The 144,179-nt window shown below is 40.9% G+C and overlaps 5 protein-coding genes and 2 long non-coding RNA genes across 12 annotated transcripts; 2 read left to right on the forward strand and 5 right to left on the reverse strand.

Moving 5' to 3' along the window:
* Window positions 1-24,371: 24,371 nt before the first annotated feature.
* LOC129761143 (phosphatidylinositide phosphatase SAC2) lies at window positions 24,372-77,121 on the reverse strand. Of its 6 annotated transcripts, XM_055758857.1 has the most exons (12): window positions 76,873-77,121; window positions 76,678-76,802; window positions 75,671-76,603; window positions 75,417-75,609; window positions 75,030-75,357; window positions 74,906-74,976; window positions 50,968-51,195; window positions 50,650-50,889; window positions 50,547-50,561; window positions 25,760-26,797; window positions 25,563-25,704; window positions 24,372-25,505 (listed from the first exon to the last, which is right to left on the reverse strand). In XM_055758857.1, exons 2-12 carry the CDS (start codon window positions 76,772-76,774, stop codon window positions 25,398-25,400), a joined length of 3,393 nt encoding a protein of 1,130 aa, XP_055614832.1. In that variant the 5' UTR covers window positions 76,775-76,802; window positions 76,873-77,121; the 3' UTR covers window positions 24,372-25,397. The 6 variants fall into 6 exon arrangements, with proteins under 6 accessions (XP_055614832.1, XP_055614835.1, XP_055614828.1 ...); XM_055758860.1 differs by having other exon boundaries at window positions 50,547-50,558; window positions 76,678-77,121; XM_055758853.1 differs by having other exon boundaries at window positions 76,678-77,121.
* Window positions 77,122-81,548: 4,427 nt separating this feature from the next.
* LOC129761325 (uncharacterized) lies at window positions 81,549-83,339 on the forward strand. The gene is made up of 2 exons (XM_055759044.1): window positions 81,549-82,798; window positions 82,901-83,339. The coding sequence occupies exons 1-2, from the start codon at window positions 81,549-81,551 to the stop codon at window positions 83,337-83,339; spliced, it is 1,689 nt and encodes a 562-aa protein (XP_055615019.1).
* A 170-nt stretch (window positions 83,340-83,509) lies between these two features.
* LOC129763555 (uncharacterized) lies at window positions 83,510-84,195 on the reverse strand. Its single transcript, XR_008740963.1, has 3 exons — window positions 84,055-84,195; window positions 83,764-83,982; window positions 83,510-83,709 (listed from the first exon to the last, which is right to left on the reverse strand). It is a non-coding gene; the product is annotated as an uncharacterized LOC129763555 (long non-coding RNA).
* Window positions 84,196-95,143: 10,948 nt separating this feature from the next.
* Window positions 95,144-102,186, forward strand: LOC129761916 (bromodomain adjacent to zinc finger domain protein 1A). Its single transcript, XM_055759767.1, has 5 exons — window positions 95,144-95,711; window positions 96,019-96,336; window positions 96,450-97,860; window positions 98,920-101,585; window positions 101,664-102,186. The coding sequence occupies exons 1-5, from the start codon at window positions 95,599-95,601 to the stop codon at window positions 101,857-101,859; spliced, it is 4,704 nt and encodes a 1,567-aa protein (XP_055615742.1). The 5' UTR covers window positions 95,144-95,598; the 3' UTR covers window positions 101,860-102,186.
* Window positions 102,187-109,598: 7,412 nt separating this feature from the next.
* On the reverse strand, window positions 109,599-110,202 carry LOC129761922 (uncharacterized). The gene is made up of 3 exons (XM_055759778.1): window positions 110,103-110,202; window positions 109,841-110,044; window positions 109,599-109,770 (listed from the first exon to the last, which is right to left on the reverse strand). The coding sequence occupies exons 2-3, from the start codon at window positions 110,001-110,003 to the stop codon at window positions 109,703-109,705; spliced, it is 231 nt and encodes a 76-aa protein (XP_055615753.1). The 5' UTR covers window positions 110,004-110,044; window positions 110,103-110,202; the 3' UTR covers window positions 109,599-109,702.
* Window positions 110,203-111,004: 802 nt separating this feature from the next.
* On the reverse strand, window positions 111,005-111,608 carry LOC129761923 (uncharacterized). Its single transcript, XM_055759779.1, has 3 exons — window positions 111,509-111,608; window positions 111,247-111,450; window positions 111,005-111,176 (listed from the first exon to the last, which is right to left on the reverse strand). The coding sequence occupies exons 2-3, from the start codon at window positions 111,407-111,409 to the stop codon at window positions 111,109-111,111; spliced, it is 231 nt and encodes a 76-aa protein (XP_055615754.1). The 5' UTR covers window positions 111,410-111,450; window positions 111,509-111,608; the 3' UTR covers window positions 111,005-111,108.
* A 3,026-nt stretch (window positions 111,609-114,634) lies between these two features.
* On the reverse strand, window positions 114,635-116,094 carry LOC129761924 (uncharacterized). Its single transcript, XR_008740503.1, has 3 exons — window positions 115,826-116,094; window positions 114,878-115,761; window positions 114,635-114,796 (listed from the first exon to the last, which is right to left on the reverse strand). It is a non-coding gene; the product is annotated as an uncharacterized LOC129761924 (long non-coding RNA).
* Between the last annotated feature and the right edge of the window lie 28,085 nt (window positions 116,095-144,179).

A 144,179-nucleotide genomic window follows, 5' to 3' on the forward strand; every position in this document is an offset into this window, starting at 1 on the left:
GTCCAGATCATGCGATTTGAACCCGCTAGACTTTTTTTTGTGGGGTTATGCGAAAGACCGTGTCTATGCCAACTCTTGCCAACCGCAAACTCTTGAACATTTGAAAGACAACATTCGTGAAGTTATGACCGAGATACCGCCCCATATGTGCCGAAAAGTCATCGAAAATTACCTGTTCCGGATCAAGGTGTACGAGGAAGCCCTAGGTGGACATTTGAATGATGTTGTGGAATTCACACATAATGGCATAAACCAAACTTTAATTTGAAATAAAAGTTTCATCGAAATTCGAATTCTAAGTGTGTTTTATTTCAATTTACTTTCGGAATTTAAAGTTGGAAAACCCTGTATATAATCACAGTAGGCATTGACTGTCAGAATAAGCTCATTTGTTTACATCATGGCTTCATCGAAGCAAGCACGTCGCCATTCGATCATGCATGCTCGAAACCAAAAGCCCGGTCAATTCGCTCGAGGGTTGGTTAAACGTTGGAAATTTTCAAAATTCACGGATACGTTCTGAAAGGTTTCTGGGAAAGTCTGACGCTCGCCGTCCGGAAACCCCTGAAGTGGCAGATCAGCACAGCTAGTAGATCCTGAAACACATGTGAAAGCGGATCCCAAGGTGGTCATCGAGAGAATCAACGGAAAAGTCAGATGTTTCGCAATCCTTCATCCTAAAAGCGAAGAAGAGAGCTGGATTACGAAGTTTTAACACAATGAGCCTCAGATGCGCTTTCCATTTATTCAGTGATGCAAGTATTCGTACAACATCAGTGTCGGTCCCAACAGATATTAATTATATTTGAAAAAAGAAAACAGTCAGAATTCCGACTAGAAAGTAGTCACATATCCTTAAACATCGAAAAGCAAACCATGTTTTTCATTATTTTCTTTATTTAATAACTGTAAAACTGTAAAGCCAAATTTGGAGGTAATGAAGCGCTCGAGAAAACTTTACGAAAAATTGTATATAAAATATAATTGCGTGGTTATGGACAACGAAACGTATCGCCTGGCAGCTTTTGAGCAAATTACTGGGCAGGAATTCCTTTTCTGGCAGCCAATCTGGGGTGACATTGCGCATTTCGAAAAGAGTGAATTTTGCAGCTGTATGACACCCGCCATGTTTTTGGTGCCAACATCTCAAACGTCAAAAGTATTTGTTTTCTTCAAAACAGCAATCCGCGTTGGCGGCATTGTGCTTCGTTTACTAGTTTAGGGGAGCGTCAACGAATAGCTGATTTTCAGTCGGAATGAACGTGTTTACAAATTAAAATTATGAATGAAAATTAGCTTTTCCATATCAAATTAGTATTCTATATGTTAAAAACATTTTTGTTTGCAGGTGGTGAAAAAGTCTCATACGAAAATTGTTCATGAAGACAATTTTATATTATAATGAAAAAATTCAGCAACAATTTTGGAATTGTATAGCCATATGGTTGAATGAAAGTCAGAAATACGTGTTTCAAGTAATTAAATAACATGATGTGAAAATTTTCATTCAAATTTTAAAATTTAAAAACCGGCTTCGTGTCTTCTAATCTGATAGATATTACATTAACAAGTTTGGGACACAAATTATGGCCCTAATTTGAAGTCACCACCAGACGTCGACACCATCGCGAATTACCAATTTACCACCATCTGACATATCGTGATGTCGATGATGGACTTTTACAGCAGAGGAATAGTGAGATATGCGATGACGGTAGGTAGAGTGAGATAGTGATAATCGTGCCATACACCTGGAATTTTGTTCATTTCGACCACTTTGACTTAGCTTTGTTTACGAACTCAAAAATTTTACATTTCTCTACGAAACAAATTTTGCTCTAAATCTAGTACACTGTAAATATTAACTTTAAAAAGATACATAATACTAAAACCAATTCGATTTGAGTTCGAATTTTCTCGAAACGAGTTACTCGTTTCGAAATGCGCAATGACACCCCTGGACTTTTATTACCTATTTATTACCTATTCAGAAGGGACTCGGCCACTACTCAAATTACATCAAACAGAGATACAATGAAAGTGAGGTTGCAGTGGTTCTAAAGGAGGTGAATCCGCCCAAAACTAAGGAATTGAGGTCAATTGAGAAGCACATATGGAAGAAAAAGGGCGGCACTGCAATTGAACTAAAATATTGGGTTGGGGGAAAAGAAATGTCGTATATTGCCAATATATGGCAATACTTAAACATATCTTGTGTTGTACTTATCGCATCGGGTCATACTATACGGCTATTTAAAGACGACAATCTGTGCTACAAGTGTCGTTTTGACAGTGTTGTGATTGTCCTTTTCAGTATCAAGTTATAGCGCGTCAAAGATGGAGTCCACCAAGCAAGAAATTCGCCATATTTTACGTTTTTACTACCTGCGAGGTAAAACTGCAACGAAGGCGGCCGAAAAAATTCGTGTAGTTTATGGACCCGATACTGTAACGATTCGCAAAGCACAGCGTTGGTTTGATCGATTTTGTTCTGGTGTAGTAGCTGTCAAAGATACACACTGTATTGGTAGGCCAATCGATGTGGAAACCGATAAAATCGTTGAAATCATACAAGTAGACCGGCATGTGAGCACTCGCACGATTGGCCAGGAACTGGGAATAGACCATTCCAGACCGTTTGGAACTATTTGCAGAAGATTGGATTCCAAAAAAAAGCTCGATGTATGGGTGCCACACGAGTTGACGCAAAAAAGTCTTCTAGACCGAATCAAAGCCTGCGATGCACTGCTGAAACGGAACGAACTCTACCCATTTTTGAAGAAGATGGTGACTGGTGATGAAAAGTGGATCACGTACGACAACCTAAAGCGAAAAAAGTCGTGGTCGAAGCGCGGTGAGCCGGCCCAAACCATCGCCAAGCCCAGATTGACGGCCAGGAAGGTTTTGCTGTGTGTTTGGTGGGATTGGAAGAGAATCGTCCACTTTGAGCTGCTCAACTATGGCCAGACCCTCAACTCGGTTCTCTACTGTGAGAAGCTTGACCGTTTGAAGCAGGCGATTGAACAGAAGCGGCAAGAAATGATCAATAGGAATGGTGTTGTTTTCTACCAGGACAACGCTCAGCCTCACACATCTTTGATGACCCGCCAGAAGCTACGGAAGCTCGGATGGGATGTCCTATTGCACCCACCGTATAGTCCGGACCTGGCTCCAAGTGATTATCATCTCTTCCGATCCATGCAAAACGCTCTTGGTGATACTAAGTTGGCCTCAAAAGAGGCTTGCGAAAACTGGCTGTCTGAGTTTTTTGCAAAAAAGGAGGAGGTGGTTTTATAGGGGGGATAATGAAGTTGCCTTCTAAATGGCAACAAGTTTGGGAACAAAACGGCGCATATTTGACTTAAATTGGATAATTTTAAGTATGTTAAATAAAGCGTCAAATTTCGATCAGAAATACGACGTTTCTTTTTCCCCAACCCTATATTTGAATCGGAAATGGAATTTGGCTGCCAAACTAGTGAGAACAGGGCTTGTGTAAAAAATGATGAACTGCGTACGAAGTTCAAGCAATGTCATATGGTAAGAATGAAAACTGAAAAAATGGTTTTGAAATAATAATTATACCTAGCAATGTATACTCGCTACATTGAACTATGGAAAATAAAACGCATATTTAACCCCAACAAGATTTTCGTGTTCGGATTTCCACTTGATTCTCGTTCGATTAGTTCACAAATGTCCAATTGGATACAATGTCACAGCTCAAGTTATTCCAAAATCACCTGTACCCGACATATGCACTGTCGAACGATGCAACGATCAACAACGCATATTATACTTTTTCCGCAACACCCAAACGCTCTAAGACCATAATCTATTAAGATTTCGTAAGGACCAGGAAGAAATCAGATAATATTAACGAAAATAACATGCAACACGTTTTTATTCTTTTGATTGTAAGTTTGGCATGGTTCACAATAGAAAATGTCAAATGCGCCGTCTTCTAGTAAAGCAAACAAGCAGTGGTTGCGATCGCAACACTACAAATTGTCCAAAAACCGATGCGGACTATACCGAATAAAGTTTGCAATTTCACCATGTCATGTTTTTTTTTTGGTGCAATAGAATATGTCAACATTTTTATTTCTTGCGCCCAAATTTTAAATTCATCAAACTTTATGTGATCGATTCATCCAGTATCATTAATGGCATAGTGCGACTTGCACTCAGAACGTTCTGTCGCATAACAAACAATGGAGAAACATCAATAAATTTTAAAATGAAAACAATGGAGAACGGATTTTTATCATCTTTTTTTTAAACAGTGTAATAAAAATTGAGCTATCCGTTCCGTTACATGCGGTACGAGCAGTTATGCACATTGAGCGTGCCAAATTACACCGGATGCGCTCATTACTAACCTCTGATCAAATATTTTCACGCCACATTAGTGAACACGCAAGCGAAATCACAAGGGAAGGGGTGCCGAAGCTGATGTCTCTATTATTTACACGCTGGCGAACGCGTTTCCTATTTTCATTTTTGTTGGCGCAGATAGGCTGAATTTATAACACAATTAAAGCGGTAAATAGCTGCTGAATTGATACGAATCATGTGCAGATGTGTCCCGAGCTTACCGTATCGAGTGACCAACTAGTGCAGAGGGTGCGGTCCAATGAGCCGTATAGTGAGCTTAATTTAATTATGACACGGTCCCAATCCATTCACGTGAGTTCCGTGCCAATCCATTGCTACGCTAAATGCTAAACGATTTTTGGGAATTTTCGAAATTAAATCGCAACCTATGTTATTCACGCTAGCCATGTAAATTAGTGACACTGCTATTTAACATGTGTGATCATTTAAAATTCCAATAATTGCTATAAAATTACGGTGACCTAGCCGACCCTACAAGCCATTAGGCCATATGAATAATAAATGCGCCCATACGAATTTCCGCCAATTCTGGAAACAGTAATTATCCACATGTGAAACTGATGCGAACAATGCACATAAATGATCGCGAGCGTTAATATTGGAGAATAAACGTCAAATAAATACATGACAATTAATTGCACAATATTGACGATTCAGATTAATGACACGTCATTTGAGAACATTGATATTTAGAGATGGAAGATGGAATTTTCATTGTGACATTCCATCTAAACTCTTCGTAATAACAATTACTGTCTCGTAAACCATACTTCATTCAAACATATGAAGAGCAACAAAAACACCAAATGTGTTTGTGCAAAACCCACCGTATCGGATAGGAATGGCCTTCACTCTTAACCTGTATTCCAACTTTACAACAAATATCAAGCCCATTTGTTAGTGTAAAAGCATAAATTTAATGTCACTCTTACAAAAACCTTCATCCCAAATTTAACATTTACCAGCCCCAATATGAGAACAGAACTGTGTAAAAAAGAAACTGAGCCTTTAAACCGATTAGAGTTTATTGACGCCTATAACGATTGCGTCCCTTGAAGAACCATTTTACGACAAGACAATTTCTTCCCATTTCCCAGACAAATTGTTCCCTCACAAAAAAAACAACCCCCTCAAAAAAGGAAAATAAACGAAAGACCGAATTAGTCAACTGTTCATCTCCATTGGATAGAAAATGTGAAAGAAAGCATGCTCATAATAATCGGAAAAAAGGATCGAGATTAGCTGGAGATAAATTCGCAAAGCAGTTTATTTCACGCTTGTTTAAATAACGATTTGCTATTTTGAGTGCTATTTACGAGGACTTTTTAACTATTCGTCTTCTTTGACAGATTGACTGGAACCGGAATGATAACTCTGTGAATGATAGTATTTTTATGCTTTTGCAAACGTATGGTAACCTTTTTCAGCGCATTGTACAGAGACGTTCATTTTCGTGAGGTGATTTTTTTTTATCCCCAACCAAAATATATATTTTATTAAGGCACATGTGGCGTTAGCCTGACGGGGCCGGGAGTCCAATATTTTGACAATTTTTGTCTTACAACTATGTTAGTAATATGTAACCGATTACTCGCGGTTGGCTCGAGGTTAGTATTACAAGTGTTCTCATAATTGGTATGTTGCAGTCTTCGATGCTCTGTACGTGTGCCCGACACGGGATACTTCCTATTGGGATGCAGCCGACCATTAATCAGCAACGCCCCCCTAGTCTGTACCCCATATCTAGCGTGGTGCGTCTTTCTCGCCTCGAGGAATCCAGGATAGAATGGTCACTAGGCGGCGCAATCATCAGCTCGTGTAGAGTTGTCATGAACGGTACAACCTTTGGCTCTTGTTAATTGATCAGTGGACTGCACAACCTTCGTCCCGTGCATCTGTAAAGAGTGTGTGTATGTATTGCCGCGACTAAGTAAAAGTTTATCGATCGGATAGGAGGGATATGAAACGGGGGCACAACGAAGGAAACATCATTAAACGTTGACATCGGCGTTTCTGAGGAACAGGTATAGATGAAGCAGAAGATCAGGATCCCGGCTACCTAAGATATCCCGGACGGGGATATCCGATTGTCTGCCTTGTGCTCTCAGTGCTCTAGAGAGCTGAGAGCGAGCAGCATGGAACCGGATACACGACCAGACAACATGCTCGATGTCGTGGTAGCCATCGCCACAATCACAAAGATTGTTTGCTGCGAGCCCAATGCGATAGAGATGCGCGTTTAGGTTGTAGTGATTGGACATAAGCCGAGATATCACGCGAATGAAATCACGACCTACATTCAATCCCTTGAACCATGCACTCGTCGAGACCTTAGGGATAATCGTGTGTAACCAACGACCGAACTCATCACCACTCCACATGCGCTGCCAACTTACGAGCGTATACTGACGAGGAATGTGGAAAAATTCATTATAAGCAATTTGCCTTTCAAAAAGTGTGCCTTCTAAGCGCCCACCTTAGCTAGCGAGTCCGCTTTCTCATTCCCGGGAATCGAGCAATGAGAGGGAACCCATGCTAAGGTAATCTTGAATAATTTTTCGACCAAAACACTCAATAGTTGTCTTATTCTTGTTAGGAAATAAGATGAGCGTTTATCAACTTTCATTGAGCGGATTGCCTCTATTGAGCTGAGACTGTCTGAAAAAATAAAATAGTGGTCGATGGGCAATGTTTCAATGATCCCTAATGCGTAATATATCGCACCCAGTTCAGCGACATACACGGAACAAGGATCTTTGAGTTTGAAAGAGGCACTGGAATTTTCATTGAACATGCCAAAGCCAGTGGACCCGTTTATGAATGAACCGTCAGTAAAGAACATTTTATCAGATCCAACTTTCCCATATTCTGCCGAAAATATCGGCGGAATAGAATCGGAGCGTAGGTGATCTGGGATTCCATGGATTTTTTGTCGCATGGACAGATAATAAATGACAGAGGAATTGCAGAAGTATGGGAAGCAAACTTGGTTGGAGATGCCTGGTGAAGGGTGCACGTCGTGGGTAAGGTACTCATGGTATAAAGACATAAAACTTGACTGAGGAGTCAGTTGGAGTAGATTTTCGAAGTTATCAATCACCAATGGATTCATGATCTTGCAACGGATGAGAAATCTGTAGGATAATTCTGTGAACCGAAGAGTAAGCGGGGGTACTCCTGCCAAAACTTCGAGACTCATCGTATGTGTCGAATGCAAACACCCCATTGCTATACGCAAGCAACGATATTGTATTCTCTCCAGCTTGAGAATATGAATCCTGGCAGCTGATCGGAAGCAAAAACTGCCATATTCTAACACTGATAATATCGTTGTTTTGTACAACTGAATAAGGTCTCCTGGATGGGCACCCCACCATGTTCCGGTAATTGTTTGGAGAAAATTGATTCTTTGCTGGCATTTCTGTTTCAAATACGCAATGTGTCTCCACCAGGTACACTTAGAATCAAAATATACACCCAGGTATTTGAAAAACATAGAGTGTTGGATCGTTTTGCCGGATAGGTGAAGCTGGAATTGGGCGGGTTCGTGCTTCCTAGAAAAAACGACCATTTCAGTTTTCTCCGTAGAGAATTCGATACCCAGCTTGAGGGCCCACGTGAACAGATTGTTCAGGGTATCTTGGGTATCGAAAATATATATTTTTATTAAGGCTCATATGACGTCAGCCTAACGGGGCCGGGAGTCCAATATTTCGACAATGTTTGCTTACAACTATGTTACTAATATGTAACCGATTTCTCGCGGTTGGCTCGAGGTTAGTATTACAAGTGTTCTCATAATTGGGATGTTGCAGTCTTCAATGTTCTGTACGTGTGCCCGACACGGGATACTTCCAAATACTTCCAAAAAACTGCGATGTTCTACAGAAATATAAAAATGGCCCCATGAAAGCTTAAAAATTGAGAGACGTAAGCGCCATTTGATGTTACTAAAGCGCTCTGATGTGGCGTAAGCGCCATTCCCCTATGATGTGACCTAATTTGATTATGATGCGATGTGATTTTTGATCTGATCTGATGGCATAGGCTGAACGAGGAGAGACAGCAAATTTCAAATAACAACATCTTTCGTAATGAACGTTTAGCATAAAGAGAGTCAAATGTCTTCTTTCTTGGATCTTTTCCAAAAAGCTCGTCATATCAAATATTTTAATCAAAACAGTCCATCCCCATGCAGTGCTTCATTTATAATGTTTAAAAATATCGTCAAATATTTAAATTGCACATAAAGATAGTAACTAATTTAACTATTTTATCAATTCAATTGTGTGGTCTCCATGGCCTAGTGATAAGCGTTGCGCTTGTCAGGATGGGAGCTTCGGGTTCAATTCCTTTTCGGGCCAAAAATTCTATCGTCATAGATCGTTTTTGTGGCTTGCACTGGTTCAGGGGAACTGTCAAGGGTGTTGTGGGATGAACATTATCGGGTATAGCCAGAGAAGCCACAAAAACCCAGAAACAGCTCCTCTAAGCGAACTGATGCCGCTGTAACCGTCTTCGCCCAGTCCTGGTGGTACTCGAAACGTAAAACAACAGTATCACGATGGTCGTTTTGCTAGATAGTAGGGTTAGTCACAGGCCTTGCAAGCCGCACCGCTGAAATACCAAGCAATGAACAATACATAAGAAGATATGAACCGGACTAATCGACACAGACACAGGCGACGGAACCGAACTAGCGATTGGAACTCAGAACGGCAGAATTTTCGATCTCTCAATTTCATCGGCAGTACTCGTGTGCTTTTCGAACTATTGAATATCCACAACTTTGACATTGTAGCGTTGCAGGAAGTGTGTCGGAGAGGATCGACAGTACGAAAGTTTTACGATGGTCATACCATCACCAGAGCTGCGACAATACAAACGTGCTAGGTACAGCTTTGGTTGTGATGGGCAATACTCAGAAACGGGTAATTGGGTGGTGGATAATCAATCCAAGAATGTTCAAATTGAGGATTAAGGGTCGATATTTCAACATCAACATCATCAATGCACACATCCCTCAAGTCCCGATGATGACAAAGACGAATCCTACGTGCAGTTGGAACGTGAATACGAACGCTGCCCAAAACAAAACATGAAGATCATCATCGGGGATCAGATCGGTAGAAAAAGTTCAAACCGGTGTTGCCATACGTACAGATTCATCTGTAAAGGTACAGATTTTTTCGTTATTTTTGGTACAGATTCTGTACTGTACAGGGTACAGATTTTCGACAAAAAGTACAAATTGATACAGATTTTTTCCGCGTCTGAAATTTATTACCTTTGAACAAAGCAACATTAAGGTACATGACGACTTTTACACCACAGTATCGCTTGGCACTGCTGATCATAGATGCATTTACAATGCAATAGTTTGCAGTTTCATAAGGACGGAATTCCTTACAAAGATCATTTGAAAGGATTCGCGTCGAATGGTGCGACTGTGATGATGGGGGTTCCGAATTCCATAATGCGCCTGATAAAAATCGATTGCGAATTGGTCATGGTCATTGGTCATTGGACTGGTCACCTGCTTATTTGGAAGTATAACTATTGGCTGTAGGAGCCGTATTGATGATCACCTTATGTTTGAAGATTTTCATGACTTTTGGTAGGTAAACGACTGGACTAAGCGTACCATTGGTACTTCGCGTACTTGTAGGCATAAAATAGACTCCATTCGTGGTCCTTAGCTTACTGTCCAGTAACTCCTATCCCTACCTCTCCGAGGTGCCGGCTGGGGTACGAGTAACCATAGTGAAGATCGGGTAACTACCCCGGTGGGATCTTGATCGTATGCTGACAGAGAAGGGGGCTTATCCGAGCGCCTGTTCACCATGGAGATGCGCTCAAATCAGCGTCTGTTCCCCATGTCAGGGGCTGCTGATCACTGTCTTCGTGCGGGGACTCTAAAAAAGAGCGAGACAGGGGGTTGGTGCAGGCCCTGCTAAAAATGAAACGCACAGGAAAATTCGCAAGGAGATTCGAGACAGGACAATCGGACTAGACCCACGTAAATAACACGGACTAGAGATTGGAAACTCGGAACATGGAACTGCAATTCACTCAATTTTCTTGCGAGTACCTGAGTTCTTTCGGGAATATTGAGAGCCCACGGTTTGAACATCGTAGCGCTGCAGGAGGTGTGCTGGAAAGGTTCGATGGTGCGATCGTTTCAAGGTGGATATACCATCTACCAGAGCTGCGGCAACACACACGAACTGGATACAGGTTTCATCGTGATGGAGGAGATGCAGAAACGGGTGGTTGGCTGATGGCCAGTCAATGAAAGAGTGTACAGATTGAGGATGCGAGGCCACTTCTTCAACATCAGCATTATCAACGTCCACAGCCCCCATCTAGCTTGCACCAACGACGATAAAGAAGAATTCTACTCGCTAGAGCGTGAATACGATCACTGCCCAAAACACGCCATAAAAATGAACATCGGTCGCCAAGAGGAGTTCAGACAGGTAATTGCTAGGTTCAGCGACCATCAGCGAACCAACGAAAACGGCCTGAGACATATCAGCTTCAACAGCCTCCAATACCGTTACACCTGGAGATCATCTCAGCGAACAGAAACACAAATTGACCAGGTTTTGATCGACGGTAGGCACTTCTCGGATATAATCGATGTCTGAACCTATCGTGGCGCTAACATCAATTCAGACCACTACCTAGTGATGGTCAAACTGCGTTCTAAACTGTCATTCGTCAATAACATAAGACACCAGCGCTCACCACGGTATCACCTACGACGACTGCAAAAACCGAACGTTGCGGCAACATACTCACAGCATCTTGAAGACGCGTTACCGTGAACAGACGAACTGGATGCTGCTCCCCTTGATGAATGCTGGAACACCTTGAAAGAAGGGGTGGCATTTCGCATTTCGAAACGAGTAATTCGGTTCGAGAAAATTCAAACTCGAATCGAATTGAATTTGGTATTATGATTTTTTTCGAGTTTATACTTTCAGTGTACTAGATTTCGAGCAAAAATTGCCTCGAAGGGAAACGTCAATTTTTTTGGGTTCGTAAACAAAACAAAGTTCACGGCTATTGCAAAAACAATGCCGGGTGCCGAAAAACAAATTCAATTCGATATTATATTAGAATTGTTATTAGAAAGAAGAGATTGCGAAATGTTTTTGACGACAACGATAGCGAAGAAGAGAGCACGCCTATTCCACAGAATCGAGAGCCCTCCATTGCTAAGCAAAATGAGTGAGTTTGTCTTGTTTACGTTTTCGATATAAATGCTAAAAATTATTCTTCTGTAAGGCTAGGCTTAGTCGAGAAGCATTTAAAAATATTTCGGAAACAGCCATCTTCCAAACATCTTTCAGAAGCACTGCTACTTCTGCGGCTTTGAAATTAACGGACGCTTTAAACCTTTTCACCAGTTGGTCGTAATGATTGTAGAAAGAAACTTTCCACTTGGTATGGCTCAACCAACAGTTTCATCAGTGTTCAATGAAATGATGGCACTTTTGGAAAGAAGTTTATGCGAAGAATGGATCAAATTGCATACAACATCGTTCAATGAAACGAAGCAATATTTCTTAGACAAATTCAAGATACCCGGTGTATTAATGGTACTCATATACTCGTTCTAAGGCCTACGGAAAACGAACACATGTACTTTTTTCCACTCCAAAATTTTCCGCACCGAGGTCCCTCGCTCATTAGCCCATTTAAACTGTCCTATGAATTGTGAAAAGTCCTCTTCGCATCAAGGGTATTCAGCAAATTTTGGGCGAGATCCGAATGTTCGTCCATGAACCACGTCAAATATTTCACTTGGGAAGTGTTGATGTTTATTGTATTTCCTTGTAATTCCATAGTGCTGAAATAACAAGTGATTAATTATGCAACATACTAAAAGTATTGTATTTATGCATACTGGTACTCGTTTCGAGGTCGCTTCGAGATCCACAATGACAAAAGTGGTCGCAACGAACAAAAATCACTCGTTTCGAAATGCGAAATGCTACCCCAGCAATTAGCAGCACAGCAGAAACCGTCATCGGATATGAACAACGAGGACAACGGAACAAATGGTTTGACGACGAGTACCGAGGGCTCATGAACGAGAAAGATGCAGCACGCGCAGCCATGCTGCAACGAGTGACTCGACAAAACGTGGATATATACAGACTGAAGCAAAAGCAGCAAACCAGTGTTGTAAACGGTCGACATTTCTCTTAACCATCACATACCGCCCTTGCTCAAGAGTTACGGCTCAATATGTATTGCGAATGTAACCAAGAATGCATTGCTCGGTTCTAACAGTCACATCAGAAATAAACACACAGCCGCAAACACGACTATCAATTGAACGTTTATATGTTTTCTCTTTCTGTCGACCGTACCCAGAAGAGCGATGAAAATATGCTATTTCCATTCTACCATTCGTGCTCATAACCATCCCTCAATTCCGGCTAATATGACTGTAGTTTTAATGTCATTTGACATTAAAACTGCAGTGGTGTGCATTCTTTTTCTCCCTTTATTCTGCATTCAAGCGTAGCTGCACATATACATCCACCTGCTCACTCACACATCCATACACGATGGATGGTATTCAGACGGATTGCTATATCAAAGCAACCGTCGAACTCTCCCCTATCAAGTGCGAATGTGTTGAATGAACGTTTTCAGCGGTGAGCGTTCCCGTGAACACTGTTGTTTAATTACGGGGCGATGGATATCTAATGTATAGGACGAAAAAAAGCCGAAATGTCATATGACATTTTTAGTTCGACGGTTGTTTGACTGTTCATTTTATGATGTTCATTAATGACACAGCACATACGTCTCCATGAACAGTCATACGATGGTGACCATTAGCAACACTGCAGCAAACACCTCTCTTTCGGAAAAAAGCGCCGCCTGAATGAGAAAGAGTGCGAGAAGATTGAGCTGCTTTCTCGTTTTCGCGAATCACAGAAGTTCTTCAAGAAACTAAACGCCTCCCACGAAGGCTTTGTGCCGCGGGCCGAAATGTGCAGGAACAAGGACGGAGGCATCTTGACGAACGAACGCAAGATTATCGAAAGATGAAAGCACCACTACCATGAACACCTGAACAGTGCGCAGACAGGAGACCAAGACGGCGTTGAGGAGGATTACACCGGTACAGTAAATATCGAAGACGTAACACCCCCGACGATGGGTGAAGTTAAGGAAGCCATTAATCAGCCAAAGAACCACAAAGCAGCTGGTAAGGATGACCTCGTAGCGGAGCTCTTCAAGGTAGGTCCGGGAAAACTTGTAGATTGTATGCACCGGTTGATTGTCAGGATCTGGGACACAGAACAGCTACTGGAGAAGAGGGAGGACGGGGTAACCTGCCCCATCTATAAAAAAGGTGACAAACTGGATTGTGGGAGCTATCGTGCCATCACAATTCTGAATGGTATCTATAAAATTCTGTCTACGATCCTCATTGGTCGTCTATCGTCATTAGTAAGTAGATTTGCGGTTATCAGGACGGATTCATGACCGGTTGCTCGACGACGGACCAGATTCTTACACCGCGGCAGTTCCTTCAAAAGTGTCGCCAGTATCAGGTCCCTACGCACCACATCTTCGTTGATTTCAAGGCCACATATTATACAATTGACCAACCACAGCTATGGAGAATCATGGACGAACACGGCTTTCCCAGAAAGCTGACAAGACTGATTAAGGCAACGATGAACGGAGTGCGGATCTCAGGTGAGCTGTCGGAATCGTTTGAGACTCACAGGGGACTCCAACAAGGCGATGAGCTCTCCTGTCTGCTCTTGAACGTGGCGCAGGAAGGTGTTATGCGCAGAGCGGGCTTCAACATGAGGGGCACGATTTTCAACAAGTCTAGTCAGTTTATCTGTTTCACCGACGACGTGGACATACCCGGAAGTACACATGCGGCGGTAGCCGACTTGTATACCCGACTGAAACACGAAGCAGAGCTGATTCGGCTTGGGATCAATGCGTCTAAGACTAAATACATGCTAGAAGGAGGAGTTGATAGCAACAGAATTATTTTTGATAGTAGTGTTGTGATCGACGGCGACGAGCTCGAGGTGGTAGAGGAATTTTTCTACCTTGGCTCGTTGATAACAACTGACAACAACAACAGCCGTGAAATTTGAAGACGCATAGTCAATGGAAGTCGTGCCCAGTGTTGCCACATTTTTTATCTGTACCAAAGGGGTTGGAATTCTTCCTCATCTGTACTTTTTCTTCAAAAAAATCTGTACCATGACATTCATTGTATAGAAAAATCATGAAGCATGGAAAAATACTCATTTAACTGCTACAAAATATTATATTTACTTACTATCTTTATGTCTACATTTACTTACTACAAATACTTACGTATAAACGCTACCGGGGCGCAATTTTTATTATGAATTTATTTTTCCGTGATGAAATTTATACTCAAGTGAATGTAATGAGTGATTTCAAGTAATAAAACAGGAAGTGTGTTATATCTATGGTATAACCGCAAGGGTGACGTAGGACTATCGTTGATTTAGAGATCATTTGTATGAAGTTGAATCTGAATTCATTCTGAATGAATGAATATTTGGAAAACTTCGAAAACGAGAGCGTTACGTTGGAGGCACAAGGTTTTATGCATCCAATATTGGATACGGAAATATCCTACTGATGGGGAAGAATAATCTTCAGAAGCTATCCTGTTGATTGCGATTGATTGAAAAACCACAAAACCAAATGTATTTGGTCACAGTGTTACATGGATAGAAAACATTCAATTAAACTCTTTCACATGAATATATTTTGAAAATTCCCAAAGGAACTGGTAGATTATTTTCAGTAACGATTAGTTATTTCCACATTTTCCTCGATACTGGAAGCCCACCAGTGGTTAATGCCAACTCGATAACCACCTGTTAATAGCACTTGATTGAAACATATTTGGTCACAGTGTTACATGGATAGAAAACATTCAATTAAACTCTTTCACATGAATATATTTTGAAAATTCCCAAAGGAACTGGCAGATTATTTTCAGTAACGATTAGTTATTTCCACATTTTCCTCGATACTGGAAGCCCACCAGTGGTTAATACCAACTCGATAACCACCTGTTAATAGCACTTGATTGAAACATTTTTGGTCACAGTGTTACATGGATAGAAAACATTCAATTAAACTCTTTCACATGAATATATTTTGAAAATTCCCAAAGGAACTGGCAGATTATTTTCCAGCAATGATTAGATCTTTCCGGAACTTTCTCGATGCTGAATGGCATCCTAACGGAAAGAGTTCGGCGCGTGTATGTGTCGATCCTTTGCCGTCCACCTCCTCCAGCACGTTAGGCAACGATGTTGTCTTGTCGATGTCCTCACGAAAAATGAATGTGTCTCACCACCAGAATATCGCTTAAGTATGCTTTTTGTGTGTGATTGAATCGAGAGAAGGTGTGGTTTACGATGGCAATTTGGAAGGCAAACTAGAGGGGAATGAACTCTCTGAGCTCGGAACTTTCGGCGACTGAGCAATAATCGATTGCGGGCGCATACAATATTGGATACGGAAATATCCTACTGATGGGGAAGAATAATCTTCTGAAGCTATCCTGTTAATTGCGATTGATTGAAAAACCACAAAACCAAATGTATTTGGTCACAGTGTTACATGGATAGAAAACATTCAATTAAACTCTTTCACATGAATATATTTTGAAAATTCCCAGAGGAACTGGCAGATTATTTTCCAGCATTGATTAGATCTTTCCGGAACTTTCTCGATGCTGAATGGCATCCTAACGGAAAGAGTTCTGCGCGTGTATGTGTCGATCCTTCGCCGTCCACCTCCTCCAGCACGTTAGGCAACGATGTTGTCTTGTCGATGTCCTCACGAAAAATGAATGTGTCTCACCACCAGAATATCGCTTAAGTATGCTTTTTGTGTGTGATTGAATCGAGAGAAGGTGTGGTTTACGATGGCAATTTGGAAGGCAAACTAGAGGGGAATGAACTCTCTGAGCTCGGAACTTTCGGCGACTGAGCAATAATCGATTGCGGGCGCATACAATATTGGATACGGAAATATCCTACTGATGGGGAAGAATAATCTTCTGAAGCTATCCTGTTAATTGCGATTGATTGAAAAACCACAAAACCAAATGTATTTGGTCACAGTGTTACATGGATAGAAAACATTCAATTAAACTCTTTCACATGAATATATTTTGAAAATTCCCAGAGGAACTGGCAGATTATTTTCAGTAACGATTAGTTATTTCCACATTTTCCTCGATACTGGAAGCCCACCAGTGGTTAATACCAACTCGATAACCACCTGTTAATAGAACTTGATTGAAACATATTTGGTCACAGTGTTACATGGAATTAAACTCTTTCGCATGAATATATTTTGAAAATTCCCAAAGCAACTGGCAGATTATTTTCCAGCATTGATTAGATCTTTCCGGAACTTTCTCGATGCTGAATGGCATCCTAACGGAAAGAGTTCTGCGCGTGTATGTGTCGATCCTTCGCCGTCCACCTCCTCCAGCACGTTAGGCAACGATGTTGTCTTGTCGATGTCCTCACGAAAAACAGGAAGTGGGTTATATCTATGGTATAACCGCAAGGGCGACGTAGGACTATCGTTGATTTAGAGATCATTTGTTTGAAGTTGAATCTAAATCCATCCTGAATGAATGAATAAATAAATATTTGGGTGACTTCAAAAACGAGAGTGTTACGTTGGAGACTCAAGGTTTTATGCATCCAATATTGGATACAAAAAACCTTGTTCTGAAGAATAATCTTCAGATGCTTTCCTGCACTTGATTGACAAATCACAAAACCAAATGTATGTGGTAGCAGTATTATATGGATAGAAAACATTAAAATAAACTCGCTTGAATGTAATTCTCAATTCCAAGGGGAACTGGCAGATTATTTTTCAGCAACGATCATTTCTTTCTAGGTTTCCTCTCGATAACCAGCAAACGAAAAAAGTTGCGCGCGTGTATGTGTGTGTGTGGCGGCTGCTTCTATGTCTTCCCGAGGAACCGTATTTCGATGCTGATACTCTCTTGGTCACGAGAGTATCAGCATCGGCTTTTCTGCGCTCCCTCACAGTTAAAACAAACTGATTGCATTTCAGGTCAGGTCAGGCCAGGTAATGAATCCCTCGATCCCTCGCCGTTCAGCTCGTTCAGTAACGATGTTGTCTTGTCGATGTCCTCAGGCGTCGTGCACAAATTACGTAACGCTAAAAATCCGAATTTTGAACCGCCTCTCCCCCCCCCTTTCGTAACGCAATTTCCTATCTCTAATAAGCAGAAAGTAACGCAACATCTACCCCCTCCCCCCTTATCGCGTTACGTAATTTGTGCACGATGCCTCACGAAAAATGAATCGGTTTCACCACCAGAATATCATTTCAGTATGCTTTTCGTGCGTGATTGAATCGAGAGAAGGTGTGGTTTACGATGGCAATTTGGAAGGCAAACTAGAGGAGAATGAACTCTCTGAGTATGAAAATTTCGGCGACTGAGCAATAATCGATTGAAAATTATATAATTTTCGCGATACGAAACATTTTCCGTTTTTCATGTTATGCATCCAATATTGGATACGAAAATATCCTACTGATGGGAAAGAATAATCTTCAGAAGCTTTCCAGCTAATTACACTTGATTGAAAAATTACGAAATCAAATGTATTTGGTCGCTGTGTTCGCCATATAATTAGAAAACATTAAAATAAACTCTTTCGCATGGATGTATTCTTCAATTCCCAGGGAACTGGCAGATTATTTTTCAGCAACGATTAGATCTTTCCGGAATTTTCTCGATGCTGTATGGCATCCAAACGAAAATTCTCGTTTCAGTTTGGCCTGCAAAAAACTTTTCTAAACTCTAATCCATCAAATTTGGAGCCCTGAAAAGGGCCGATGATTATATGCTAAGCTAATATAGCACCCTCTCCTTGGATTCGATGGGCCAGCTGAATGTCCTTGGGCATGATGTGACGCGTTTTGCGTGGATAGCACACAAATTTGTATCTTCGAATAAGCCTCCTGCAGCGTCATAACCGCGGAACTTTGGAAGCGCAAGTCGGTTTTGAAGTCCTGAGCAATTCCACGATCCAAAAGCTGCAAAGGTAGCTTGCGGATCAGCAATTCGGTCGACTTCCGATAGCGATGAATTTCACGCAAAGTTCCCGGTCGATAGCGATGTGGCTTCTTCACCTATCCTGCGGCTGGTGCGCTTATCCGAGCTGCTTTCGTGTGCCTTACCACTGAAAGACTAACTATCTATCTACTTGGTCCCAAACAAACGAGTCGTCACGGTGCGAGAGTAGAGTAAGAAATGAACGAAAGCAAAGGAAGCGTCATTTTATAAACCATAAATGTATAGAATCTAAACCCCACCCTTATTATATTCGTTGCTTACCCTGAGAGAGAAACGAATAACATCGAAGTAAGTATACAGTAATGTATTTGAATCCGGACACTTTACGTTACATTTAATACCATACCGCAGCCACAACATTTTCTGCATGTTGAATTAATGCGATTGATAAGTAACTATCAAGAAACTATCAGTAACTATATTAGCAACTAATAATCGCATAAATTCAACATGAAAAAAATGTTATGGCTGTGGTATGATATTGAATGTAATGCAAAGTGTCCGGATTCAAAAGCATTACTGTAAAAAAGAGTTAACTCGACTGAAATTTTTTCGGTTCGACCTGCAAAAACGAAATTAAGAGCCCCCGCCGACTGCAGACTGACTTGTCGACCGATAGTTCGGTCGGCTTCTTAATCAGTACGGAGAAAAAAAGTCTGTAGTGTACAGCATAATGCATAGACGTAAGTATGAGCTTCCCCATCTCACATTCCAATAAGATTAATGGGTTTCCAAGTGGGCGCGCTACATACGGATACGAATGATTTCAATAACCTGTTTTCGAAGCTATCATTAAGCTATTGAAACAATTTTTCGACTCAATAAATAGCAATCATATAACTCTTGGACATTTTATCTTTTGTATGAAATGATTATCATACTGTTCCGTTGATCCGAAGCAGAATGAATCACGCTTAAAGAAGGAATGGATTTTTTCTTGGAATTTAGTCAGCAGAAATAATGCCCTTTCCCAACAATTAAAAACGACAAACGATAAACAGTTTCATCAAAGTGATTTCTTCGATATGGGGATATATTCACTACATCATGTCATATATTTCATATTTTTCATTATGAAATCCATATCCATGGCACCTATCGGTATCGAATTATCATCGACACCACGATTTTCGCTAAATGCTCCTTTCAGTTCGGCCTGTAAAAAACTTTTCTGAACTCTAATCCATCAAATTTGGAGCCCTGAAAAGGGCCGTTGATTATATGCTAAGCTAATATAGCACGCTCTCCTCGGATACGATGGGCCAGCTGGATGTCCTTGGGCATGATGTGACGCGTTTTGCATGGATAGCACACACATTGGTATCTTCTAATAAGCCTCCTGCAGCGTCATAACCGCGGAACTTTGGAAGCGCAAGTCGGTTTTGAAGTCCTGAGCAATTCCACGAACCAAATGCTGCAAAGGTAGCTTGCGGATCAGCAATTCGGTCGACTTCTGATAGCGACGAATTTCATGCGAAGTTCCCGGTCGATAGCGATGTGGCTTCTTCACGCTTCCTGCGGCTGATGCGCTTATCCGAGCTGCTTTCGTGGTGCCTTACCACCGAAAGATTAACGAGCTGTCTGCTTAGTCCCGATGAAACGAGTCCTCACGGTGCGAGAGTAGAGTAAGAATTGAACGAAAGCAAGGGAAGTGTCATTTTATAAAACATAAAAGAATCGAATGTAAACCCCACCCTCTTTATTGTATAAGCTTACTGTATACTCACGAATATAATAAGGGTGGGATTTAGATTCTATACTTTTATGGTTTATAAAATGACACTTCCTTTGCTTTCGTTCATTTCTTACTCTACTCTCGCACCGTGAGGACTCGAGCTCGTTAGTCTTTCGCAGACAGCTCGTTAGTCATTCGGTGGTAAGACACACGAAGTCAGCTCGGATAAGCGCACCAGTAGCAGGATAGGTGGAGAAGCCACATCGCTATCGACCGGGAACTTTGCGTGAAATTCATCGCTATCGGAAGTCGACCGAATTGCTGATCCGTAAGCTACCTTTGCAGCATTTGGTTCGTGGAATTGCTCAGGACTTCAAAACCGACTTGCGCTTCCAAAGTTCCGCGGTTATGACGCTGCAGGAGGCTTATTCGAAGATACCAATTTGTGTGCTATCCATGCAAAACGCGTCACATCATGCCCAAGGACATCCAGCTGGCCCATCGTATCCGAGGAGAGCGTGCTATATTAGCTTAGCATATAATCAACGGCCCTTTTCAGGGCTCCAAATTTGATGGATTAGAGTACAGAAAAGTTTTTTACAGGCCGAACTGAAAGGAGCATTTAGCGAAAATCGTGGTTTCGATAATAATTCGTTACCGATAGGTGCCATGGATATGGATTTCCTTATGAAGAATATGAAATACATGACATGATGTAGTGAATATATCCGAAGAAATCACTTTGGTGAAACTGCATTATAAAATTATTTGTGTACGAATGCCGCAATCGATAGTCGACTCTAATTTGCGCTGGGTAATTTCCTCGGAGGACTCGATTCATCCTTTGAGCATTAATAATCTCTTTCTGGCAAAACGATGTGGTATGAATCACATTATTTGAATGATAGAATGAAGAAGTTTCTGCCAATTTCCTTCAACCTCCAAACGTATCTTTCTCCCGTTTGTCGTTTTCGCGTTCGCTAATCCTCTCTCACAACACCCATTTCTAGTTTGAGAAATTGTTGAGTAAACATTGTTTGCTAGTGCGCGTAGAGCGGGAATTCCTAAAGATTCATTGCACCTCTAATAAATTGCCGAAAGACGTGGTCTTACGTTGATCGCACTTGATTGAAAAAATCCAAAACGAAATGTATTTGGTCGAAGCATTATATGAGTAGAAAGCAAATAATCGCTCGAAAATGACTTGATTTTCGCGATGTGAAACATTTTCCGTTTTTCATGTTATGCATCCAATATTGGATACGAAAATTTCCACTGATGGGGAAAAAAATATTCAGAAGCTTTCCTGTTAATTGCGATTGATTGAAAAATAACAAAACCAAATGTATTTGGTTGCAGTGTTATATGGATAGAAAACATTAAAATAAACTATTTCGCATGAATGTATTTTTCAATTCCCAGGGGAACTGGCAGATTATTTTTCAGCAACGATGATAGCAACGAGAATTCCACGCGTGTATGTGTGTGTGTGTATGTGTGGCGGCTGCTCCGATGTTTCAAGCGGAACCGTGGCATCACTCTCCTCCTGATGGATTCCCTTTTGGCCTTAGGTGCACAAACAGGCTCTTGGTGACACCGTTCATCAGCGCATTCATGATAAACGAAATTAGCTTCACAACAACAGCGACAACATGCTCCAATCGCTGTTCAATCATAACTGAGTGGGTTAACGAGCGCCGCTCGCTTATATACCGATTTTTGATTTCAATAGCCTGTTTTGAAAGCAATTTTAAGACTATTGAAACAAGTTTTTGGATGAAAAAGTAACAAGTATATGACGCGTAGACATTTTATCTTTCAAATGAAGTGTTTATCATACCATTTCGTTCAGTTGTTTAAGAGCTATTAACGCTCAAAATCTCGGTCTCCAGCGTAACGCTTTCGTTCTCGAAACTTTGGTTTTACACCCCGGTATAGAAATGAAAGACGTAGTCCTACGTCAATACTGATATGTGCGAGAGACCATTTTGCCCCCCACAGGTGACCACTTTATCACTTCACTAAAAAAAATGTTCGATTTTTCAACCTTTTTTGTACTATTTTCAATTTTCATAATAAAAACCGCTTACTATCTTGAACTACAATAAGTTGAGCTACAATATTCTTCCAAGAATGAGAATTTTAGTGGTATGTGTACACAGGAAATGGGCATGTTCCTTAGGGTGACCACATTCCCCCCAGTTCCCCTATTTGCAAAGCGGATTCCCCAGGCATCTTGGTTTAAAAGTCCGTTTCGGTAGGAACAAAAGTTCCTTCAACTTGCATGTATTTGCAATGCTAATTTCCTCAGGCACCTTGCTTTCGAAGTCTGTGTTAGGGAACACATTTCGGTGGGAACAAAAGGTTCCCGGAATAAAACGCTGCAGTAAATGACTTCAACAGAAACGACCACTCTGAAAAGGTGTAGTAGGCTAGAAATATTGTGGCGCGGTATTGTATTTCAAAACAAAAACTAACCGGGCAAACGTATCGTAACTAAAACACTAAACACTACACTACCCTAAAACACTAAAACGAGAGAATAAATTAATAATAAAAATGTGGGGCATTTACAAACATGATGTTTTTCCCGCGCCATAATATTTCTTGCCTACTACACTTTTTCTAAGTGGTTGTGTCTGTTGCAGTTGTTTACTGCGGTGATTTATTCCGGTCACGGGAACAAAAGTAGCCTTACTTGCATGTATTTGCAATACCGATTTCCCCAGGCTCCTTTGTTTTGAAGTCCGTGTTGAGAAAACCGTAAATCGGGCCAATCAAAAACGTGGCAGTAAGGGCGTTTAGATAACGCTTTAGATTTTACAGTTATTCAATTGTTTATCTCACGAAATATAACATTTTATTAATAAAAAATTAGTTCCTATCAATTAATGCAAACATCTTTTGGTATCTCCTATCCGATCTATAAACTTTTACTTAGTCGCGGCAATACATACACACACTCTTTACAGATACACGGGCCAAAAGTTGTGCAGTCCACTGATCATTCAACAAGAGCCAAAGGTTGTACCGCTCATGACAACTCTACACGAGCTGATGTTTGCGCCGGCTAGTGACCATTCTATCCTGGATTCCTCGAGTCGAGAAGACGCACCACGCTAGATATGGGGTACAGACTAGGGAGGGCGTTGCTGATTAATGGTCAGCTGCATCCCAATAGGAAGTATCCCGTGTCGGGCACAGGTACAGAGCATTGGAGACAGCAACATCACAATTACGAAAACACTTGTAATGCTAACCTCGAGCCAACCGCGAGTAATCGGTTACATATTACTAACATAGTTATAAGGCAAACATTGTCGAAATATTGAACTCCCGGCCCCGTCAGGTTGACGCCATATAAGCCTTAATAAAAATATATATTTTGGATAAAAAAAAATCTTTCCGATCTAATAAGAAATGTTCGAGTCATAAGCATTCGAAATCTTCAATTTTTTCCTGCATGTTCTGTGTTTAGGTTATCATTTTACCCCCCATATATTCCGGTTAGACGTAGTCCCACCTCAAAATCCTGCGAAATGTTCCCTATACAAAACGCTCATAAGACCGGTTGTTCTCTAGGGGCACGAAACGTGGACAATACTCGAAGAGGACCTGCGAGCACCCGGAGTCTTCGAACGACGGGTGTTAAGAACAACTTTCGGCGGTGTACAGGAGGACGGCGTATGAAGGTGTAGGATGAACCACGAGCTCACGCAACTCACCAGTGCACCCAGTGTCCAGAATGTTATCAGAGCTGACAACTATCCTGTAAAAATAGTGTTCATCGGGAATCCGGCAGGTACGAAAGGACGAGGAGCGCAACGAGCAAGATGATGAAACCAAGTGGAACAAGCCATGGTGAGCGCGGAATCGGAGAGATATAGCCACTATCCGAGTTAATTGGAGAAAAATGCGAATCAGTTCATGTTGTAAAGATTTTAAGTCAAAATAAGTAAATAAGTCAATAGTTAAAGGATCACTCAATCTGATTTAACAATACCAGGTTATATACCATCAGAGGATTAGTAGACGCATCACTTTTTTATCATACAACGAACAAGAAAATTCGGAATTCGGAATATTTTAGACATAAAACTGTGAATGTGTTTGTTGCTATAATGCGGGTATTGCTTTTGCATGAATATTCTATTATTTGATTACATACAGTGAATCCGCTAAACTGACAATACTGATTTGCGTAATGTTATCAATAATCTGGTCTTTTTTTTTTTTTTGGTGTTGTTAACCATTCTACAAATAAGCCTGCATGAGCCTTTGAATGTATTACAATTGCGCTAGAAGCATCTTGTTTTTTTATTAATTCAAAGCACCAGCATCAGTTGGGTTCTGAGAATCTAACTGGCTTGCAACGGCAACGGCATGAAAACGTGCATTTCATATTTTTCATATTTTTCTATTGATGTTAATAATACGTTAATATAATTGACTTTGGTAATAATGTGTCCCCAGCGAAGCGATGACGCTTCGCGTTTGTATCACTTCGATTTATGCCATTTTCCTATCAGTGTTAGCTGTTGTCATTTGTATTTTTAACCTGACCAAAAAGAAATATGTGTATTATAGTGTTTTGAAAGAAACCAAATTTTGTCAAATGTTAAATCCTATTTTTCGTGACATGAAATGCTGATCTTTGTGAAAAGAAAAATTGTAATACAAACAGAGAGAATGAAGTTTCACTTTAATCGGATGTGAGGTAATTACTATTTATAATTGTTCCTGTACTGCAAATATTTTTAATGCTCGTTATGCTAAAATGTTTCGCCAAAATATGCTACAAAATACTTCAACAGGAATGGTTTAATCTTCTACACATAAAATACGAAAAATACAGATCTTTGGTGTAACCTGATTAACAGCTGATCGGAACGTTTTAAAATTTCTCGTACACAACACAAAATCAAATGCTTCTATAAAATACGTTTTGGTTGAATCGAAAGACACATATCATATTTAAGCTCGTAAAACATAATGCACTAGCTACCTTTGCCCAACAAAACATAGTTTCCAATCTACACGGGAAAATTCGTCGATCCCCTCAAACAATTGTGCTGAATGGAAGCAGAAGCAATTCGCATTTCCAATCAACTCGCAGGATGAGCAACCCAGATGATATCCCTTTTACAAAGCGATTAATTTACTGCGACATTTAGACTTATCCCATTTCTCCTCCAATCTTTTTATATCTGCTGTCGGCGTCTCGATACTACGTGTTGGTCGAACAGGTGTCTAAAACAACAAACAAAATATTTTTTTATGTTTTACCAAACAACGAAATAAGTTTACCTTGACAGCAATTTTTCTGGGATCGAGATTGGCGCCCAACGTCTGCAAGCCCTTGCCAATGTTGGAAAGCGGGCTGGTTATTTTCTTCAATTGTCTCAATGCATTATCGCCTTGATTGCTCGTAAGGTTGAGTGTTAGATCTCTAAAAACGAAACGTCTAGTTGAGGAACTTGATGTATTGGTCACAATAACGTTACCTTTCGATCTTTTCTTCGGTTTTCGCGTTACGCTCAGAACCATCCACGCGAATCTCCGGTGTTGGACTACGACCTTTAATAGGCGATGCACATTCCAACATCCCCGCCGGCATGTTTATATGATCGGTCACAGAGGATATAGACATCGTGGAAACATCAGATGGCATCTTCGCGATGCTATCTTTTTCCTCCAACATGGATGTTGAATTATCATCAGCAGCACTAGCACCTGTTCCACCCATCACAATGCCTACCGAAGGCAGGAAAACATTTTCATTGAAAAGTTGATTTTCCTGCACCAATTCACCCTCACTGGCGTCCGCTTCTTCCGATTCAGAGCTCGAACCTTCCGATTTTTTCAAACTAGAACTTCTTGAACCTACTATAAATCGGCTTCGTTCCGCCTCATCAGTTATTTGTCCAGTATGTACGTATGGCATAGGAGTCGTCATTTTGTCTTTTTTCTCTGCGGAAGAACGTCCAATTTTCGCTGGCTTCAAGCTTTGACCTATTTTGGAAAATTGCCCTGCCACATTGCTTAGAGCCTTCGAGCCCATTTGAACCAGCTGTGATTCGGAGAGATTCCTCGGAATGCCTTGTGGGACCGAAAGAAGTGTTCGGCTTTTTCTCCGCTGTAAGCTTCCACCACACTGAAGAGGTACGTGGAGACCGCGATTTTCAAGTGCAATCCGGAAGAGATCAACAATGGCGGTTAGAGACTCGGTAATTTCCTCGGTCTTCTTGATTACTAGAGCCACATTATTAAAGAATCGAATGTACGGCGAACGAAACATATGGAAGTACCCATCAATGTTATCCACGGCATAGTTCAGACGAATGCAGAGATGGGCCGGTGCCGTTCCCTGGAACATCTTGTTATGTTGGAACAGGCCCAGTTCAATCAACGTAATGTTATCCAACGAAACGTTTTCAAAACGCACAATCTTATCAAGATGAGAATCATACTCCGCCACAATGTAACAGTCGTCCGTCAGTATTAGAATAGTATCCACTTCGGTTTCGTTTGGATCACATGTGCTAAAGTAAGAATTTTATGTTCAGCTTAAGTTTGATACATTTTTTAAAATTAATTGAATGCCAATGAACCGGCATGTTAAAATTTTGGAATGAAATAGAAACACGTTGAACTATTTAATTATATAATAAAAGACGTATTTCATGCCAACCCGACTGGCCATTTGCAGAAATACATTAGATTACAGTAAAACGTTGTGGGTGTGAAACCATTGGTCATTCAGCAACTTTGCATATTCAAAATATTCAAAAAATAATTAGACTACACTGATGTTATTATTGATTTTAATGTTGATTGATGTGACTTTTCACGAAATAAGTTCGTATTGTATCACTGATTAGTAGCTGAGAAACAAAGGTAGAAACAGATATCATGATTGTAGCATGCAAAAAATTCATGTCATCAATTGTTGAAATGTGGGTTGCATTCTAAACTAATAATTTATGTTTGTTAGATTTTTACACGGATTGTCAACTTTACGCAGTTTTTTTACGCGGTTTTTTACGCGCCATGTATTCCCCGCGTAAAAAGCGACTCCAATGGGATTTTTGAACAGGGCCAAATTTATATATTTTAATTTTTTATAATAATTTATAGCTCAAACACATAATACCTACAAAATTTTGATCATAGAATAATATATATGAAATTGTTAAAGTTTAAAAAAAAACCAAAAAAATGATTTAAAAAATTACATTGGAGCAAAAATGAGAGGGTTACATCTTTGATATAACCGCAAGGTTGACGTGGGACCATCGTTGACTTAGTAATCATTTGTTTGTTTTGATTAAATTATTGACTGAATGAAACAATTTTCGAATTCAATTGAATTCAACATATTTGCTTTGTATGTAAAGAATTTGAACAAATGCCATGTAACACCAATTCATGCATTTTTACAAATTAATTTGGTGATAGCCTTTTGCCTAATCATCAAACGGTTTGTGTATAAATTCAGTAAGCGGAAGATATGAACACATATCTTCCAATGCAGTTTTGAATAACCAAGGCAAAGCATTGTGTTCGTACCCGCTTTTGTAGTCCGCCTTAGATACACATTCCGGAGTTCAACAAAAACGTGCGGATACAGAAGTACCCCTGGCTTGCATGATTCAACAACTTCTACTGTTTATATTGTATATAGGCTTTAAACTTGGAAGTTCATTCGCATTTTTGAGGCGAATGAACTGAAAAGTTTGACACCTCTCTAATTCATCATCGGTCAGTCAGTTCATTCGTCTCTAGTATCTGAAATGGCGATTTTCCCAGGCTTCTCAGTTTGGAGAAGTTGCTAGTGGAACACATTCCAGAGGTAGCCGGTACACCGGTAGATTTCTTCGGTTTTGCAACAGATGGCGAAACTTGATTATCATTCCAGTGAATCAAATTTCCAGACATTCGTTGGAAAGCTACTGTCATTGCGCGTCTTTTTCAGTATATGTCAAAAAGTTGAAGCGCAAACAACATAGTTTTTTGCCACTACGAATATGTCGAATTTCGTACCAACAAGAGTTTTTGCGGAGTGTGTTACTTCATTACTTCAATATAAAGAAAAAAGCTGCGGAAAGTAATCGCACTTTGGTGGAAGTTTATGGTGACCATGCTCAAACTGAGCGAACGTGTCAGGCGTGGTTTGGACGGTTTAAAAATGGTAATTTTGATCTAGAAGACGAAGAACGCTCCGGGCCGCCAAAAAAGTTCGAAGATGAAGAATTGAAGGCTTTACTCGATAAAGATCCGTCATGAACGCAACAAGAACTTGCAGATACACTTGGAGTAGCTCAACAAACCCTATATTAAAAGCAATGGGAATGATCCGAAAGATAGGACATTGGGTGCCGTATGGATTGAAGCCACGTGACGTCGAACACCGTTTTTTCACGTGCGAATAACTGCTCCAACGGCATAAAAGAAAGGGTTTTTTGTATCGAATCGTTACTGGTGATCAAAACTGGGTCCATCACGACAATCCTAAACGCCGGGGAACGTATGGATACCCCGGCCATGTACCAACATCGACGGCCCCGCGGAATATTCACGGCCAGAAGGTTATGCTGTCCATTTGGTGGACCAGCTGGGTGTGGTGTACTATGAGCTGCTAAATCCAAATCCATTGCGGGGGACTCCTACCGACGACAATTGATGCGTTTGAGCCGTGCACTGAGGGAAAAACGGCCACAATACGAGCAAAGGCCATGTTGCACAATAAAGTTATTTTGCAGCACGACAAAGCTCGGCCGCATGTCACGAAACCGATCAAAACATACTTGGAAACGGTGAAATTGGAGGTCCTATCCCACCCGCCGTATACTCCAAACATTGCTCCGTCCGATTAGTACCTTTTTCGATCGATGCAACATGGCCTGGTTGACCAGCACCGAAGAAAAGTGCCGAAGAAAAGAAGACGAAGAAATTCAACCAGCAAATATCCTATTTGGTTTAACGTTCAAATAAGAAATCTAAAGAATAAAAAACAACATAAGCACATAAAAAATACAAAATAGACAAGTCATCAAAATTTGCTGGAATATCAAAATATTTCCCAAGAATTAAATTTTGCAATTAAAAGTGCACACAAAGAGTACAATAGAAAGGTCGAAACTGAAGTCAAATCATGCCCGAAGAATTCTTTAATTACGTAAAGTCTAAGCTCAAAAGCAATAACTTCCCATCGCAGATGCATCTCGATGAGGATGTGAGAAATTCTTCGAACGAAATTTGTAATCTCTTTGCAAATTTCTTTCAGGAAGTATATAACACATTTTCCGAAGAAAATCGTTCATTTTCAAAATTCTCTTTCAAATCCAGTAAAAGTCACTTCGGGAGTCCCACAAGGCTCTCATCTTGGTCCTCTTCTTTTCATTCTGTACGTTAATGACATCTCCTTCGTTCTCAAGCGTATCAATGTACTTGTGTATGCCGACGACATGAAGCTTTTCGCGGAAATTGGAAATGAAAACGACATCGAAGCATTTCGAAACGAAATACACGTATTCCATACTTGGTGTGATAAAAATCTACTAAAAATGAATGTGAAAAAATGCAACTCTATAACTTTTAGCAGAAAAAAACATGTACCAAATATTGTAATATTAGGCTGTCAAAAAAGTCCTGCGGTTTTTTTTTTGAATTTTCATTTGTTCATAAAATTAGTTACAATCATCTGTTTTAAGTCAAATATGCGCCGTTTTGTTCGATGACTTATTCCCAACGAGATGCCAACTTCATAATACCCCTGTTATAGAAGCTCGCTTCCTTATTGGCAAAAATCTCGGATAGCCAATTTTCACAGGCCTCTTTTGTGGCTAACTTCTGACTACCTAGCTCGTTCGCCATGGACAAAAACAGGTGGTAGTCACTTGGTGCAAGGTATGGACTATACGGCGGATGCAAAAGCACCTCCCATCCGAGCTCCCGGAGCTTCTGGCGCGTCCCCAAAGAAGTGTGTGGCCTGGCGTTGTCCTGATGGAAGACAATGCGGCCTCTGTTTATCAAAGATGGCCTCTTCTTCATGAGTGCTACCTTCAAGCGGTCCAGTTTTTAGCAGTACAGGTCCGAATTGAGCGTTTGGCCATAGGGAAGCAGCTCATAATAGATTATTCCTTGACAATTAATGAGAGCTTGGCCACCGTCTGAGCCGCTTCAGCGGGCTTCGACCACGACCGTTTGCGCTTCACGTTGTCGTAAGTGACCCACTTTTCATCGCCAGTCACCATCCGCTTCAGAAACGGGTCGATTTTGTTGCGATTCAGCAGCGATTCACATGCGTCGATACGGTCAAAGATGTTTTTTGCGTCAACGTGTGTGGCACCCATACATCGAGCTTCTTTGTGAATCCAAGCTTCTTCAAATGGTTGATAACGGTTTGATGACTTATCCCCAGCTCTTGGCCTACGGCTGCTACTATGCCGGTCTTTCTCGGCTAATTCAGCGATTTTGTCGCAATTTTCAACGACAGGCCTTCCGGAGCGTGGCGCATCTTCGACGACCTCTACACCAGAACGAAAACGTTGAAACCATCGTTGTGCGGTGGAAATGGAAACTGTATCGGGTCCACAAACTGCACAAATTTTATTGGCGCTTGAGATGCATTTTTGCCTTTGTCATAGTAGTACTGTAAAATATGTCGGATTTTCTCTTTATTTTGCTCCATATTTGCGACACTATAACTCACGAACGACTTAACCAAACAAAACACTGTCAAGGACTATATTATAGCGCGCAAAAATACCTTTACAACAAGCTGTAGTATGATACGATACATTGAATACAACTAGAACTACGCGCTTACAACGACACCTCGCGGAAATACCGCAGGACTTTCTTGACAGCCTAATATGTCTTGGAAACCAAAATGTAGAAAAATGTGAAATAGTTAGAGATCTATGCGTCATCCTGGACTGTAAACTCACATTCATAGAACACTACAACTCTGTAATAAATAAGGCGAATAGTGTGTTAAGTTTTGTCAAACGCTTCTCACATAACTTCCAGGACCCATACACAATAAAGCTTTTATATATTACATATGTAAGGCCTATTCTGGAATACTGTAACGCATTGAGTCAGTCCAGAAACAGTTTATTCTGTTTGCACTTCGTAAACTCAACTGGACCTCATTTCCACTTCCTTCATATGAAGCACGCTGCATGCTCATAAACATCCAAATACTAAAAGAACGCCGTGAATTTGCAATGCTTTCTTTTGTTAATGACCTGATTTCGCAACGAGTACAGTCAACTGAATAACTAGAAAAACTAAATTTCTATGTACCTGGGCGTCAACTAAGAACACGAAATTTGTTTCTAAACAAAACATCCAGAACAAATTATGCAAATAACGCCCCTATCAATCGCATGATGCGTATATACAATCAGCACTGCGAAATAATTGACACAACAATGAATAAAAAAACAGCTAAAAAGAAACATGTACCACAAAAATAATATTTAACCTAAGAAAACATTGTAACATTAGTAGTCTACATTTGTTTGACGAAATGAATAAATAAATAAAAGTAAAACAAACAGTTAGAATTTCAACAAGATATTTTCATATATTGTTGAAAGCTTAGAATAAAGTATATTTAACGTCAATTTCGTTCAAAGTAGTCGTTTTTTATTGGACCTAAATATGATAACGCGCTTTTGTAAGAACCATAAGTGTTGTGACCTGTCGCGTTCCGCGTGTTGTATGTGTAGTTCGACACTCCTCCCTCTTAGGGGGAGAGGGCGCATAACTCGTGAACTAATAAAGCAAATGAAACCAAATTCGGCATGCGGAGGTTTTGAGAGGCTGTGGTGATTCGACACTCCTCCCTCCTCTCTAAAGGGGAGGGTTACATAACTCGCGAACTAATCAAGTCAATGGAGCGAAATTTGGTATGTGAGGGTGTACCTCTGGTACCTCTGGAAGGGGGAGAGGGGAAACCTATAAAAATATTATACATATTTCAACCAACAATATTCCAACGAAACATGACAATCGAAAATTTTCGGAAAACTATGAAGGAAATTCGGAAAATTCGGAAAAATTAATTCCCATATGTTGTACAATTACATCGTGACAAACATATCTTATAACTATAAATAAAAACGGATCGCCAAATGTGTTGCGTAATGTGTAAAAAAAACTCGGGGAATAAATCGTCCGATTTGCCTTTGAACGCCTCAATTTTATTATATTTTCAGTATCAAACATGTAATCTATGTAACGGATGAACATGTTAATTGCAAGTGATTGAAAAATTTTGAACGAGAATTGTGACTGAAAATAATTTGATATTATTATGACGAGTTTTGATAGAAGTTATATTAAAAGGAAATTGTGAAAGTTCGATTAGAAAATCAATCATTGAATAGTTATGCGATTGGACCCATGAACGTTCACTTAGTAAAAAAACGTGAATGTTTGAAGGTATTGATTGGTATTGATCCATTTTGGACGGAATGAAGTTTGCCGTGTCTGCTAGTTTAGACATAAAAATGATACGAGTTGAACATTAGTAGAAATTTTTCAAAGAAAACATGAAAAAGTTGTTGTTAGAAAAACTATATCCCTATAAAAATGCCCATCTTCTGATGTATGGATGATTTGTTGGAAATTGTATAAGCTCTTCATATATTTTTTGAGAATTTAAAACAATTGAAATAAATGAATTTCTATTTTTAATTTTTTTTTTTTGACGTAGGACTACGTCTTTCATTTCTATACCGGGGTGTAAAATCAAAGTTTCGAAAACGAAAGCGTTACGCCGGAGACCGAGATTTTGAGCGTTAATAGCTCCTAAACAACTGAACGAAATGGTATGATAAACACTTCATTCGAAAGATAAAATGTCTACGCGTTATATACTTGTTACTTTTTGATCCAAAAACTTGTTTCAATAGTCTTAAAATTGCTTTCAAAACAGGCTATTGAAATCACCAATCGGTATATAAGCGAGCGGCGCTCGGAAATCCACTCAGTTCTAATTGAACAGCGATTGGAGCATGTTGTCGCTGTTGCGGTGAAGCTCTTTATTTATCATGAAAGCGCGGATGAACGGTGTCACCAAGAGCCTGTTTGTGCACCCTAGGCCAGAAGGGAATCTATCAGGAGGAGAGTGATGCCACAAACGGTTCCCTGGGAAGACATCGCTACACACACATACACGCGCGGCTATTAACAGGTGGTTATCGAGTTGGCATTAACCACTGGTGGGCTTCCAGTATCGAGGAAAATGTGGAAATAGCACCCTAGGCCAGAAGGGAATCTATCAGGAGGAGAGTGATGCCACAAACGGTTCCCTGGGAAGACATCGCTACACACACATACACGCGCGGCTATTAACAGGTGGTTATCGAGTTGGCATTAACCACTGGTGGGCTTCCAGTATCGAGGAAAATGTGGAAATATCTCGTTACTGAAAATAATCTGCCAGTTCCTCTGGGAATTTTCAAAATATATTCATGTGAAAGAGTTTAATTGAATGTTTTCTATCCATGTAACACTGTGACCAAATATATTTCAATCAAGTGCTATTAACAGGTGGTTATCGAGTTAGCATTAACCACTGGTGGGCTTCCAGTATCGAGGAAAATGAGGAAATATCTAATCGTTACTGAAAATAATCTGCCAGTTCCTTTGGGAATTTTCAAAATATATTCATGTGAAAGAGTTTAATTGAATGTTTTCTATCCATGTAACACTGTGACCAAATACATTTGGTTTTGTGGTTTTTCAATCAATCGCAATTAACAGGATAGCTTCAGAAGATTATTCTTCCCCATCAGTAGGATATTTCCGTATCCAATATTGTATGCGCCCGCAATCGATTATTGCTCAGTCGCCGAAAGTTCCGAGCTCAGAGAGTTCATTCCCCTCTAGTTTGCCTTCCAAATTGCCATCGTAAACCACACCTTCTCTCGATTCAATCACACACAAAAAGCATACTTAAGCGATATTCTGGTGGTGAGACACATTCATTTTTCGTGAGGACATCGACAAGACAACATCGTTGCCTAACGTGCTGGAGGAGGTGGACGGCGAAGGATCGACACATACACGCGCAGAACTCTTTCCGTTAGGATGCCATTCAGCATCGAGAAAGTTCCGGAAAGATCTAATCATTGCTGGAAAATAATCTGCCAGTTCCTTTGGGAATTTTCAAAATATATTCATGTGAAAGAGTTTAATTGAATGTTTTCTATCCATGTTACACTGTGACCAAATATGTTTCAATCAAGTGCTATTAACAGGTGGTTATCGAGTTGGCATTAACCACTGGTGGGCTTCCAGTATCGAGGAAAATGTGGAAATATCTAATCGTTACTGAAAATAATCTACCAGTTCCTCTGGGAATTTTCAAAATATATTCATGTGAAAGAGTTGAATTGAATGTTTTCTATCCATGTAATACTGTGACCAAATATATTTCAATCAAGTGCTATTAACAGGTGGTTATCGAGCTAGCAGATTATTCTTCCCCATCAGTAGGATATTTCCGTATCCAATATTGTATGCGCCCGCAATCGATTATTGCTCAGTCGCCGAAAGTTCCGAGCTCAGAGAGTTCATTCCCCTCTAGTTTGCCTTCCAAATTGCCATCGTAAACCACACCTTCTCTCGATTCAATCACACACAAAAAGCATACTTAAGCGATATTCTGGTGGTGAGACACATTCATTTTTCGTGAGGACATCGACAAGACAACATCGTTGCCTAACGTGCTGGAGGAGGTGGACGGCGAAGGATCGACACATACACGCGCAGAACTTTTTCCGTTAGGATGCCATTCAGCATCGAGAAAGTTCCGGAAAGATCTAATCATTGCTGGAAAATAATCTGCCAGTTCCTTTGGGAATTTTCAAAATATATTCATGTGAAAGAGTTTAATTGAATGTTTTCTATCCATGTAACACTGTGACCAAATATGTTTCAATCAAGTACTATTAACAGGTGGTTATCGAGTTAGTATTAACCACTGGTGGGCTTCCAGTATCGAGGAAAATGTGGAAATATCTAATCGTTACTGAAAATAATCTGCCAGTTCCTCTGGGAATTTGAAAATACATTCATGTGAAAGAGTTTATTTGAATGTTTTCTATCCATGTAACACTGTGACCAAATACATTTGGTTTTGTGATTTTTCAATCAATCGCAATTAACAGGATAGCTTCAGAAGATTATTCTTCCCCATCAGTAGGATATTTCCGTATCCAATATTGTATGCGCCCGCAATCGATTATTGCTCAGTCGCCGAAAGTTCCGAGCTCAGAGAGTTCATTCCCCTCTAGTTTGCCTTCCAAATTGCCATCGTAAACCACACCTTCTCTCGATTCAATCACACACAAAAAGCATACTTAAGCGATATTCTGGTGGTGAGACACATTCATTTTTCGTGAGGACATCGACAAGACAACACATACTGATTTCAACCTCCGACCGAGTAGGTCACGTTTTTTTCAGCTCGGCAGTTTGGCGTTTTGGACAGCGGACTAGGACGTCTCCCCCTGGCGATTCCGAAGGAGTTAACTTTAATTATTTTTAAGTGGCAGCAGAAGGAGAAGCAGATAGCAACGGCTAGTTTCGACCGTTGGGAGCGGGCGCTTGCCGGCAAACCGGAAAAGCGCGCGCTTTTGCGGCGTCACCGACGCCACGCCCCCTTTTTCCTTTGGGCAGTGGTGCCAGTTTCTCTTCTAGTATCGTAGTGATTTTTAACATAAACAAAAAACCAAAAAGAAACCACGCATTACGGACGGTGAAGTGACTGAAGGAAAACAAATTCAAAAGTTTATTCCCCTAAATTGTTCGCGATTATTGGTGGTTTTTGTAAGAGCTCTATAAAAAAAGTGACAGTGTTTTTCTAGATAATATCCCAAAGTGAAAAGCCCTCATAAGTGTTCTCTCCTTTAAATAATAAATCGATCTGTCGGCTATACCTAGGGGGTAGCCGACAACAGCATGGCTTCCAGTAGCTCCGGGCCTCCGGGAGGCCGGGCTACAAATTTGTACGAGGGTAAACCTACCCAACGTACTGCTCCAAGGTGGGCCGACCCACTGAACGGCAACCTTCAGATCCTGTTACTTCGTGCCACAGGAGAGAACGCGATCCCGACTAACCCGTTCGTCGTGAGTAAGACGATCGCCAACGCTGTAGGAACGAAATACTACACAGCGCGACCGCAACGGGACGACAAAAAGAGGACGCAGTATATCCTTACGGCCAAGGACGAGGATATAATCGGTAAGCTCCTTTTAATCAACAAATTGATCGATGAAACCCCTATCGAAGTAATTTACCACCCTACTCTAAATCAACGTAAATGCGTTGTTACTTGCCGTGATGTAATTGACATCAAGGAATCCGAACTGGTGACAGAGCTTTCCGATCAAGGTGTGATCGATGTCAAGCGAATCACCAGGAAGGAGAATAACATTGTTATCCCAACCGCTACTCTCATTTTGACAATTCGTGGAACTGTTGTTCCCGATTTTATTAACTTCGGATTTATTCGGGCTGGGACTAGAAATTTCTATCCCAACCCAATGCAATGTTTCAAATGCTATAAATTTGGACATACGAGCAAGCGATGCAAACGCGAGAACCCGCTTTGCCGAAATTGTGGACAGGAACATCCAGAACAAAAGGATGGAATTAAAACCTGCAATGCTTCAGCATTTTGCTTGAATTGCCAAGGGGACCATTCCTCTTCGAATAGGAAATGCCCCGTATGGCAAACTGAGAACAACATCACAAAAATAAGAATCGACTATGGTATCTCCTACAAAGAGGCGAAAGAAAGATACAACGGTCAAAATAATGGACCAACTTTTGCAAGTGTTCTGCAAGACAGACTCTCCAACTTGCAAAAGCCAACACCCAGCTGCAATTGCAAATGTAACTGCGCCTCGGCCGCTTCGGCCTCTTCTAGCCGCGAAAGCACACCCCCAATTGACACTACAATCGATACCTCAATGACAGAGTCGACAACTGATAGCTCAACAACTGAATCCGAAAACGAATCAGTCATTTCAATGGACACTTCTGATGTTCCAAACAAAAATAAAAATAAACGGAAAATGGCGAAAGGATCATCTTCTGATTCAGATCAAAAATCTGAAGATGAAATCCAAAATAACAAGGACAAGAAAAGAACAAAAAACGAACAAAGAACTACACCACCAACAAATAACAACACAACACCAACAAAAAACAACAACAACACACATCAAACAAAAAACAACAATAACAACAACAGCAACGCACACTCAACAAAAAACAACACAAACACAACAAACACTCCAAAGACTTCTACACCAAACAAAAACAACACCAATACCTCAAAGAAAGCTTCTCTTTCCAAGGGTAAAGGACCATCGAACTAATTCTCTTTGAATAGTTCAAACATACACACAATTAAGACTTAGGAATTAGAGTTAAAAACACCAACACATTCACTCCAACACAGAAATTCGGGATACAATGGAACATCAGAAGTATCCGACGAAATATTCTAGAACTGAAAATGCTTATTTCAAACTCTAATCCCACAGTCATAGCCCTTCAAGAAACTATGACTCCAAACAACTTCGATAAACACTTCATCTCAAAATATATCACATATTTCAAAGAGGGTCCCAACCCCTCAAAAAACGGAGTTGCAATCGCAATCAAAGATGGCACTCCACATGATCTTCTTCCCATTACCACTGATCTTCAGGCAGTGGTAGTGCGCATTAAACACCCCTTTCCAATCACCGTCGTTAGCATCTACATCACTAATGATTCCGATCCGAACACTCTACGCGGCCAACTGGACCATCTGTTCGCCCAACTTCCCGCCCCAATCATGCTTATGGGTGATTTCAACGCCCACTCATACGCCTGGGGAGGTGCATACCTCGATCGAAAAGGATCCATCATTGAGGATTTCATATCCGACCATTCTCTTCTCCTTCTTAACAACGGCCAACACACCAGAATCCATTATTCTGGTACTACTTCAGCCATCGATCTCACTATAGTATCAGACAAACTATCTTCAAAACTTTCTTGGAACATCCACGATGATACTTGCGGAAGCGATCATTTTCCAATCTTCACTTCCTTCGGCCAAACTTCTCCAGAGTTTTCAACAAGGCCAAGATGGAAATTTGAATACGCTGACTGGGCTGGCTATCAGTTTGACATTGAAAACCGCCTCTCCGCTAAACGAGATTGGACAGCCAAGGAATTCTCCAAAGTTGTCCTAGAAGTTGCAATGGTGCACATCCCCAGAACCAGTGGCATCCCTGGCAGGAAATGTGTCCCATGGTGGTCGCCTGAGCTGAAGGCAGCGATCAAAGGTCGACGTAAGGCCCTACGCAAATTAAGAAAGGCCCATCCGGACAGCCCACTGAGACCCACTCTGCTTGCAGAGTTCCAAAGGGCTCGCAAAGAAGCTAAGACTGCTATCAACACAGCCAAGCACAACAGTTGGGTTAAATTCGTCAGCGAAATTAATCCCAACGCGTCAACAAAGGATTTATGGAGTAAGATTGGCAGGCTTCATGGAAAGAAAAGAAGCAAAGAATATAATCTTCTAATTAACGGTCAATACACCAATGACCGGAAAATCATCGCCGAGGCGTTTGGAGATTTCTTTGCTTCCGCCTCCTCCAATCAAAACTACGACCAAACCTTTCTAACCCACAAAACGGAATGCGAAAGAATTCCCATCGATTTTCATACCGATGTGGAATTTGACTTCAACAAAAACCTCTCCCTCAAAGAGCTCGATTGGGTACTGAACAAAGTCAAACAAGGATCCACAGGACCTGATGACATTAGCTACCCTATGCTTAAGAATCTACCCCATCTCGGGAAAAAAGCACTTCTGAAGCTCCTCAACAAAGTCTGGGACAGTGGAACCCTCCCCAGTTGCTGGAAAGAGGGTTTAATGATCTGTATCCCGAAACCAGACATGAACAACCATCTTCTTGACAATTTCCGCCCCATCACTCTCCTAAGTTGTGTTGGGAAAGTCTTGGAAAAAATGGTCAATCGACGCTTAACGACTTTTCTAGAGTCAAATAAGCTGATTGATCCCAGACAATTCGCCTTCCGTGCGGGAAAAGGTACAGAAGATTGCCTTGTAGCAATCGAAAAAATCCTAGACGACGCAACTGAAAAATTACACCACATTGATATTGTTTCCCTGGATTTATCCAAGGCCTTCGATCGGGCATGGAGGTACCCAGTGCTGAAAAGCCTTTTCGACTGGGGGATTCGTGGGAGATTAGGTCTCTTCGTTAAAAGTTTTCTAGAAAACCGGTCTTTCAAAACCGTTATTAACAACCACCAATCTTCTCTAAAAATCCCAGAAAACGGCTTCCCACAAGGCTCAGCACTTTCACCAACCCTCTTCAACATTGCCATGCAATCTCTATTCGAGATAATCCCGGACCATATAAAGGTCATAGTCTATGCAGATGACATCACTCTTATCTCTACGAGCTGCTTCGGCTTAATTCAGAGAAAGAGGCTTCAAAAAACCTTAGACTCCATCCAAAACTGGGCTCTAAAAACAGGTTTTAAAATTTCCCCGGAGAAATCCAAACACATACATATCGGAAAAGCTCTCAGAAGGAGAACCTATCTTCAGCTCAACAAAATCCCGATCCCTACAATGAGGACATTGAAAATACTAGGGGTTACTTTCGACAAGAAACTCAACTTCCTATCACATTCCCAAAAGACCAAAATAGCCACCAGAAAGAAATTGAACATCATCAAGTCTATCGCAGACAACCTAGCCTCTGGTCATAGAAAGACGTTGCTAAATGTTGTAAATGTTTGGTTGGTCCCACAAATCCTTTACGGAATAGGCACCTTCAGCCGTGGAGGGGACAGGGTGTTAAACACCATTCAACCAATTTACAATAAAGCAATTAGGCTCGCAATTGGCGCTTTTCCCACCAGTCCCACTCTTGCTGTAATGGCAGAAAGTGGGCAACTTCCCTTCACCCACCTGGTAACAAAAGCCATCACCAATAAAGCCATCCGTCACTTGTCACTCCCCGAAAGCGACCACAATGTCCCATTAATACATAGAGCTAAAACATGGTTCAAAAATCTCACGAACAAAGATCTTCCCGATATATGTGAACGTTCATCTGCGACGGGAAGAAATTGGAACGTCAAACCGCCGAACATTAACCTTGAACTTCTCAAGACAGTTCGAGCGGGAGACCCTTCTCCAAAAGTCAAAGCCTGCTTCAATAACCTCGTTGCATCCAATTTTCAAATCAACCACCAGGTATACACAGATGGTTCAGTCAGTGCCGATGGAGTTGGATGTGGAGTCTTTGAGAGTAGATACACTGGTAGCTTTTCTCTTCCACCGCAATGCTCCATCTTCAGTGCGGAAGCTTTCGCCCTTTTAATAGCTACCCAAGAATGCACCCATGAGTTTCTTCCTACCACAATATTCTCAGACTCAGCTAGCTGTCTCCACGATCTTCTGAGTGGAAACAGCAAACACCCATGGATTAAGCAAACAGAAGAGGCTGCTTCAAATAAAAACATCTCCTTCTGCTGGGTTCCTGGTCACTCAGGAATCCGTGGAAACACAGCCGCCGACATACTGGCCGGCAAGGGCAGCAAAATAGATCCCCCAGACATGCCCTGTCCTCCATCTGACATTGTCCGCTGGGTAAAACAGCAAGTCCGTGAAAGCTGGGACATAGGCTGGATAAACAGCCGTCCCACTCATCTTCATAAAATTAAAAATTCCACTCTCCCTTGGGATGACCGCCTCAATAGTAGGGAAAGGCAAGTCCTTACCCGTCTTCGAATTGGGCACACTAACTTCACCCACTCACACTTGTTCTGCAGAGCCGAAAAACCCCAATGTGCTTGCAACGAAGCTCCGGTTTCCGTTAGCCATCTTTTACTTGAATGTCAACATACCAAAGATGCTCGAGTCCGACACAACATAGGTCAGAGTCTCCGAGATATCCTCAGTAGAGACGAGACCCAAGAAACCAATTTAATTGCGTTTCTGAAAGAAACCGACTTCTTTGGTAAAATCTAAACCGAAATACTAAATACCTTGGAAAGTGCTTATTAAAGTTCGCCACTTCACAGTCATGTATGCGTGTTTATGTGTGTATACACATGTATGTACGGGTCGGAAGGAAGGTATTCATACATGTATATACACGCATTCAATAATATTAAATAACAAATAATATAATATATACTTTCATACCCACATCTATCTTCTATCCATTACATTATACTTTAATCAACTTCCTATTCCTACAGCCACACTCACCAAGGAGAATAAATTCATTAAATAAACCTCTCCATTTTTCAGCTATACTATATACCATTAAATTCAAAACCACTATATTTTATTATCTATTCAAACTGTATTTCATTTCATTTCACCCCACCCCACACCTACTCCTCCCCTCTTTCCTTCCCATACCACTCCCACCCCCTCCCAATCCACTAATCCCACCCAAATCCTTTCCACTCCTTTCCTTCCTATCCTCCTGAGAGGGGCCGTTTTGTTTTTTTGGCTTTGGAACACGCCTTTCGCTAGGTCACTTGTGCTTCGTTACTGCTTTGGTCCTCGGATCAGTAAATTTTTACTTTTCTTTACAGCATATATTAAATATCTTATGAAGCATAGGATCCCTTCCTGCCTTCTTCTTTAACCGAGAGTCGAGCGGACGGGTCTGATGAGTGATTTTGTTGGTTTCCCTTTCGCCAGTCCCCTCTGGACTGGTTTTATTGTGGCTCTTCACTGGGCTGGAGGCGAATGAACTGCAAAGTTTAAAGCCTCTTAAAAACAAAGAAACGTGAAACAAGACAACATCGTTGCCTAACGTGCTGGAGGAGGTGGACGGCGAAGGATCGACACATACACGCGCAGAATTCTTTCCGTTTGGATGCCATTCACCATCGAGAAAGTTCCGGAAAGATCTAATCATTGCTGGAAAATAATCTGCCAGTTCCTTTGGGAATTTTCAAAATATATTCATGTGAAAGAGTTTAATTGAATGTTTTCTATCCATGTAACACTGTGACCAAATATATTTCAATCAAGTGCTATTAACAGGTGGTTATCGCGTTAGCATTAACCACTGGTGGGCTTCCAGTATCGAGGAAAATGTGGAAATATCTAATCGTTACTGAAAATAATCTGCCAGTTCCTTTGGGAATTTTCAAAATATATTCATGTGAAAGAGTTTAATTGAATGTTTTCTATCCATGTAACACTGTGACCAAATACATTTGGTTTTGTGGTTTTTCAATCAATCGCAATTAACAGGATAGCTTCAGAAGATTATTCTTCCCCATCAGTAGGATATTTCCGTATCCAATATTGTATGCGCCCGCAATCGATTATTGCTCAGTCGCCGAAAGTTCCGAGCTCAGAGAGTTCATTCCCCTCTAGTTTGCCTTCCAAATTGCCATCGTAAACCACACCTTCTCTCGATTCAATCACACACAAAAAGCATACTTAAGCGATATTCTGGTGGTGAGACACATTCATTTTTCGTGAGGACATCGACAAGACAACATCGTTGCCTAACGTGCTGGAGGAGGTGGACGGCGAAGGATCGACACATACACGCGCAGAATTCTTTCCGTTTGGATGCCATTCACCATCGAGAAAGTTCCGGAAAGATCTAATCATTGCTGGAAAATAATCTGCCAGTTCCTTTGGGAATTTTCAAAATATATTCATGTAAAAGATTTTAATTGAATGTTTTCTATCCATGTAACACTGTGACCAAATATATTTCAATCAAGTGCTATTAACAGGTGGTTATCGAGTTAGCATTAACCACTGGTGGGCTTCCAGTATCGAGGAAAATGTGGAAATATCTAATCGTTACTGAAACTAATCTGCCAGTTCCTTTGGGAATTTTCAAAATATATTCATGTGAAAGAGTTTAATTGAATGTTTTCTATCCATGTAACACTGTGACCAAATACATTTGGTTTTGTGGTTTTTCAATCAATCGCAATTAACAGGATAGCTTCAGAAGATTATTCTTCCCCATCAGTAGGATATTTCCGTATCCAATATTGTATGCGCCCGCAATCGATTATTGCTCAGTCGCCGAAAGTTCCGAGCTCAGAGAGTTCATTCCCCTCTAGTTTGCCTTCCAAATTGCCATCGTAAACCACACATTCTCTCGATTCAATCACACACAAAAAGCATACTTAAGCGATATTCTGGTGGTGAGACACATTCATTTTTCGTGAGGACATCGACAAGACAACATCGTTGCCTAACGTGCTGGAGGAGGTGGACGGCGAAGGATCGACACATACACGCGCAGAACTTTCCGTTAGGATGCCATTCAGCATCGAGAAAGTTCCGGAAAGATCTAATCATTGCTGGAAAATAATCTGCCAGTTCCTTTGGGAATTTTCAAAATATATTCATGTGAAAGAGTTTAATTGAATGTTTTCTATCCATGTAACACTGTGACCAAATATGTTTCAATCAAGTACTATTAACAGGTGGTTATCGAGTTAGTATTAACCACTGGTGGGCTTCCAGTATCGAGGAAAATGTGGAAATATCTAATCGTTACTGAAAATAATCTGCCAGTTCCTCTGGGAATTTAAAAATACATTCATGTGAAAGAGTTTATTTGAATGTTTTCTATCCATGTAACACTGTGACCAAATACATTTGGTTTTGTGATTTTTCAATCAATCGCAATTAACAGGATAGCTTCAGAAGATTATTCTTCCCCATCAGTAGGATATTTCCGTATCCAATATTGTATGCGCCCGCAATCGATTATTGCTCAGTCGCCGAAAGTTCCGAGCTCAGAGAGTTCATTCCCCTCTAGTTTGCCTTCCAAATTGCCATCGTAAACCACACCTTCTCTCGATTCAATCACACACAAAAAGCATACTTAAGCGATATTCTGGTGGTGAGACACATTCATTTTTCGTGAGGACATCGACAAGACAACATCGTTGCCTAACGTGCTGGAGGAGGTGGACGGCGAAGGATCGACACATACACGCGCAGAATTCTTTCCGTTTGGATGCCATTCACCATCGAGAAAGTTCCGGAAAGATCTAATCATTGCTGGAAAATAATCTGCCAGTTCCTCTAGGAATTCAAAAATACATTCATGTAAAAGAGTTTATTTGAATGTTTTCTATCCGTGTAACACTGTGACCAAATATTTTTCAATCAAGTACTATTAACAGGTGGTTATCGAGTTAGTATTAACCACTGGTGGGCTTCCAGTATCGAGGAAAATGTGGAAATATCTAATCGTTGGTGGAAAATAATCTGCCAGTTCCCCTTGGAATTGAAAATTACATTCAAGCGAAAGAGTTTATTTTAATGTTTTCTATCCATAAAATATCCATATAATACATTTGGGTTTGTGATTTGTCAATCAAGTACAGTTAGCAGGTTAGCTTCTGAAGATTATTCTTCAGAACAAGGTTTTTCGTATCCTATATTGGATGCATAAATCCTTGTGCCTCCAACGTAACGCTCTCGTTTTCGAAGTCCCCCAAATATTCATTTATTCATTCATTCAGAATGGATTTAGATTCAACTTCGAACAAATGATCTCTAAATCAACGATAGTCCTACGTCACCCTTGCGGTTATACCATAGATATAACCCACTTCCTGTTTTTCAATGTAATATTTAAAAAAATTTAAACAATTTTCATTCTTTGACCAAAATAAATTGTTATAAAAATTGAGAAGAAAAAAACAGTCTAATCCTTTTTTTTTAATATTTCAAGTATGCAAAATTACTTACATGCCCAATGTCTTTACACCCACAACGTATCACTACTATCTGAGATGGCGATGCCAACTCCTAAGGCCAGTTTGCATGAAATTCGTCAAAAGTAAATAAAATAGCAAAGCATAGCAATAAAAGAAAGAAGTTTATCATAATTTTATTTCTAAATTGAACTCACTTGATTCAACTGATTCATGCATGAAAAGATCAGCCAGTACTTTCAGATTGGCTTTACAGATTTGAAAAAAATGTTCAAATGTTTGTCCAGATTTCGTTTAGATTTGAATGGATTAATTTTTGGATTGTTTTAACAGCAGTTAACTTTGAAAGATTTTTTTTGATAAATAGTGATAAATGTCACCGAGGCAAACATTCTAACGAGCGAATCACAATTGTTGTGGCAACAAATAACTTCGGGTCATTGGTAAGAGTGCCAAACCTAGATGACTCAAATATATTAAGAACCTTCCAGTGATTTATAAAGGCAACAAAAATTCGTGGATGTTGAGAACGGGTTATATTTTTGAAGAATGGAAGATGAAACTGTATGAAAGAATGGTGTCTGTAGGGAGACGTATCATTTTGTTTATTAACCCTCCTGTACTCGCGTGCAAAATCATAACACGTATACTCGCGCACAATGTCACAGACCGAAAATTGAACTTCTCTGTAATGTTTCTATTGTGTATTTTTCAGGTTTTATTGGCATTTATTTGGAGAAGAAGGTATGATTGAATGAAAAAACTCCAAAAAACATGTTTTCTTAACTTTATTATGTTTAAATAGTCATCTAATTCAACCTCCTCAAAACAGAGTAATTTTTACTCCAACACAAATAACGAAATTCGATTTTTTCACTGTTATTATTTAAAAGTGAGCAACTGAATATAATTCATGAAAGTATATAGAGCTATAAAATAACATAAAAACGTATTAATCGATTGTGGTTTCATTGGAGTAAGAATCAAAACATAGCATAACTGCATGCTCGAAACAAACATATTTTTTACATTTCATGCAGTTGTTGCGTGTTTTTCGTGTTTCGAAGAGTAGAATGTATAACCACCTTCTAGATAATTACCAGATGATAAAGGCTCTGGAATATGATGTTTGCATATTTCTAATATTCTTTCTCTCTGTATTCTTGGTAAACTGAGAATTAATGTCTTTTTTTAGATAGGGCATAAAAAGATGATATAAAAGGATTTCTAGGAACTTTTTTTTTCTTTTTCTTGTTTTCTTGTCGATAAAAAAAACCGAGACTGTAATTGTTAAAAATTACCATAAGCCACCGATTAGTTTATAGTTTACTGTTTACAATTCTTCCACAAGTGAAATTCTTTCACAAGTGTGTATATGTATGACCATTATATTTAGGGAATAACTATACGAAAGCCGAACATTTATATTTTGCTTTTGAACGTATGAATCTAACGACGAATATATCGACGAATAGTTAATATATGAATCCGTTCAATCCATTTACAAAAGGGACTGAAATCAAATAAGAATAGTCCGGTAATGACCGTATGCATTATATTCAATAAATATTCCACGCCACTAACATTAATTTATACATTTCGTTCAACAATATTCTAGAATATGAAAAAAGGCACTTGTCCAAAAAAGTTACTCCTATACTCGCGTCGGTGTGTCAGACCGAAAGTGTTGAAAAAGTGGCACACGTCCCCTTTGTACCAACACATGCGATACGCTAAACGATGACGAACGACGAATAACGAAGCTGGAGAGAATCGCAAAGTCGTAGTGTTGCTATTTTCTGAGAAATGAACGAATTATTGATTTCTCGGTCTGACAGACCAATGCGCGAGTATAGGAGTATTAATAACTGTCTTAGCCATCCAAATATTCAACCAGAAAAGAGAAATTTCAGACTGCAATATTTTCCACCAAATATGACCTCTGTGCTTCAACCACTTGCTATTGGAATAATTGAAGCATTGAAACCGCACTACCTCAGCAAACATTAAATCGTACAACTTTTGCACATGAAAAAAAAGAAGATTTTAAAAGGAGATTTTAAAAAATGATTTACTGTATTAGGTTCAAAGTTATCTTGAAGGAGTGTAAAATATAAGTACAAAATGAGACATTTTAAATTTGATTCGGATCAATTTCATGAAACTGTTATGATTTTAACGAAATGCTTGCAATCTTTGGGCCCCCTTCTGTGCGTTTTCCAAAATTTTCCCCGTTTTACCTCCGGATATTCCACTTCTGTTACCCGTACCCGTTTTAATCACTTTGATTCATATGACAATAAAGAGAGCTAACACAGTGAAGTATAGCATCTTAAACTTGTCGCATAGCATAACCGTTTCCTCCCACATATTTTCGAGAAACATTCGCGAATGGAAAAGCCCTCTCAACGTTGGCGTTTCTAACGAGAGACAGAAGACCATTTTGAGTAAAAACTTAAACCGTAAACCTGTCCTTTCCAAATATGGTCCAGTGGTGGTTATTCGGACCATAGTGAGCTTGTTTATGTTGCTAGCAATATTGTTTCAGTGATAAGTCTACTGGAGCTCATCCGATACTGCTAAAACCCGTCAAATATTAAAAAAAAACAAAGGACGTTGACGTAGAACTACGCTGTGGTTTAATTCAAGTCGCTTGTTTATAACTGCGAATATTATTTTATAATACTACGAATATTTAAAAAAAAACAATTCTACCGGTTTGGTCGTCCTGAAATGTTGTTTTTTATTGTAGAATCATTTGACGATAATTGTTTGATGATTCATTATTGAGCTCGCAGAACAATACATGCTCGAGATAAGCACAGCTGTCATCCATATTGGAGAAAGTTTTGCTACTGGCAAGCGAAACCAAATCACATACAAAATTCCAGAACGGCATATACTTTCTTGGTGATTAAATAAACGAAATAAACTCTATCTGCTAATCTCAACAACCTCGAATGGCATTCGATCCCTCGCCGTCCAGCTCGTCCAGCAACGATGTTGTTCAGTCGCTTTCCTCACGAAGAATGAAAGTTTGCCTCAGCGAGATCCACGGTTTATAATTCAGGCAAATATTCCCCTTCATTCTTCTTCTTTTCCTTTGTTAACGGAGACTTTACTCTTACGATTTCCCCTTCGCTGCTCGTCGATAAGTCGCTCGTTAATGACAGCTCTGTTCGGGAAAGCACCCAAACGGACAGAACAAATGTATGAGGAAATGGGAATGCTTCCAATTTTCATCAATTTAAATCATATGCAGACCATGGGATTGTAATGTATAGCATGTCAAACAAATCTTAGGGAATTTCCGATTCATTTGGTATGTAAATCGTCAAAATCCGTTCGCAGCAAAAATAGCTATTAACGTTAACTTTATTTCATAAAAACGTGACCTGTTTTCTGATTTGGCACCCTTAATGAAAGACGTAGTTCCACGTCAAAAAGTCAAAAGTCGAAAGCTTCTCGAATCGTTTTCCCTCCAATTTTTTTAACGGAATCAATGATGGAAAGATCGAGGATACATCAACGCAGTGCTTCGCATCTCTGATGAAATTTCAAGATTTGTCTGTCGTAAAACTTTGGAGTTTTTTTTATCCTTTGATGAACCGCGTAAAATATGCAATCCGAAGCTACCCAAATTCAAGAGTTTTTTTTTCTCCATTTTGAAAAACCAGTTGCAGCTCGCGTAATATGAACAATTCACGTTTATAACGTTCATCAACAAAGAAAGAAGTTTGTTCAAATAAACAATTCCCACGCCTTCTTTAAAAACTGCAAGTTGATCCCTGATGCTCGGGAATGTCCCAAGAACATTGACGTCATGTAACGATTTACCAAATGGTCGTCCGGTGACGATAATGACGAAGCAGAGGAAGACATCGTTGAAGAAGCTGTTTGACAACAAGGACGCAACCAGCCTGCGTGACGCCGGTCGGAAATATGGCTGCTCCCACGTATTGATCCATCGGACCCTCAAGATGGAAGGAATCGTCTGCAGGAAGAAGACGAGGTCGCCGGAGTACACGGAGGAGCAGATTGAGACGGTTAAATCACAGTGTCCGTGGATGACCAAAAAATACCGTGGGACGTCTTTCGTTCTTGACGACGAAAGCTATTTTCCGCTGTCCAAAACGCATATTCCAGGAAATGATAATTACTACTCCGACAAGTCATCCACACTGCCTGAAGTGAAATACAAGTTCAAGCACAAGTTTGAAAAAAAGGTTATGTTGTACATCGCCATTTCCGACCGGGGCATTCCAAAGCCTTGGTTTAAGCCGAGCGGTCTGGCAATCAACCAACAAATCTATCGAGAAGAGTGCCTCGATAAAATCCCGTTGCAGTTCCTGAACGAGCATCACGACAAAAACATTGGAAAATAATACAGGAAAATAAATTTTTCAAATCATATGTCATACCTTTTGTCGCACTCAATGCAAAACTTCTATTGGAATCCTTTTGTTTATCCAATTACAGGAACAATGCGAATCAAACAATTAATTGAAGTTTCCCTCGATTTTATTTGACGTTTAACATGGCGGACCAGTTAAAACGCGAATGTCGATAAGTGGTCTTCCCTTTTCGCCCAGTTAGTGAATGTTTACTGTATTCAAAATTCTAATTGACGGAATTTCATTTTTCCAGATTGGTGACGAAATTCCCTGATATTCACTGGCTTCCCCTGACATTGTTTGAATTCCCTGATTCCCTTTCCAGGATTTTCAAGGTAACCGACACCCTGGTTTCTCTCTTTATAACGACATTTGAATAGTCTCTAGCGACAGTTCTTTATAGTGACAATTCTCTATAACGACCGTCCACTGCGATATCGCTATAGAGAGCATTCACTGTACTCTGAAAAACAGAAGATCGAGTATGCGAAATGATTATTTAACTTGTTGTGAAATCAGGAGGAATTTGATAAGTATGTCCATTCGTCTGTCCATCTATCAATGCGCACATCACACGAGTAATTCATTATCGACGTTAGTTGAAAGCTCATTCGAAGACTAAGACTACAAACTGTTGAATCAGTAATGCATTAATTGTAATAAACTGAATAATTAAGATAAAAACCAGTATAACAAAAAGAAATATCTAAAAGGGGTGGAAAATCGACTTATAGAAAATTTTGTTGTAAAAGATTGATTTTGTATGTGCCAAAAATATAGTCATTGGAATTGTTTCTATTTTTATTTGTTGTTCACAACTAAGCCGAATATACTTATAATTGCCGTAATTTTGTTTTCAATTTTCAAAATATCTGCTGTTTACATATATACACTTACACACATTTCAAAGCACATGCACACATTGTAGAAAGCGCTACAAAATCAGTTAGGTCAGTAAAAAACTGCTACAAATAATAGACACACAAAAATCAATCTCTTTGAACTACTTAAACTACAACAAAGCTAACACAAACGTATACTTTCTGAGGCGGTACTAGAAGCAAGTACGAAATAAATTTATACTAGTAGAGTATGTGTTACTTTTCTTCTACGCTACTGAAACAGGTCAAAATCATGAAAACAGAAAAGAAAACGTTTTACATTAATTGTTAAAAAGATCACCTGACTCGATTTCACTGCTTACCTCGGATCGGCATCGATTAATCCCCAAGCTCCCACTGGTAGCTGTGTGGTTCCCAACAATAAACGTCGACAATCCTCTACTAGAAGTCTGGCATGCTCGGCTCCTTCCAATGCATCGGTTTCATCTACGGCACCGGCTTGTCCACCGAGAGCGTTCACAGACTCCGCCGAGACAGCATTTCCCAACATCATATCGATTGTGGCCTGACGATAGGTATCTTTGAAGCGAGCCAGATAATAGCTAGAATTGGAACACGCATTAGAAAATAAAACACATTACACGTCACGTCTGATGCGCGTTATCAGCAAAAGGTTTAACCTGATACTACAAAGCAGCTCTTCTAGTAGAACGTGTTCGGCATGCATTACGCCATAGTTATAGTATCCCAATGGAGCATTACGCGATGGAACTAGAGCATCCGACGCAATGCCTACCAACACATCCAACGGATCATCTTCCACGATAGGCTCAAAGTCGACCAAATTGCCAAGCATCATATCGATACAGCTTTGGCGAAACGAGTCGGCAAAGTGTTGTATAAAGTATCTTTCAATGTGTCGGGGAAATGGCAAGTAGGGAAAAAGAAAATAAGCAGGTGTAACTGTTTGGTGTCGTATAAGATTTCGAACAGTTATTGTCAAAGTATTATTTTGAATGCTATGATGGTTTTATTTATTAGCTGTTCGAGAAAAAAAAGTGAAATTGCGTGTTACTGCAATTTGAAATCTTTTCGTAATTTACTTTTTACAGAAAGAAAGTTCGAATGGTAATAAGAATTGGATAGAAATGAAATGGAATTAGATACGCCCATCACTCGCGCTAAATGACCTATAAGAAAATAACCGGAATGTGTTCATAAGAGGAACGTACTTGTTCAATATTCAAAAACGAAATTTTCCCGTAGTCCCGTTGTTGAGGGGGCAAATCACGCCACTGTTCACTTCATATCACCCTGCGCATTTCAGTACCATCAGCATCGCTCCATGACAGTTCGTCTGATAACCGTCGAAATACAGCTGTCATAACAATCCCATACGTCTTCCTCATACACATCTTTGCTAACCACAAAAAGGTTAAGTTCCATCCGAGTGTTATTAGAAATTAATATTGAAATCAATTTAAGTCATCCTGTAGTAAGCTTCGCTGTATACAAAACAAGGAGACCAAATGTAAGTCGAGATGAATTATTGTAAATCATATCTGAATTCATTATGTGAATATATTATATTATAGCTTTGAGCTCGCTCACCAACAATTCCCGCGTGCTGCAAAGAGTCGTCCGAAAAAACCCCAACAAACTCAAAGATTTGTTGCAACGTGTTGCAAGTAGCAAACCAGGATGCCGGAGAGGGATCGTTTCGATTGCCAAATGTGCGATCTCGCCAACAATGCCGATGACATGGTACAATGCGAAGGATGCGGCAAATGGTCGCACTTCGGATGTGCTGGTTTCGATGAAGGGCGAAAGGACGAACATTGGATGTGCCATAAATGCGTCGTCGAATCTGCTAACAGCGTCGTAGGTGTTGATTCGAATGTTTCGGTTGGCCTCGAACCTGCACACGGGCAAACTAACGCGAACGGATCCGACGAAGGAGCAAAGCCGATTGGGGAACTCGCCCAGCTTAACCTCAAACTGTTGGAAGAGCGGAAGGCATTCCTGCTAAGGGAAATTGAGCTGCAACAGACGATCCAGTTGGAACAACGTAAGCTGCAGTTGGAGAAAGAGATGTGGAAAGCGCGGTACGACATCATCAATGCGAGGTGTGGAGCAACCAACAGGGATGTGATGGCTGGTAGTCTTGGAGATTGGTTACATCGCTTGGATCAGGTCGCCGTCAGCCAGAATGAGCTAACTTCTGCGCCGGCGAGAACGGTGACGGTCTCAGCAACGTCTTCCAGAACCAGACCGCAGCATTCCGCTGCTGGAAATACAAAAAATATTCCACAAACCACACCATCGTCACCTGCGGTCACGTCATTGTTCGGAGGTACATCTGTTCTCCCTTCTTGGATAATCTCTCCTACGATGTCGATGCAATCAAACTCGCAACTAAGCCAACCGACAACGAGTGGGTATGCAAGTGGGCAAGGTAGCCTCTCCCACGATTTTCAACCTGGCAGAGGAGCAAACGGACCGGGGGCGTCGACGCCAGTCAGCACGATCAATTGGGTCAATCCAGTGACAGGCTTTACCAGTTCCACCCAGTGCCTGCCACCATACATCAGCTCAGTGGGACAGATTGGAAGTCATCCAATGCAACCGTGGCACGTGAGTCAGCCATATCAGGTACCGAATAGTTTACACAATTTCGCACCAGTAGGTCAGGTAGCCTCTTCGCAGTATGCTTACGGTAGCGTAGGAACACTGAATCCTGTAGCCAGTTCAATAAATGCATATCCCTCTTACATCCCCTATTCCTTTCCATCGATGCTTCCGCAACCTAATCCATACCTCCCGCAAATCCCTCTGGGTGGGCAAATGGGACCTCTTGGTGGACAAATGGGACCAGCTGCGATTATCGACGAGCTAGCCCCTACACCTCGTCAAATCGCAGCGCGACATGTTATGCCGAAGGATTTACCGTTGTTCAGTGGCAATTCCTAAGAGTGGCCCATGTTCTTCAGTGCTTTTAACACCTCCACGGAAGCATGCGGCTACAGTAACGTTGAAAACCTTGGTCGTCTCCAACAGTGCCTGAAGGGTGCCGCATTGGAGGCAGTTCGTAGTCGTTTATTATTACCTACATCAGTGCCACAAGTGATACATACGCTGCAGATGCTGTACGGGCGGCCAGAACAAATAATATACGCGCTGCTCCAGAAGATCCGCGATGTTCCAGCACCAAAAGCGGATAATTTGTGCACGATCGCGGCTTTCGGCATGGCGGTACAGAACTTCAGCGAACATTTGGAGGCGGCGGGACAAGTGCAACATCTATCTAACCCGGTGCTGCTCCAAGAACTTGTGGATAAGCTGCCAGCAAATTTGAAGCTTGACTGGGTGGCGTTCAAACGACAATTCGCGGCGGTCGACCTCCGTGTATTCGGTCGGTACATGGCAAATCTGGTCTCGGCAGCAGCTGAAGTCACTCTTACGTTGGATCCAAGGGGAAGTAAGCAGAAGAGAGAGGAGAAGCTGAAAGGTTTTGTGAATGCTCATGCTGCTACATCAGACGCAACAGCTGACGAGGCCCCGAAGGTGGAATCACCAAAAGCAGCTTCGCAAATTAGCTGTTTGGTCTGCGGGAATCCAGACCATCGAGTGAAGGATTGTGACGTCTTCAAAAAGATGGACCGGGATGACCGCTGGCAAGTGGTGCATAATTATTATTTGTGTCGTATCTGCCTCGGGAAGCACGGAAGAAAACCCTGCCGGTCCTCATCGCGATGTGAAGTTCTAGGTTGTCAAATGCGACACCATCCGCTTCTGCACGGCGATTCGGGCAGTTCGTCGACCAATCCATCTCATCCAATACCTCAAAGAGGCGGAGCAGGCCAGCGAAGTGATGCAACGGAAGGTGTGAATGCTCACAACGTCCAGAGCTCGACACTGTTTCGCATGTTGCCGGTGCGACTCTTCAACAAAGAACGGTGTATTGAGACGCTAGCTTTCATCGACGAAGGATCGTCCGTCACACTCCTCGAAAAGGGAATAGCCGACGTACTACAGGTTGAAGGCACGGAAAAGCGTCTTTGCCTAACCTGGACAAGCAACGTTAGCCGTGAGGAAGAAGGCTCCCGTCAGGTAGAGGTGGAGATTTCGGGTATCAGTGGAGGCAAGCGATATCCACTAAAAGACGTCAGGACGGTCGAGTCCCTTGCACTACCTGCGCAGACGCTGTGCTATAAAGAGCTTGCCGAGCGTTTCCCTCATCTGCGGAAGCTACCGGTCGTAGACTTCGAATCCAAAGCTCCAGGAATTCTCATTGGAGCCAAGAATACTCACCTCACCGCCACCCAACAAATACGCGAAGGTTGCGTGGGAGAGCCGGTGGCAGCAAAAACTCGTCTCGGATGGGCGATCTACGGCTCAATGCCAAACGGGACGAACGTTGCGAGTTGCAACTTGCACATCTGTGGTTGTGATGTAGACAGGAGCCTGCACGAGCTAGTGTAGCAATACTTCACGGTCGAGAACGTGGGCGTCTCGGTGAATCAGAGTCCCGAATCGAACGACGACAAGCGAGCGAGGGCAATACTCGAGCAGACGACTAGAAGAGTCGAAAACGGCTTCGAGACTGGATTACTGTGGCGCTACGATTATGTAGAATTTCCCAATAATTACGCTATGGCTGTCCGACGGCTACGGTGCTTGGAACGCCGTTTCAACGCGGATTCATCCTTGTTTGATAAAGTCCAGCGGCAGATAGCGCAATACCAGCAAAAGGGCTACATTCACGAAGCTACGGAGGAGGAACTAGCCGAAGCGGATCAAAGGAGACTGTGGTATCTGCCGGTTGGAATAGTTCGAAACCCCAAGAAGCCCAACAAGATTCGCATCGTGTGGGATGCCGCAGCAACAGTGAACGGCATATCCCTGAATAGCATGCTACTAAAAGGACCGGATCTAGTCCAACCTCTCCCAGATATTCTCTGTGGATTCCGTGAGCGGAAGATTGCAGTCGTGGGAGATATCATGGAAATGTTCCATCAGTTGAAGATACGGCAAGCAGATCGTTACAGTCAGTTGTTCGTCTGGCCCGGTGAAACCGGGCGTCCTCCGAAAACCTTCGTGATCGACGTAGCAACCTTCGGCTCAACTAGCTCACCATGCTCGGCGCAGTTCGTAAAAAATTTGAATGCAGCCGAGCAAGCAGAACAATATCCGAGGGCCGCGGAGGCGATTGTGCGCCGGCATTATGTCGACGATTACCTGCATAGTTTCGACAGTGAGGAAGAAGCATGTCAAGTTGTAGAGGAGGTCAAGTTGGTGCATAAACGAGGCGGATTCACAATTCGCAACTGGCTTTCGAATTCAGGCGCAGTACTCCGCCAGATTGGGGATACCGAAGCGAGAGCAACGAAGATCGTCGGTGAAGGCGGTCCCGAAGCAGAACGCGTGCTAGGCATGCAATGGAGAGCAACCGAGGATGTCTTCGTGTTCTCCAGCGATACCGACTTGGGAGCCGTCACCCCTACAAAGCGAGGCATCTTACGGTGCGTTATGAGTCAGTTTGATCCGTTGGGGCTTCTTTCCCATTTCCTCATCCATGGCCGCGTTATCATTCAGGATATATGGCGCACAAAAGCTGGTTGGGACGACGTGGTAGGCAAGCCAATCCTTGAACGATGGCATTTGTGGGTAGCCAAATTCAACGACCTGAAAGCTGTTCGTATACCTCGTGCCTATTTTCCGGGCGTAACGGCATCAGAAATCGAGGACTTGCACTTGCATATATTTGTCGACGGCAGCGAGACTACCTATGCTTGTGTCGCCTACTTGAGGGCCACCATCCATGGAAAGTTCCAGTGTGCACTTGTCGGAGGAAAAGCGAAAGTAGCACCTTTGAAAACGTTATCCATCCCGAGGCTGGAGCTGCAGGCGGCGTTAATAGGCTGTAGGTTGATGAAAACGTTATGCAGCAGTCACAGTCTCCCAATATCGCGACGAGTGATCTGGACCGATTCAAAAACCGTCCTTTCGTGGATCCATTCTGATCATCGTCGCTATCGACAGTTTGTCGCCTGCCGGATAGGAGAAATCCTCTCCAAGACAAACATTGAGGAGTGGCGGTACGTTCCATCGAAAATCAACGTCGCGGATGATGGAACCAAGTGGGCTAGTGGACCAAACCTGAAACCCGACAGCCGTTGGTTCAAAGGCCCGGAGTTTCTATGGGCACCAGAGGAGGCTTGGCCACAACAAGTAAAACCAGAGGAAACCGAAACCGAAGCTCGACCATGTCACATCCATATAGCAGTGCAACATGACGAAATCATTAACTGGGAACGCTTTTCGAAGTTCGAGAGGCTCCAAAGAACAGTTGCATACATCCACCGCTTCACAGACAACTGTAGACGCAAGGCGGCAAAACAACCACTGCAATCCTCGCACATTACCCTGGAAGAAATCTATAGAGCTGAAAATACCCTATGGCGATCGGCGCAGCTAGCTGAGTTTCCGGAAGAGATGGTTCGACTCCAGATGACAAAAGATGGAGGAAAATCGAAACTCAACCAAGGTAGCCGTCTTTACAAGCTATCACCGTTCATCGACGAATGGGGAGTAGCGCGAATGGACACTCGAATCGCTGGGGCAATCTTCGTTCCGCACGATACTAGATTCCCAATCATCCTCCCGAAGGGTCATCGCCTCACCAACCTGGTCGTAGAGTGGTATCACCGACATTATCTGCATGCGAACAATGAAACCGTTATCAACGAGGTCCGCCAGCGATTTCACGTACCCTGTCTCCGAGCACTAGTCAGGAAACTCTCCAGAACCTGTATGCAGTGCAGAGTGTCAAAGGCAAAACCGCTGTGCCCACGTGAAGCACCACTTCCTGATGCGAGACTCAGTCCATATACTCGACCGTTCAGCTATGTTGGACTGGACTACTTCGGTCCCATTCAAGTCAAGGTCGGACGTTCTCTGGCCAAACGATGTTTACGTGCGCTGTTTACGTGCCTCACCATTCGGGCCGTCCATCTGGAGGTGGTACACTCCCTTTCCACTGATGCCTGTAAGATGGCGATACGACGATTCGTAGTGCGGCGTGGATCACCCTTGGAGATTAGAAGTGATAACGGCACCAACTCCCTCGGAGCCAACCGTGAGCTACAGCATCAGATCCTGGATATGAACCAACAGCTATCCGCCGTGTTCACCAACGCTGCCACCAAGTGGGTATTCAATCCTCTGTCCGCTCCCCACATGGGTGGTTCGTGGGAGAGGCTCGTCCGGTCGATCAAGATCGCCTTTTCGTCCCTGAATAGCAGCAGAAACCCAGACGACGAAACTCTTCTCACATTGATGACCGAAGCGGAAAGGATAGTCAACTCTAGACCTCTGACATTTGTATCACTGGAAGCGGAATCGCAAGAAGCTCTCACGCCAAATCATTTTCTGCTGCTGAGCTCGCAGGGAGTTACTCAACCTCCGAAGCCTATATCTGGATGTTCTGAATCTGTTCGGACCAACTGGAGACTGACCACTAACCTCGTGGACCAATTTTGGAGCCGCTGGGTGCGAGAGTATCTCCCGACCATTGCTGGTCGTACCAAATGGTACGGAGAGGCCTCGGAAAACACTGAAGCAGGAAGTAACGCAGTACCACCGGACTCGATGGACGTGCATTACGGGTAGGGGAATGTTGAGGGGGCAAATCACGCCACTGATCACTTCATATCACCCTGCGCATTTCAGTACCATCAGCATCGCTCCATGACAGTTCGTCTGATAACCGTCGAAATACAGCTGTCATAACAATCCCATACGTCTTCCTCATACACATCTTTGCTAACCACAAAAAGGTAGAGTTCCATCCGAGTGTTATTAGAAATTAATATTGAAATCAATTTAAGTCATCCTGTAGTAAGCTTCGCTGTATACAAAACAAGGAGACCAAATGTAAGTCGAGATGAATTATTGTAAATCATATCTGAATTCATTATGTGAATATATTATATTATAGCTTTGAGCTCGCTCACCAACAATTCCCGCGTGCTGCAAAGAGTCGTCCGAAAAAACCCCAACACCCGTAGTGAACTGAATGTCTTTCGACAGCAATTGACATCTGCAAAGTACGATTTTCGATTTATTGCGTCGACCCAAAACGGGTTCATTGTTATGAACCATGTTATAAGAATATCCATCAACCATCTAATATTTTTTTCGCGAATATTTTAATGTAGCTATCCCAAAATGCTTGTCGGTTCAACTCAAATAGGCCATGACTTTCATATGAAGGAAATCAGGAAATGGCCACAGTGATCATGATTTCCCGCTTCAACTCAAATATGCCATGACTTTTATATGAAGTGTTTGTATAATCATTTTTTCCGATCCCAGCTATTACGAAGCACCTTGTTAAAGTGTTCGTATGAAAATGTACGACGAATTTCAGCAACCACTGACTGCGATAGGAGAAAGAAAATTTTCATTCCATGTGTAACGTACGAGGTGTGTTCAAAAAGTATCGCGACTTTCGAATTTACGCGGGTTACGTATATTCGATTCTAGATTTTTTGTGGCATTATTTTGGTACTCATGTCTCTCACTTATGCCGACATGTACGGCTATTTTGAATGTTCAGTTAATTTTTGAAAACTGCTTTTCTTACACGTGTTTTGGTTCATCTTCGATTTTTGCCTATTGCCTATCTCTAGAGAAATCCCTTCGTAGTGCTGAAGCAAAATCGGCTATAGCTATGGAAATGCTTGATGGAATGGGATAGCGTGAACCATTCTATCTACAAGAGCTGTTCTAAAAGTATCACGATTTTTGTATACCCACGCATTATTTATATTCGATTTCAGTTGTTGACGTGCTCGGGCTTCGGGCACGCTTTGCGTCGTTTACAACATCTTTTCGATCCTCCGAGAACATTTCTTCGAAATCCGATAAATTTTGTTTCGCTCCAAGCTATATTCACCAAATGTACATCAATATCCAGAATGTGTTCGCGCACTTAATTTTGTTTTTCACACAAAATTTGATACAGATTCTTTGATCCGTGTTTGCAATAGGCAAAATAGCCGTACTTGTCAGCATAAATGAGAGACATTAGTACCACAATAATGCCACAAAAAATCTAGAATCGAATATTCGTAATCCCCGTAATTCGAAAGTCGCTATACTTTTTGAGCAGACCTCGTATAAAGAGAATAGACGTATTTAAAAAACTAGTCTAGTTTTTTATTCAACGCATTTGGAAGACATATTAATTGGCGACGAGGATGTTTTTCTGGATTCTCAAGAATTCCAGAATCGAACCAGAGGAAAGATGGCGACGAACGAGGAACTACAAGCAGCAATTCTTCAGATGTCCGAGCCTCTCCAACGGTTAGCTGTTACACAAACAACGAAACCAGAGCAAGTTCTGGAATCACTGTCACCCAACATCAGCGATTACACTTTCGATCCGGAGAACGGCACCACTTTCAAAAAATGGTTTGCCCGTTACTTGGATTTATTCAAAAGTGACGCACGCATGCAGCGAAAGTTCGGCTCCTGCTCCGGAAGTTGGACACTTCAGTACATATTCGCTACGTTGATTATATCCTTCCGAAGCTACCTAAGGACGTCACGTTTGCCGACACTATCGAGACGCTAACAAAAATCTTCGGTAGACAGACTTCCGTATTCCACAAGCCCTACCAATGTCAGAAGCTAGTAAAAGCTGAGACGGACTACATTATCAGCTATGGTGACAAGGTCAACAGTGAAGTGAAGGGTTCGAGTTTCAAGACGATCAATTCAAGTGCTTGATTTTCGTCTGCGGTCTCATAGCATCGCAATATGCGGTCGTTCGAGCAAGGCTTCTTTCCCGCATCGAAGGCGAGTTCGCGACTGTCGATTCTCGGATCATGTCTGCAAGGTATGCAACCGCACCGGTCACAAAGAAGGCTACTGTGGTTGTATTCAGAAGTCTTCGTTCTTCAACTCAACAAAGTGAATGAAGCAGCTCCATAAGAAGAAGAAGCTTAGTTTCAGATTTCAAGCCAAATGAATTTTCGTGAACCACATCGCAAATAATACTCAGAAACGCAAATTCGTGGGTATCATCACCAACGGCGTTGCTATTTCGCTACAACTGGACTCCGCCAGTGATATCACGAAACAAATTGGCAACAACTGGGACAACCGAAGCTGACTCCATCACTGATTCTGAAGCATTCAACGCATCCGGAGGACCACTCGCCCTTATTGGCGAATTCAACTGTGACGCCACCCTCAACGGCATGGTCAAACGTCATCACCGGATCTCAACATACTGGGAATTAATTGGATCGACTTGTTTAACATGTGGTCGATTTCTTTTGACAAACTCTGTAGTTAAGATGCAGCAGTTCCCAGGCTATGCTTTTAAGAAATTACAGCACAAATTCAAGGCAACCATCGGGCAGTTTTAAACATCTCACTAGGGCACTGCAAGAAAGCTAAGGTAAAGTTATTCCTCCAGCCTAACGCTAAATCTGTTTTCCGTTCAAAGCGATCAGTCCCGTTCAACACGGTGGATTCCCTGGTGGATGCAGAATTGACATGTCTGCAATCTCGGTTGAGACAACGATACCTCATATCCATATCCCTAACCTGACCCGTCTCACAAAAATTGTTGCCCTTTTAACCTCGAGTAAACCGCGAGTATTCGGTCGAATCCTACTAAACATAGCAATTAGTTGAAACTTTGTATAAACAAACCTTGAATTAGCGGCTCCGCAAAGCTTATGCGATTGAGCCTTACAAATAAATGAATTGGAAAAAGTCACAGAAGGTTGTGTCCGAGACACGACCGCATAGTTGACGTAGGATTACGTTAGGCTATCTGTCGCAGGCTGATTTTGGATGTTTGAAAAAATAAATTGTTAAACTCTTTGATAATGATCTGATGGCCCTGAAATGGGCCGTTTGGTTTGGTTGTTGGGTATTTTTTGTTCATTTCACCAGTGTTACAATCGAGCTTTCGGTATCAGTGATAGAAAGTTGTTTCAGATCCGAGGCACGTCTACGAGATTGGCGCTCATATTGCGTAACATATATTCCGACATATTTACTCACGTAAAACTTTATGGAGCAACAAAAACAACAATTCACTTCAGTTGTTTTTTTTGGCAGCGGTAGCTTTTTCGGAGCCGCTGCTGCTTATTTCTGTTTTCATTTTGGTTGTTTTCATTGACACCATCACGTCGAGCTAAACGGCGAATAGCGAGTTTGATACACTGGATATTGTCATGTAGAACCTTGCGATACGCTTCGATCCTCCTTTGCCTTCCTTGCCGCATGAAGTCATGTTGGTTGATGTTGATCTGATGTGACCACACTTAAAACACTAAAAACATATATGTTTACCGATCTGAGCATCGAACAAAATGAGAAATCTGACTGAGCAGCAGTATCAGCAGAAAGAGAGAACATGCCTGAAACTTTCTGCTCATGATGTTTGCTGTTGCCATCAGTACTGGACCGATGCGGGACACAGCTCGATGGTTGATGTTAGGCCTCGATGTTTACCGCCGCTGCTGCTGCTACTGCCACTTAAGTTCGATATGAGACACAGCTCAATTGTTGGCCGCTCAGATTCGATGCTTCGATGTCTTGAAGTTCACTGCTGCACTTTCACGATTCCAAGAAGCGTGTGCTCGCACTTCTGATGGAGAGAGCGTGCCCGAAATGCTCCGCTCGCGATGCTTGCTGCTGCCACTAGTAGAGTAGTAGTAGTTTGCCGCTGCTTATACTGCCATAGAAGCTTGATGTGAGGCACAGCTAGCCTATTGACCACACAGCTTCGATGCTCGTCTATATATTAGCCGCGTCCACTGCTGCTGCTCTCCACTGTTGTCCGTTCCACGTCCGTTGTAAAAATGAATAAAATCCACGAACGCTCCATCCTTTTATATCATTTGGTATGTGTGAAGTAGACGCCTCCTACTCGATTGTCATGCAGCTTGCCGGTGAACGAACCAATCGGGGGCGAAAAAGAAATGACGTCAATTTCGATCAATCAGGCCTAGGTATCTTCTGTTTGGATAGTGGTTGAGATTTTTTAATTGTTCGATTGTTAGTTACATGATATATATTATTTTATTCAATGTGAAAAATCATGCCGACAACGTATGATTCAAACATCTCATCAATCCATCATGAAATGAATGAGCAATAAACGTTTGAAATTGGACGGGTCGTTCATTTATTTTCTAACCGGGAAGCAGCTGACATACTACACTGCGCTTTTATGTACATAAAAAACCACTTTTAACATGCGGGGGAAAAATCTTATATGAAAATTGCCAGATGTCAATGTTGCCAAGCGTAGTTATTGATGGTTAACCCTTCCGTTACGAGCGTCGTCTATAGACGACATCCGCGCGACGAGCTGTGTATACGAGCGTCGTCTTTAGACGACATGAAATTCATACTGCTCTTCGATCATACCAGCGCGATGTGCATACTTTTCGGCGCAGTGCTCCGTACAAGGGTAGCACTTCGGCGGAGCACACTGCCATAATGAAAGGGTTAAACCGACGCCGAACCGAACAGCGATGAACGCACCCATATCACGAACTTCGGCATTTGAATTGTTATTATGGTGCTACTCGCCCGTGTAGTTCGCGCAAAGACATCGGCAAAATATTATTTTAGAAAATTCCTTGAGGCATGACCGGAGCCGTTTCGCTATATATATATATATATATATATATATATATATATACATGCATACATATGTCATTCGCCTCCCTTACCGCATCCAGTCAGGTTGGTTGATGGAAAGTATGTTTCTGATGTGATAAGTTTCCTGTTAGTTGCACATGATCAAAGAAAATGTAAAAGTAAACAGTATTTTCGATCGTAGTTTTATATCATTTTTGTGATAAGTGGAAAACAATAAATTAAACTCTTTCGTTTCAAAGCAATATCGAAAGTCCTGAAAAGGACTGGAATGGTTAAATGGGTTGTACGGAATCTGCTGCGTGCTAATGTGAGGTTTCAGTCGGATGTAGCAGTTGTTAACTTTTTGGCAGCGGTAGTTTTTTCGGAGTCGCTGCTGCTTTCCTTGGTTTTGGAATCTTCGGCTTCTGTGCGTCGGTTTGCAAGGGTTTCGTTGACACCATCACGGTGAACTAAACAACGGATAGCGGGTTTGATACACTGGATGTTGTCATGTGGAACCTTGCGATACACTCTTCCTCAACCGGATCCTTTGTCTCCTTTACCTCCATAACCGCATCCAATTGTATTGGTTGATGTGAACAGGATTACCAGCAATGCACACTAGAAGCACAAATGTTTATCGATCTGAGCGTCCAACAAGAATGAGAAATCTGACTGAGTAGCAGCAGCAGCAGCAGCAGCAGTAGAGAAAGAGAGCATGCCTGAAACTCTCTACTCATGATGTTTGTTGTTGCCAACAGTAGTGGACCGATGCAAGACACAGCTCGATTGTTGAGGTTCAGCCTCGATGTTTACCGCCGCTGTTGCTGCTACTGCCACTTATGTGAGACACAGCTCAATTGTTGGCCGCTCAGATTCGATACTGCACTTTCACGATGCCAAGAAACGTTCTCGCACTTCTGACGGAGAGAGCGTGCCTTAAACGATCCGCTCGTGATGCTTGCTGCTGCCACTAGTAGTAGACCGGTTTCAACAACCGTTGCTACTGTTTTCCGCTGCTTATGCTGCCATAGAAGCTCGATGTGAGACACAGCTCGCATTTTGACCGCTCAACTTCTATGCTCGCCTATATATTAGCCGCTTTCACTGCTGCTGCTCTCCACTTGTTGTTGTCCGTTCCACGTCCGTTGTAAGAATGAATGAGATCCACGAATGCTCCTTCCTTTTATATCATTTGGTATGTGTGAAGTAGGCGCCTCCTACTCGATTGCCATGCAGCTTGCCGGTGAGAGAACGAAGCGGGCGCGAAAAAGAAATGACGTGACTCTGTTTGGATAGGGGTTGATTTTTTTCAATTGTTCGATAGTTAGTTATATGATATATACTATTTTATTCAATGTGAAAAATTGTTATGGAGTGCCGTAATCGTTTGATGCAAAAATCTCATTAATCCATCATGAAATGAATGAGTAACAAGCGTTTGAAATTGGACATTTTTCACGATGCGATCGATTTTCATTTTTCAATTTGTACCCCAATATGTTCCCGAAAGACGTAATCCTACGTCAAAAAAATGTCTGCAATCGGTATGAATCATCATACCAATCGATTTTTTGGAGTGGGCTGCTCCAATCGTAGCAGTACGCAAGCAACAGTAAAGTTCGCATCTGTGCAGACTATTCCACCGGACTCAACGAAGTGTTGGATGCCAACCACTATCCTCTACCCAACCCAGAGGAGATTTTCGTACAGCTTAATGGAATCAGTTGGAGGTAGACGAGGAATTGAGAAAGCTTCTCACCATAAACACGCACCGAGGCTCATTCCAGTTCATCCGCCTCGCTCCAGGAGTGAAATCAGCGTGAAATCAGAGTGAAGCACACAAGGCACAACTAGATAAGCTATTGTAACGCCTAAAGGAACAAGGGTTACACGTCAAGCTGGAGAAATGTCGTTTCTTTCAAACCGAAATCGGCTATTTGTGGCATATCGTCGATCGCAACGGCATCCGTCCAGATCCTGAGAAGCTCCAAGCCATTGTATCTGTACCAGCACCAACTAAAGTTTCCGAGCTGCGATCATACCTGGGAGCCATTAATCTCTAGTGCAGATTCATTCACAACATCCACGAGCTTCGACATCCTTTCGATACTGAAGAAAGATGCAAAGTCGAAGTGGGATTCCGATTGACAGAAGTCTTTTGAGCGGTTCAAGCAAGTCCTGCAATATGATATGTTGTTGACACACTATGATCCAAAATAATCAATCATCGTAGCCGCGGACGCTTCCAGCACTGGTATCGGTGCAGGTATATTTCACGTATTCCCAAACGGTTATCTGAAAGCAATCCAGCATGTATCAAAATCCCTCACCCCAGCGGAGCAAGGTTACGGACAGCCAGAGAAGGAAACACTTGCGCTTATCTATGGCGTAACAAAATTCCGCTCCATTTTTGATTCGAAGAAGGGTATTGCATTGCATACTGCAAACCGTCTTCAACGGTGGGCGCTGATGCTTTTAAAATATGATTTCGATATTCCTTACGTATCAACCAACGAGTTCGGGTACGCCGACATGCTGTTCAGACTGATCGACCGTTCCAAGCAACCAGAGGAGGATTACGTTGTGGCAACTCTAGAAGAAGACATTCACGACACTATCAATCAAGTACCAATTTTGTTCGCAGTCATCTAAAGAGCGATGAAGACAGATAACATACTACAGTCGGTACTGACATTCATCCAAGAGGGTTGGTCAAAAGATGATCAATCAATCACAAATCCAGACGTTCATTCCTGTTTCAATAGACGGGAATCCATTACTCATTTGGATGGCTGTATATTGTTTCACGACAGAGTTGCGACAAAGTATGTTCCGAATGCAAACCTTGAAGCAATTTCATCGTGGACATCCTGGCATGGTTCGCATGAAGTCCATTGCTCGCAGTTTCGTTTTCTGGCCGGGAAACGACAACGACATTGAAGATCACGTCCGGCGTTGCACTCCATGCTACACTGTTGAAAAAACACCGGTCAAAACAGCTCTGGAATCGTGACCCATTCCGGACAAGCCGTGGTCACGCATCTATATTGACTACGCAGGACCTGTATATGGTGTTTTTTTTCTTAGTTATAGCTGACCCGTACACCAAATGCCCTGAAGTGTATGCAACAGAAAAAAACGACCAGAACAACAACGAAGTTACTCCAAACTTTCGCAACGCTCGGAATACCAGAAGCCATCGTCTCGGATAATGGTACTCATCCGACGGAAGCATCCTTGCGTGTTCGCTACTAACCGAACGATCATGAGCTCATTTATGAGCTACTACGTCCACGCAACAATCATCATGTGACGGTAATCCCAGTCCCTTACCGATCACATTACGCTCTGCTGCATCGGGAATTGGTACTATTTCTAACACAACAATGGAAGACTCATATCAACAGTCCCGGTGTGTCCGGGAATTGGTACTATTACTAACACAACAATGGAAGACTCATATCAACAGTCCCGGTGTATATGTCGCCTTACGTCTAAGTGGCTACTGTGTAACAGATAAAAATGTGTATCGATAAGATAGGAATACTGTTTCGCCAATAGCTACTGTGTAATATACAACAACATTATCGTTAGATAAAAATGAACACGAATAAAATCGGCTCTGTTATAGCTGAATTGCTAAATGAGCCTTTTTTTATCTATTATAGTGACTTTCAACACACTTTGGCTGGATTGTCACCTTTAATTAAGTTTTTGGAAGATTGTCGGAAGTGAGAATTGAGCTCTTGACCTTTCGCGTGAGAGGTTTCGATGTACCACTTCGCCAGATCGCCTCCACACTAAATGTGCCTAATAAATTGATGGGATAAAAAAATCATGCACATTACTCATAATAGTTTACAATAAAAATAACAATACTTTATTAAAACTCGCATTCGCAGTTTTCAAAGGCGAGGTTTCCTCCAAAAATTTGGTTTTTGTTAATTTTCGAAACCTTATGCCGGATGATTCCAGCATTTGAAAATTGGCAATTCAATAAATGATATGACTGGAGAAAACATTGTTGAAATTATACCTTGTGACAATTTTGTGCTTTATTACAAGTTATGGTTGAACAACTGGATATGTTAATATAAAGTAACTAACAATCTGGAAGAAAATATTAAAACGAAAACTTTAATAAAGAAATATTGACTTTATTATTATCAATGTTAGTAATATTTAACCGATTACTCGCGGTCGGCTCGAGGTTAGTATTACAAGTGTTCTCGTAATTGGGATGTTGCTGTCTCCAATGCTCTGTATGTGTGCCCGACACGGGATACTTCCTATTGGGATGCAGCTGACCATTAATCAGCAACGCCCCCTAGTATGTACCCCATATCTAGCGTGGTGCGTCTTCTCGACTCGAGGAATCCAGGATAGAATGGTCACTAGCCGGCGCAATCATCAGCTCGTGTAGAGTTGTCATGAGCGGTACAACCTTTGGCTCTTGTTGAATAATCAGTGGACTGCACAACCTTTGGCCCGTGTATCTGTAAAGAGTGTGTGTATGTATTGCCGCGACTAAGTAAAAGTTTATAGATCGGATAGGAGGGATATGAAACAGGGACACAACGAAGGAAACATCATTAAACGTTGACATCGGCGTTTCTGAGGAACAGGTATAGATGAAGCAGAAGATCAGGATCACGGCTACCTAAGATATCCCGGACGGGGATATCCGATTGTCTGCCTTGTGCTCTCAGTGCTCTAGAGAGCTTAGAGCGAGCAGCATGGAACCGGATACACGACCAGACAACATGCTCGATGTCGTGGTAGCCATCGCCACAATCACAAAGGTTGTATGCTGCGAGCCCAATGCGATAGAGATGCGCGTTTAGGTTGTAGTGATTGGACATGAGCCGAGATATCACGCGAATGAAATCACGACCTACATTCAATCCCTTAAACCAAGCACTCGTCGAAACCTTAGGGATAATCGTGTGTAACCAACGACCGAACTCATCTTCACTCCACATGCGCTGCCAACTAACGAGTGTGTCCTGACGAGGAATGTGGAAAAATTCATTATAGGCAATTTGCCTTTCAAAAAGTGTACCTTCTGAAGCGCCCACCTTAGCTAGCGAGTCCGCTTTCTCATTCTCCGGAATCGAGCAATGAGAGGGAACCCATGCTAAGGTAATCTTGAATAATTTTTCGACCAAAACACTCAATAGATTTATAGATTATTCTTGTTAGGAAATAAGATGAGCGTTTATCAACTTTCATTGAGCGGATTGCCTCTATTGAGCTGAGACTGTCTGAAAAAATAAAATAATGGTCGATGGGCAGTGTTTCAATGATCCCTAGAGCATAGTATATCGCACCCATTTCTGCGACATACACGGAACAAGGATCTTTGAGTTTGAAAGAGGCACTGGAATTTTCATTGAAGATGCCGAAGCCAGTGGACCCGTTTATGTATGAACCGTCAGTAAAGAACATTTTATCAGATCCAACTTTCCCATATTTTTCCGAAAATATCGACGGAATAACATTGGAGCGTAGGTGATCTGGGATTCCATGGATTTTTTGTCGCATGGACAGATCTAAAATGACAGAGGAATTGCAGAAGTAAGGGAAGCAAACTTGGTTGGAGATGCCTGGTAAAGGGTGCACGTCGTGGGTAAGGTACTCATGGTATAAAGACATAAAACTTGTCTGAGGAATCAGTTGGAGTAGATTTTCGAAGTTATCAATCACTAATGGATTCATGATCTTGCAACGGATGAGAAATCTGTAGGATAATTCTGTGAACCGAATAGTAAGCGGGGGTACTCCTGCCAAAACTTCGAGACTCATCGTATGTGTCGAATGCAAACACCCCATTGCTATACGCAAGCAACGATATTGTATTCTCTCCAGCTTGAGAATATGAATCCTGGCAGCTGATCGGAAGCAAAAACTGCCATATTCTAACACTGACAATATCGTTGTTTTGTACAACTGAATGAGGTCTCCTGGATGGGCACCCCACCATGTTCCGGTTATTGTTTGGAGAAAATTGATTCTTTGCTGGCATTTTTGTTTCAAATACGCAATGTGTCTCCCCCAGGTACATTTAGAATCAAAATATACACCCAGGTATTTGAAAAACATAGAGTGTTGGATCGTTTTGCCGGATAGGTAAAGCTGGAATTGGGCGGGTTCGTGCTTCCTAGAAAAAACGGCCATTTCAGTTTTCTCCGTAGAGAATTCGATACCCAGCTTGAAGGCCCACGTGAACAGATTGCTCATGGTATCTTGCAACGACTTTTGCAGAGCGACGGGATTAGTACCCGTGATGGAAATAACTCCATCGTCTGCAAGTTGTCTCAGCGTACAGTCTCTAGTTAGACAATCATCCATATCATTGACGTAAAAACTGTACAAGAGGGGGCTTAGGCAGGAGCCTTGCGGTAGGCCCATAAAACTGTAACGAGAAGATTTTGAGTTGCCATGAGAGAAATTCATGTGCTTTTCTGACAGTAAATTGTACAGGAAATTATTCAGAATTGGTGAAAGTCCACGATTATGAAGCTTCTCTGAGAGAATTTCCATGGAAACTGAATCAAATGCCCCTTTGATATCGAGAAAAACGGAAGCCATTTGTTCTTTGCGAGCAAATGCGATTTGGATTTCAGAAGATAGCAGTGCGAGACAATCATTCGTCCCTTTACCTCGGCGGAAGCCAAACTGCGTATTTGACAGCAAATTATTCGTTTCGACCCACTTGTCCCAACGAAGTAGAATCATTTTCTCTAACAATTTGCGAATACAGGATAACATTGCAATCGGCCTATACGAGTTGTGATCGCAAGCCGGCTTGTTGGGTTTTCGTATGGCTATCACTCTCACTTGTCTCCAGTCATGCGGGACAATATTCAGCTCCAGAAACTTGTTGAACAAGTTCAGCAAACGCTGTTTCGCCAAGTCGGGAAGATTCTTCAACAAGTTGAATTTAATCTTGTCCGACCCCGGAGCTGAATTGTTACATGAGAGGAGGGCAATTGAGAATTCTATCATCGAAAAATTCTCATAATCGCATTGAAGCGGAATGTCGCGTACGACGCTTTGTGCAGGAACAGAATCGGGACAAACCTTCCTTGCAAATTTGAAAATCCAACGGTCAGAGTATTCCTCACTTTCATTGGTATGGTTCCAGCCACGCATTCTCCTAGCCGTATTCCAAAGAGTGCTCATAGCGGTCTCCCTTGACAAACCATTGACGAATTTCCGCCAATATCCACGCTTTTTTGCTTTAATCAGACCTTTTAGTTTGGCTTCTAGAGCTTGGTACTTTCGAAACCATTCCACTAATCCAGTTTGCCTGAATTTTTTGAAAGCAGATGATTTTTCAAGGTAGACCTTTGAACACTCCCTGTCCCACCAAAGTGATGGAGGACGACGTCGGAAAGTGGTAGCCGGTACACGTTTCTTTTGAGCTTGAAGTGCGCTATCGTAAATCAAACTTGATATAAAGTTATACTCTTCAAGGGGAGGAAGTTCATGCATCGAAATGATTGCTTCAGATATTAATTCCGCAAATTTTCTCCAGTCAATATTCTTCGTGAGGTCATACGCAATATCGACTGACTCACTAGATTTTGATCCATTGGCGATCGATAAAATTATTGGTAGGTGATCACTACCGTGGGGATCTTGGATTACCTTCCATGTGAAATCCAGGGATAATGAAGAAGAGCAGAGAGATATGTCTAGCTTGCCCGTGCAGGAGGGTTGGCTATCCTAGTTGCTTCCCCAGTATTTAAAACTGTCATGTTGAAGTTGTCGCACAGATCATAAATCAACGTGGCACGGTTGTCATCGTAGAGTGACCCCCATGCTGTTCCATGGGAGTTGAAGTCACCTAAGATTAACCGCGGCTCCGGCAATGCCTCGATAATATCAAAGAACTGATGGCGGCCTACCGTAGTCCTGGGAGGAATATATATCGAAGCAATGCAGAGTTCTTTGCCATTGATTTGTATCTGGCAAGCGACAACTTCAATGCCTGTAATCGATGGGATAGTGACTCTATAGAAGGAGTGACGTTTTTTGATCCCCAATAGTACGCCACCAAACGAGTCGTTACGATCAAGGCGAATAATGTTGAAATCGTGAAAATTCAGCTCGTCGGCTGAACAAAGCCATGTTTCACAGAGAGAAAATACATCACAGTTAGAACTGTGAACTAAAAATTTAAATTGGTCTAGTTTAGGGATGATGCTTCTGCAATTCCACTGTATGACAGTGGTCAAATCCTTGACCTCTTGCGCTGAATTAGGCATCGAGGGAAATGAACGCTGCTAAAAAGCCACATTTTTCTTTCAAAAATGTTCTCACAACCGGAAGCAAACATAATACTATGCTTTTAAGAGGATCATTTATATTTAAAGCATTTAAAATGTTATCCACAAGGTCTGAAAGCGCAAGCAGGCCAGGTAGTGGCTGTTGCTTCGACCGCGAAAATGGAACAGACGTGTTCGTTGTTGTTCCGGGAAGTGATGAGGACTCCTGGTTGGTAGCATGACCACGTAAACCGGGAGGTACTTGCTTCGGCCTATTCTCAGCACGTTCAGTTCGAGGCTTCATTCCAACTTGGGAAGTTTCGGTATTCTTTCTGGGGAGTGATGGAAAAGAAGTAATTTTTCTTTTCTTGATGGCACCCTGCGATGTACCGGAACATCCGGCATTGGAAGCGTCAGCAACAGGCTCGTCGTTCTGCAGAATGGAGTAGGGATTGTCCTGTGTCGTTGGCACGGAACTTTTAAGCATTTCTGCAAAAGTCCGCTTGGAACGTTCCTTTAAGGAACGCTTGAGTTTTTCCCCTCGTTGTATGTGCACCGGGCATTGAGTAAAATCATGAGGAGTCCCGCCGCAATGAAGACACTTGTGCTCTTTCGCGCAAGGATTCTCATCATGGCTCTCTCCACAATCTGCGCAACGTTTTTTATTGCAACAATAGGCGGCCGTGTGACCGAGTTGCATACATTTGTTGCATTTCATTACCCGGGGTACAAACAATCGAACAGGTAAACGTTGCCCTATTGCAACGTAATTTGGAAGGGCGGAACCCTCAAAAGTCACACGAAAAGAGTTTGTCCGATTGAGAATTCTTTTGTCATTTTTATGTGACACAGATTTCAGTCGATCGCATGCAAGAATCTTCACAGTTTTTAGTGTGGAGTTCTTGAAGCGACCGACACCATCGATTATCTCTTTTCGGGTCAAACCCTTTTCGGTTATTACGCCGTCTATTTCGACGTTGCAACAGGGTACGTATACACGATACTCAATCGCAAAGAGGTCGCAGCGAGTTATTTTGTTCGCTTGGGTCCTGCTTGAGACGACAACTCGTAGTTTGTCTGGCCCCATCCGTGTAATTTCGGTAACGTCAGAAAAATGTTGAGTTAGTTCCTTCGAGATGCGAATGACATTGAGAGGTTTGGATTTTCGTCTAAAGTACACAATGAATGGGTCTTTGGAGCCTTCAGGGTATTCTTTAGGACGAAAATCCTGTTTCTCGTCGATTTCCTCATCTTCGGAACTATCAACTTTGTAAACAGAATTTTCTACCTCAATTTCTGCTTCATCCACCTGCTCTTCAGGAGGAGGTTCGGTATCAGAAATATTCAATTGCGTCAACGGGGGGTCCTTTCCGCCCTCAGCCATATTAGAAAAATCGGCCAACTGTTCGATATGAACAGAATATAATAATTATCAAAATGAATAAGTAAAAAAAAAAATATTATAAGGTTATGCTGCGGATAATATTTATATTAATTTATTTTATTTATATAAAATTCTAAAATGAAAAAAAGTTCCAATAAAATTTCAACGGTAATGTAACCAAGAAAAAATAGACACCCCTAATGCCAACGTTTGCCGATTTGGTAAACACACAGATGAACAATGGTGTAAATCAAGCACAGATGGTAGTAGGAATGATAGGAGGACAAAAGAAAAATAAACTTATACTTGCCGCTGCTGTGTGGCGTGTGTGATGAATCTGTCTGAATTGTATCCTCTGCGTCTCGGTCGCGCACCACTTTGAGCTTCGCTCTACTCGCAAGCGCAACCGATGAAAAAAAACACAGTCTGATTCGATGTGGAAAAAAACACCTTTGTTGGATCGTTTCGAAAACTTGTCCGATCTACTTGCGAGTTATCGAACGAATGACTTTTAGATTAATATGTTTTATTGAGGTTAGCATAAAATGATCACGGCAAAAAATTAAGGGGTATTTAAGGTGAAGGTGGAAGCTAGCCATTGTAGTAGTATAGGTAAACCCACGAGTAAAAATGGGGTAATAGTGTTTGTGAGAGAAGAGCAAAGCACATGTAAATAGATCAATTCATTTATCAGACTGTGTGGCGCTTCATTGACACGAGTCTTTGAATACATTTGAAAAAAAAAAATAACAATTCAATACTGAAGTTAAATGTATGAACGATATGTTCCGATGAACCAAGCCAATTGCAAACATAATATAGAAGGGGTATTTTTGCATATGAAGTAAAATTCTGATTATACGCGAGCGTAACATGAACAAATTTATAACACATGCGAATTGGGGCTCTTTTGATATTAACAAGTTCTACCGCATAGTAACTCGATGCTGATAATTCCTCAATATTTTCCTTCGTTGATCGTATCGTTTTCACATTGGAGAACCTTAACCCTTCTCTTCGTTGGCTGAGACATTTTGATTGAATGTAATACTTTTCCGTTTATTGTTTTTGAAAGCATAGGCAGCCGTGGCAGTGTTCCGAGCTCTGCAATACAATTTTCTTACCCAATATTAAAGTTGCTAAAACTTACATTATAGACCCATTAAACGTAAAAATAATGATTGTATTGATATCAATACTATTTTATTCTATTGATTTTCATGACATGGAAGGCTATGACTCAGGAATAACATTTTATTGAGTGGTTTTGATAGCATTTCGATGATGTTGTCTGGCATCAGTGTCGAAAAAATAACGATGCTTTCACCAATACAAACAAAACCATTGCCGAAGATTGAAAAATGAAAATTTAACTTTCAGAGCACTTGCTCGAGTTTTCTGACGTTTTTCACTATACAGTGCGACAGCAGATGAAAATTTAATATCTTGTGAGTAATCGATTAGATTTTGGTTGATATTACTTCATGGGAAGTGTGCGAAAACGATAATTTTCTTCACATAGTTTGGCGCCATTGTGGCAGCCATTTGTGGCTAGCTTCCACCTTCACCTTAATTCATTGTGTTTGGAGGTGATACTTTTCTAGACGAGCTAGCGGGCGCCTAGGAATACCTACGCGGGCGACCAGTAGACCGCGGACTACCGTTTGGCCATGTTGTGAATTTTGAAATATTTCTTAACTGAAAATACCTTCGAATACATTTATTTACTTTTCCAGAAACTGAAATTAAAATTTTGTTATTTTTTGTTATTAGGAAGTGAATTATAGACCTTGAAACCGGTTTTGCGAAGATATAACGATCAACGAGCCTTGCATTCCCCGTTGGTCTTTTCTGGGGAATTATGTGGGTCTGGTTTCCCAAGCGAGAAAAATAGTGGGCAAAAGTGGGATCTATTTGTCGATCTGAGGTCGATTGTTGCTAGCAATTCACCACAGCAATCAATTCGTTTCCCAAAGTTCATGGGACGGTCGAACCTGAAACCTTTCTTTGTTTGGGGGTACAAAGGAAAAAAAACTGCCCTTTGGCAGAGTCTTAGCTGGGCACCGAAACAGTGGTGAACGGTTTCCTTCGAGAGTGGCGCTTAAGACGTTCACTAACAATTCCCCCATTCATGCAGACCCGACCGTCTCGGGTTACACCTATTTCACCTCCATCGACGGTAGTCTTATTATACAGTAGCATATACAACATAGTAAAATCACATACAATTATTCATTCATTGAACTTACTCTTCTATGAAAATAATAACAAAGCTGTAATTACCGGTTAGCGGAATTCATTCCATCCTTCATAATACCACTAATTTTGCGTTCACCGGTTCGTGTATAATCTCCCTACAAAACGGGAACAATGAGATGAAAGTATTCCAAGTGCTCAAACGCCTCACCTTCAATGCATTGGTCCCAGCGTACTGCCTGCTAATTATATCCCCATTATTGGCCCATAATATCATGAATGGAATTTTCAGCTGATCTGGAAGTTGCGAGTAAGGCGGCGCCAGTCCCAATTTTACTAGTTGCGATTCAAGTACCGCTTTGCCGATGGCGGTTTGTACAACATTGGTGCGGTCCAAACAATCCATACAATTAACGCGGAAAATACTTTTTTGGTTACAAATTGGGCCGTTGTTATCCCGCCAATGAAAGCCCATTGATCCTGCCTCCGGAGCTAATGCCTCTATCAGCGAAGATACATTCTCAAACCGCATTCCTCGACTGTGTGTGTGTTAAATTATTTCATTCTATTACATTCACTTCAAAAATTCCATACATACCAATACTCATGGAAATCAAAAGTTACATAGATGAGTTTATCAGAGTTGTAACGCATAACATGATTAGCGTAAGCATCTCCAATAACTTTCTCCTTCCCATTTTGTTCAACTAAATTGATAACACAAACTGAGTTGTATATTTTCAGTTCTTCATTAAAATGTTTCTCAAAGGCGAGATGAGTTTCATTTTCATCTGAAAACAAAATAAATATATTAATAATTCGAATCTTTAAAATTTATTCAATCGCACCCACCTCGATCCAGCCTAGGAGGAGGTCTATATTTGTAACCAGGTTGACTCCAGTATACTGGCACAGATCCGCGTATTTGTGTGAACGAAATCTGATGCTGGCGAAGTGAGAGCACTTGCTCAGTTTCAACATAGTTTGCGCAGTGGCCATCTTCATCCACGCCGCGCCTTTTATACCGGGTACCTGCTCGATATCGTGATCTTCGCGAAACGAGTGCAAGCGTGAAGCATTCATTACCAATCACACACTGTTCAACCTGAACAAAGCCTTGAACCACCGGGAGAACCCAGCTGGCATCGTTCAATTTAATTATATCATTCAACATGTTGAGATTCCAGTAGAATCGATCATCTGGCGCTTCGCCATAACGCTGAAGGTTGTTAGTAATATCACAGTCTAAGCTATAATAGAAACTATCACTATCGTCAAAAATTCGATGTAATTCGTCCATCACTCGTTTTTCTATCCGAATGGGATCCTTCACCACCATTCCCACGGTGGATTTCACCTGATTGGAAGCAATCGCTGCCGCTTTCTCCGTCGTATTCTTTATTGTGCTTCCAGCACTTTTTACTGCTCCCCATGTTTTATTAACAAGTGCCGAACTTTCGAACAGACGAGTTCTAGGCGAGGAAGTGTTCTGATTCACCGTTCCTTGTGCTGACGTCCCTGCTGCTAAGCTAGGCACTGTCTTAATACTTGTTGCCGTATTGTGCTTCGGACAACCTAACAGTATAGTGTCTGGTTCGTCGGAACCCAATATACATATGCTTTTGATTTTGTACACCAAATGTGGGGCATATAAAACTCCCACAGGAACTGCTTCTTTGATAATAATTAAATGTGGCTCCAGAACACCCTGCAGTACTATCGTGCCAATGATTCCGTGCGTTACGCCAATACATTCTATATCATCCACCGAGGACAGATCCCAACCTGAATTGTGGATCGAACATAAATATAAACACATAAATTATTGACGTTTACAATAAACAGATGAAAAAACTCACCACATTTGATTTGGAACTCAGAAGTCGATCGATTCCACCATAAACTTTTTTCCTTGCGAACAAAGATGTAATAATTCTCGGTTTGAAAAACCTCCATCGTAGCGTAATTTCCTAGTTTCTATATGCTTTAGAAATGAATCAATCACACTCCTTTCTTGAATTCAAGGTTTCACAATGTCCTTAAGTTGTTCGTACCTCATGAATACTTTTATTGATTCGTTACGGATTACTACACCTCATCACTTCAATGAGATGACCCCGATTGAATTCCAATTTATTTCTTCTCACATCTAGGTGTGTTCTTAAAACAACATCTCACTGAAAGGATGTTTTACCATTAGTCACTAGTAGAAATTACGACTCTTAGGCACCATTCGATCCGAAGAAGTCTTCTGTTTTGAGCTTGCATTTTCTGAGGTGTGGATAATAAAAAACACATTAACAATATCGAAAATTTGTCGATCTTCTTGACGTAACGAGAGGTGCGTCCATCGACAGCGTAAAACGAGAACGCCCTAATACATATATATGTACAGTAAATTATTGCTAATTTGACATTTAGCTTCTCTGCAAACATAAAATCGTATGAATAGCCATTATCGTAGGCGATATACATACATCCAAGACACATTTGGATAATATATGATGCATATAACTGGAATATACACACAAAAGATGAGGCGATATAAATATATGCCATATTTTATACGCATATAAAGCCGTATATAACGGTTTACGATGCTTTTGACGTAGAACTACGTCTTTCAGGAAGGGTGCCAAATCAGAAAACAGGTCACGTTTTTATCTGAAAGAGAGGAGCCAGCTCGCGTTTGTTGTGATCACCCTTATGTCAGCGCGAACCAGTCATGGTGAACCAAGGGGAAGTATTGAAATATGTAGAAAATTTTAACATGACATTCACCTTTATGCCGGTTCACGATCGGGTTAGAAATTAGCATAATGTTGCATTCTGTAACCAGAACGAGATCGACTTGTGCATCCTAAAATCCATCCAATATTCATACCCTGTTACGGATCCCACTGTGCACCGTGACGTATAAGTGAATCCACCTTCCATTCCCTCGTAGCAGCGATGAAATTGCGATGACTGCGATGACTGTGGACGGCACACAAAAAAAAAGTGACGTTTGGTTTTCATGTCAGGACATGTGAATTGGAATATTTTGAGAAAGCGAAAGTTCAAGTTAAAGCGTTGTTTAAATCTCTATTTTATTTGGTGGTAATATTTCGGAATAGTATTATTACTATTATCAGTAGGATTCCATCCGTGCAGTAAACGGAAAAGGAACAAATATCGAAGGTTTGTTTTGCAGTTGCCTTAATATGAATACTTACTATATTTATAACCTACAATTAAAACTTTAGTGTTGACCGCATATCTGCTGAGGTCGTAGATCAGATACCGCGAGCCTGTAACGAAAAGAAGAAACACTATATATGTAAGCATTTATCACTATTAGTTACCTGCAGGAATAACTCATACACAATAAAATTACAGCTTTGTAGCTGCTAAGTAGGCAACTAAAAGAGTGTGTTTTTCTCGCCCCGGGTCGCGGTAACATTCTACAAAGATATATACTCGCCGAAGTTGGATCGTAGTCGCTGTATAGCGCTCTCATTTAGCTCCCGGATCGGAGACAAGCCAACAGTTCCTGGTAGTAACAGGAATTTCAATAAGTGTGACCGGATCTCTAATACTAACAACTCCCAGTTGGAGGAAAAGCTTCCGGCAGTAACAGCAATAATGGCGAGTGGAATCGGACACAACGTTCCTGACACAGTTAACAACTCCCAGTTGGAGAAAACTATTATTAGCAGTGACAGGAACTGTATGAAATGTAATGAGGTTGATTCCGTCGACGATATGGTGTGCTGTGACGTTTGCACATTCTGGGAACACTTTCATTGTGCGGAGGTTACGGAATCCATTGCACATCCGGACCGTAGCTGGAAGCGTAGTAAATGCTTGGTCGGCTTAGAGGATTCTGCCAAGTCAACAGTATCATTTAACGAGTCATCCATTAGCAAAAGCAGTAGGAAATCGCAAAGGCTGCAACTGAGTCTGTCATTGCTAGAGGAACAGCAAAAACTCAAACGAAAGCAGTTGGAAGCAAGCAGAGGAGGCGTTCTTAAAGGAGAAGTTTAATTTACTGATGCAGATTCAAGATGCCGACGACGAGGGCAGTCAGAAAAGCGCAGTTAGTGTGAAAAGCAAGCGAGAAAATGTAAAGAACTGGCTCAATAGCGGAGCTACGGAGGGTGATACCGGTTATACGAAACCAGTCGAGACAAGCAAGGATGTCAGGACGAATTCCTTAACGACCATGTTGAAGAGTGGAGCAGTAGCAAATATAAATGAACAAAGGTTTCCGAAACAAACGGACAACAAGATTTGTGAGTTGTTGGCGAATCCTACACCAGAAGATACGCTGGGAATTCAGGCACCTAATCAGCTATCGTATTTACCGACAACATCCGCAGCTTCAAGGCATAACCCACATAGTCATGTTATTCGTGCCAACCCAGCTCCGTCGACGAATTCCCCAAGCAGAAATCATCTGCCGTTCATTCCAAACTTACCCTTCGACCCAGCTTCGAAGCCGGAAATGCAGTTCAACGTACATCGTATGCCAACAGTATCTAACACGATGCCCCAATTGCCGAATACGTATGCAACAGAGCGTGAGCAGTATCCAATCCATCCGCCACCGCCGACACCAACCAACGCTCAGTTGGCGGCGCGACAAGTTATGCCTCGAGAGCTACCAAAGTTTGATGGAGATCCGCAGGAGTGGCCAATTTTTTATAGCATGTTCAAGAACACGACAGAAGCGTGTGGTTATTCTCATGCGGAGAATTTGGCTCGCTTACAGCGTTGTTTGAGTGGCCCCGCGCTTGAGGCAGTTCGAAGTCGGCTTCTTCTTCCCGAATCACTACCATCGGTGATGGAAGCATTGCGCAAACTCTACGGAAGGCCGGAGATATTGATTAACTCGCTCTTAAAGAAGTTGCGATATGTGCCCCCACCGAAATCAGACAATCTTAACTCAATAGTGACTTACGGTTTAGCGGTTCAAAACCTTGTGGACCATATAGTTTTATCTGACCAACAAGCTCACTTATCCAACCCGATGTTATTACAGGAGTTGGTGGACAAACTACCCACGTTGCTCAAGTTGCAGTGGGGAAGTTATAAACGATCGTTTGAGAACATCAACCTGGCAACATTCAACGGCTTTATGACCGATCTAGTCAACTTAGCTTCGGACCATAGTGTCGACATCGCTCGAAATAACGACCTGCATCCAAAATCTGAGAAAGGGCGACACAAGGAGAAACTGTTTACCCACTATTACGAGTCAACTGCAACGGAGGAGAAAGCGAGTCATATTGAAGAACCCTCGTCCAAGACCTGCTCTTATTGTAATGAAAGTGACCACCAAATTGCGAATTGCTCAACATTCAAGTCGTTGGATATAGACGGGCGTTGGAAGGCGATCAGGCAGAAGAACCTTTGTCGAACGTGTTTGGTATCACACCGGAAGTGGCCGTGTAGGTCGAAGAAGGAATGCGCCATTGAAGGATGCCGTATTCGTCACCACACTTTGCTACACAGTACACGAAATACCGCAGTGGCTGTCGCGACCAACCCTGTCGCCTTTGAGACTTTGAGAAATGGTGATGTTGGTGAACTATTTCAACCAACATCACCATTTCTCAAAGTCTTTTTCGTTCTTCCGATACTTACCTGTGACGTTATATGGCAACGGTGTGACAGTAAACACCTATGTGTTCCTCGATGACGGTTCTTCTTCAACTCTGCTTGAAGAAGGAATAGTAACACAGTTGGGAATCTCTGGGGAACCGGATGTGCTCAATTTCCGTCAATAGCTCAATTCGTCAAAAATAAACATGCTCTCCAGTATTACGATTCCTTTCCCAGGGCGGTAAGCATCATAGTCAACGACCATTATGTTGACGACTGTCTGTTCAGCGTAGATACGGTGGAAGAAGCGGTTCAATTGACGCAGGAAGTAAAAGATATTCATTCAGCGGCTGGCTTCGAGCTAATCAAGTTCCAGTCGAATTCAACGGACGTGCTTTCATTGCTGGAACAAACGAATCACATATCAGGTAAACTACTTAGTCGTGACCAGTCGCAAGAATTTGAACATGTTCTCGGGCTAATGTGGATACCATCTGCGGATGTTTTTACGTTCCAAATGACGGCAGATGTGCAACAGCTAATCAACCACGCAGAAGTGCCTACAAAAAGGCAAATCCTTCAAACAGTTATGAAGATTTATGATCCGTTTGGATTCCTAGCTCACTTTATTGTACACGGAAAAGTTCTCATGCAGGAAGTTTGGCGCACAGGTACGGACTGGGACGAACCAGTAGCAGAACACTTAGTCGACCAATGGTTTCGATGGACGGAGCAGCTTAGACAGATCAGCGAAGTACGAGTACCACGATTCTACTTCCGAGGCACCGATCTACCAAACTTAGGGAACGTACAAATCCATGTATTCACCGACGCCAGTGAGGAGGCCTATGCGTGTGTTGCGTACCTCAGATTAGTTACCAGAGACGGGGGACGATGTGCATTTTTGGCAGCGAAAACGAAAGTTGCCCCCCTAAAGCCGCTCTCCATTCCAAGATTAGAGCTACAAGGAGCGATGATGGGAGCTTGACTGATGCAAACCGTTTGCTCAGCTATTACATTCAATATCAGCCAACGCTATTTGTGGACGGATTCAGCGACGGTGTTGGCGTGGCTTCGATCAGAAACCCGACGATATCATCAGTTCGTATCGTTTCGGATCGGAGAAATCCTATCACTAACCAGGATGGACGAATGGCGGCACATACCGTCGAAACTTAATGTGGCAGATGAAGCTACCAAGTGGGGTTCCGGACCGAACTTTGAGCCAAGTTGTCGTTGGTTTCAAGGTCCTGCTTTCTTGAGCGATCCTGAAACACAGTGGCCAAAGGAATCGAAAAATATTCCCCTGGAAACCAGAGAAGAACTTCGCGAAGTTGTCCTACACCATTCGAGCGTTGTAGTTGGCATAATAGATGTAGAGCGTTTTTCCAACTGGAACCGTCTGCTGCGTGCAATGGCATATGTTTTTAAGGTAGCATCGTTGGCTAAAAAGGTGAACAGGGACAGCGGTACCGGTTTGAGCAGAGATGAACTCATGAAGGCAGAAGTTACACTATGGCGTGAAGCACAAACGCAAGCTTATCTCAACGAAGTGGAGTGTTTGCGCAAAAGAGCGGCACTAGGAAAATCAAGTTCTCTGTATCCGTTGATACCATTTCTGGATGAATCAAATGTTATCAGAGTCGGTGGTCGCATAGGAGCGGCTCCACTCGTTCCGTATTCAGCTAAGTACCCGATAATCCTTCCAAAGGCACACAGGATCACCATGCTCATCATCGATAGTTATCATCGGAAGTTTCTCCACGCCAATACGGAGACCGTATGCAACGAAATAAAACAACAGTTCTACATACAAAGTCTGCGCACTCTCGTACGGAAAGTTAGTCGAAGCTGCCAAATGTGCAAGATCAGAAAAGCTGTTCCGACTCCACCGTTGATGTCTCCACTTCCCGAGGTCCGGTTGACTCCATTCACACGTCCATTCACCTACGTGGGCGTGGATTACTTTGGGCCATTGGAAGTCACAGTTGGGAGAAGTGTTGTTAAGAGATGGGTATGCCTGTTCACGTGTCTCACGATACGTGCAGTACATCTGGAGGTTTGCCACAGTTTGTCCACGAATTCTTGTGTTATGGCCTTCAGGAGATTCGTTGCAAGGCGTGGAGCGCCCCTGGAAGTCTACAGTGATAACGGGACCAACTTTGTTGGCGCCAGTCGTCAGTTGTCAGATGAACTTCTTATTCGTATTCGGAAAATCAACGAAAACTGTGCTTCGACCTTCACAAACGCTCATACTAAGTGGTACTTTAACGTACCTGCTGCTCCGCACATGGGAGGACCATGGGAGCGTATGGTTAGGTCGGTTGAAGTAGCTATGAAAGCCATTACTGAGAGTTCCCGTCATCCGAGCGACGAGGTGCTGGAAACCATACTGTTAGAAGCTGAAGGCGTAATTAATTCACGACCGCTGACCTATATTTCCCTGGAAACCGTGGACTAAGAGGCTCTGACACCGAACCACTTTCTCCTGTACAGCACCAATGGGATCAAGCAGCCTGTTACTTCTCCGGTCGATGGCACAGGTGCTCTGCGTGATAGCTGGAAACTGGCCCAACATATGGTGGATGGGTTCTGGCGGAGGTGGATTCACGAGTATCTGCCGATGCTTACGCGACGCACGAAATGGTTCGAGCGAGTGAAACCACTCGAACCAGGTGACGTAGTGATTGTTGTGGACGAGAACACGAGGAATCGCTGGGAGAGAGGAAGAATTCTGGAGACCTTTCCAGACAAGGATGGCCAAGTGAGACGGGCGAGGATTCAGACTGCGAGAGGAGTATTTTCCAGACCTGCTGTTAAGCTAGCTGTTCTGGACGTTGCTAGACCAAGAAGCAGAACAGAAGGAATATCGGAAACGGAAGTGGATCACGGGTCGGAGGGTGTTACGGATCCCACTGTGCACCGTGACGTATAAGTGAATCCACTTTCCATTCCCTCGTAGCAGCGATGAAATTGCGATGACTGCGATGACTGTGGACGGCACACAAAAAAAAAGTGACGTTTGGTTTTCATGTCAGGACATGTGAATTGGAATATTTTGAGAAAGCGAAAGTTCAAGTTAAAGCGTTGTTTAAATCTCTATTTTATTTGGTGGTAATATTTCGGAATAGTATTATTACTATTATCAGTAGGATTCCATCCGTGCAGTAAACGGAAAAGGAACAAATATCGAAGGTTTGTTTTGCAGTTGCCTTAATATGAATACTTACTATATTTATAACCTACAATTAAAACTTTAGTGTTGACCGCATATCTGCTGAGGTCGTAGATCAGATACCGCGAGCCTGTAACGAAAAGAAGAAACACTATATATGTAAGCATTTATCACTATTACTTACCTGCAGGAATAACTCATACACAATAAAATTACAGCTTTGTAGCTGCTAAGTAGGCAACTAAAAGAGTGTGTTTTTCTCGCCCCGGGTCGCGGTAACATATCCCATCGACATATGCAAAAGTGGCAACATTGTCTTGACGCGGAACAAACGTCAAAATAATTCGCATTCGTGAAGCGATTTACTCCCTATCATATTAAGATGCCAGAATGCTGTTTGAAACTGTTTAAATATAAATGATAATTATCGCTTGGTGTTATTCAAATACTTTGAACACGTATTTTACACTCTTACTTAACTATTTCTTATAATTTTCCTGGCATTGGCCGGACTTGCGTACTCTGGAACCATTCTAAGAGGAGTGCAAATAGTGACTGTCGTGATTCCTTTTTTTCCCGTCGTTCAAGCACTTTACGACCGTTCGCCTCAATGCTACTAGAGAGAATAATCGTTCCATCGAATATGCGGTACACATCGGTAGAAGAGCAACTGAGATTCGTTAAACTCTCACTTTTCTGATTCTCACGTTTTAACCTTCAGTCTGAACGTAGAGACATATCGAAGCGTATTTCTCACGCTCTCTAAATTAAATTACGCCTCTCGTAAGTCTAGCAGTGCTCTCAATTCTATGCTCATTTATGGAGAGCGCAATCTGAATTTTGTCAAAGATTCAGAACAGACGAATCACTTGAATTGAATGTATAACTCGGATTTGTTCGTGTAATTTAAATGCGTTTATTACTTTTTTTTAACTTCATTTAACTATCTTCATTTTATCTCCCACAGTTATGTGCATATTTGACCCCCTGGGCCTAGTATCAATGATCGTGATTCATGGAAAAATTATAATACAGAACATCTGGAAGACTGGAATTTGTTGGGATGACCCAGTTCCCCCTCAAATATTTGCCGACTGGCAACGGTGGGTGAATGCGTTGAAAAAACTTGACGCAATTGAAATTTCACGCTGTTATTTTCCTGATTATGATCCAGCGAGCTACAATAGTTTGGAACTACACGTCTTTGTAGACGCAAGTGAGAATGCGTATGTTTGCGTTGCGTATTTCAGAATCGTCGACCAGACATTGGTGAGGTGTGCCTTAGTTTCATCCGAAAGCAAAGTAGCTCCAGTGAAATCTCTTTTGGTACCGAGGCTTGAATTGCAGGCTGCTGTGATCGGTACCCGTCTAGCAAAAACAACCTCCTAAAAACCATTCTTTTGAAGTCTAGCGTAGAATTTTCTGAACGGTATTGGCCTGGATTCGTTCGGACCATCGTCGCTACAAACAATATGTAGTTTTCCGGATCAGTGAAGTACTCAACGAATCCACCATTGCTGAGTGGCGATGGATTCCCACCAAACAAAACGTGGCAGACGAAGCGACAAAGTGGAGCAAAGGCTCAGAATACAAACCTGAAAGTCGATGGTTCAGGGCACCAGCGTTTCTGTATAACACAGAAAAAACTGGCCAAAACAGGAGAATTTAGCTTCAGAGACCGTTGAAGAGATTCGAGCTGTTCATAATCTTCATCGAAAGAATGAAGTGGAAGCTATCTTTGACTTCAGCAGATTCTCGAAGCTTGAACGTCTAGTTAGAGCGGTTGCATATGTACTGAAGTTCATTTCCATGAGTAGCAGCAGGCGTGATCATAGTTCGTCGTTATACAGTGTTCTTTCAAGTGAAAATATTAAGAAAGCGGAAGAAACAGTGTGCCGATTATCGCAGATGGTAGCATATCCACGTGAAATCGCTATTATGCGTCAAAACATGCAGCGTCCACCTGATCAGCAAATTCCTTTGAACTAAACCAGTGCTCTGTTTAACTCTCCCCGTTCTTAGACGAAAACTGAGTAATACGTATGGACAGTCGTATCAACAATGCACTGTATATCCCATAAGCTACTAGGAATCCAACGATTCTACCCAAACATCATCCAATAACAAATCTTTTGATAGACTACTACCATCGTAAATACGGACATTGCTCCAACGAGACTGTTGTTAACAAGATTTGGTAGGCCTTTCATATCTCCAACCTCAGAACAGTAGTTCATAAAACCGAGAGGTAATATATGTGGTGTAAATTGTACAAATCCACACCTAACACACCACGAATGGCACCACTTCCTCTAGCACGTCTAACGCCTCATGTCTTTTTTTTTATCTTCGCTTATTTTTCGTCGGCCTATTTCCGCCACTTTAGTGCCAATCACCGACATCAGGGAGGCGACTCCACCTGTTCCTACCTATCAGACTCAACAACTCATGAGCCGGGCCAACTTCTTTTACTTCCGCTCCGAAGGAAGACGTAACCAGAGATTTTTCTCCTCAGAAAATCCCAACGACGCCAGCTGGGATTGAACCCAACGCCTCATGTCCGTTGCTTTACTTTCGTGGGGCTAGATTATTGTGGTCCATTTTTGTTTATAAATGGAAGATCGAACATTGAACGGTGGGTTGCACTATTTACGTGCTTAACCGTAAGAGCAGTTCACCTAGAAGTCGCCTGTTCTCTCAGTACGGAGTCCTGCAAACTAGCTATGGCATCTCTATCCACCCCTAAAACGCCAGACGATGAGCTGTTCTGTACAGTGTTGATATAAGCTGAATCAATGGTCAACTCAAGACCGCTGACCTACTTACCTTTGGACTCGGACATTCAGGAATCGTTAACCCCAAATCATTTCCTTCTGTTAAGTTACTCTGGTGTAGTTCAACCAACGAAGCTTCCAATGAATGAAAAACTTACCTTGAAAAGTAGCTGGAATCACGTTCAAGTCTTGCTCGATCAATTCTGAACTCGCTGGATCCGGGAATACTTACCTTCGATGGCATATCGCAGTAAATGGTTCGAGGATGTGAAACTGCTTGAGGTAGGTGACCTGGTAGTCATCTTAGACGATCCAAAAAGGAACAGCTGGAGAAGAGGACGAGCTATTCGAGTGTACCACGGCAAGGACGGACGAAAGACAGATATCCAGACCAACTTCGGAATATTTGAAAGACCAGTGGCAAAGATCGCGGTACGCGGACGAGTCACCAGCAATACGGGGCGGGGACTGTTGGCGACGATAACCCCGAAGATGGCATCACAGCCATAGAATTGCCACCGGGGCAAGAATCGCCTAACGGGTTGAAAATTTAAATCGAACAGAAGGATTGTGTAAATTAAGTATTAAAATTAAAAGTAAATTGAAATAATATTGTTGAATGTGTTAAAATTAAGTCGGACAGAACAATGTAAGTTAAATTAATGTATTAGGTGAATTAAATGCTGATTATTAAAATAATTACAGCTTAAAGCATACCCTTACAAAAACTGTGTTTGCTTTTGGGATCGTCCGGATTTATTTTTGACGTAGGACTACGTCTTTCATTTCTATACCGGGGTGTAAAACCAAAGTTTCGAGAACGAAAGCGTTACGCTGGAGACCGAGATTTTGAGCATTAATAGCTCTTAAACAACTGAACGAAATGGTATGATAAACACTTCATTTGAGAGATAAAATGTCTACGCGTCATATACTTGTTACTTTTTCATCCAAAAACTTGTTTCAATAGTCTTAAAATTGCATTCAAAACAGGCTATTGAAATCAAAAATCGGTATATAAGCGAGCGCCGCTCGTAAACCCACTCAGTTATGATTGAACAGCGATTGGAGCATGTTGTCGCTGTTGTTGTGAAGCTAATTTCGTTTATCATGAAAACGCTGATGAACGGTGTCACCAAAAGCCTGTTTGTGCACCTAAGGCCAAAAGGAAATTTATCAGGAGGAGAGTGATGCCACGGTTCCGCTTGAAACATCGGAGCAGCCGCCACACACACACACATACACGCGCGGAATTCTCGTTGCTATCATCGTTGCTGAAAAATAATCTGCCAGTTCCCCTGGGAATTGAAAAATACATTCATGCGAAATAGTTTATTTTAATGTTTTCTATCCATATAACACTGCAACCAAATACATTTGGTTTTGTTATTTTTCAATCAATCGCAATTAACAGGAAAGCTTCTGAATATTTTTTTCCCCATCAGTGGAAATTTTCGTATCCAATATTGGATGCATAACATGAAAAACGGAAAATGTTTCACATCGCGAAAATCAAGTCATTTTCGTGCGATTATTTGCTTTCTACTCATATAATGCTTCGACCAAATACATTTCGTTTTGGATTTTTTCAATCAAGTGCAATCAACGTAAGACCACGTCTTTCGGCAATTTATTAGAGGTGCAATGAATCTTTAGGAATTCCCGCTCTACGCGCACTGGCAAACAATGTTTACTCAACAATTTCTCAAACTAGAAATGGGTGTTGTGAGAAAGGATTAGCGAACGCGAAAACGACAAACGGGAGAAAGATACGTTTGGAGGTTGAAGGAAATTGACAGAAAACTTCTTCATTCTATCATTCAAATAATGTGATTCATACCACATCGTTTTGCCAGAAAGACACTATTAATGCTCAAAGGAGGAATCGAGTCCTCCGAGGAAATTACCCAGCGCAAATTAGAGTCGACTATCGATTGCGGCATTCGTACACAAATAATTTTATAATGCAGTTTCACCAAAGTGATTTCTTCGGATATATTCACTACATCATGTCACGTATTTCATATTCTTCATAAGGAAATCCATATCCATGGCACCTATCGGTAACGAATTATTATCGAAACCACGATTTTCGCTAAATGCTCCTTTCAGTTCGGCCTGTAAAAAACTTTTCTGTACTCTAATCCATCAAATTTGGAGCCCTGAAAAGGGCCGTAGATTATATACTAAGCTAATATAGCACGCTCTCCTCGGATACGATGGGCCAGCTGGATGTCCTTGGGCATGATGTGACGCGTTTTGCATGGATAGCACACAAATTGGTATCTTCGAATAAGCCTCCTGCAGCGTCATAACCGCGGAACTTTGGAAGCGCAAGTCGGTTTTGAAGTCCTGAGCAATTCCACGAACCAAATGCTGCAAAGGTTCCCGGTCGATAGCGATGTGGCTTCTCCACCTATCCTGCTACTGGTGCGCTTATCCGAGCTGACTTCGTGTGCCTTACCACCGAATGACTAACGAGCTGTCTGCGAAAGACTAACGAGCTCGAGTCCTCACGGTGCGAGAGTAGAGTAAGAAATGAACGAAAGCAAAGGAAGCGTCATTTTATAAACCATAAAAGTATAGAATCTAAATCCCACCCTTATTATATTCGTGAGTATACAGTAAGCTTATACAATAAAGAGGGTGGGGTTTACATTCGATTCTTTTATGTTTTATAAAATCACACTTCCCTTGCTTTCGTTCATTTCTTACTCTACTCTCGCACCGTGAGGACTCGTTTCATCGGGACTAAGCAGACAGCTCGTTAGTCTTTCGGTGGTAAGGCACCACGAAAGCAGCTCGGATAAGCGCATCAGCCGCAGGAAGCGTGAAGAAGCCACATCGCTATCGACCGGGAACTTCGCATGAAATTCGTCGCTATCAGAAGTCGACCGAATTGCTGATCCGCAAGCTACCTTTGCAGCATTTGGTTCGTGGAATTGCTCAGGACTTCAAAACCGACTTGCGCTTCCAAAGTTCCGCGGTTATGACGCTGCAGGAGGCTTATTAGAAGATACCAATTTGTGTGCTATCCATGCAAAACGCGTCACATCATGCCCAAGGACATCCAGCTGACCCATCGCATCCGAGGAGAGCGTGCTATATTAGCTTAGCATATAATCAACAGCCCTTTTCAGGGCTCCAAATTTGATGGATTAGAGTTCAGAAAAGTTTTTTACAGGCCGAACTGAAAGGAGCATTTAGCGAAAATCGTGGTGTCGATGATAATTCGATACCGATAGGTGCCATGGATATGGATTTCATAATGAAAAATATGAAATATATGACATGATGTAGTGAATATATCCCCATATCGAAGAAATCACTTTGATGAAACTGTTTACCGTTTGTCGTTTTTAATTGTTGGGAAAGGGCATTATTTCTGCTGACTAAATTCCAAGAAAAAATCCATTCCTTCTTTAAGCGTGATTCATTCTGCTTCGGATCAACGGAACAGTATGATAATCATTTCATACAAAAGATAAAATGTCCAAGAGTTATATGATTGCTATTTATTGAGTCGAAAAATTGTTTCAATAGCTTAATAATAGCTTCGAAAACAGGTTATTGAAATCATTCGTATCCGTATGTAGCGCGCCCACTTGGAAACCCATTAATCTTATTGGAATGTGAAATGGGGAAGCTCATACTTACGTCTATGCATTATGCTGTACACTACATACTTTTTTTCTCCATACTGATTAAGAAGCAGACCGAACTATCGGTCGACAAGTCAGTCTGCAGTCGGCGGGGGCTCTTAATTTCGTTTTTGCAGGCCGAACCGAAAAAATTTCAGTCGAGTTATCTCTTTTTTACAGTAATGCTTTTGAATCCGGACACTTTGCATTACATTCAATATCATACCACAGCCATAACATTTTTTTCATGTTGAGTTTATGCGATTAGTAGTTGCTAATATAGTTACTGATAGTTTCTTGATAGTTACTTATCAATCGCATTAATTCAACATGCAGAAAATGTTGTGGCTGCGGTATGGTATTAAATGTAACGCAAAGTGTCCGGATTCAAATACATTACTGTATACTTACTTCGATGTTATTCGTTTCTCTCTCAGGGTAAGCAACGAATATAATAAGGGTGGGGTTTAGATTCTATACTTTTATGGTTTATAAAATGACGCTTCCTTTGCTTTCGTTCATTTCTTACTCTACTCTCGCACCGTGACGACTCGTTCGTTTGGGACCAAGCAGATAGCTAGTTAGTCTTTCAGTGGTAAGGCACACGAAAGCAGCTCGGATAAGCGCACCAGCCGCAGGATAGGTGAAGAAGCCACATCGCTATCGACCGGGAACTTTGCGTGAAATTCATCGCTATCGGAAGTCGACCGAATTGCTGATCCGCAAGCTACCTTTGCAGCTTTTGGATCGTGGAATTGCTCAGGACTTCAAAACCGACTTGCGCTTCCAAAGTTCCGCGGTTATGACGCTGCAGGAGGCTTATTCGAAGATACAAATTTGTGTGCTATCCACGCAAAACGCGTCACATCATGCCCAAGGACATTCAGTTGGCCCATCGAATCCAAGGAGAGGGTGCTATATTAGCTTAGCATATAATCATCGGCCCTTTTCAGGGCTCCCAATTTGATGGATTAGAGTTTAGAAAAGTTTTTTGCAGGCCAAACTGAAACGAGAATTTTCGTTTGGATGCCATACAGCATCGAGAAAATTCCGGAAAGATCTAATCGTTGCTGAAAAATAATCTGCCAGTTCCCTGGGAATTGAAGAATGCATCCATGCGAAAGAGTTTATTTTAATGTTTTCTAATTATATGGCGAACACAGCGACCAAATACATTTGATTTCGTAATTTTTCAATCAAGTGTAATTAGCTGGAAAGCTTCTGAAGATTATTCTTTCCCATCAGTAGGATATTTTCGTATCCAATATTGAATGCATAACATGAAAAACGGAAAATGTTTCGTATCGCGAAAATTATATAATTTTCAATCGATTATTGCTCAGTCGCCGAAATTTTCATACTCAGAGAGTTCATTCTCCTCTAGTTTGCCTTCCAAAGTGCCATCGTAAACCACACCTTCTCTCGATTCAATCACGCACGAAAAGCATACTGAAATGATATTCTGGTGGTGAAACCGATTCATTTTTCGTGAGGCGTTGTGCACAAATTACGTAACGCGATAAGGGGGGAGGGGGTAGATGTTGCGTTACTTTCTGTTTATTAGAGATAGGAAATTGCGTTACGAAAGGGGGGGGGGGAGAGGTGGTTCAAAATTCGGATTTTTAGCGTTACGTAATTTGTGCACGATGCCTGAGGACATCGACAAGACAACATCGTTACTGAACGAGCTGAACGGCGAGGGATCGAGGGATTCATTACCTGGCCTGACCTGACCTGAAATGCAATCAGTTTGTTTTAACTGTGAGGGAGCACAGAAAAGCCGATGCTGATACTCTCGTGACCAAGAGAGTATCAGCATCGAAATACGGTTCCTCGGGAAGACATAGAAGCAGCCGCCACACACACACATACACGCGCGCAACTCTTTTCGTTTGCTGGTTATCGAGAGGAAACCTGGAAAGAAATGATCGTTGCTGAAAAATAATCTGCCAGTTCCCCTTGGAATTGAAAATTACATTCAAGCGAGTTTATTTTAATGTTTTCTATCCATATAATACTGCGACCACATACATATGGTTTTGTGATTTGTCAATCAAGTGCAGTTAGCAGGAAAGCTTCTGAAGATTATTCTTCAGAACAAGGTTTTTTGTATCCAATATTAGATGCATAAAACCTTGAGTCTCCAACGTAACACTCTCGTTTTTGAAGTCACCCAAATATTTATTTATTCATTCATTCAGGATGGATTTAGATTCAACTTCAAACAAATGATCTCTAAATCAACGATAGTCCTACGTCACCCTTGCGGTTATACCATAGATATAACCCACTTCCTGTTTTTTATTTCGCGCGTCAACACGCTGGATAATCATAACTGAGTGGATTTCCGAACGGGAACTCGTTTATATACAAATTTGTGTGATTTCAATAGCCTGTTTTGAAAACAATTTTAAAATTATTGAAACAAGCATTTGGAATAAAAAAAATAACAAGCATATAACGCGTAGACATTTTATCTTTCGAATAAAGTGTTTCTCATACTATTTCGTCTAGTTGTTTAGGAGATATTGACGTTCCAAGTATTGTTGCTCTAGAGTAATGCTCTCGTTTTCGAAACTTCGAATTTACACCCCGTATAGAAATGAAAGTCGTAGTCCTACGTCAAAAAGATATTCCTACACTGGAGAAATAGTTTAGTAAATGCAGTTACCAAATCTTTAGTAGCCAAAACATTGGTAAAATATACAAATTTTTTGTATATATTACCAAAATTCTGTAAAAGTGATGTCAGATTAATTGAACGTCCCTAAGAGAGATTCGTATATTTTACTCCATACCATTAGTAATCTTGTTTTTTTGTCATACCTAACATTTGTGATGTGCGCACTTTGCAATCGCCATTTCTCTTTGGGAAACGGAACGATTCGGTGGTAAGCCTTTTATTCTTATTATGTTTTATTGCATGTAAACATCTCCTTGGTCGAGACTTTCCGGGGAGAAACAAACGGATGTTTTAATAATAATGGCCTGATATTCGTCACTGATCATTTGGTATTTCTCTTCTCCAACTTCAGACTAAATGGACGGAGCGAGCGGCTGAATTTGAACCGCACAGTATACTAAGGACCGTATCGTTAATTATGGGTACGCTCAAAACACAGCTTTATTTCAAATATTGCATTTATTTTTCAGTTCTGATATCAAAATATTGTATCTTATGAATGAAAGAAAGGAGTAACAGTAAAAAATAATCAAGATTCTGATTTTCGCGCCAATGATCGCACCTGCTTCTTGATGTCCCTCATTAGGTTCTGGACAACCGTCTCATCGACTTGTTTGCTCACATTTATCCAATCCTTTTTGAACTGCTCAAGGTCATCGGCTGCCTTGTCCTTCTTCCGCAGTCGTCCCTTCATCAAAGCCCAAAATTTTTCAATAGGTCTTATTTGCGGACAATTTGGAGGATTCATCTCCTTTTCCACAAAATCGACATTATTCTCGCGATACCAATCCAAGGTCAAACGTGCATAGTGGCATGATGCCAAATCAGGCCAAAATAGTGTCGGACCAGTGTGCTTTCGGATGAGCGGTAACACACGCTTTTGGAGACATTCTTTCCGGTAAATTTCACCATTCATATTCCCGAGAGTGAAGAAAGGAGATGATTTCATGCCACATTGACAAACAGCTTGCCAAACCAGCACTTTCTTACCGAATTTTTCGCAAAAAATTGACTTCTCCGCGTTCGGGACATCTGTTCCTTGCTTTACAGTGTAAAACTGTGCCCCAGGAAGAGTTTTGTAGTCCAGTTTGACGTAGGTTTCATCATCCATGACGATGCACAGTTCGCGTTTGCTTAAAATCCCATCGTAAAGCTTACGGGCACGGGTTTTCACGGAACTTGCCTGAATTTGGCTGCGTTTGGGACATTTTTGCTTTCTATATGCCTTCAGTGAGTTACGTTCTTTGGCACGTTGAACCATACCGATTGATGTTCCACACTTTTTTGCGCAATCCCGTATCGATAATTCCTTTTTTCTTTCAAATTGCCTGCAAATCTTTTTATCCAAGTTTGGCTTGGATGGCCCAGGTTTTCTGCCGCGACCGGGTAGATCCTTCAATGTATTATACATACCAAATCGCTTGATAGCGTTTTGGACCGCATGGACGCTTACTCCTTCCGCCTTCGCCAATTTTCTCATTGATATTCCTGTTTCGGAGCAGTATCTGGTCACAATGGATTTTCGTTTTTCTTCTGTTAGCCCTCTCATGATTGCACTTTTAGGAAAAAACGATCTTTTAACAATGCTAACTGAACGCTAACTGTGTCAACAACAGGAGAAAAATAAACAGCTGTCAAAACAAGCTATAGTCTTTTTCAGACGGAGACTCTAAGGCGTACCCATAAATAACGATACGGTCCTTATCAGGACAACTGTACTATCCAAAAGAAATCTCGGGTACAACATAAACATACATTTTTATTGCATATTTTACATCATTAAAATATGTGTATTCTTCTTCTTCATAGGGACATGGGAGCACAAAATACGGACGAAACCAGAGCGATGTAGTAGGAAGAGAAACGGAAACTTGTTGAAGTACTCGTGACTATGGAAAAGCGCATGAAATTGATGTGGTTGAGGCTGCGTTTATAACTCTCCCCTTGTACACTGCTTATAATATAATTGCAACGAGATTTATTGACGTTATTATGTATTATGTTATTATTATTGACGATAATTATTGTAGAATTGTATTGTATATAGAATAAGTTATATGTTATAATTATAATGTATTCTAAGTATGTAGAATTAGATGAAATCAAATACAACTTTTAAATTGAAAAATAATCCTCAAAAATATTGTCATTATCCCTGTTGATTATCTCTCACAAATAAGAAGCAACATTTTCACTGATATTGTACATATGTTGGACCAACAAATCGAAGTTCGTTTGACATTTGTGCCTACCATTTTTCTTTTGTAGCATGTACTAATGATTAGAAGGGTAGAAAATGACTATAGAATTTGTAACATGTACCAAGAAATTCGTTGTATTTACTAATTATTTCTATCAGTGTATATCTTGATCTTAGTGTATGTCAATGCCTTATTATGAATCTTGGGACAGCAAATGGCGGCCGATTCGTGTTGCTCACCGTTAAAGGTCGCAAGAAAAGTTGTCATTTCGTTTCTTTTGATCGTTTTGCAACGATCGGTTGGCTTGGACTGATTTCAGTCAATTTCGGCGATTATAATTAGATTTTTACAGATAAATCGTGTTTTTTATAAAATTTAACATAAAGATCTCGTGTTTATTGCAAATACTATGATTTGATTATAACAAATGTGAAATGTTTTAGGCAAATAGTTAATTGAGGAATGTTCAAAGTAGCATACATTTTCCCGCCACCGATTTTCGCTTGTGCGCTCAAAAAATTTCGTATTTCGTTGAAAACAATCCACACTAGCAAGCATTCGTTAGTGTGTTTGTGCTGGAACTCAGCGCAATTTGACAAGCTGTCGTTTATTGAGAGAAGGGAAGAATAAAGTCAGTGAATATAAAGCAAGCCATCGCAAGAACGCAAGTAGCCTCGTAGCAGTAGGAAAAATAGGTGGTCAATAGTGCAAAAGGACAAAATGCCTCTGTTACGGGGGAAGCTTTTCGTAAAAGACCATGGGTCGGAGCGTCTCCGAGATAGTGATGAAGTTTTCTACTGTGAGACAACGAACGAAATCTTCAGCAACTATGAGTGAGTTTACAGAAATGGGAAAATATAAATTTTCATGAATGGACTACTTTGGTTTTACGATCAGATTAAAGCCCATTGGGCAGCGTGCTTTGCCATGAACTCAAAACTGCTGCTTCGATTAATAACATAGAAGGAATAAATTCGAAACAGGATGATTTGTGTAGACAGAAATAAGAAAATTACAGGAAAATTTCGCAGACCACTTTTCAACTGCGTTTGTGAATTTTCTTTTACTTACACCATCTTTTCTACTCTCTCATCGTCTTGCTGGTTCATGCTGCGAATAATTCTCATTTTCTTTCACTAGGGACTACTTCCACCGAGTTATGCTTATTTCTTCGACTGTGTGGAGCTGTACTATAACCGGCAAACATAGTCTGACATATGAAGAAGCACGCGAGTCGGAAAAACAAGCACGGAAGCAGTTGAAATCGTTTCCTTCTGCCGTACGGGGACCCTTCCTGGTGGTTGCCTCGCACACCAAGCGCAGCTCGCTGAACGAGATGCTGGAAGATGTTTTTGGGTTTATAAAGGACCACTATTTCAAGGCCGAAGAAGTGGACGCCCTAGATCCGAACGGAAAGACGTACCGGAATGCAACAGTGATGGAAGTTATCGCACCGAAGTAAGTGATGAACAGTTGCTTTCTTATGTTCCGTAAGTTAAAATTGAAAAAATACACATTTTAATTTCTGTTTCTGTTTTGAAACTGCGACCCTGTCGTTTTGTATTTTGCAGCAATAGAAATAGTCCCATCAAAGCGGATAAACTAAAGTATCGTGTTTCCTCAAATGACGGTCGCAAACCTAAGGAGTGGACTATTATTTCCGAAAATCTGAGACGCGAACGTGGTGCGGCATCGCGTGATAAGTGCAAGCTGTTTCTGAAACAACATGTTGAACTGGTGGCAGGGGTTTTGAAAATTAAAGAATCTTCGTATAAAAAGTTTGTCGTAGACGAAGGATTAAATGATGAACAGATTTTCTTCGGTAAACCACCTGACTTTGAACAGTCTAAACGGTTGAAAAATGCCGAGGAGAAGAAACTACGTCTTGAGCAGGACCAGAAAAAATCTCAGTCGCAGAAAACTACGAAGAAAAAAGCAGCAAACGACGGCAAGCAGCCAAGCATTTCCAAGTATCTCAACAAATCCACTGAGGAAACCAGTAAATCTGCGGCTGAGAACTCTGAGAAGGAGTCGGAAAAAAAATTGAAGGAAGAAATGGAACGTGTGCGGAAAGAGAAAGCCGAGAAAGAAGCATTGGAGAAGAAGCGGATCGAGGAGCAAAAAGCTATACTGTCTGAACAAGTGGCTATTGCCATCAAAAAGTTCAACCGGGTACAGGAAGATCAAGAGCTGTCTGATCAAAGGGTCATTCCGAAACCGAACCCTGTTAGCACAATCATGGGAACAAAGCACTTTGGAGAATTTCTGTTCATCTTGGAGTTTGTGACTTCATTTGCGGAATTACTCTCGATCAAAGATAAGTTCGCCAATGGCCTCACAATTGATTTGCTGGAGAGGGCGCTGCTACTTAAAGAGGTTAATGGTCCCTTAAGTGACATTTTCCAAGTGCTCCTGAGCACAATATTCTCGCTCCAGTTGGAGGAAGAAAACGAAGTGGCCGTCCGATATGATAATGCCGCTGATTTTGGGAACCGGAGAAATGGCATCTTAGTGTTCAAAAAAGCGACAGATGCCGCCGTCTGGTGCGAAACGCATTATTGTGCTAAACTCAATGAACTTCCAATGGATTCAACCACCGTGTCGGAAATGCTTCGTTTACACTTTCTCATGTCTGGCGCACTCATCGAGGAGAAAGGAGCCAAGTGGCGATATTCTATACGGGGAGGCTACCAGTCTTTCGACGATCCCGGCGTTGCACTCGTCGTAGACTATCCACACATATTTCGAGCACTTAAATCCTATACCGTCTTTCAACTGCCAGTGTGCGATATTTTGAAGATTCTGAAGTGTCTCATCGATCAGCTGCTAACATACAGCAGTGTGAGGGATCTAGTTGAGGAACGAGTTGAAAAATCCCGGATAGCCCGACTTCAATATCTCACCGCAAACGTGGCAAAAAAGAAGCGTGAGTCTCGTGTTTCGTCGGAAAAATGGGACATGAAGATGGACATCAGAAAAAAGGTTGTTTGCTCGAGAAATTCTCTATAACTGACGGATTTCACGCCAACTCGTCTATGGGATTGCCATAACCCTTTCAGAACTTAATGAAACTTTTTGGGTGTGAAGACCTTACACAATTATGAAACTTGTCATACTTAGTTTTCCGAAAATTTACCTTTTTATAATTTTTTTTCTACTCGAAAATGTTAAGTCCTACAAAAAAATTATCTATGGAAGAATTTTAGTAAAATAATTGAATTCAAAAAAAAATACTGGAAACATATTTTTTGAAATTCTACACTAAAAAAAACGATTTCAAAAACTAATAGTCGAAATGGTCATCTCTGATTTTGATGAAATGGTAGATAAATTGTAGATAAATGTGTGCCCTACAACTCTCCCATGCATCGCAACTTGTGCATATTTAAGGCAAAAAAGTTTTCATAACAAAAACTTTTTCAAGATTTTTTCTTGAAAATTTTCTATATTCTTTGTACAGCTTTTCAATAACAGGTAGATCCATTGGTGACTTTGGATGCTAAAGTACAGTTTTCAGGTTGTTTTTGTAGTCAAATACAATCCAATTCAAAGAACAGCGACAGCTTTCAAACAATAGCCATCTGCCAAAAATCTCTTGATCGGTCGATCAGGTATCGAATAGTTGTTGTAGATTTAGGTATCTATTAAGAGTCACTGCAAGTCACTGTAGATATGATAATAATAAATGGATTAGAAAATGCATCAGTTTTGGCTGAGTATAACTGGAGTAGTGCCAAGCTTAGTGTCTTAAATATTTTGGTTAGTGTTATCCTCATCTATACGTCGTTTTTCTTTGGAACACACTTATCGTGCCAAATCACTGTCAAACAAGATTCACAGGACTTACCATTTATTTCGAGTAAAAAAAAATATTAAAAAATCAATAAATTTTCGGAAAACTAAGTGTGCCATTTGCTTAATTAGGTAAGGTCTTCACGGTCAGAAAGTTTCGTTGAGTTCTGAGAGGGTCATCACAACATCTAGTCAAGTTGGCATGAAATCCGTCAATTGCACCATAAGAACTTTGTGTTTTCTTATCAGGTTACAGCACTTGAGGGTACTAACGATGCCAAGGCAGCACTTCGAAAGGAATTGGAAGAGAAGATGGCCCAAGAAATCATAAAAATGGATGCAGAAGCGGAACGCGACATAAAAATACTGCAAAAGGACATAGATAAATGTAAGGAAAGTTTTTTCGACTATCAGATTTATTTGGGATCGGATCGTGCGCACCGTAGTTATTGGCTGTTTGAGTCATTCCCCGGCCTTTTCGTTGAACATAATCGCGCACTTTGCGGAAAATGTCTCGATAAACCCACCCCTAATATTCCCGGTTTGGCCTCCTGTCTACCGGATCAACGGAAAAAGTTCATCACACAAACGATAATGAACTATAAACTCAGCGAAAACGATAAAGAGAATCATGATATTAAAGGGGAACTTGTTATTGAAAAATTGTTGCTCAGTGGGAACGCACGGATCAAGGGACTCAATGACCACAACAAGGTGGCGTCTCTGAATGGTGAAACTAAGGAAGGCGCAGAGACGATCGCAAAAGATCCAACACCACCAACAACCGAGGAACTTTTAATGTGCACTGCGAATCCTAAAGCATGCCCTATACACACCGATCACTATCCCGATACGATTCGATGGGGTTTTTATTACACAGAAGAAGAGATAGATGCTTTGATAGAAAGTCTCAATCCGAGAGGGACACGGGAGAAGGTACTGCGGGAGACTTTAGAGAATGAGAAAGAACTAATTCTCAATCACATAAAGAATTGTCCCGTGGAAAAAATCACGGCGAAAACGATTGATCGCGAAACGGTTTTAGCTGGAATAATTTCAAAATACAGCAGAAAATATGAAGCCCCCAATTTCAACCATGAACCCGGGGCAGATGCCAGTGATATTTTCGAATCGATACTGCGTGAGAACATTTTGGAGCTGGAGTCCAAGATTACGGTAGGTTACCTAGGTGACATGAAGGTGAGTGATCGGGATGAGTGGCGAGAGGCTATAGAAAAATTCGACTACAAACAACTGTCCGAACCGCTTCGTTGGGGTCCGAAGCGTGTGGTGCCGTTCAAGGAAAAAAAAGAGGACCAAGACGAGCAGGATGAGGGCATGGAAAACGATGAGTCCGATGATGACATGGAAAAGCTTTTGTCACACGGAAACGATCCTGGCTATGACTTACCGGACACGATGGTGTTCGAATCGGAAGATTCGAGTGATGAGGCGATACTGCTGCACGATTCCGTCACGTTACGAGAAAAAGTTCATTCTCTGGCTAAAGCCCTGCTTCAGGTGGAGCAATGTATCGATTCTAAATTTTTGCGCCACCCATTCGGTCCGAAGAAGGAAACAAAAGATAAGGCCACACTGACGAAAAAGCTAATCGAGGGTCAAAGAAATCTGGCTCGCTGGGAAGAGTCCCTGATGCGCGCAACTAACTTTTCGCAAATTTTCCTGCACTACAACGTGCTGTACGATGCTATCCAGTGGTCACGATCGGCGGAACGCATCGCTTGCATGATTTGCAGAAGGAAGGGTGATCCAGATATGACGTTGCTGTGCGACGAATGTAACCGAGCGTGTCATATGTATTGCTTGAAACCTAAGCTGAAGCAGGTCCCGGAGGGTGACTGGTTCTGTCCGAAGTGTCGTCCGGAAGATTACGCAAAGAAAAAGCAAACCAAGAAGCGGAAAGTTTTCGTCGAGGAAGAGCCTGTTGAAGAGATGGAGGATGAAATTCTAGATGAAACAATTGCCGATGAAGATAACAACGATCTAACTCAGGAAGAGGAAATCGATTGTAAAAAGTGTAAAACTGCTGGCGCTACAGCAATATGTTTCACTTGTAGCTCAGCGTATCATCCAGAGTGCACAAAATCTCTCACCAATGCGCCCAAAAAGCGATGGAATTGCGATAAATGTAAGAAAGCTGCTGGTAAAAAATCTGGATATTCCAACAAATCTAAGAAATCAAAAAAGAAGGTAGCAATTCGTTTGGCAGCCGCTCTCCTCGATGATGGTAATGATAATGATGAACATGGCGACAATTACGACAAGGAAGAAGACACATTAGAAGGAGAGGAAATGGAAGACTCATCTGTGGTAAATGGTCACAATGGTGATGTCGAATCCATGAACACAACCGAGGTAGAAGAGGAGCTACAAAGTAGCAGCATATCTAAAAGGCGCACTTCCAAACGAAAGGCATCCGAAGATTCGGACAACTCCAGCGACAACGAAACGTTGCTGTCCAAGGTTAAGCGGAACCGTCGGTCGTCCTCGAAACGATCGATAACGAACGGACACCACGATGATGACAACCCCCATCCGTCACCAAAGTCTCGAAGGAGCACCACCATGAACAACACCACGAGCGATGATTTGGAGTCATCGAGTTCCCGCAGAGCAAGACGTACTGGCGATGATTTACCATTGAATAGTGTTGCCTTGTATACTCTGATAGATGACATCCTGAAGCACAACGATTCTTGGCCGTTCAATCGCCCGGTCTCGATGAAGGAAGTTCCAGACTACTATACAATCATTAAAAATCCAATGGATTTTGCAAAGATAAAATCAAAACTGAACATGGGTGAATACACGATCAATGAGCAGATGATGAATGATGTGCAGCTTGTTTTTCGCAATTGCGATTTGTACAATACCAACGAAACGGATATTTATCAGTGAGTAGTAACCTTTTCTGGATCCTGAATCATTCAATCTATTGAGTATATTTAATTTTCTATCGTTTGTCCCCACAGTGTCGGACGCAATTTAGAGCGTTACGTGGAGAAGCGCTCGAAAGAACTTTCCCTTCCGTTCAAATCCAGTGACATGTTGAGGAATGATCCCGACAGGATGAACGAATCTACGGCGATGAACGGAGATCAGACGTCACCAGACGGAGACGCCGAAAGCAGTAGCGGTAATGGAAAGAGAAAATCTACCAAAAAGTAAGAAGCTGCCAGTATCCAATAAAAGTAAACGATTAAGTAAACAACGATGAAATGTCAACGTCATCAGCATAATTGCTCTACTGGAATGAAATGTATTTCTAAGTAATTATTCCATTTCGCTGCACAATCAGAAGGTATAAATCATATTGCTATGAACTGGTAGTTATGTAGCTAATGCATTAGTAGGTAAGGTTTTTTTTAATCCAACAAAACAGAAGGCAGTACATAGCTATTGCGTTTGAATGATACGGTAAATTGTCATCTGTCCACGCTGTAAAGTTTATTTGTCTGTTATTTATAATTTAATTAAATACATCCTATACACTTAGCCTGTCGTATAATCATTTTGAGGTAAACATGCATATTCCAATAAAATGTTCACTTAGATGTTCTTGATCTAACAATGAATACCGCCGAATTACATGCTGCTAATTATACTACATGGGCTGAAAAGTCCCGGGATTTTTCAACAGATGGCGCCTCTGAAAATGAACAAGATTAATTTCTCGAGAGGTTCATCTGTCACTAGCTGATGTGTGAAGTTTTATGACATTTCGTTTATTTGTTGTAGTTTGTGTACAAATAAACGAAATGTCTTTTTCTTTTTTTTAAATGTTTTTTAATTGTTACTATCTTAGCATTCATATGGAAAATGGAAAAAAGAGGTGTATCGTATTTTGACCAAACATTGTTTTTTGATGCGAAAACTCATGAAAAATCAATGCAGTTATTGACGAAATGTTATTCCACTTCTGTTCATTCGAGAACAACAGTTTCTCGGTGTTTTAATGGATTTAAAATAGGCCGTACAAGCACCGCAGATGCACCTCGCTCTGGGAGGCCAAAAAAGGTTACGAATCCAGAAATCGTAAAACAAATGCATCGACTCCTCCGACTTGTTCACAATCGTAAAGTTAAGTTACGCGAGTTACCCGAGGCCGTAAGTAAAACGAGTGGGATACATTTTGCACGACATTTTGGGCATGAAAAAGCTACACGCGTGATGGGGCCGCGTTTGCTAACCGTCGACCAAAAAGAACTTGAAACTATTGAGAACCAGAGCAGTGGATCCAAAGCTCCTAAGGAGTGTTACAATTAAAAAAACCGCAACAAAATATAACCATAAACCATATGGTAATAAGAATCCCATAATCATACTATTATTTATTTATTTTGGCTTAACGTCTTTACAACATGGCCTGATTCGCAATTTTTCTCCAATTAACTCGGTTCGTGGCTATCTCCCTCCATCCATATATTTCCATATATTTGCAATGCCGATTTCCCCCGAGCACCTTGGTTTTGATGTTTTTGTTAGGGAACACATTTTGGTAGGAACTAAAGTTCCCCCTACTTTCATGTATTTGCAATGTCGATTTCTCCCAGGCAGCTTGGTTTTGATGTCCCTGTTAGGGAAAACGTTTCGGTAGGAACAAAAGTTCCCCGTGCTTTCATGTATTTGCAATGTCGGTTTCCCCCAGACAGCTTCGTTTCGATGTCTCTGTTAGGGAATACATTTCGGTAGGAACAAAATTTCCCCCTACTTTCATGAATTTGCAATGCCGATTTCCCTCAGGCAGCTCGGTTTTGATGTCTCTGTTAAGGAACCGCCGCATGTGTCGTCAATTTCGACCAATTAGAAGTGGGTATTTCTGTTAGGATAGGGGTTGAGATTTACCAATTGTTCGATAGTTAGTTTCATGACATATATTATTTTCTTCAATATAAAAAAAAATTAGTGGGTTATATCTATGATATAACCGCAAGGTTCACGTGGAACTACCTTAGCTTAGCAATCATTCGTTTGTATTGATTAAATTCTTGATTGAATGAAACAGTTTCCAAATTCAATTGAGTTCAATATATTTGCTCTGTGAGTGAAAAAAATGAACAAATGCCGTGTAAAGTCAATTCATTTATTGTGATTGATTGTTCTTCGTTACAAGTAAATTTAATGACGGACCTTTTACGTTTGGTATGATGACTAGAACAAAATATATGTACGGAAGAATTATCAAACGTTTGATGAACCAGCCTAAGGCTGAAAATCTTTCCAATAAAGACAAAAAAAAATTATCAAACGATTATTTTATTTTACATTTCCCTCTGAAGTTTACATCCCAAAAGTGTACATACTTCTCGAATCTCGAATTTGCTTGAAACTGGGAAGTTCATTCGCTTCTAGTGGCTGCATGATTTTCCCAGGTTCCTAAGTTTAGAAGATCATGTTAGGACAGACATATTCCACTCTGCACAAAGGCAAGCGAGGACAAAAGTACTCGCAGTTTGCATTTATTTGCAGAGCCGATTTCCCCAGAAACCTCGGTTTTGAAGTCTGTGTTAGGGAAACACATTTCAATCGGAACAAAAATACCCCCGATTTGTATGAATTCGCAATGCCGATTTCCCCACGCTTCATGGATTTGAAGTCTGTGTTAGGGAAACACATTCCAGTCGGAACAAAAATACCCCCGACTTGCATGAATTGGAAATACCGATTTCTCCAGGCACCTTGGTTTAGAAATCTCTATTAGGGAACACATTTTGGTGGGAACAAAAGCTCCCCCTACTTTCGTGTGTTCTTTTTCTTCTTTTTGGCTTTAAGAGGGTTTAAACTTTTCAGTTCACTCGCCTCTAGGCTCTTTCGTGTGTTTGCAATGCCGATTTCGCTGCTTGGTTTTAAAGTCTGTGTTAGGGAACATTTTTCGATGAGAACAAAAGTCCCCCTACTTTCATGTATTTGCAATGCCGATTTCCCCAAGGCTGCTTGGTTTTGATGGCTGTGTTAGGGAAACCGTAAATCGGGCCAATCAAAACGATGCAGTTAGGGCGTTTAGATAACGCCTAATATTTTACAGTTATTCAATTGTTTATCTAATGAAAAACAACATTTTGTTAGTTGCGATAGATGCGTAGAAATATTCCCTATCAAGTGATGCAAACATTTCTCCTATCCAGTACGAAATGTTCGAGCTATAAGCATTCGAAATCTTTCATTTTTTCCTGCATGTTCTGTGTTTAGGTTTTCATTTTACCCTCCATATATTCCGGTTAGACGTAGTCCCACGTCAAAAGTGCCGAAATCGATTGACGCAAATATGTTATCAATCCATCATGAAATGACTGAGCAATAAGCGTTTGAAATTGGACAATTTTCACGATGTGCTCGATTTTCGATTTCCAATTTGTACCCCAATATGTTCCCGAAAGACGTAATCCTATGTCAAAACTAAGTCAGATGATTGAGTTTGATAAATTTCCCACGGAAGGTAATTATATTAGCTTTCGACAGGCACTTCGTACCGGAAATTTCCCCGTTCACGGCCAGTCCAGAGCTAAAGAAGAACGGCTTTGATATCCCCTTCTCGCTGATTGTCAGCCACAGCAGCACCTTCTTGGAAAACTTGGTGTGTGAAATAAACTTCACTTCCTTCGTGGGGGAAGTAAAATACGAAGTGCCCTGTCAGTCATTTCCATCAAGGGTGAGATAGGTCTCGTCGTTTATCACCACCGCCACGTTGCGATTCACCGGGAAAATCGACATGACCATCTTTTTCGGCCGCTGCCGCTGCGTCATTGTCTGCAGCTCCGAGGCCAGTTGACGGGACTTCCGCTTCCTGACATGTATGTCCATGTTTGCCAGGTACTTTTCCACTCCCGGCCAAGTGCACGCAGCGGTGTAGCCACTTTTCCCTCGATCTTCCTCTTCAGCATCATTTGGAGCTTCTTGTCGCTCAGGGTCGTCGGCCGTACGGAACCGGGTTTTCTTTTATTTCTATGCTGTGATTGTTTTCCAATAGTGCCAAGATGTTGTAGATGCAGGAACGGGCATATCCGGCGTCCACCAAGTGCCGCACGATGTCCGTTTTCGACGCGGCGGGGTATCGTTCTTTAAACGCACACACTTCTAAACGGGGTTGCTTCACTGTTTTCGCCTTCACGGTTAGAGTTCGACTGATAGAGTTCTCAAATTTTTTCTGCTGACTCATGGGTTACTATGATTGATGCTGCATGGGTAGTTTCGTCAGTGCGTGTGAAGCTGAAATTGTGAAATCGGCGATTTTTGTCAATTTTTGACGTCTTCTTCTTGAACGGCGTTAACGTTCTCTGTGGAACTTTTGCCGTCTCAACGAATGCATTAACTAGCGTCATTTATTAATACTTAGTTGAGATTTCTTAAGCCAAATAACACGCCTTCATTGTATTCCGAGGGGCAAGCTCTAGAATACGCGTGACCACAGTGCAAGCCGAAGGAAATTTCTCTGACGAAAAATCCTCCGGTCAGAACGGGAATCTAACCCGAACACCCGGCATGATAATGTGAGACGCTAACCACTCGGCCACGGGTGCACTATAATTTTTGACGTAGGATTACGTATTTCGGGAACACATTGGGGGTATAAATTGAAAAACAAAAATCGATTGCACGTGAAAACTGTCCAATTTCAAACGCTCAGTCATTTCATGATGGATTGATGAGATTTTTGCGCCAATCGATTTCAGCACTCCATAACAATTTTTTGAGATAGGACTATGTCTTTGATTTCTATATAGGGGGTCACTCTACGAAAAATGTAGCGATTTATTAAGAGTTTTCAAACGCATATTACTCAAAATGGTTATTGCGACATATATTGTATTATATATCATTAGACAGGAAATTTATCCACATTCCCCAACGCAACGAGCAATATTTTTGCCTAAATTCGGGCGTTAGCTCATAATGTGAGTTGATGCGTAAAATGAATTATACTCCATTTACCGATAACAGGCATTAATTTTATATTATATTGTATGTTGTCCAATCAATTTGTGCTCAATTCATGTTTTTATGGTGTAGGCATCACTACTAACAATTTGTGCAATTGTGGTCCAGGATGTCATAATATCGAGTATGTTGTTTGGTTATGTAAAAATGCAATAAATGAATTTAAATGGCTGCTGATTTAGAAGATCGAAAGGGTATACCCACGTAAATCAGATTATGATAGCTTGAGTAGTCGCTATCTTACAGGGCTATAAAGTTATTACAAACAATGTTCCGGACAACGTGGTTACGAAGGAAATACAGATTTTGAACAATGTAAAACTCAATTTAAATGCAATTACTACACACAATCACAGTTCTATGTCAAGATCCCGTCCGTTCCCCCAAGCTCATACCCATCAACTTTTAATTTGAATAAAATAATACATGTCATGAAATTAACTATCGAACAATTGAAAAATCACAACCCCTGTGCTAACGGAAATAACCAGTTCTGATTGGACGAAATTGACGACACAAGCGGCGGCTCATGTACTTACAATTATTGCTCAGTTATTTCATGATGGATTTATGAGATTTCCGCATCAATCGATCTGAGCACCCCATAACAATTTATCACAATGAATAGGATACTATATTATAAGAAACTAACTATCAAACGATTGAGATATCAGCAAACGGAAATACCTCGTTCTGATTGGTCGAAATTGAAGATAAAGGCTTCCTCTTGTACTCACAATTATTGCTCAGTCATTTTCTAATTGATTTACGAGAGTTTTTCATCAATGAAAATGAAAGAAAGAATACATTTTATGAAACTACTTTGAAACCAAGGTACCTGGAAAAATCGGTATTGCAAATACATTAAAGTACCCTTAGAAAAATCCTCGGTCGAAAACTACTAAATACATTTGGTAATGCAAAATTAGTAGAATGTACAAATTTTTTGTACATATTGTCAACAAACCCGCATCCCTACCAGAGATTAGTATATTTTACTCGATAACATTAGTAAGCTAGGATATTGTCATATCTGAAAATTGGTGAGAAAAGCGCGTATTAACCATTTTCATTGTTCCCATAAGGCAATACGGAGGTATAATAAGGATATAATTCTGATACGTGCATTTTCGGCGAGAAAATGTAGCCGATATTGGGCTTCCGAATCATTGTTCTGCTTGACATATGTGTTTATTAGTGCGGTCGAAAATGACTATAGATTGGTAGTATTTACCAAAAAATTCGTTATATTTACTAATTATTTCTCTCAGTGTAGGGGGAGTTTTTGTTTACACCGACATGTATTCTCTAACAGAGATTTCAAATTCAAGGTGCCTGGGAGAAAACAGCATGTAAATACCCTCGTGGTCGATATTTTAACAAGCGACGTGCACAAATGGATTGTGCTCATTGTAACTAGCGTGGGCATTGCTGGTTTCATACGTGCTGGCAAATAAGTTGGGAGCGACAAATGAGTGCGCACCAAAGCAATCTGTTTTTTTCGTTCCAATAAGAATCTTTCGATGTATTGGTTGAAGAATGATGTTTCAATGAACTGAATAAAACTTATGTTTGATAGAATATAAATATAATTCAAGTTTGGAACATTTATGTTGGTTGCTTCGTGAAATTTCATATTTATGACCGAGCATGTTGTGTTAAAATGACTTGAAAAATTAAACGATTTATTGTCCAAGGAAAGTTCATGCGACGAGAAAAATTGGAAAAGTGGAGGAATATTCGAAAAGTGATTTCCCACATTATCTACATATCGTATTAGGTGTTGTTAGTCCAATTGAAATTCGCATTGAGGCATATAGCTTCGTGTTCCGTTGGGTTTGAAACAAAAATGAAAATGGGTTAAATAAACACTCAGAAAGTGAAAATTATAAATGAAAATTACATTTTCCATTTCAAATATGTTTTCTCTTTAATAAAGTAACATGTTTTTTTTCTGGTGAGAAAAATTGATAATTGTGTTCGACAATGATAATTATCTTAAATAACCTTAGTGAGTTTTTTCTGACGCACCATTCCATCCATACAGAACACACCATTCCGTCCATGCAGAACACAGAAGGCGGCTTTCATCATATCTCATTCCACTTCGGCATCTTCTATCGTGATACGCACCATCCAACGACTAATCACCATCTTTCTGTCATCATCACTAGATTATAAACACTGGTGGAGCGAACAAACAATACCCAATAATCAAACAAAACGCTTTTCTTCAGGACCATCAAATCATTATAAAAGAGTTTAACGATGTATTACTTCAAACATATTCAAAATCAGCATGCAACATAAAGCCTAACGGAATCCTACGTCAACTACGCGGTCGTGTTTCGGACACAACTTTCCTGTGGCTTTTTTGATTTTTCCCAAGCATTTTAAAGTCAGTCTCGATAACCTCAATCAAGACCGGACGTCACAACCGGACGAAAAGAATATAATTTTGGAGACATGAAATGCCGAAAAAATGAAATAAGCTGGTGAAAATTGAAAAAAAACGCCAATAAACAGGAAAAACCTAGAAGGTTGGTTGAAAGACAACATATCCTAAACAAATGTTTGAAAAGCAAAACCAAGAACACGCTTGTACGATTGAGACTAGGAAGAATTTTCTCCGACGAAAAATCTACCAGCTACTCGAAACATTCATCGAAAGCAAGGAAGTCACTCGGGTTTGGGATCCGAACAGTGAAGGCGGTTCAATTTGGCAGAAGAGCAATCCAATGAACAAAACGAAAACCCACGGATGTTGAGCGATTGCTGATTGCTAATAATTGGCCACAAAGTAGGCAGATTCTTATGTTATTGAAATTCGATCTACGTCATGCATATATCAATTTTGCTTTGTTTTCAATAGATGTCGTTTCGGGATAAGACCTGCTCTCCTAGACTTCACTTGATAGAAAAAGAAAATCAAGCGAGAACGAACAATTGTTCGGAAATATAAAACACACAGGTTATTCTGACAATTTATTCCATCTCTTCCGTTGTACTTTTCTAAACTTCCAATGCGCGGCGCAATTTTCAGGACAATCCTGGTACTAGCATGTGGTTCCCATTATTAATGGTGTTCAGCATGTTCTTTGCGTTTCGACTCTGCCCATTTGGCTACATTTTCAGGTGAATTTGCTGAAAGAATGATTGTGAATAAGTATAGATCTTTTTCAAAATCACATTTCAAATGGAAGTGTAAGCTTACCAAGTTTGCCAATCTTGTAGAACAGTGGTATCGAGATACCGACAGCAATGAAGTAGTAGCGATAGAGCCAGGAGTGCTTGAAATAGTGCTTAATTGGGAACTGCGCTATTTGGGCAGAGAAAGTGTAGGGATATTTCATCGGACGTGACACCGGATCTGACATGGTGGAATATTTTAACTAAACTTTAACGCCAGTAACGTTATCTGTGAATTACAATAAGATTTTATAACATTATATAATTTTCTCAGACATCACACTTACTCCGCTTTCAACGAGCCAGGAACGACGCGTTTGACATCAAGTATGATGAGCAGCAGCTGACAGATGAACAACCAATGTAACGCTACATAAAGGTAGCTCGTTTTCCGTGTGCTTATGAGTTAGTATGATTGTTTTGACGTAGGACTACGTCTTTCATTTCTATACCGGGGTGTAAAATCAAAGTTTCGAAAACGAAAGCGTTACGCCGGAGACCGAGATTTTGAGCGTTAATAGCTCCTAAACAACTGAACGAAATGGTATGATAAACACTTCATTTGAAAGATAAAATGTCTACGCATTCTATACTTGTTACTTTCTGATCCAAAAACTTGTTTCAATAGTCTTAAAATTGCTTTCAAAACAGGCTATTGAAATCACCAATCGGTATATAAGCGAGCGCCGCTCGGAAATCCACTCAGTTCAAATTGAACAGCGATTGGAGCATGTTGTCGCTGTTGTGGTGAAGCTCTTCGTTTATCATGAAAGCGCGGATGAACGGTGTCACCAAGAGCCTGTTTGTGCACCTTAGGCCAAAAGGGAATCCATCAGGAGGAGAGTGATGCCACAAACGGTTCCCAGGGAAGATCTCGAAGCAGCCGCTACACACACACACATACACGCGCGGAATTCTTTCCGTTTGGATGCCATTCAGCATCGAGAAAGATCCTGAAAATAATCTGCCAGTTCCAGGATGTTGAGCGATTGCTGATTGCTAATAATTGGCCACAAAGTAGGCAGATTCTTATGTTATTGAAATTCGATCTACGTCATGCATATATCAATTTTGCTTTGTTTTCAATAGATGTCGTTTCGGGATAAGACCTGCTCTCCTAGACTTCACTTGATAGAAAAAGAAAATCAAGCGAGAACGAACAATTGTTCGGAAATATAAAACACACAGGTTATTCTGACAATTTATTCCATCTCTTCCGTTGTACTTTTCTAAACTTCCAATGCGCGGCGCAATTTTCAGGACAATCCTGGTACTAGCATGTGGTTCCCATTATTAATGGTGTTCAGCATGTTCTTTGCGTTTCGACTCTGCCCATTTGGCTACATTTTCAGGTGAATTTGCTGAAAGAATGATTGTGAATAAGTATAGATCTTTTTCAAAATCACATTTCAAATGGAAGTGTAAGCTTACCAAGTTTGCCAATCTTGTAGAACAGTGGTATCGAGATACCGACAGCAATGAAGTAGTAGCGATAGAGCCAGGAGTGCTTGAAATAGTGCTTAATTGGGAACTGCGCTATTTGGGCAGAGAAAGTGTAGGGATATTTCATCGGACGTGACACCGGATCTGACATGGTGGAATATTTTAACTAAACTTTAACGCCAGTAACGTTATCTGTGAATTACAATAAGATTTTATAACATTATATAATTTTCTCAGACATCACACTTACTCCGCTTTCAACGAGCCAGGAACGACGCGTTTGACATCAAGTATGATGAGCAGCAGCTGACAGATGAACAACCAATGTAACGCTACATAAAGGTAGCTCGTTTTCCGTGTGCTTATGAGTTAGTATGATTGTTTTGACGTAGGACTACGTCTTTCATTTCTATACCGGGGTGTAAAATCAAAGTTTCGAAAACGAAAGCGTTACGCCGGAGACCGAGATTTTGAGCGTTAATAGCTCCTAAACAACTGAACGAAATGGTATGATAAACACTTCATTTGAAAGATAAAATGTCTACGCATTCTATACTTGTTACTTTCTGATCCAAAAACTTGTTTCAATAGTCTTAAAATTGCTTTCAAAACAGGCTATTGAAATCACCAATCGGTATATAAGCGAGCGCCGCTCGGAAATCCACTCAGTTCAAATTGAACAGCGATTGGAGCATGTTGTCGCTGTTGTGGTGAAGCTCTTCGTTTATCATGAAAGCGCGGATGAACGGTGTCACCAAGAGCCTGTTTGTGCACCTTAGGCCAAAAGGGAATCCATCAGGAGGAGAGTGATGCCACAAACGGTTCCCAGGGAAGATCTCGAAGCAGCCGCTACACACACACACATACACGCGCGGAATTCTTTCCGTTTGGATGCCATTCAGCATCGAGAAAGATCCTGAAAATAATCTGCCAGTTCCTCTGGGAATTTAAAAATACATTCATGTGAAAGAGTTTATTTAAATGTTTTCTATCCATGTAACACTGTGACCAAATATGATTCAATCAAGTGCTATTAACAGATGGTTATCGAGTTAGCATTAACCACTGGTGGGCTTCCAGTATCGAGGAAAATGTGGAAATATCTAATCGTTACTAAAAATAATCTGCCAGTTCCTCTGGGAATTTAAAAATACATTCATGTGAAAGAATTTATTTGAATTTTTTCTATCCATGTAACACTGTGACCAAATATATTTGGTTTTGTGATTTTTCAATCAATCGCAATTAACAGGATAGCTTCTGAAGATTATTCTTCCCCATCAGTAGGATATTTCTGTATCCAATATTGTATGCGCCCGCAATCGATTATTGCTCAGTCACCGAAAGTTCCGAGCTCAGAGAGTTCATTCCCCTCTAGTTTGCCTTCCAAATTGCCATCGTAAACCACGCCTTCTCTCGATTCAATCACGCACAAAAAGCATACTGAGGCGATATTCTGGTTGTGAGACGCATTCATTTTTCGTGAGGACATCGACAAGACAACATCGTTGCTGAGGGTGCTGGACGGCGAAGGATCGAGATCTGCCCTGAAACGCAAGCAGTTTGTTTGAAACTGTGAGGGAGCACAGAGAAGCCGATCCTTCAGGAGAAGAGAAGGTGACCATCGAAGTAGCCGCTACACACACATCTTCTTCTTCTTCTTCAATGGCACTAACGTTCCTAGAGGAACTTCGCCGTCTCAACGTAGTATTACTTGCGTCATTTTTATTAGTACTTAGTTAAGATTTCTATGCCAAATAACACGCCTTGAATGCATTCTGAGTGGCAAGCTCTAGAATACGCGTGATCACAGTGCAAGTCGGAGGAATTTTCTTTGACGAAAAATTCCCCCGACCAGAACGGGAATCGAACCCGAACACCCGGCATGTTAGTTATGACGCTAACCACTCGGCCAAGGGAGCACGACGCTAACACACATACACGCACGGAATTCTTTCCGTTTGGATGCCATTCAGCATCGAGAAAGATCCGGAAAATAATCTGCCAGTTCCTCTGGGAATTTAAAAATACATTCATGTGAAAGAGTTTATTTGAATGTATTCTATCCATGTAACACTGTGACCAAATATGATTCAATCAAGAGCTATTAACAGATGGTTATCGAGTTAGCTTTAACCACTGGTGGGCTTCCAGTATCGAGGAAAATGTGGAAATATCTAATCGTTACTGAAAATAATCTGCCAGTTCCCCTTGGGAATTTAAAATTACATTCACGTGAAAAAGTTTATTTTAATGTTTTCTATTCATGTAACACTGTGACCAAATACATTTGGTTTTGTGATTTTTCAATCAATCGCAATCAACAGGATAGCTTCTGAAGATTATTCTTCCCTATCAGTAGGGTATTTCCGTATCCAATATTGGATGCATAAAACCTTGTGCCTCCAACGTAACGCTCTCGTTTTCGAAGTCCCCCAAATATTCATTCATTCAGAATGAATTCAGATTCAACTTCAAACAAATGATCTCTAAATCAACGTTAGTCCTACGTCACCCTTGCGGTTATACCATATATATAACCCACTTCCTGTTTTTTTGAAATCATAGCTCCATTGTCTTTTTTTCGTGGTTCAGGAGTGAAAAAATTGCCTTTCATCAATTCGCGTTGACGGCGGAATGGTGTCAACATCTGGATACGATATTAGTTTGTATGAGGTCAACTATTCTCTATCAGATTAGTCGACCCTAAGGCAGTTTTAAATTGCTAAAATTTGAATGAAATTTTTTTCTTTGCGTTATTTGCCTTCTATAAGTACGCTGTTCTGACCCCAATTTAAACTATTTTCTATAAATTTTCAGATATTCTCACCAAAACTTGCCATTATAATACAAAATTATCTTTAAACACAATTTGTGTATGATATTTTTTTACTACTTGCAAGCAAAAGTGATTTTAGTTTACCTAGAGTACTAATTTGGTTTGGTAAAAATAATTTTCATTCATAATTTTTATTTTAAAAGCACGTTTATGTCTTTTGCAAACCCATATTGTCATGCCTGCTCCCCCATTTCGTAATACGAAGCTCAATGCCGTCAACGCGGATTGTCCTAGATTCGTAAACGCCATAGTGAACTCTTACACTGAGAGGAATAGTTAGTAAATACGACGAATTTGTTGGTACATGTTACCAATTTTCTAGTCATTTTCTACCCTACTAATCATTGGTACATATTACGAAAGAAAAATGGTAGGCACAAACGTCAAACAAACTACGATTTGTTGGTTCAACATTGGTGCAATATTAGTGAAAATTTTGCTTCTCATTTGTGAGAGATAATCATCAGGGATAATAAAAATGTTTTTTAATAATTATTTTTAATTTTAAAAATTCTATTTGATTACATTTAACTCCACATATTTAGAATACATAATAATAATAATATATAACTTATTCTATGAGCAGCGTACACGAGGAAAGTTCCCGTTCCTCTTCCTGCTGCATCGCTCTAGTTTGCATTATTTAGGGAATGTCGGTAGCACCAGCCCATTTCATCCGCATTTTGTTCTCTCGTGTCTCTATGAAGAAAAGAAATACATATGTTAATAATATTAAATATGTATATATGTAATGAAACGTAACATCAACAAAATGCTTACCTCCGAATCGCTTCATCTCCAAAATAGAAATAGCGATTGCAAAGTGCGCACATCACAGATGTTAGGTATGACAAAGAAACAAAGTTACTAATGGTATGAAGTAAAATCTACGAATCTCTGGTAGGAACGTTCATTGCGTCTGACATCGCTTTTACGCAATTTTGGTAATATTTACAAAGCATTTGTATATTCTACCAATGTTTTGGCTACTAAAGATTTGGTAGCTGCTTTTACTTAACTATTTCTCCAGTGTAAGAACTATCTGAATATTTCAATAACCTAGGTAGTGCGGACTGAATCAAAACGGCTGTCAAAAAAGATCCAATTGAAATGTCAAAAAAGATCCAACGATCAGGAGTGTTATTTTTCTTATGATAATCAACACTATAAAAAAGGTATTGTTATCAAAGGCAAAAATAATTAAACTTTTAAGATGAACGAATTACATTTTTCCGTCAATTGTTTAATCGACCATTGCATTTCTGAAAGAGCATCTCATATTGCAAGGCATCAGAACTTGACATAATATCATAACCTACGAATAACGCTTAGTTCACTCCAAGATTTTAATGTGGGAGCCAAATTCGACATTGGCGAGTTTTGATACATACATACATATCAATAGTGAAATGTTTTGGGGACGTTTTTTTTTCTAACGTCGGTGAAAACAGCTTTGCTAATGAAGCTGGCCAAATGAAATCCACGTAATTATGATCCGCTAGTGCTGGTGATTAATGTAACGGTGAAGCAATCTGCGCTTCGTGTTGATGATGGACTTAATCTTCTGAGTCAACTACCGGCTTAATAGTGGAGAAGGCATTACGGTTTCTCACGAGGTTTCCTTTCCGGTTGAAATGTAACGATGTATTTGTATCAAAATAATCCTGAAAATATGTATGAAAGGTTTGCTACACTTTTGGTTTTCAATCATTCAAATATCGTACTTACTCCACAGATACGGGAACCATTATTCGGAACTAGTTTGTCATCTCCGCAAAAATCGACCCAGCGCGTCTGTAAAAACGTTTCTGAACGCGTTTGTAAAAACGTTTCACTCGTATTCAGGCAGCCTTCACTGAGTAACGCATTTTTAATGTCCACTTTCCCAGATATAATATTTTTCCGAACGAAATAAAAACAAACGAAGTCACAGTCACGTAAATGTTTACTCCTGCGTTTTGAAAACATTCGATGAAAAGTGGAACGAAGAGTTGCCAGATGATTTTTAAAAAAATATCTGTAAAAATATGTGAAAGTCTGTTAAAAATGTGGAAATGTCTGTTAAAGTTACGGATCTGTAGAAATGTCTCTTAACGTTGATTCTCACAGATTCATTAATACTTTGTACATCGCAATGCACGTAAGATTATTTTTTGTATATTCTTGTATACTTTGTATATGTGTATTTTGCATATATACAGCCATTCCATGTCAAATCGATATAGTGGTTCTCAGATTATGATGAAAAGTGGTAGTTTTGTTCTTTATCGCAAAATATTAGACCCGTATTTTTTTATTTTTTCGTTAGGATGACCATTTCCATTTTAGGGTGGTCCGAAAAATCTTTTGTTTTTCCCCACTGAACCGATTATCGACACATCTAATTGAAGCCAATTAGCTAGCTCTTTATTAAAAAAATATTGAACTCGCAAAAAAATGGATTTTATTTTCGTAATGATCGATTGTAGTTGTTTTTTACTGTTTTCGTGGCTTTGGACTAGAGGGTTCTATATTTTTTCATATTTTTCTAGAAAGCTGAGGATGTTTTACATGACATATTTCGGTTTCCCAGACAGTATTTTTTCATTTTTGAGATATAGTTTTTCAAAGTTAACCGGTGGTCCGAAAAATCATGTTTCCCATTGAGAACCACTTTATCGATTTGACATGGAATGGCTGTATATATACTAGCTGACCCGGCTAACTTCGTCCCACACAACATTATTGTTTTGATATGAATTCGTTAAAACGAATTCCTAAACTTTTTCTTATCATAGCATTGTTCTATGGGCAGAATACAACAAATACAACAAAATGTCGGGACGACTCAAAAGGGACCTTTCCTTAATCGGAATTTGCGATTAACAACACACTTGGCCTTCCATTTTTATTTATATAGATATATGGATAGATAGAAGATATGGGAATTCGTTGTTTTGCCTGAAAAACCATTTCCACTTTTGAACAAAGATCAACTTCGCTAGCGCAAATATCGAATGGACTAACAACGCTTATCACGCTGTAATTTTCGGTCATATGGGAATTCAATTTTCCGACATTCCTTCAGAGTTTTCCGAAAATTTTCCGATTTTGCTCTCCACTATATTGATCTACGGGAAGAGATGAATACAAAAAAATAAAGGCTAAAATCGAACCATCCCTTTTTCGGGTTTTCCGCTTACGAATAGATTTGGCCTCCATTTTTATTTATATAGATAGATATAGGCTAACAGTGCGAGGTTGAAGGGATGCTTAAGGACTGGGAAGAAACGGTCTCCGTTATCGCTTGGATGTAGTCAATCTTAATATTTCTCAAAGATGTTCAGTTAGGGCTTTGAGAATCAACTCATTGTCGTTTGCTCAAAAGATACCCCTCTAGGAGAGTCATTTTTAAGGAAATTAGCAACATGTGCCATCCGCATATTTGCTAGAAAATGATTTGCTGGGCGCCGGCAGCGCTAATTCGGTTTACTTGGTTTGTGTACAAGGACGTGTACAGGCTATTGTTACCGAACAAAACACCAACAGAATGCAAAAGATACGAAGTACTGTCATTGGCCACTGAGCGATGCTATGCTCACGACATCACTGCGGTGCGACCTATTTTGAGCACATAACCACTGTCGTTACGCCGGGCGGCAAAATGATAATGAATGACTCAAAAAATAGGACTAACGTCATGTGTATTGATATAAACTGAATATAAAAACTTTTTATGTATTAAAACTATGAAAAATGTCATACAGTGAGTAAAATATTGTGATTTGATGAATACCTAGCAAACATTAAATCGCATAACAAGCGTATATATAACATCATATGCCCTAAAATTTGGTTGGCATATGCATGCAAAAGTGGAGGCCATATACATACATGACAAATGCTCACCGAATTTGTTTGGATGAATATGCAACTTTGACCGGCTATAATAGCGATTATGTTGAAATTGAATTGCCATCTAGTATGAATATATTCATGAATTGTCAAAGCACCAAATACGACTTTTGCCATACTCATATACGATTTATTAAAGACATAGAAACAAAAACAAATGGCCCAAAATATTTTCGTGAAATGTTTATTATAGCCTCACAAATCGCCATTTTTATATATGAGTATTTATGTTTGTAGAAATAATTATTTGATTGACTTGTGTTGGGAGTAGAATATGAATGTTTAAAATGGCACAGATTGATGTTTGGTGAAAACTGCTCCGATGTGGGTTCGAACTCCGGTCGTCTGAATTATCATCCACCAGCTGTATCGCGCGGCTATCTGAAATTTAATTCAACAGCGGTTAAAACTTTCGAGTGTATCAGCATTTCATTGACATTTCAATATGATGTAAAATGTTCTTTCTTAGGATCTAATATGATTTACTGTTTCATGATTTTCTTCAGCATGCAACACGATTTACTACAGTACTGAATCGATTTAAATTATACGCTTATACGACACACAAACTGCATCAGTGTAATATACGCATATGATGCGGATTAAATATATTTTACGACAATGTACATCATAAAATTGATGTTGCGAATTGCGACTTAATTTGATAATGGTATATGAAATCGAGTTTTTACATTTTATGCGATTTCAAATATACACGATGCATACTTCGATTGATATTATATGCGATTATGATTTATTCGGATTTCTTGTAAGACTTGGCACGTGCATAATTATACGATTTAATGTTTGCTGGGTAGAGCCTCTCATTTTTCAGAAACCTGTGAAATATTGTTATATCCAAAAAGTCTGCAACAAAAATAAAACATTGATGGGTCTGAGCCTAGGGGCACGGACGGGATCTTGACATAGGCCTGTGTTTGTGTGTAGTAATTGCATTTGAATTGATTTTTTTATTGTTCAAAATTTGTATTTTTTTCTATTTGGATACACCAAATGGAAGCCCTGAAACTGAACTTGTATCCTTTACGGATTAGATGAGATAACGTGGTAGAATCCAAAACCACATTCAATTCAATAATGTGCACATCATCATTTATCATTTTTAAACACAAGTCTAAATAGTTAAGATCTTCATAAATATAAGCCTAATCCAAGTAAATCTATGACTACAAAAATGTGTTAAGGATAATAATAGCATTTACTCCTTCGTTGTCACGTTACCATTATTTGTAGGGGGTTGTAATAACATTATGGCCAGGTGATGTATATTGAGTATCCTATTGGGTGCTCTCTTGGGAAGTTCGTGTAGTTGCTGTAGTGAACTGATCTCATTGGATGCTGAGTTCTGCTTAAGTATAGAAAAGGGAAAGGAGAATGGGCAAGTCCATTCGAGCTTCTAAGGAAGACATATATAGAGAACATAATATTACGATCGCGACTACTCAAGATGTTATAATCTGATATGCGTGAGTGTACCCTTTCGAATTTCTGAATCATCAGCCAGTTAAATTCATTTATTGTATTTTTTACGTAACCAAACAACATGCTCGATATTATGAAATCCTTGACCACAATCACATAAATTGTTAGTAGCAAGACCTACACGATAAAGACGTTAATTGAGCCCGAATTGATTGAACTTTGAGGATAATAGAGTAAAACTATCTTCCAAGATTATACTTTCATTGATTCTGCCAACAATAAATGCCTGTTTGTTCGAAAATGGAGAATAGCTTGTGATACGCCCGACTCACATTGTGAGCTAACGCCCGAATGTAGCCGTCGGGGAGGAAAGCGAGTGGTTAGTGCAATCGAAAAAACATAACCATTTTAATAGTCAAATTGTTTTGCTATATTTGTTTATTTCAAGCAATAAAATACTGGATAAATTTCCTGTTTAATGGTATATAACACAATATATGTCACAATAACGATTTTGAGTATTATGCATTTGAAAACACTTAATGAATCATTATATTTTTTGTAGAGTGAACCCCCTATATAAAAATCAAAGACATAGCCCCATGTCAAAAGTATTTTACAGATATGTCTGTAAATTTACAAACATATATGTAAATCTGGCATCTCTGGTGGTCTGAGAATTTATTGCAAGAAATCGCTTGAAAAAATGCATGAATTTGCTTGAAAATGAAGTGGATTGAGTCCGCACCACTTAGGTCCGCACCACTTAGTCAATAACTATCAAATACATGTTTTGACGTAGGACTACGTCTTTCATTCCCATACCGGGGTGTAAATTCAAAGTTTCGAAAACGATAGCGTTAGGCCGAGGACATAGTAAACGCGATGTGGTGCGAATGAGCCATGTCACACAGAGCGGGGCGGTTTCGAAAGCGATTTCGTATCGAGAAAAAAAACCGTCGCGATATCCGCGGCGGCGAATCCGCCTAATGTGACATCAGCCATAGTAAACGCGATGTGAACGCGATTTCAATGCGGCGAAACTGTGTGTGGAGAGTTTTGCCGCGAGTGAACGCAAGTGGTGGTTGCCAGACGATTTTCATAAATATCTTCACAATCGAACTCATTGAATGGAAATAAAGATTGAGTTGTTAAATTATAATTTTCGTTTTGTTCGATGAATTATATAACATTATTCTAATTTACATAATGAATATGATGAAAACGTTACAGGGCTTTCCATTTACCATGTTCGCAGATAAAAACGATCTCACAATTCAACAGCTTACAAAATAAAAACATGTTATCATATCTGGCATCCTTGTGCTTGGTTGTTTACATGTGGAATGGAGTGGAATGAAACATAAAAAAACGCGCGATCTGAAGCGATCAGTATGTCATAGCACGCGATGAGCTCAAATTCATCGCTCCCTAACGCATCGTACCACACTGCGTTTACTATGTCCTCGGCCTTACGCCGGAGAACGAAATTTCGAGCGTTAATAGCTCCAAAACAACTGAACGAAATGATATGATAAACACTTCATTCGAAAGATAAAATGTCCCGCTTGAGGCATCGGAGCAGCCGCCACACACTCACATACACGCGCGCAACTCTTTTCGTTTGGTGGTTATCGAGCATCGAGAAGAATCCGGAAAGAGGTCATCATTGCTGCAAAATAATCTGCCAGTTCCCCTTGGAATTGAAATGGTAATTGCTCTATGTGTAAGTGATAGTCGATTCGATTGTCAGTATACGATCAAGTTACTCTTACGCCAGTTGGCACATCGGAGAGGTAGGGATAGGAGTTACTGGACAAGATGCTAAGGACCACGAAAGGAGGTTATTGCAGGTACGCGAAGTACCGATGGTACGCTTAGTCCAGTCGTTTACCACCAATAAAACCTAAACCTGATCACTGAGCAAGACAACGGGGAACGAAGAAAATCTACGATCGGATAGATATAAAGGACGAACAACAACGAACAATTATTGTCAGTACATGTTTCATCAAACAGGGATTACACGCTTTGTGTGACAGTACTGAAGTAGAGGAGAGGGTTATATTAGCCTAATGTGGACATATGCGCAAAATTGTAAACGAATTAAAATGTGGAACAGCTTGTCTCTTATTGCTTTCATCGTTTGTTCAATCAGTGTTTCACGATAAGTAAATAATGTGTCCTATTATGCAGTGGCGTCTCGTGAGTAAATTGACTAGTTGTGCACAGGGGTACCAAATGTACTGCATCGCGACAGTAATCTCATGACTGTCGCCTCCATTGTCCCGTGACAGTCAGGCGATTGAATTTTTAACTACAGTCACACAGTGAAAATGTTATGCGACATTATTGTTACTGTCGTGTACTGTACACGGATACATTCTCATGTGAGACTATTTTGTTCTTTCGTCTGCGACAGACCCGCTTGCTCATTAGTGATGTTTTTGTAGATTCTGAATGTGTCGTTGATGATTTTTTTCCCTCGTGTTGATGATGTCGGGTGTCTTAGTATATATTATTCCGGTACAACGTCATGTTATTCATTTCCATTTTCTCATTTCCGCAAACTAAAGGGATTAATCTACTGTGCAGCGAAGAATTATTGTTATTTTCTGGCGTATTCTGCAGCATATTCCGAAATGGGAAAATTTTATTTGTCGATGACGCGGCTATTCTATGTAGAGAAGTTCTCGGGGGTAATAGTGTGAGCAACAGAAGAGAATATGTTGGAAGAGGTGCGTGGAAAAGTGTCGTGTGTGGAAGTCGTGTGAATGAAAGTTACGCGAATGCAACTGTAGGGCCAGATTAGAATGTGGCTGGGGAAATTTTTGCGCACTTGGCAATGTTGGTTTGGACATGAAGGAGATTTTATTTTATTTATGAAAGCAATATGTTTAGCGCGTAATCTTAATATAATCAACAAAAATATAAAGTAACATTTTATTGATATTATCATTATTACTAGCTGACCCGGCAAACGTTGTGCTGCCATATAGATAATTTTTAGCGAATATATTCGTTGCAATATAACAAACAATAAGTGTATTGCAAAGGCATTTGAATATTTTAACGATCTATAACTTGGTGAAGGTTTTGCCGTGTATGGCGTTGCGCCTTGGGAAAATAGTCTTCTCGAAGTATGAAGTATGAAGTATGAAATATGAGTATGAAGACGATCCATTCTTTGATGGAGTTCAAACAGATACGTGAGGGTGGTATCTATGACATTCAGAGTAATAGAGCGCTATAGACGTAAATATCTCAGTATTTTATTAAAATAACTGGTAGTTTGATCACTTAAAAAGTTACATGTAAAGTGTAAAAAGTAATATATTTTTGTTGTAAAGTAAACAAATTGAATATGGAAAACCAATATTAATTACGTTCAATTGCTGTATCTGGGTAAAAAATACACGCTAACCGTTTTCAAGATGGACGGATAAATTTATAAATGCTGGGTCCCATTCATGAATTAGCAGATCAAAGATACGCCGGACAACTTCATTGGAGCTAATATATCGGTCAATTTGGTAGTGCATTATTCCGTCATTAGTGCATTTTGTCATTCAATCGAGGAGTATTCATATCGATATACTCAATTTGAAACACAGTGATATTGCTGCCCTCATTCACGGACTTGTAAATGATTGCTTTTCACGGAGCCGCAGAACTGCAGAACATTAACACGTTAAAGCGGCCCATAGACGTTCAATATTATGGCGCTATATTTTAATTTGTGCAATATAATTAATCGTCTAGGGGCAATATTGGGCCATAATATTGAACGTCTATGGGCCGCTTTAACGTGTTAATGTTCTGCCGTTCAGTTATCCAATATTATTGATTAATAATATGGGCAGCTTAAGCCCCGATTTTTTCTTGCTGCGCTTTCCATTCAGCGCACATCAAGAGCGTTTACACAATATCAAAGTCGGTCCCAGGTCCCAAAGATACTTATTCTATAAAAAGAAAATAGTCAGAATTTCGACTAGAAAGTAGTCATATTTTGTAAAACACCCAAAAACAAATCGTATATATTTTTATTTTATTAATTTGTAACTGTCAGTCCCACCCAGTAAACATTAAGTCGTTTTTTTGACGTAGGACTACGTCTAACCGGAAGATATAGGGGGTGAAATGGAAATCTAGGCACTGAACAAGTAGGAAAAAATGCAAGATTTGGAACGCTTATAACTCGAGCATTTCTCAATAGATCGCAAAGGTTTTTGCATCAATTGATAGGAAATATATCTACGCATCTATCATAACGAATAACATTTCATTTTTCTTGAGATAAATAATTGAATAATTGTGAAATATCAAGCATTGTCAAAATGCACTATGTGCCCATTTTTGATTGGTCCATTTTGTGCTCCTCAAATCGTACCGACCAAAACGGGCAACCAGAGCAGCAGCGAAATAGAATGAAGCACGATTCGGAAGGAAAGAGAAAAAAATTAACGAAACATTGGTCGCAGTCTCACACATGCGTAATTCTCGAGCCAGCCAGTCAGCTTAAAAATCCCCGCTCCGCTGCCGTAACGATCATTCTTTGTGTGGACACCGACTGGACAACATCGTTGCTGGACGAGCTGGACGGCGAGGGATCGAGTGCCTTTCTCAAGGCAAGAGGGCGGAGGTGGTAGCGCTGGAGTAGAGTAGAGTTTTCAAAGGGCCTTTCTCAAGGCGAGAGACGAATGAACTGCAAAAGTTTAAAGTCTCTATAATACAAGACCTTCCTTCCTTCCTTCCGTAACGATCATTCTTTGTGTGGACACCGACTGGACAACATAGTTGCTGGACGAGCTGGACGGCGAGGGATCGAGTGCCTTTCTCAAGGCAAGAGGGCGGAGTTGGTAGCGCTGAAGTAGAGTAGAGTAGAGTTTTCAAACGGTCTTTCTCAAGGCTAGAGACGAATGAACTGCAAAAGTTTAAAGTCTCTATAATACAATACCTTCCTTCCTTCCGCAACGATCATTCTCATTCAAACCATACACCACATCGGTTCGCCTAGCAGGCGACATATAGTTTCGGCCGCCGATGTTATCGAGTTAGCTGGCAAAGCTGCTCGCGACGATAATAAAACCCGCATTCGGAACAGAACACATTCGGTTCGGTGGACATCAAGACAACAGGCAGTTGCAGCGAGTGGCGAGTGGCAAACGCAATCGCAAAACGGCAGCAGGTAGCATTAGAAAAAAGTTTGTTCTTTACACAATCTGCTTTGGTGGCAAATCCAGAACAAGGCGGCATCGAGGGCGTTCGAAATGTTTTTTTTCAAAACCACGAGTACTAAGTTTTCTAAATTGGAACCATTCCATAAAACAAGGCGCTTTTCAGGGCCATTAAACCTTCCAAAAAAGAGTTTAGAAAATACAGTTAAATGCTTTCTAAAACATTATCCAAAATAATAATAAAACACAAATTGATTTTTTCATAATTTGTTTGCCAGGATCTGATGAGTATGTGAATTTGGCAGTTGTTCTGAGCTTATTGATAGTTGGGGACTTTCCTGATTATTCAATTTTCACCAATTCTTAAATTGTTTCCAGATTGAAAGTACAGTAATTTACAATTAGTTCGACATTTAGCTAATTGGACGGACATGTAATGCGACTTATTTAGTAGGACATTTTTCCAACTGTGAAAGCTGTGGCGAGTGGCAACAAATCGCTAAACAGGAAGGTTTAGCCGAACAAGATGGGAATATCGAGTGATAACAAAACAATAAACTCTTTAGATTGAAGATAATTTTGTGATCCTGAAAAGGACCCTTTTTAGCCTTCATGTAAATCCAACGAGCGAACAAATCGTAATGAATGTATTTTTTTGCCATCGCTCCCTTTTAACGCTCATTCGTTCGTCTCGTTGGACTCGCCCCTCTGGCTGAGTCTGCCGATTTGTCTCTATCCTGTGAGTGTGTACCGCTAGAGTATAAAACACGCGGACCCCAAAAAAATATCTTATTTTCTTTCAAACCGTAAACCCGTGTGGTTGTACGGCATCGGCATCGTGGACGAAACAAAGGAGGACAAGTTAAGGGAAAGGCAAAGTCTCACTCGAACCGTGCAGGTCTCCAGTTCCCTGTTGGTCGCATTCACTGATTGCTCCGCAAGGGTAACTAGGCCGAACGGATTGGTGCCGGAGCACCAGTATACCTAACAGCGATTATAGAGTTTCGGCCGTCGGAGTGCTCGAGTTGGCTTGCAAAGCTGCTCACGACAATCAGAAAACCCGCATCAAGAACAGAGCAGCTTCGGTTCGGCGCTCATCGAGGTAACAATTAGTTTCAGTGAGTGGCAAAGTGTTTCTCCGGCACGTCGCATTAAATGTAATTTACTAAACAACATGTCACAAGCTGGATGGGAAGAAATTTTCCAACTGTAAAAGCTGTGGCGAGTGGCAAACGCAATAGCTAAACAGGAAGGTTTAACCGAACAAGATGGGAATATCGAGTGATAACAAAAACACAACACCAAAGGTTCTTTTCAGAACCATCAACATATTCATAAAGAGTAAACAGTAAACTAATCCATTTTTCAGGTAGATAGGTAGGTATTCACGTAGAAGAAGAAAATAAAACAATATATTTAAAATATATATTTAACAAAAGCTGTCCCATTTGTATAGTCCTACGTCACTCCGGTTATGTCCCCGACATTACCCACCCGTCTTTTTTTTTATAAATTCGTTTATTTTTACAGGCTCAGTTACATAAGTTTAAAGGAGCCGAAATCTTAAATATATTTTTAAAACTATATATATGAACAATTTTCTTAAATCTATGGTTAGTAATGTGGGAAACCGATTACTCGTGGTGGACTCGAGATTAAAAGGGTGACATTTTCTCAGGAAAAGGATGGGGTATAAGGAAATTATTACAATGTTGATAATCACACACACTCAATTCTTAAATCTATTCGTACATCAGTTGTGAATTTACATTTCATTCTTCTGCTTATAGCAAGCGGACCAATTACTCACAAAGGAAGAAATGGAGGGTATAATGATATAAGGATAATCACACACGAACATCGATAGATTTAAGGAAAACATATATTTGGGACATGTAATCAAGGTCTAACCGAGCCAACACATCTCTCACCGGCACATTGGGCTGCCTTCCTCTAGCCCGAAGGGAGTTCTCTAAATTCGATCTGGCAACAAGATACACCTCACACGACCAAACAACGTGTTCGATGTCGTGGTAACCTCGGCCACAAACGCAGATATTGCTGCCGGCCAGATTGAAACGAAAGAGTAGCGCGTCTAACGAACAGTGATTGGACATGAGTCGGGAGAAGGTGCGAATAAAGTCCCGACTCAAGTCCAGACTTTTGAACCATGGTTTGAGGCTAACCTTAGGGATAATCGAGTGAAGCCACCGGCCCAATTCATCTTCGTTCCATTTGCGTTGCCAGTTAGCGATGGTATTTTTACGGACTAAAGAGTAAAATTCATTGAAGGCGATTTGACGCTGATAAATATCGCCTTCAATCGCACCTACCTTTGCTAATGAGTCAGCCCTCTCATTACCCGGAATTGAGCAATGAGAAGGGACCCACACAAAGGTAATGACATAACAGCGTCTGGATAAAACACTCAAAATTTTTCGTATTCTCTCAAGGAAGTACGGCGAGTGCTTTTCCGGCCTCACTGAACGGATAGCTTCGACAGAGCTAAGACTATCCGTTACAATGTAATAGTGTTCAACAGGTCGTGAGGCGACGCTGTCCAGCGCCCAATGAATTGCTGCCAATTCAGCAATATACACTGAGCAAGGATTCTGAAGACTGTGTGAGGTGCTAAAAAATTCGTTGAACACTCCAAATCCTGTGGACTCATTTATAGTGGACCCATCAGTAAAGTACATATTATCACAATTGATACCCCTATATTTTTCATCGAAGATCGTTGGAGCGATCCTCGATCGTTGGTAATCTGAATATCCATGGATATCTTGCTTCATGGACAGATCAAAATGCACAGAGGAATTGATGTAGTCAGGGAAACAAACACGGTTGGGAATATACGAAGAAGAATCAACCTGCATGGAGATGAATTCATGATATGAACTCATGAATCCGGAGTGAAAATTTAGCTCGATCAGCCGCTCAAAATTTCCGATCACCAATAGGTTCATGACCTTACACCGGATGAAGAACCGAAGAGATAATAAATTGAAGCGATCTTTTAGTGGGAGTAGGCCTGCCAAAACCTCGAGACTCATGGTATGCGTTGAGGGCATACATCCCAACGCAATACGGAGACAAAGATACTGAATTCGCTCGAGTTTAATTAAGTGTGTTTTGGCAGCTGATTGAAAACAGAAACTGCCATACTCCATCACTGAGAGAATAGTTGTTCTATACAACATTATAAGATCTTCGGGATGGGCTCCCCACCAGGTGCCGGTAATTGTACGGAGAAAGTTTATTCTTTGTTGACATTTTTTACTCAGATACCTAATATGGGCCCCCAAGTACATTTGGAGTCGAACCAGACCCCAAGATACTTGAATGACATAGCATGAGTGATCGGTTTACCCAAAAGTTGAAGCTTTGGTTTTGCTGGTCTATGCTTCCTAGAAAAAACCACCATCTCTGTTTTCTCCGTGGAGAATTCGATCCCTAGCCCAATGGCCCAGGTTGAAAAATTGTTCAAAGTATCTTGTAAGGGTTCTTGTAGGTCGGATTCTGTTGATCCTACGACAGAGACCACTCCATCATCTGCAAGTTGTCTTAGGCTGCAATTTTGTGTAAGGCAATTGTCGATGTCGCTTACATAGAAGTTGTACAAAAGGGGGCTTAAACATGAGCCCTGGGGGAGGCCCATGTAAGAGACCCGACTTACTGCCGAATCTCCGTGAGAAAAGTTCAAATGCTTCTCACAAAGCAAGTTATATAACATATTATTCAATAGAGGCGGCAGACCCCGAGAGTGTAATTTGTCTGTCAAAACCTCTATTGAAACAGAATCAAAGGCCCCCTTTATGTCCAAGAATACTGAAGCCATTTGTTTTTTTCCGGCGTAAGCCATTTGAATTTCTGAAGAAAGCAACGCAAGACAATCATTCTTCCCCTTGCCCCTGTGGAACCCATATTGTGTATCTGAGAGTAGGCCATTCGTTTCAACCCATCGATCAAGGCGAAACAAGATCATTTTCTCCAACAATTTCCGTATACAAGACAGCATTGCTATTGGGCGGTACGAATTGAAGTCGGACGCGGGTTTTCCGGGTTTTTGAATAGCTATAACTCGTACTTGTCTCCAATCATCTGGAACAATATTATTCTCCAGAAACCGATTGAATAAATTCAACAAGCGATGTTTCGCCACATCAGGGAGGTTTTTCAGCAAGTTGAACTTAATTCTATCCGATCCCGGAGCAGAATTGTTACATGAAAGCAGAGCAAGAGAGAATTCTACCATCGAAAACTCGGAATCAAGATCGCACCTATCTTGTGGTATATCTCGAACAATTTTTTGCACAGGAGCGGAATCAGGACAAACCTTCCGTGCAAAATTCAAAATCCATCGATGTGAATATTCCTCGCTTTCATTGGATGAAGAGCGATTTCTCATGTTTCGAGCCACTTTCCATAATTTTTTCATTGACGTTTCTCGTGACAAACCTCCCACGAAATTTCGCCAATAAGCACGTTTTTTCCCTTTGATCAAGTTTTTAAATTGATTTTCAAGGTCCAAATACGATTGAAAATTTTCAATGGTTCCACGTTTCCGAAAAGCTTTGAATGCGTTCGATTTATCCTGATAAAGCTTGGAACATTGGCTGTCCCACCATGGATTGGGAGGCCTTCGACGAATAGTGGAGCCTGGGATGGGTTTCGTTTGAGCGCGAACCGCGCTGTCATAGATCAAACGAGAAAGGAAGTTATACTCCTCCAATGGAGGTAAACCATCTCTGGCATTGATGGCTAGAGCAATCGCGTCCGCATATTTTTTCCAGTCAATGTGTCTTGTGAGGTCATATGCCATGTTTATAGATTCAGAAAAATTCGACCCAATGATGATGGAAATTTTGATTGGCAAGTGATCACTACCGTTGGGGTCCTGGATTACATTCCACTTGCAATCTAACGATAGTGAATTCGAGCAAAGCGAGAGATCAAGAGCACTTGGGTTAGCAGGAGGTTTAGGTACACGTGTTGTTTCCCCAGTGTTCAAAAGTGTCATATTGAAGCTGTTACAAAGATCATATATCAACAATGAACGATTGTCATCGTACTGTTCCCCCCAGGCAGTTCCGTGAGAATTGAAGTCTCCCAAGATCAATCGTGGCTCAGGAAGCAGTGAGCACATGTCAACAAGTTGCTTGCGGCTAACCGCAGCTCTCGGAGGCCAATACAAGCTGACAATACAGAGGTCTTTTCCTCTGATGTTTGCATGACAAGCAACAGCTTCAATCCCTCCAATAGGTGGAAGGTCAATTCGAAAAAATGAGTGGCACTTATTGATCCCCAATAGCACCCCTCCGTATCTGTCATCACGGTCCAAGCGTATAATATTAAAATCGTGGAAAGAGAGATCATCTCGCGAAGAAAGCCAAGTTTCGGACAGAGCAAAAACATCACAATTGAAGTTATGAATTAAAAATTTGAATGTATCCAATTTAGGGATAAGACTACGACAATTCCACTGTAAAACAGTGATATCTCCGACCTCTCTATTTGAATTAGACATCAAGAGAGATAATCATTGCAAGGAGGGGCCATGTTTGCATCAATTGTTGCAAAATTGTCTTTAATACTGGAAGCATTGATATGACAATGGTTCTGATGGAGTCGGAAACATTAAAGCATGTGAAGATTTGAGCCACAAGGTCAGTCAACTTTATAAATCCCGATTGGGAAGTTGAACTGGACGGTAAAATAGGGACAGTTGGGGTTTTTGATGTCCCTTCGAGTGCTGGGTCGTTCGAAGGTGAATTATTCCCACGGAAGCCAGGAGGAACCTGATTTTGCTTGTCCGCTGCACTCGATTTTTTAGGCATGCTAACAGAGGGTATAACCGGTGGGGCTTGTCCTTGAACTTTGGGAGTGGTCACATTTTTGCGCCGGGGATTCCCTTGGAAGATGTACGGTGTACCCTCGTTAGCTGTATCCGCTTCCATTTCGTCAACTGGCAGCGAAGCGAAGACATTGTTTGCGGTTAAAGGTTGTTGCTGTTGGGCCAATGGAGAAGCGCCCTTCAAAATTTCCGCAAAAGTGCGCTTCGAGCGTTCCTTTAAAGAGCGCTTCTGCTTTTCCCAGCGACTCTTGTAAGTTTCACAAGCCGAGAGCACGTGCGGATTTCCTCCGCAATATGGACACTTTTGCTCAATCGCACTGCAGGATTTGTCCACATGTTGCTCTCCGCAAGTGGCACAGCGCTCCTTGTTGGCGCAGTAAGCTGCTGTGTGACCAACTGACTTGCATTTCAGGCAAGTCATGGGCTTTGGCACGAAGAGTCGCAGCGGTAGCCTCAATTTGTCCACCATAACGTAGTCAGGGAGGGCGGAGCCAGCAAAAGTGACTCTAAACGAGTCGGACGGCGTAAATTTCGATTCTTTCCCTTCCTGGGAGACTTTGCCGAGTTGTCGGCATTCTATGATTTTAACCTTAATCAAAGGCAGCTTTTTAAATCTGCCATCTCCTTCCATAATTGATTTGCACGTCAGACCCGTTTCGGTTATCACCCCCGAGATTTCTACGTCATGGGAAGGCACGTAGACACGATATTCCAGGGTAAACCTCTGGTCGACGACAATACCGTTTGCGTCTTTCCGATCAGCCACGACAACACGCAGTTTGGTCGGTCTAACCTTCGTAATTTCTGTCACGGAGGAGTATCTTGCCAGATCTTTCATGATCTGAATAACATTAAGTGCTTTTCCGTTTGACTTAGGCCTGAAGAAAACAACCCACGGACCAATTCCAGGTGCATCTTCAGGATAGACCTTGACACGTGGAGAGAAGACAACAGGAGGAGAAGGAGATGACGAGGATTGGAGGGGATCGGGGACAACAGGATGGGGAGGCGAAATCTGAGCTGGGGTAGGAGCGAGGGGGGTTGGAGAGGAGATATTTGCAGGTTTTTTAGAGGGGGGCTTGCTAGAGTTAGCAGACTCGTCCCCGGACGAAACATCCTCTGATGTAGGAACGCGTTTAAGTGTCTTCGCTGTTCCTTTATTTGTTTTTTCAACCAGAGGGGAGTCATCATCAGAGATCTCCATATCTGGAGATCCTCCCCCTCCTTCTGCCATTCACAATGCACCCAGTGCTGATGAACTGGCAACCGCTGCTTGCTTCTCAATCGGAGCGCTTGAGCGCTCGGCACTATCACACACCACTAAGAAGTGATGCTCTCCTTCACACAAACAGCGAATCGCGCTGGTATTGTGTGCGTGCAACTGAGCACCGATGTCCGACTTCGATTGCGATGGCGACAAATCGGCGAAAACTGAAAGCCGGCTGGCCTTGCCAGGCTTTGATGATTCTGCTTTTCTCACTAATTCCGAGTTCACACTGCGTTTTACGATATCTCGAACAGTTCGAAAACGCGCGAAAAAAGCACACCCGGGCGATAAAAAAAACAGCCAACGGTAACCGAAAACAATGCTTTAACGGAGACGCTCACAGCACATGACCGGTTACTCCTTGTACCGGTGTGATGACACATTAAGTCGTATGAATAGCTATAATTGGAGGCGATATACATACAACCAAGACACATTTGTATGATATATGATGCAGATAATTAGCATATACACACAAAAGTGGAGGCGATATACGTATATGCCATATTTTGTACGCATATAAAGCCGTATATAACGATATGCGATGCTTTTTGGACTGATATGCGATTTGATACGACAACGTTACAACTCAATCCATCGATGACATGGAAAATCGTGTTTTTGCATTTTATGCGATTCTAGATATATATGATCGATATTTTGATTGATATTTTATGCGATTGTGATTTGAGACGAGATTATATGTAACTTATCATGTCCAAAGTTATACGATTTAATGTTTGCTGGGCAGTCAGTCAAAATTTTCCTACCAAAAAGCTCAACGTCGACCCCTAGGGATTTTTCAGAATTTTCAAAAACCGCTACGTAACAGTTCAGATAATAAGATTTTTACACGCTGAAAAAAAATTCAGCCATATCGGTCCACTGGATTACGTACTGTAGCGACCCGGATGTGTCCGAAGCGGATGTATTTAGTTAATTTGAAAACCCCGTTGTGAACTTGGCACACTTTTGGGGGTTGTGAAATAAATTGTCGCGCTACAGTTAGTTTTTGTTTGTTTATTGTGTGGTCGCTTGAGCGCGCGGAAGTTCAGCATGACGACGCAACAGTGAGCCGGCGGTATCGTTAGTTTGTTTGTTTATTGTGCGATCGCTTGCGTGCGCGGAAGCTCAGCGCGATGACCGCGCGCCCTAGGTTTTAAGTTAGTAAATAAGGTAGATATTGTAAAAATAGAAGTTTGAATAAAAGTATTCGAGCCGGTGAGGTTCGAGGAGTTTTTCCCCGAAACGTTTGCCGCGCGGATGGTAGTTCACGTTCCGTCGTTTCTGACTGGAAAGGAAAAGAAAGAAAGAACCAGTGCAGTGCGCAGTTGGTCAGAACGCTAGATATCGTCTTTTCCCTGACTAGAAAGAAAGGATCAGTGCTTCATTTGGTGACAGCGGTGGAATGCTGTCCAAGTGGGGACAGCAGCCCACCCATCGTGGTGTTTACAAAGTGTTGATTTCCTTGAAGATAATCTGGGAATCGAAAAGAATCCCTAGTTGAGAAAATGTGCGAGGACAGAGAGACTGTAGTGAAAGAAGAAGAAAATCGAAAAAATATGAATCGTCAAACGTAAAGCAGTACAAGAAGTGACGTTCGAAAATGAACATATCGTAGTGAAAAAATGTGGGAAACTATTAGTATAGTTGAGCCAAGTAAAACCATCCGCCTGTAGTAGTGATCTCCAAAGAAGAAAATTCCGGTAATGGATCGCTTGTTTCGGATCGATCGAACAATAAGGATATGCTGTCGAGCATATACAGCAAAGTGGAAAGCATGTTGAAGAAAAATTATTCCCGCACGGAGTCGGTTGGAGAAGCTCATTTGGTTGAGCCATCGTTGTCTACTGAGAAGTTTGATTCACGATCGATATTTTCGCTGAACTGTGGCCCCGAGATTATTTATTTAATGTCAAACGTCTTCGACCTAATGTCTATCTACATTGGATCGAATGTGGTAAACTATTCGTTGGTCAAAGAAGGAAGACAGGAACAAACGTCAGTTCTCGGAAGAGCAAATGTGAGCCGGACAGACAGTAATCTCGCTGCGATTCGGATCTAACAAGGTGACAATCTAGAGGAGCACTAATTTCGGTAATACTAGGCATAGGAGATATATGATATTCTATCAACTTTCCCATAAACCATTAAATTTAAAAAAAAATCTCAAAATAAACTTATAAGCCAATTAATTCATCAAGGGAAATAATCGTAGTTAGTTGTAGGGCAGTTATTTTTATGTCAATATTTAGACGATTGTCATATTTGGAAATTTTTCAAAGTTAACATAAAGTATCTAAATCGGATTCCGCGTTCCATGATCTTTTATTATGTACTGAGCATCCAACACTAAAATAAATAGAATGGCAACCAACATTAATTTTCCAGCAATTCTGTAATAACCGATTATTCTTTTTGAGAGACACAATCATATCTCCCATACATTAATTGTATGATTAGGGCAATATGGGGGAATGCACTTATCGAATTTAAAATGTGTGATTTAAATTTTTACAAACACATTTTCGAAGTGGGATTTTAATAAAATGCAAAATTTGCATTAAAGTTCATGAGAACCTAAAAATGTGGGTTAAAGTTATATTATCAAACATATAAATGAAACTGAATAGCGCTAAAAATGCGAAGAAAATTAATGGAAGAGGCATACACTCCTTTCAAATATATGACGAATGAAATAAAAGTGTAAACAAGGGGATGTTGATAAACGTATTATACGAAGAAATTAAAAAAAGAGAAAAATAATTTTGATTTAACTGTAAAAGCTCAACAATGTTGATCGATAAGGCGTTTTGGGAAATTTTTGGAGACATGATCATTTTATTTTTCATTTGGAATTGTGAAATTACAGAATTGAAGGAATTAATTTTGTTTTGATTACAACCGGAAATTAGGAATAGTACTTAAAATAATATTTCAAGTCGAGCTCATTTGCAGGAGGTGCAGTAAAGAGGTAAATATGTGTCCATGATTCGAAGATAAACTGAAAGATAGTTTTGTTTACTATTCACAAGGGTTGCTAAGGAACAGAAAAAAAAGACTCATCAAGCATTGAAAACAAAGTACTCCATAATTCTCGTTCGTAATTATTTGTCATAGGTTATTTTTTTGTGTGAATAAACAAATATAGGATATAGGAGTATTAACCCACTCGACCCAGTTTTAGGGAAAACTCTTCAAGTTTCACCCAAAACTCATTGAGTGGGGGGAGATGTAGCGACCCGGATGTGTCCGAAGCGGATGTATTTAGTTAATTTGAAAACCCCGTTGTGAACTTGGCACTCTTTTGGGGGTTGTGGAGTAATTTGTCGCGCTACAGTTAGTTTTTGTTTGTTTATTGTGTGGTCGCTTGCGCGCGCGGAAGTTCAGCGTGACGACGCAACAGTGAGCCGGCGGTATCGTTTGTTTGTTTATTGTGCGATCGCTTGCGTGCGCGGAAGCTCAGCGCGATGACCGCGCGCCCTAGTTTTTAAGTTAGTAAATAAGGTAGATATTGTAAAAATAGAAGGTTGAATAAAAGTATTCGAGCCGGTGAGGTTCGAGGATTCTTTCCCCGAAACGTTTGCCGCGCGGATGGTAGTTCGCGTTCCGTCGTTTCTGACTGGAAAGGAAAAGAAAGAAAGGACCAGTGCTTCAGTACAACGTACAACTAGCAAGGAACTGTTTTAAAGAGAACATCCAAGGGCCAGTTGCCAATTGCATAATACAGGATAACTTTGATATAACGTACATTTTACTTTCAAAATTGTACGTTGTATCAAACTGTACGTTATATCGAAGCATAATAAAGAACTCAGAAACGTAGCTTATATTACTTTATTGTATTGCAGTTTGAGTAAGGTCAATGAATAAATTCAACTAGAAGATGAAGCCAGCCTTTCTCATGATGTTTTCCTTCGTATTGTTGATTAATGTTTGATTCATTTAGAATTCGGAATCACAAAACCGTTGGGATTGGTTAAAGTTACAAAACAAGCTTAGTATAAAAATACAGATAATTTATTGTTCTTTCGGGAAAAGATATTCAAAAAAGACGGGTGGGTAATGTCGGGGACATAACCGGAGTGACGTAGAACTATACAAAGGGGACAGTTTTTGCTAAATATATATTTCAAATATTTTGTTTTATTTTCTTCTCCTTCGTGAATACCTACCTATCTACCTGAAAAATGGATTAGTTTACTGTTTACTCTTTATGAACATGTTGGGGGTTCTGAAAAGAACCTTTGGTGTTGTGTTTTTGCGTTTTTTTTACAAACTCGATGCTTGATTTTTTTCTGAAGGCTTTGTACTTATTAAATGTTCAACGCCAGGCATCTTTCGGCGTATGCACATATCGTACAATCAAAATGATAGCTGTGATAGGGAATGCATAGGTGGTCATCAGCTTATTCAGTATCATATATTTCACTATTGAGCATATTTTCGTACCTTAAACTGTGGTTTCGGAGACGAATGAATTGTAAGATTTGTAGTCTCCGCAAACAAAATAAATAAAAATGAAAAACAGAACTGAGGTTTTGGAGACGAACTCTACGATCTGTCGAGAAATAAACGAGCTATAAGCGTTCTGAAAAACCAACAGTAAATACAGGGACGGATGACCTTCGGATTAAAGTCCTTTAAAATAAGAACAGAGCAGCAGGAAATACATAGCTCATCATGTTGCTCCTTAGTTATTTTTCTATACAATGCAGATGTAACGTCCGTCAATTTTCAACATCAGTTATCAACCAAAGAAAGCAGTTCTTGCTACCGAGAAATTTCGTTAATGCCAACCTGCATACAATGTGTTGTAATTTGAAGCCACTTTTAATTCGGAAACCATGTATGGGTTTGTGAAAACTGAATGATCAATTTAAAAGACCTCAGCCACCAATAAGCTCAAGAACAAGCATAAACAAAATAAATCGGTTTATATTATATGTCATATTATGTCACTTTAGAATGCATTGTGAAATGTATAGTGAAAAACTTTTAATAACTCTCCTTTGAAAGGTTTAATGGCCCTGAAAAGCGCCGTGTTTTACGGTGGTTGGTTTTGCCACCAAAGCAGTCTGTATAAACAAACTTTTTCCTTCTTCTACCTGCTGCCGTTTTGCGATTGCGTTTGCCACTCGCTGAAACTAGTTGTTGCCACCGAACCGAATGTGCTCTGTTCTGTAGTTTCTTATTGTCGTGAGCAGCTTTGCAAGCCAACTCGAGCACTCCGGCGGCCGAAATTCTATAACAGATATTAGGTATACTGGTGCTCCGGCACCAATCCGTTGTTGCGATGTGATGTGAAATGATGCCATACAACCACACTGATTTACGGTTTGAAAGAGAATGATATATTTTTCAGCGGGTCCGCGCGTTTTGTACTTTGGCGGTACATGCCCACAGGATAGAGTTAAATCAGCAGACTCAGCCAAAGGTGCGAGTCCAACGAGACGAACGAATGAGCGTTAAAAGGCAGCGATGGCAAAAAAAAAAGTCACAGGAGGGTTGTGTCCGAGACACGACCGCATAGTTGACGTAGGATTCCGTTAGGCTATCTGTTGATTTTGGATATGTTTGAAGAATTACATCGTCCAATCCTTTGATAATGATTTGGTCGCTCTGAAAAAGGCCGTTTTGTCTAGTTGTTGGGTATTGTTTGTTCACTCCACCAGTGTTTACCGAGTGATGATGACAGAAGGATGGTAAACAGTCGTTGAATAGTGCGTATCAGATAAAAGATACCGAAGTGGAACGAGATATGATGAAAACCGCCCTCTGTGATCCTAGACGAGATGCCTCCTGTGTTATGTATGGATGAAATAAAGAAAAACAAACTCACCAATGTAATATAAGATAATTACCAATACCGAACACAATTATCAATTTTTCTCATCAGTAAAAACATGTTACTATAATATAGAGAAAACATATCTGAAATGGAAAAGGTAATTTTCTTTTATAATTTTTTACTTTCTAAGTGTTTATTCACCCAATGCGAATTTCAATTGGACTAACAACAACTAATACTATATGTAGAGTATATTTTTCTAATGTTTCTTCACTTTTCCAATTTTTCTCGCCGTAAAAACTTTTCTTGAGTGAAAATGAACACAACAAAACAGACAGCTTAAACCAAACGACCCGTTCTCGAGCGCTTGGTATTTATTTATGAAAATTGAAATAAATCGTTTCATATGTGAAGTCATTTTCAACACAACTGCTACCATATATAATTTTTCGCTTACACTTGTGCTAAATTTTTCACAATATACGATCGGACATTGATATGAAATTTCACGAGGGAACCAACATTAAAGTTCCAAATTCAAATTTAATTTGCTAGAATGAATCGTATCACTCACCTTACTTGCAATATGAAAATGCCTCCAACTTTCATGTATTTGCAATGCCAATTTCCCCCAGGCAGCTCGGTTTTGATGTCTCTTTTAGGGACACGCCGCATGTGTCATCAATTTCGACCAATCAGGGTATTTCCGTTAGGATATGGGTTGAGATTTTTGAATTGTTTGATAGTTAGTTTAATGACATATATTATTTTTTTCAATATAAAAAATTGTTATGGAGTGCCGAAATCGATTGACGCAAAAATATCATCAATCCATCATGAAATGACTGAGCAATAAGCGTTTGAAATTGGACAATTTTCACGATGTGCTCGATTTTAAATTTTCGATTTGTACCCCAATATGTTCCCGAAAGACGTAATCCTACGTCAATAAACAGTATTTTTGATCCGTTTTATATAGTTTTTGTGGTAAGTGAAAAACAGTAAAATAAACTCTTTTGTTTCAAAACAAATTGATAGTCCTGAGAAGGACTGGAATGGTTTAATGGGTTGTACGGAATCTGCTGCGTTTCAGTCGGATGTAGCAGTTTAGTTTTGGGAGCGGTAGCTTTTACGGATTCGCTGATGCTTTCCTTGACTTTGGCGCCATCGGCTTCTGTGTGTCGATTTGCGAGGGTTTGATTGGCACCACCACGACGAGCTAAACGACGGATAGCGGGTGTGACACTTCGCTCCTCTGCCTCCTTTGCCGCATCCAATTGTTGATGTGCTTATGATGTGCTCCCGTTGCTTCCTATTCTTTGCTCCCTTTGCCGCACCGCATCCATCTTTGGTTGCCGATGGCTTCCTCTCCTTTGCCGCACCGTATGGTGTTGGTTGATTTGTAGAGCACTGCACACTAGAAGCCCAGATGTTTGCCGATCTGAGCGTTGAACGAGAATGAGAAATCCAAGGAAGGAAGGAAGGTAGGAAGGGTAGGGAAGGTATTGAATTAGAGAGACTTTAAACTCTGAGAGTTCATTCGTCTCTATCAGGAAGGAAGGTATTGAATTAGAGAGACTTTAAACTCTGAGAGTTCATTCGTCTCTAGCGAGAAATCCAAAAATGCTACCGTCCTTTTATATCAGTTGGTATGTGAGAAATAGGTGCCCCCCACTCGCTCGCCATGCAAATATTTGACTTATCGAGGAACGAGAGAAGCGAAGCAGGCGGAAAAGAAATGACGTCAATTTCGACCAATCAGTACCGTTTGGATAGGGGTTGAGATTTTTCAATTGTTCGATAGTTAATTACATGATATATATTATTTTATTCAAGGTGAAAAATTGTTATAGAGTGCCGCAATGTTTTGATGTAAAAATCTCATAAATCCGTAAATCCGTCATGAAATGACTGAGCAATAAGCGTTTGAAATTGGACATTTTTCACGATGCGATCGATATTCGTTTTTCAATTTGTACCCCAATATGTTCCCGAAAGACGTAATCCTACGTCAAAAAATACATTCATTACGATTTGTTCGCTCGTTGGATTCACATGCAGTTGTTTCTAACAAACACGAAGGTACCGAAGACTAGTGGAATAATGGAAAAGCCGCTAAAAAGTTCGGCACGGCGTAGAAGAATATCTCGAAAACCGACAAGAGGGAGGAGAAGGAATCATATGCTGTCTACATCATAAGGTGCTGAATCAAGATCTTTCCGACACCGGTTTCTCATCGAAGGCGATGAGCGTCATGAGCTTCGTCATGGCATCTTTGAGCGTATCGCAGCGGAAGCCCCGGGTCTGACCCACTACAATAAGCGGTCAACCATTACGGCGTGGGAAATTCAGATCGCAATCAGTCTGTGGCTGCCCGGTGAACTTGCATGCGGTTTCCGAAGGTTCCAAAGCGGTGAAGAAGTATACCAGCTCCAAATAAAGAGCGTTTTCCGACTGCTGATTCGGAAGCAAACACTAAAAAGGGTCCTTTTCAGGACCACAAAATCATCTTTAATCTAAAGAGTTTATTGTTTTGTTATCACTCGATATACCCATCTTGTTCGGCTAAACCTTCCTGTTTAGCGATTGCGTTTGCCACTCGCCACAGGATTCACAGTTGGAAAATTTCTTCCCATTCAGCTTGGGACATGTTGTACTGTAAATTACAATTACTGCGATATGCCGAAGTGGTGAGTGGGAACACTGAGTGGTGGTGTCGCATTGGAGGCGATTTTAACCTGTAATTGAACATTTGCGATGACAGTGGTACAGCTTTCACAGTTGGAAAATTTCTTCCCATCCAGCTTGGGACATGTTGGGTCATAACTTGGACCCCGAACTCCATGTTTACAAAAATGTCCAACTAAATATGTCGCATTACAGGTCCGTCCAATTAGCTAAATGTCGAACTAAATGTAAATTAATGTACTTTCAATCTGGAAGCAATTTAAGAATTGGTGAAAATTGAATAATCGAGAAAGTCTCCAACCATCAATAACCTCAGCACAACTGCCAAATTCTCAAACTCATCATATTCTGACAAACAAATTATGAAAAAATCAATTTGTGTTTTATTATTATTTTGGATAATATTTTAGAATTCATTGAACTGTATTTCGTAAACTCTTTTTTGAAAGGTTTAATGGCCCTGATAAACGCCGTGTTTTATGGAATGGTTCCAATTTGGAAAACTTAGTACTCGTGGTTTTGAAAAAAAACCATTTCGAACGCCCTCGATGCCGCCTTGTTCTGGATTTACCACCAAAGCAGTTTGTATAAAGAACAAACTTTTTTCTTCCGCTACCTGCTGTCGTTTTGCGATTGCGTTTGCCACTCGCCACTCGCTGCAACTGTCTGTTGTTGTCTTGATGTCCACCGAACCGAATGTGGTCTGTTCCTAATGCGGGGTTTCTTATCGTCGCGAGCAGCTTTGCCAGCCAACTCGATCACTTCGGCGGCCGAAACTATATAACGCCGGCTAGGTGGACTGGTGCACTGGTACTAACGCGCTCGGCCTAGCTACACTTGCGGAGCAATTGGCGGATACACACACGGGGAACTGGAGACCAACACTGTTTGAGCGGGATTTTGCCTTTCCCTTCACTTTTCCTCCTTTGCCATGTTCAGACATGGCTGCTTGTGTTGGTTTGTTGATGTGGTGTGATACGAAACAATGAGGTGTACGGTTTGGATGAGAATGATCGTTAAGCGGACCTTACACGGTCAAATTTATTGACAATATGATGACATTTGAGAGCATAATGACAGCTGAACATGGCCGACAATGCAGAAATCCGGATTTTCTGATTTTCGGGCATCAATATCGTGACATTTCATATGGATGCATGATGATGACGTTTTACCTCACGGACTTCCAGACTGAGTTGCCAGATTTGCAAGCGGACATTTAATGTTTGTTAGTCTTTTTTGCGATTGCAATTAAAATTTATAAACTTCTGAAATTGTAGGAATCATAAATGAAAGTTTTTGGTTTGGAAAACTGATACAGTAATTTACATTTAATGCGACATGCCGAGAAACCACTCAGTGTCGCATTGGAGGCGATTTGACCTGTAATTGGACATTGAATATGAGAGTGGTACAGCGTCGACGTCTGGCGGCGAATTTCAATGTGGGGCCATAATTTGGGCCCAAACTCGATGTTTACAAAAATGTCTAATACCAGGGACAGACATACAGCTGTACTAGCGTTGTACGTGTACAGCGTTGTACAGGTACCATCGTAGCATGACAGACATACTTCGGTTGTACATTGTACCGGATGTCAAACTGACAATAAGAAATTTGACCAATTTTCACCCCATACTTCAATGAAAAGTGTTTTTATTTAGCGTCTAAACTATCAAACACAGCAAACAAATTTGCAATCTGCGTTATTAACTCAAGAGAAAGTCAATGAATGGAATGTTTACCAAGTGTTTTGATTCGGTTTGTTCATGCTACCCACCACTAACCGTCTATGGCGCTGCGCACAGTACAAATGTAGCCATGTACAGCGGTAAAATAGGTCGGTACAGGTACAGCGATTGTACCGAGTTGCTTGCATAGTTCTAGCGCTGTACATGGTGACAGACATACAATTTTCGAAGTACAACGGTAGTACAGCTGTATGTCTGTCATAAGTATAATACTTATGACAGACGTACAGCTGTACTTGCGTTGTACTTCGAAAATTGTATGTCTGTCACCATGTACAGCGCTAGAACCATGCAAGCAACTCGGTACAATCGCTGTACCTGTACCGACCTATTTTACCGCTGTACATGGCTACAGTTGTACTGTGCGCAGCGCCATAGACGGTTAGTGGTGGGTAGCATGAACAAAACGAATCAAAACATTTGGTATACATTCTTTTCAATGACTTTCTCATGAGTTATAACTCAGATTGGATACATATTTGTTGTGTTCGATAGGTTAGACGCTAAATAAAAACCTTTTTCATTGAAATATTGGTGAAAATACAATGCAATAAATTCAAACTTCTGATTGTCAGTCTGACATGCGGTACAATGTACAACTAAAGTATGTGTGTCATGCTATCGTGGTACCTGTACAACGCTGTACACGTACAGCGCTAGTACAGTTGTATGTCTGTCCATGGTATAACTAAACGTGTCGCATACAGGTCTGTCCAATTAGAAAAATGTCGCATTAAATGTAAATTACTGTACCTAAAATAACAAAATACAGTACTTTTCGCGATACAAATCAAAACCTCAAAGTAAACTGACAATGTGATGGTGAGAGAGTGAATGAAAATTAACAACGTCTTAGGAATTTTTTAACATTGAACTCGGTAATTCTTTGCGCTAGCGAGCGGGGTCTAAGTTGTGTGTTTCTTCACACTCCGATATAAAATTTGGAGAATGAGAAGATCTGGGAAAATCACAGGTGAAAAAAAATCACGTGTTAATTCAAGTTACAGTAGAATCCCGATTATCCACGAATAGTCGGGATGATGTTTAAATATAGAAACTATGTTTTATCAATACAGAAATAGATACAGATACAGATAATCGGGGTTCTACTGTCATAAACTTATGTATCGAATAAAAACATTTGCTTGCAGATAATATAATTTGCATATATTTTCGCAATCTAAAATAATCTGGCATCCCTGAAACTGAAAGGATCAGTCTGTATTTGTGAAGCGAGTATTATGATGTGGTTTTGAGAAGGAAAAACGAGTTTTAAAGTGTAAATTATTAATGAAAATTAACTTTTCCAAATCAAATTAGTATTCTATGTGAATGCAAATCACTTTTTTTCTGCAAGTGGTGAGAAAATCCCATACAAAAATTGTATCTGAAACTGACGTTATATAATAATAATAAATTTTAGTAGGAATATCTGAAAATTCATAGAAAATAGGTTAAGTTAGAGTTAGGACTACGCGCTTCAACTAAACAAATAATACCAATTAGATATTTTCATTCAAATTTTACCAATTGAAAATTGCCTTTTAGCCTTCTAATCTGATGGAGAATAGTTTGGATCCCAAACACGAATGTCGCCACTAGCCATCGCGGTTATTTTCGTTGTCTCGGGTTGAGGGCGATATTGACCGTGTAAGGGGCAAAATATTGATTGAGGTTAGATCGGATGTCGAAAGCCTAGCTGTCACGATATTGAAGACACTTATTGTCAATCAGTTTGATCGTGTAAGGTGCCCATTACGGCAGCGGAGCGGGGATTTTTAAGCTGACTGGCTGGCTCGAGAATTACGCATGTGGGAGACTGCGACCAATGTTTCGTTCATTTTTTTGACGTAGGACTACGTCTTTCATTTCTATACCGGGGTGTAAAACCAAAGTTTCGAGAACGAAAGCGTTACGCTGGAGACCGAGATTTTGAGCGTTAATAGCTCTTAAACAACTGAACGAAATGGTATGATAAACACTTCATTTGAAAGATAAAATGTCTACGCGTCATATACTTGTTACTTTTTCATCCAAAAACTTGTTTCAATAGTCTTAAAATTGCTTTCAAAACAGGCTATTGAAATCACCAATCGGTATATAAGCGAGCGCCGCTCGTAAACCCACTCAGTTATGATTGAACAGCGATTGGAGCATGTTGTCGCTGTTGTTGTGAAGCTAATTTCGTTTATCATGAAAACGCTGATGAACGGT

This window comes from Toxorhynchites rutilus, chromosome 1, assembly GCF_029784135.1.
Source record: "Toxorhynchites rutilus septentrionalis strain SRP chromosome 1, ASM2978413v1, whole genome shotgun sequence".
NCBI lineage: Eukaryota > Metazoa > Arthropoda > Insecta > Diptera > Culicidae > Toxorhynchites > Toxorhynchites rutilus.

Bases quoted from the DNA above. Each gene is read 5' to 3' on its own strand.
- LOC129761143 (XM_055758857.1), bottom strand. From the start codon at position 76,774: ATGGAGGTTTTTCAAACCGAGAATTATTACATCTTTGTTCGCAAGGAA. The intron at 75,610-75,670 runs GTGGGTGCGATT...TTTTGTTTTCAG, and splicing joins TCCTCCTAGGCTGGATCGAG to ATGAAAATGAAACTCATCTC. The intron at 50,890-50,967 runs GTTAAACCTTTT...TTCCAATTCTAG, and splicing joins GAGCTGCTTTGTAGTATCAG to CTATTATCTGGCTCGCTTCA.
- LOC129761325 (XM_055759044.1), top strand. From the start codon at position 81,549: ATGGACGAATGGCGGCACATACCGTCGAAACTTAATGTGGCAGATGAA. The intron at 82,799-82,900 runs GTTAGAAGCTGA...TCTCCTGTACAG, and splicing joins GAGGTGCTGGAAACCATACT to CACCAATGGGATCAAGCAGC.
- LOC129761916 (XM_055759767.1), top strand. From the start codon at position 95,599: ATGCCTCTGTTACGGGGGAAGCTTTTCGTAAAAGACCATGGGTCGGAG. The intron at 95,712-96,018 runs GTGAGTTTACAG...TTCTTTCACTAG, and splicing joins GAAATCTTCAGCAACTATGA to GGACTACTTCCACCGAGTTA. The intron at 96,337-96,449 runs GTAAGTGATGAA...TGTATTTTGCAG, and splicing joins ATGGAAGTTATCGCACCGAA to CAATAGAAATAGTCCCATCA.
- LOC129761922 (XM_055759778.1), bottom strand. From the start codon at position 110,003: ATGTCAGATCCGGTGTCACGTCCGATGAAATATCCCTACACTTTCTCT. The intron at 109,771-109,840 runs GTAAGCTTACAC...TCATTCTTTCAG, and splicing joins CTACAAGATTGGCAAACTTG to CAAATTCACCTGAAAATGTA.
- LOC129761923 (XM_055759779.1), bottom strand. From the start codon at position 111,409: ATGTCAGATCCGGTGTCACGTCCGATGAAATATCCCTACACTTTCTCT. The intron at 111,177-111,246 runs GTAAGCTTACAC...TCATTCTTTCAG, and splicing joins CTACAAGATTGGCAAACTTG to CAAATTCACCTGAAAATGTA.